Source organism: Carcharodon carcharias, chromosome 3 (genome assembly GCF_017639515.1).
Source record: "Carcharodon carcharias isolate sCarCar2 chromosome 3, sCarCar2.pri, whole genome shotgun sequence".
Classification (NCBI taxonomy): domain Eukaryota; kingdom Metazoa; phylum Chordata; class Chondrichthyes; order Lamniformes; family Lamnidae; genus Carcharodon; species Carcharodon carcharias.
Window position 1 is genome coordinate 11101989 of NC_054469.1, and position 144179 is coordinate 11246167.

The window sequence follows — 144179 nt, forward strand, 5'->3', positions numbered from 1 at the left end:
CACTTTAGCTGCTGAAACACTGGCTCTTCTGGAGGCAGTGGATATGGTATTCTATTTGTCAAATATTTTAAGTGAGATTCTGTACATGTTGATAATCTATCTGTCATGCTGATAATCATTCACTGTTGTACACACTAAGTGTGAGTGGAAAAACTTTACAGATTGACCTTGCGGGCTTGAAACAACTGCTGGAGAGAAGCAAATCTCTAAAATTAAATGGTTTGATGCAAGGCACCAACTGTCTGATTGTCTTACAAAAATAAATTCATGTACAAAAAAATTGTTCAGTGTCTTAGAGGAGGGATATTTTGTAATATAAACACAAAAATAGCTGGAAAAACTCAGCAGGTCTGACAGCATCTGCGGAGAGGAACACAGTTAACGTTTCGAGTCCGGATGACTTTTCATCAGAACTAAAGAAATATAGAAATGTGGTGAAATATAAGCTGTTAGATGGGGGTGGGGCAGGTAGAGCTGGATAGAGGGCCAGTGATAGGTGGAGGCAAAGAAGAGATTGCCAAAGATATCGTAGACAAAAGGACAAAGGGATATTGACGGTGGTGATATTATCTAAGGAATGTGCTAATGGTGACATTAAGGGTAGTAGGCTGGACAAATAAGTGGCAGATGGCCCTAGTGGGGGTGGGATGGGGGAAAGGTATCGGAATGGGCTAAAAGGTGGAGATAAAATGATAGATGTAAAAATAGGTGGGAAAAGAAAAATATATTTTAAAAATATAAATTATTGGAAAAACGGGGATTGGAAAGGGGGTGGGAATGGAGGAGAGAGTTCATGATCTGAATGATTTTGCTTTTATATTTTGTAATATGATGCTTTGTACAGAATATGGAGACTTTTGATTTAGTTTGTTTTGAAATTATGGTTGTAATTATGGAGAACTGAATCTGCTAACTGTACATTAATTATATGAAGATGGTGGGCATTAACATCTATTTCACTTCAGCACATATAGACACAGATTAAAATTGTGATTTCTGGGTTAGGAGGTATATACTTGTAATATATAACTCTGTAAATAAATATAAATATGTGTAAAGATTGACTCCAGTTCTATTCTTCACCAACTGGCTTTCTGAAATAGTGCAATTTGAACTTCTCCTGCATTTGTGACTGCCTAAGCGATAGCAACATTAAATTTAGTGATTCCTGTGATGGACCAAATGTGGTACTAAGCCATGCAGAACAGGAAGATCCAAAGTTAATTCCCCGACTGTGATGAGTTAGCTGATAACATCAGGGTCTCTAAATTGACCTTAGCATTCCTGACCTAGGGAGGTTAAAACAAAATGAGGTTAAATGTACAAGCAGCTGCCAAATTGCTTTTGGAGGTTTCTTCACTATCATTTTAAGACAGATCTCATCCCTAAAAACTCTCAACATGACACTCTGGTATCAATGAATTTACACAATCAGTTCAAGTACCAGTCTGGAATTGAAGGCTATGTTTGTGCTGACTCACCTCTGCCCTGTCTCTGACGACGTGGACCTCCTGCATCTGCCATGTCTGAAATTTAATGCAGAGAATTGTAAAGTGTTACATTTTGATAGGGAGAAAAGACACAAGACAATATAAACTTAAGAGTACAAATGTAAAGGCGATGCAGGAAGAAAGAGATCTAGAGTATATATGCACAAATCGTTGAAGGTGACAGTTGAAGGATAAGTTGAAAAGGCTATTAAAAAGTCATATGGAATTCTTGACTTTATAAATAGAGACAGAGTACAAAAACAAAAAAGTTATGCTGAATCTTTATGAAACATTGTTGTAGACCCAGTTGGAGATTTGTGTCCTATTCTGCGGGCCACATTTTAGAAAGGATTTCAAGGCCTTTGAGTAGGTACAGAGGGGATTTACTAGAAAGGCTTTAGTCAGGTGGAGTGACTAGACAAACTTGGATTGTTCTCCTTGGAGCAGAGAGGCTAAGCAGAGGTTTTGATAGAGGTATTGAAAATTATAAAGGGATTTGATAGAGTAAATAGAAAAAAACTATTTCCAGTGGCAGAAGGGTCAGTGACAAGAGGATACAGATTAAAGCAAAGTAGCTAGCAAAAGAACAAGTGGGAACATGAAGGAAACCATTTTATGCTGTGAGTTGTGATCTGGAGTGCACTAAGAATGATGGAAGCAGATTTAATGTTAACTTTCAAAAGGGAATTGAATAATGTTTGAAAAGGAAAAGATTGCAGGGCGAAGGGGAAAGAGTAGAAAATTGGAAAAAATTGGTTAGCTCTTTCAGAGCTTGCGCAGAGTTGAGAGGCCAAATAGTGGCCTCCTGTTCTCTACTATTCTATGATTCTATGAAATGGTAGCCAAAAATTGAATTCAGCATCAAAGGAGAAGATATAGTACGGAACAGATTTAATGACCTGTGATGGGCCAAATGTGGCACTGTGCCGCACAGACACCAGGAAGTTTCCAAGTGAATTCCCCAGCTGTGCTGTATTAGCTAATAGCGAATTCTCTAAATCGACTTCAGTATTCCTGAGATAGAGAGATTAAGACAGTGCTTCCCAAACTTTTCCCACTGTGACTTCATTTTAATGTGTAAAAATTGGTGCGACCCCAGAGTGAGAGAGGGGTGGGGCGGTGAATTTGTTGAGCGGGGTGGCCAATGATTTTGTACACAACCTGATGGGACCTCGTAGCAAAGAACTGTCTGTGTGATATAGTGAACCTCATTGTCAATCTCAGGACTTTCCCGTTATTTGTCACAGTGCACGTTCGAAATACCTCTGAGCGCGTGTTCAAATTGCATCCTCCATTATGAGTGCAGCCATAGAAGTCCCCGATTAGCCAATCGGAATGCTGAACTGAACAGCCAATTGGGGTACTGAAAGAACAACCAACCAGGGCAACGAAAAAACTGTCTGGGGAAAAAAATTATGGCTTGGCCAGAGTCTCCACTCAAGCTGTTATTGCTGCCTTGGAGCTCATGGCACCAAGTGATCATCCTGCAACCCCAACAGGCATTGTCATCCATGGATTGGGAACCCCTGGGTCGAGACAAAATGAGGAGTGTAAAACGCCCTACCAATGGGTATTGCTAGTTTTTGATCTGTATGCAAGACAAATTTCATCCCTGGAGTGTCTCAACGTGGATCTCTGGTACAAATACACTTTCGCACAATCCAAGTATCAGTAGAATTGTACCGGCTTACCTGCAGCTCGTCTCTTGCGCCGCTGACGTCTCAAGTCTGGTGCTGGTGCTGCTGCAATGAGACAGAGAACAGGATTCAGTTAAAATAATGGGAACAGGGTTCAGTTGAAATATTGAAAATTAATCAAAGTGCTATCAACGTGCAATAAGGATTTTGGGGGGGAAAATGGCCTAATGAGTGGCCAGCATGTTGGGGGTTACAGCGGGAGGCATGGTCTACATTAACGTTGTACTGGGCAACTGTCTTTTCAAAATGGTTGAAAATGAACATAAAACAGCTAACATTCAACCAGTCTGAAGCAAGTGCAAGGACAAACGGGAAGTGAAACAGAATAAGATTCTGGGTGGTAAGTGATTGCAAATGTGGGGAAGCACAAGAAAGGGGAGATTTTCCTTTTGGAACTTCAGGAAAACTTTTCTGACCAGTATGTACCCTGTCCAACTAGAAAGGTGGCATTACTACGGGATCTGATGGTGTTGAGGTGGGCTAAGTGGACTAAGCGATTGTGGATGGGTGGGGACATTTGAGTAACAGCGATCATCTTGTTATGAGGTTTAGATTAGTAATAGAGAAGTGCAAAGAACAACCTAATATAGAGCTTCTAAATTATAAGAGGACTAATTTCAATGCAATGAGGAGGGATCTAGCCAGGGTAAGATGGCACCACAGACTGACAGGAAAAACTGTAATGCAACAATGGGAGATCTTTAAGGAAGAGAATGCTTCAGGTACAGGCTAGGTACATTCCAAAAAGGGCAAAAGGCAATAATAATGGTCTCAAAAAGGTTAAAAAAAGTTCCCACTCTATTTCCATGTATTGTTCTTGGTTGATACATAAGTGGATTTTGTTGTAAAGTTGTGGACACGTAAACACCTTCATTTAGGGTGCGGAAACTAATGCTAAATTTTCAAGGATAAATTCGATCTCATTCGTCCAAAATCAAGCTGAGCACAAACGAAATATGGACCTTGAATCGGTATTAAAACGTTGTGACACTGTCTCTGATCTGCGGCTCTCACTGTGTATACCTCCCTGTTGAGATTGCAACATCTGCCCATTATATCTTTATCATATCATCTGCTTTGGTGCTTTGCACCAATTTATGAAAGAAAAGGTGGTCAGGGTGATCACCATTCCAATTTTAATAGGATTGTCTCGTAATTTTTCCAATTGTCCTGTGTCCCTTTTTTTTGTCTTCCTGGAACATCATATGTCCCATATTTCTCCAGCGTTGATTGGTTAGCGATCTGTGAGATTGCATGGAGTCTCCACTTGCAGCTGTCTGGGTGTCTCTGTGAGTTGCACATCTGCACTACGCTCCAGGTCAACCACAAAATGAGCAGAGGGAATGACAAAGTGAAGAGTGCGTTTTCTGTACGAAGCATTGCCCCACCTGATCAGATATTGGCTCTGATTTTTCAAGCATATTTTCAGCCTGTCTTGCACTTGTGACTGCTTTAGGGGAGATGGTGGCATAGTGGTAATGTCGCTGGACTAGTAATCCAGAAAGCCAGCTAGTGCTCCGGAGACATGGGTTCAAATCCCACCACGGATGCTGGTGGAATGTGAATTTAGTTAATAAATCTGGAATATAAAGCTAGTCTTAGTAATGGTGACCATGAAGCTATCATCAATTGTTGTAAAAACCCATCTGTCCACCAATGTCCTTTAGGAGAGGAAATCTGCCATTCTTACCCGCTCTGGCCTACATGTGACTCCAGACCCACATGTAGTTGACTCTTAACTCTTAACTGCCCTCTGAAACAGCCCAGCAAGCCACTCAGTTCAAGGGCAATAAGAAATGGGCAACAAATGTTGGACTTGCCAGGGACACCCACATTGCATGAAAGAAAAAAAAAGAAAAAATTAAGCCTCCTGTGATGGATCAGGTATGATATTGACCATACGTTGGGGGTTGGGGGGTTAGCTTCAAGTTAATCCCCAGGCTGTGATGAGTTAGATGATAGCATCAGGGTCCCTAAATTGATCCCTGTGTTCTTGAGCTAGGGCGTTTAAAATGAATAGGCTCTGGGCTGAAGCCCAGATACAATGGGCAGATGTTGCAATCTCAACAGGGAGGCATACTCTTAGGAGAGTGTGAGAGGAGGAACCTGGGACAGGCAGTCAGCAGTACCCAAAGCAGAGTGCGAGAGGAGGACCCTGAGCCCGGCAGTCAGCAGCACCTAGAGGAGAGCAGAAGAGCTATAAAAACAGTGTGAGAAGCGGTGAGAGTTCAGGAGCAGAGGTGACTGAGGGAGTTCACTGAGGAGGGAGGAGGCACTCCTTTCTTTTCTACCTTTCCTCAGAAAGAAGAGCTGCGGCCTTGGTAAGTAGGGCCTGGTGAGTAAATTAGAAAAGTGTAATATTATAGAACAAGTAGCTATACTTGGATTTAACTCAGAAGTGGCAGGAATAAGGGAAATTTAGGGCCAATATAATAAAGTAATATAAATGATCTAAAGTAGAATAAATCTAACGTAAGAGAAATAGAGTTACAACATGGCAGGGCAGCTCAGTCGAGTGGAATGCATTTCCTATAATATGTGCGAAGTCATGGACCCTACTGGTGTCCTAGACTATCACATGTGCAGGAAGTGCTGCCAACTGCAGAAACTTGAGCTCTTGAGTTTCAGAGCTCGAGCGGCAGATGAAGTCACTGTGGTGCATTTACCAGGCTGAGAGCTACGTGGATAGTATATTCAGAGAGGTGGTCACACACCGCAGCTTAAGGGCCTGGAGACAGAGAGTGACCTCCAGGCAGTCCAAGTTAAGTAGGCAGGTAGTGCAGGAGTCCCCTGGGGTCCTGCTCACCAATAGGTTTTCCATTTTGGAAGCTGGTGAATAGGAGAAAGGGATGAAGAAAGGAAGAGCTATAGTGATAGAGCATTCATTGGTTTGGGGAACAGACAAGCGTTTCTGCGGCTTTAGACGTGTCTCCAGGATGGTGCGTTGCCTCCCTGGTGTCAGGGTCGAGGATGTCACAGAACAGCAGCAGGACTTTCTTCTGGGGAGGATGAACAGCCAGAGGTTGCGGTCCACATTGGGACCAATGGCTTAGGTAGAAAGGGGGATGTGGTCCTGCAATCAGGATTTTGGGAGCTAGGTAGAAAATTAGAAAGCAGGACCTCACATGTAGTAATCTCTGGATTACTCACAGTGTCACATGCCAGTGAGTACAGAAATAGGATAAGGCAGATGAATGCGTGGCTGGAAAAATGGTGCAGGAGGGAGGGCTTTAGATCCCTGGGACACTGGAACTGGCTCTGGGGAAAATGGCACTTATACAAGCCAGACGGGTTGCACCTGAACAAAGTTCCTTGTGGGGCGTTTTGCTAGTGCTGTTGGGTTCAAGGACAGATCAATTCGGCTACAACTAAGGAACAAAAAGGGTGCAATTACATTGCTCAGTGTAGTCTATAGACCACCAACTAGCAAGAAGGGTGTAGAAGAACAAATCTGCAGGGAGATTGCAGAGAGATGCAAGCATTATGGAGTAGTTATAATTGAGGGTTTTAATTAACCAAATGTAGATTGGGATAATGGTAATGTAAAGGATGGAAAGGGGTAAAAGTTCCTGGATTATGTTCAGGAAAATTTTCTACAGCAGTATGTGTCCAATCCAACAAGAAACTGTTGGACCTAGTTCTTGGAAATGAGGTGGGCCAAGTAGATCAAGTGTCAGTGGGGAAACATTTGGGAGACAGTGATCATTATATTGTACGATTTAGGGTGATGATAGAAAAGGACGATAGGCAATCCAGAGTAAGAATAATTAAGTGGATGAGAGCTGACTTCGATGGGGCAAGAACGGAGCTGGGCCAGATAGACTGGAACGAAGGATTGGTGGGAAAAACTGTAGCGAAACAATAGGCTACCTTCAAAAAGGAATTGGTTCGGGTATAGTCAATGATTATTCCATTGAAAGAGAAAGGTAGGGCAAACAAATTCAGAGCTCTCTGGATGAAAAAGGAGGTAGAAACTATGATAAAGAAGAAAAAATATGCTTATGACAGTTGTCAGGTAGAAAATGCAATTGAGAGCTAAGAGGAATACAAAAGATTCAGAGGAAGGTGAAAAAACATATTAGAGAAACAAAAAGAGATTATGAGAAAAGACTGGCAGCCAACATAAGGAGGAATCCCAAAGTCTTCTATAGGCATATAAATAGTAAAAGGGTAGTAAAAGGAGGAGTGGGGCCAATTAGGGACTCATTAGGGAATTTACACCTGGATGAAGGGGCTATGGCTGAGGTATTAAATCAATACTTAGCACCCATCTTTACCAAGGAGGTAGATGCTACCCAAGCCATCGTGACAGACGAGGAAACTCTGTCACTAGAAGAGGTGATAAGTAGGAAGTGTTGAATAGACTGTCAGTGCTTAAAGTTGACAAGGCACCGGGACCGGATGAGATACTGAAGGAAGTGAGAGTAGAAATTGCAGGGCCACTGGCCATCATTTTTCAGTCTTCCCTAGACTCAGGAGAGGTGCCAGAGGACTGGAGAATTGTAAACATTACACCCTTATTCAAAAAATGTTGCCAGGATAAGCCCAGCAATTACAGACCAGTCAGTTTAACGTCAGTGGTGGGCAAGGTTCTAGAAACAATTATTCAGGATAGAATTAGTAGTCACATGGAAAAATATGGGTTGATAAGGAAGAGCCAGCATGGATTTCGAAAGGGGAAATCATGTTTAACTAACTTGCTAGAGTTTTTTGAAGAGGTAACAGAAAAGGTCAATGAGGGTAATGCTGTTGATGTGGCGTAATAGACTTTCAGAAGGCATTTGATACAGTGCCACACAATAGACGTGTAAGAAAAGTTATTACTCATGAATAAAAAGGACAGTAGCAATGTGGATACAAAATTCGCTGAAAAATAGGAAGCAGAGAATAATGGTCAATGGATATTTTTCAGGCTGGAAGAAATTTTGTAGTGGAGTTCCCCAGGAGTCAGTATTGCTTGATATATATTAATGATCCAGATCTTGGTGTGCAGGAGAAAATGTCAACGTTTATAGATGTTACGAAGCTTGAGAATGTTGTAAACTGTGAGGAGGATAATGTAGAACTTCAGAAGGACATAGACGAGTTGGTGGAATGGGCACATAGGTGGCCAATGAAGTACAATGTGGAGAAGTGTGAGGTGATGCATTTTGATAGGAAAAATATGGGCAGGCAATATAAAATAAGGAGTGAAATTTTGAAGGGAGTGCAGGAGCAGAATGACCTGAGTGTATGCATAGATCATTGAAGGTGGCAGGATAGGTGGAGAGAGCAATTAATAAAGCACATAGTATGCTGGGCTTTATTAATAGGGGCATAGAGTACAAGAACAAGGAGGTTTTGCTGAATTTATATAAGACACTTGTTAGACCTCAGCTGGAGTATTGTGAACAGTTCTGGGCGCCACATTATAGGAAGGATATGAACACATATATAGAGGAATGGTTCCAGGGATGAGAAACTTCAGCCATGAGGATCGATTGGAGAAGTTGGGACTGTTCTCAATGGAGAGAAGGCAGCTGAGAGGAAATTTAATACAGATGTTCAAAATCATGAGGCTGGACAGAGTAGATGGGGAGAAGCTGTTCCAGCTCATAAAAGGATCAAGAACCCAAAGGCACATATTTAAATTGTTTTGCAAAAGAAGCAAATGTGACATGAGAAAAACTTTTTTCATACAATGAGTGGTTTGGGTGTGGTATACACTGCCTAGAAATATGGTGGAGGCACGTTTAATCAAAGCATTCAACAGGGCATTAGATGATTATTTGAATAGAAACAATGTGCAAGGGTATGAGGAAAAGGCAGGGAAATGCCACTAGGTCACAATGGTCATTTAGAGAGCCGATACAGACACGATGGGCTGAATGGCCTCCTTCTGTGCCATTAAAATTCTGTGACTGTGATTTTGAGTTCTGGTCTCCACATCTGGGAAGTACCTAGAACCAGGGTAAATACGCGTACAGTATGTATATGAAGCAAAACCTGCATGTTCCCAAGTCTGAAAATTAAGTGTTACATAGAAATTGCCAAAACCAGTGAAAAACATAGGACTGAATTTTACATCCGCAAGTAGGCGCATGCCGGACCTGAACGGGAGTAAAATGGTGTGCGATGATGTTGGTCAAGTGTCCCGATGTAATCGTGCACTGCACTCTTGCGATTTTTCGTTTGGCGAGTGCGTGCGAGTGGCAGCAGCGCACCCACCGACAATTAAGCGGCCTATTAAGGCCCTTAATCAATTAATTAAATTGATCACTAGACATTTAAAATTTAAGGATTGTTAAAATTCTTTCATGGCATATTGGCATTGCTGGCCAAGCCAACATTTTTATTGCTCATTTCTAATTGCCCCGAGAAGGCTGTGGGGAGCTGCCTTCTTGAACTGCTGCAGTCCATGTAGTGTAGGTACATCCACAGTGCTGGTTAGGAGGGAGTTTCAGGATTTTAACCCAGTGACAGTGAAGGAACAGTGGTATAGATGACTTGGAGGTGAACCTGCAGGTGTTGGTGTTCCCATATATCTGCTGCCTTTGTCTTTCTAGTTGGTAGAGGTCGCATGTTTAGAAGGTCCTGTTGAAGAGCTTTGATGAGTTGCTATAATGCATCATGGAGACGGTACACACTGTGCATTGGTGGTTGAGGGAATGGATGTTGGAGGTGGTGGAAGAGGTGCCAATCAAGCGGGCTGCTTTGTCCTGGATGGTGTCAAGCTTCTTGAGTGTTGATGGAGCTGCACTCATCTAGGAAGTGGAGAGTATTCAATCACACTCTTGACTTGTGCCTTGTATATGGTAGACAGGCTTTGGGGAGTCAGGAGGCAAGTTTCTCTCTGCAGAATTCCCAGCCTCTGACCTGCTTTTGCAACCACAGTAGTTATATGGCTTGTCCAGTTCAGTTTCTGGTCAATGGTAACCCCCAGGATATTTATAGTGGGGGATTCAGTGATGATAATGCCATTGAATGTCAAGGGGCGATGGTTGGATTCTCTCTTGTTGGAGATGGTCATTGCCTGGCATTTATGTGGCATGAATGTTGCTTGCTACTTATCAGCCCAAGCCTAAATGTTGTCCAGATCTTGCTGCATATGGAAACGGGTTTCTTCAGCACCTGAGGGGTCATGAATGGTGCTGAACATTGTACGATCATCAGCAAGTGTCCCCATTTCTGACCTTATAATGGAAGGAATGTCATTGATGAAGCAGTTGAAGATGGTTGGGCCAAGGACACTACCCTGAGGAACTCTTGCAGTGATGTCCTGGGACTGAGAAGACTGACCTCCAACAATCACAACCATCTTCCTTTGTGATAGGTTGACTCCAGCCTGTGGAGAATTTTCCCCCGATTCCCATTGACTTCAGTCTTGTTAGGGGTCCTTGAAGGCATACTCATCAAATGCTGTCTTGATATCAAGGGCACTCTCATCTCATCTCTTGAGTTCAGCTCTTTTGTCCATGTTTGAACTAAGGCTTTAGTGTGGTCAGGAGCTGAATGGCCCTGATGGAACTCAAACTGAGCATCAGTGAGCAGGTTGTTCCTGAGCAAGTGCTGCTTGATAGCACTGTTGACGACCCCTTCCATCACTTTGCTGATGATTGAGAGTAGTCTGATAGACTGGTCATTGGCTGAGTTGTAATTGTCCTGCTTTTTTTGTGGACATGACATACCTGGGCAATTTTCCACTTTGCTGGGCAGATGTCAGGGCCGTAGCCTTGAACAACATAATTGAATCTCCTAAAAGGTGTGAAAAACCCTTTTACTTCTGAGAGGACACAAGACAGGAAGGATATCTTGAAAAGACTGCAATTTAATTGACTGCTATGCTTTGTGGAACAATGGCTCAGCTAAATTAATCTGGCAGCCATTTTGTGTTTTTGAGTAATAACAAGGGATGAATGAAGCCATTTTGCTGTGGCAGTTTTGAGAGACACTACAGCAGACAAATCTCAGCTAAAACAGCTGGGGTTCCCTGCCATCTGAAGCTACAGAGGCAGATGTCCACAAGGAAAACATCACAGAAAGAGAAACCAGGGTTCTTTGGTTACCGTACATTTCCCTGTGTCCTTGAAAGTCCTTGGTTTCAGCTTCTTGACTGGATTATGAAAACTGAAGTCTTGGTGTTGTAGTCGTCTGATAAAAAGACATGAATGGCTTCTCCCCTTTCCTTGGGCGCTAAGGTACTTGCTTCTGTTGAAGAGTCATATGGACTTGAAACATTAACTGTGTTCCTCTCTGCAGGTGCTGTCAGACCTGCTGAGTTTTTCCAGGTATTTTTATTTTTGTTTTGGATTTCCAGCATCCGCAGTTTTTTGCTTTTATGCTTGCGTACAGATGCTGGTGCAACTTGGCCTGATGTGATGTAATATAACTGATCTGTCTCCGAAGAAGGCCCAAAAGGATTAATCATATTTTGAATGGTGCCCAATACATTCCTCACATTATTTTCATCATACTCCCTTTTTGTCTTGACAGCCAGAAGTGCCGAGTGAATGATCCATCTCGGCCTCCTCCGGAGGTCCCCAGCATCACAGATGCCAGTCTTCAGCCAATTTGATTCACTCCATATAATATCAATACATGGCTGAAGGCACTGGATACCGCAAAGACTATAGGTCCTGACAACATTCCGGCAATAGTACTTAAGACTTGTGCTCAAGAACTTACCGTGTCCCTAGCCAAGCTGTTTCAGTACAGCTACAACACTGGCATCTACCCAGCAATATGGAAAATTGCCCAAGTATGTCCTGTACACAAAAAGCAGGACAAATCCAACCTGGCCAATTACCGCCCCATCAATCTACTCTCCATCATCAGTAAAGTAATGGAAGAGGTCATCAACAGTGCTATCAAGCAGACTTGCTTAGCAATAACCTGCTCACTGATGCCTAGTTTGGGTTCTGCCAGGGCCACTCAGCTCCTGAGCTCATAACAGCCTTGGTTCAAACATAGACAAAAGAGCTGAACTCCCGAGATGAGGTGAGAGTGACTGCCCTTGACATCAAGGCAGCATTTGACCGAGTGTGGCATTGAGCAACCCTAGCAAAACTGGAGTCAATGGGAATTGGGGGAAAAACTCTCCGCTAGTTGGAGTCATGCCTAGCACAAAGGAAGATGGTTGTGATTGTTGGAGGTCAGTCATCTCAGCTCCAGGATATCATTGGAGGCGTTCCTTAGGGTAATGTCCTAGGCCCAAACATCTTCAGCTGCTTCATCAATGACCTTACCATCACTGACTCCCCCACTATCAACATCCTGGGGGTTACCATTGACCAGAAACTGAACTGGACTAGCCACACAAATACTGTGGCTACAAGAGCAGCTCAGAGGCTAGGAATTGTGTGACAAGTAACCCACCTTCTGACTCCCCAAAGCCTGTCCACCATCTACAAGGCACAAGTCAGGAATGTGATGGGATACTCCCCACCTGCCTGGATTAGTGCAGCTCCTACAATACTGAAGAAGCTGGACACCATCCACGTCAAAGCAGTCCTCTTGATTGGCACCACATCCACAAACATTCACTACCTCCACCACCGACGCACAATAGCAGCAGTGTGTACCATCTACAAGAAGCACTGCAGGAATTCGCCAAGGCTCCTTAGACAGCACCTTCCAAACCCACAACCACTACCATCTAGAAGGGTAAGGGCAGCAGATAGATGGGAATACCACCACCTGGAAGTTCCCCTCCAAGTCACTCACCATCCTGACTTGGAAATATATTGCTGTTCCTTCACTGTCGCTGGGTCAAAATTGTGGAACTCCCTAACAACACTTTGGGTGTACCTACAATACATGGACTGCAGTGGTTCAAGAAGGCAGCTCACCATCACCTTCTCAAGGGCAACTAGGGATGGGTAATAAATGCTGGCCCAGCCAGCATAGCCCACATCCCGTGAATGAATAAAAAAAAAGTCCATGCAAGATCTCCTTGAAGTTCTGTGAATAGCCATCCTTTGACAGTTTCTGCTTTTGCAGCTCTCTCATGCTGGGGCAAGGTCCATCTTTGTACAGCTCCCTTATTGAGATTAAATCATGTCAAACCTCCCTCTTTCTTGGAGTCACAATTGGCCATCTGTTCAGTAGCTTGGTCACATGCAGTTGAGAGAAGCCACACACATGCTGTTTCTGGGCAACAAATTGTCCTGCTTGTAACTCTGCATTGGTATCAGGATGACTTTCTTTCAAGCTGTACATCTTGAACCAATATGCTGAAAGATACCTGGCATAGGTGATGTAATTATAAGCGGAGAGCCATGGCAGGATGGAGTGAACACTTGAAAGATGAAGATCCCAGCTGGCTACCCTGGTTGCTCTATTAAATAGCAGCAATTCTTCTACCATAATGATGTAACTGCTCAAGAGGTGAAAAGTCATGCTGTTTTTGCTATCATGAACAAAGTTATTGCAGCAACTAATGAGTGTCTAGGATCTCTTAGAGTTGAGGATGTCATCAAAATCATCATTGGGGAAGGCAGTCTGAGGTTCAACTCCCAGATTGTAAGATAGGTCTTGCTTATCATCTGGTAGAGCCTGCCATCTCAATCTTTGTGGAGCTTTATAATTGGGTGGAATCGTGTGGCCTTCCCTATGGTGAGTTTGGTGGTAGGGAGAATTTAATCAGGCAGGAGGGTGGCAGGTGAAGACCCTGCCGCCTTCCTGCCTCCACCCCCATTAAGGCCTGTGGTGGGCCTTCCCATCCCTCTGGCAACTGAAGCCCCTAAGTGGGCAATTAATGCCCGCTTAAGGGCCTCAACCCACCAGCACTATTATTAACCTAGCTGTTGGCAGGGTGCTCATGCAGGGAGCATGACAAGCAAACCCACTTGTTCAAAGGCACTCAGTGGTCTGATCGAGGGACCTGGAATTCAGAAAGTGGGTATGGTGGGGATTGCTGTTGAGAATCGCCCCCTATCTTTGCTGCCGACCTCCCTATCCCATGACCCCCACCCCATGACACCCCCCTCCCACTATCACTCATCTCTGGTCTTGCATCCAGTGATGATCCTGGGCCTCAGGTGGGTGTTGCACTAGCAGCAGCTACCAGTGGTGCTAGCAATCAATAGAGGTTCTGGCCTCTGATTGGCCACCACCTCCCCATGGACAGGATTTGATCTCGAGGAAAGGTCCTCAGCTGGCCTGTCAAGTGCCTGAGTGTTTCTGGCCTTCTCCTCCCTCCCAGAATCATGATAGGGTCCCCCTTGTCCTCTCTTATCACCCCACCAGCCTCCACATTCAAAGGATCATCCTCCGCCATTTCCGCCAACTCCAGCATGATGCCACTACCAAACACATCTTCCCTTCACCCCGTTGGCATTCCGTAGGGATCATTCCCTCCGGGACACCCTGGTCCACACCTCCATCACCCCCTACTCCTCAACCCCCACCTATGGCACCACCCCATGCCACGCAAAAGATGTAACACCTGCCCCTTCACTTCCTCTCTCCTCACTGTCCAAGGGCCCGGACACTCCTTTCAAGTGAAGCAACATTTCACTTGCATTTCCCCCAACTTAGTCTACTGCATTCGTTGCTCCCAATGCAGTCTCCTCTACATTGGAGAGACCAAATGTAAACTGGGCGACCACTTTGCAGAACACCTGCGGTCTGTCCGCAAGAATGACCCAAACCTCCATGTCGCTTGCCATTTCAACACTCCACCCTGCTCTCTTGCCCACATGTCTGTCCTTGGCTTGCTGCATTGTTCCAGTGAAGCCCAACGCAAACTGGAGGAACAACACCTCATCTTCTGACTAGGCACTTTACAGCCTTCCGGACTGAAAATTGAATTCAACAACTTTAGGTCTTGACCTCCCTCCTCCATCCCCACCCCCTTTCTGTTTCTTCCCCCTTCCTTTTGTTTTTTTCCAATAAATTATATAGATTTTTCTTTTTCCCACCTATTTCCATTATTTTTAAATATTTTAAAATCTTTTATGCTCCCCCAACCCCCACAAGAGCTATACCTTGAGTGCCCTACCATCCATTCTTAATTAGCACATTTGTTTAGATAATATCACCAACTTCAACACCTATGTGTTATTTTGTTCTGTTGTCTGTGACATCTTTTGATGATCTGTTTCTATCACTGCTTGCTTGTCCCTACAACTACACCCCCCCCTCCACTTCTCTCCCACCACCCAACCCACCCCCCCACACACACACACACACACCTTAAACCAGCTTATATTTCACTCTTTTCCTATTTCTACTTAGTTCTGTCGAAGGGTCACGAGGACTCGAAACGTCAACCCTTTTTTTTAGAAGAGCCAGCAATCTGCCTCCAAAGTGGCTGCTAGCAAGGGGGAGCTCTGTGATGTTGCACTCACAAGCATACGCTTAAGGCGCCATCAGAACAGCATGGGGTTATCACGATGACATTTGTTCATTTTTCATCAGTGTTCTGTATTATTTTTGTGTGAATTTGGCAACCATATTATATTTTGTTCCTTGTTTGCAACTCTGGTAAAGATAGAAAGCAAGATTTTGTTTCAATTCCCTGAGTGTCCCTCATGTTCTCCATAGGTTCAGGCTGCATCAGTGTCTTATGATAGACGGCAGGGGCAGCAAATTTACTACAGAGCTTGTGAGGCAACATTAGGGTCATGGCATTGCCTCCTCAGAAATGTGTGTGATGAAGGCAGTGCCCTTGCACTGGGGTGGAAGCGAAGCCTTGGCAACCTAGCTGTAAGAGCGTTGATCAAGGCCTCCCTTGTGTTCCTGCCTCCCTGAAGGTTTATCAAGTCTCACCCTGTGTCAAGCCCAGGCTCCTCATCAATACCATCTGTAATCATCCTCAGAGGTGTTTGGAGCTGCCTCGGTACCCTCATCCTCCAGTGGGTCCCTCCTTGCGAGTGCCAGATTGTGCAGAGTGCAGCAGACTATGATGATAAGCGCTCTGGAGGACATTGCAGGGAACCCCCAGAATGTTCCTAACAACAGAACCTCATCTTCAATAACTCTATTCTCCTCTCATCCACTGCCCTTGGGGAGGCATGACTCCAATTGTACCTCTCTTCCGCCTCTGTCCTAGGGTGCTAGAGTGTTGTCATAAGCCACCTTTTCAATGGATACCCTTTGTCACCTAGCAGCCAACCAACCAGACAAGCTGGAGGCATGAGCAGCCTTGGCACCTGGGAGTGTAGCAGTGTGTATGCCTCATGGGAGCTGCCAGGGTACCTTGCACAGACTTGTACAGTCTGGGTCTTGTGGTCACATACTATCTACATGTTCATGGAGTGGCAACCCTTCCTATTCACAAAGGCGCCCAGCTGACCTGCTGGTGCCTTGTTGGCCACATGACTGCAGTCTATGGCACCCTAGATGCGGAGGAATGCAATAGCTGTGAAGCCTCTGGCTTGCTCAGCCTGGCTGGCTTAGTCCATCTGGTAATGAATGAATGTGAGGGCCCGTCTGAACAGAGAATCAGTAATGAGCTTGATGCATCTATGGACAGCTGGTTGGGACACTCCACATACATCCCCCACTGACCCCTGGAAAGGTCCAGATGCATAAAAATTGAGGGCTACTGTGACCTTAAGAACCAGTGGCACTGGCTGCCCACCCACACAGTTGGAGGCAATCTCCGGCCCAATTATCTGGCAGAATGATATCATGGTGTCCCTGGAGAGGCGGAGCCTTGCTGCGGCACTGGACATTGGACAAGTTGAGGTAGCTGGATCGTTGCCTGTTCACTCTGGCAGCAGGATAGTGACATCTTCTGCAGTCCCATCCACCTTGCTGTCTCTGCTGGTCCTTCATCCCCTGTGCCTTTCCTCCCACAGGTCTGTCCCTGTGATGCTGCCTGCGGACACATGGCCTCCTCTCCCTTCTGCCCCTCCCTTCCTTCTCAGGGGAGGTGTCCCCAGGGGAGTACATTATCCCCATCTGCTGAGATGCAGATGGCACTGCCCCATGTGCTGAAGGCTGCACTGGGCAGAAATTCTCCAACAGAGTTGACAAAACAAAAGAGTCCTCAGAGCAAGGCTAATCAAATACGTCAGAAGAAACCAGAGAAAAAGGTCTGAAATCTCAACAATAAAGCAACAGCAAACTCTCACCTGAGTTCCTAACAAATCACACAGCCAAATCTCCTGTCCCCTTATCATCCAAAAACGGGATGGCCATACGCCGATCAAAAAATCGCATGGGCAACATAAAATTCCAGTCTTGTTCTGCTATTATTGCTGACCCTTGCTCTGCTATTAACACATTCTGCCACTATCAGCTCCTTCTTCAGTCTTTACCATTACCATTAACATTGTCCTGTGTCCATGATATCTTTATCAATTTCTCATTAGCTCACACCTATCCCTGAACTTCTATTTTGCTCCAGCTGATCCACCCCCTCTTAGACAGTATAAAATCCACCACATTTCTACTTCTCTTTAGCTCTGGAGAAGAGCCACATGGACTTGAAATATTAACAAAAACAGAATTACCTGGAAAAACTCAGCAGGTCTGGCAGCATCGGCGGAGAAGAAAAGAGTTGACGTTTCGAGTCCTTATGACCCTTCAACAGAACTGGAAACATTAACTCTGTTTCTCTCTCCACAAATGCTGCCAGACCTGCTGCGTTTTTCCAGCATTTTCTGTTTTTATTTAAAATTCCATTCAATCGCCCGTTTAATTGCCTTAAGCGGTTGATTAGCTGTTGGTGGATGCGCTGCCGACTCCTGTGCAAGTCCCCCGACTGTAATATCGGGTGATTGCACAATGACGTAAAATTCCGGCCTTGTAGTACTTCCAAGGAGGGGACTACAGAAATGTATATTTTTGAGACTTGGGCCAAGGTCTAAAAATGAGGCAGAGTGTAAAACCAGATTGACCATCGGTTGTTCGCCAATATCACACAAGTTAAATCTCACTTCTGAAGTGTTCCAACATAACACTCTGGCACCAATACATTTACATACACATCCCGAATCAGTGTGGAATTGTTGTGCTGACTAACCTGCACCCGGATGACACAAGTCATCTTGGGATGGTGGTGCTGGTGCTGCTGCAATAAGACAGAGAGTGGGATAAAGTTTAAAACATGAAAATTATTCAAAAGTGCCCACGCAAGATAAATTTCACCTCTGAAGTGTTCCAACATAACACTCTAGCACTAACACATTTACACAGATAGTCTGAGTGTGAGTATGGAATTGGAGGCTGTGTTTGTGCTGACTAACCTGCACCCAGATGACTCAAGCCTGGTGATGGTGGTGCTGCTGATGCTGCAGTAAGACAGAGAATGGAATTAAGTTTAAAACATGAGAATTAATCAAAGTTGCCAGACAAGTTAAATTTCATTCCTGAAGTGTCCCAAGATAACACTCTGGCACCAATACACTTACACACACATCCCGAGAGTCAGTGTGGAGTTGTTTATGCTGACTAACCTGCACGCAGATGACAGAAGTCATCTTGGGATGGTGGTGCTGCTGCTGGTGCTGCTGCAATAAGACAGAGAATGGGATTAAGTTTAAAACATGAAAATTAATCAAACGTGCCCACACAAGATAAATTTCATCACTGAAGTGTTCCAATTGAAACCTTTAAGATCTTGAGCGGTCTTGACAGGGTGGATGTGGGGAGATGTTTCCTTTTGTGGGAGAATCTAGAGCTAGGGGTCACTGTTTAAAAATAAGGGGCCTCTCATTTAAGACAGAGATGAGAATTTTTTTCTCTCAGAGGGTTGTGAGTCTTTGGAACTCTCTTCCCCAAAAGGCGGTTGAAGCAGAGTTCTTGAATATTTTAAAGGCAGAGCTAGAAAGATTCTTGATTAACAAGGGGTGAAAGGTTATGGGGTTAGGTAGGAATGCAGGGTTGAGGTTACAATCAGATCAGCCATGATCTTACTGAATGGCGCAGCAGGCTCGAGGGGCCGAGTGGCCTACTCCTGCTCCTAATTCGTATGTTTGTATGTAGCACAACACTCTGGCACCAGATTGATCATTGGTTGTTCGCCAATACCACACAAGTTAAATCTCACCTCTGAAGTGTCCCAACATAACACTCTGGCACCAATACATTTACACACACATCCCAAATCAGTGTGGAATTGTTGTGCTGACTAACCTGCACCCAGATGACTCAAGCCTGGTGATGGTGGTGCTGGTGCTGCTGCAATAAATCAGAGAATGGAATTAAGTTTAAAACATGAGAATTAATCAAAGTTGCCAGACAAGTTAAATTTCACCTCTGAAGTATTCCAACATAACACTCTAGCACTAACACATTTACACAGATAGTCTGAGTGTGAGTATGGAATTAGATGCTATGTTTGTGCTGACTAACCTGCACCCAGATGACTCAAGCCTGGTGATGGTGGTGCTGGTGCTGCTGCAGTAAGACAGAGAATGGAATTAAGTTTAAAACATGAGAATTAATCAAAGTGCCCAGACAAGTTAAATTTCATTCCTGAAGTGTCCCAAGATAACACTCTGGCACCAATACACTTACACACACATCCCGAGAGTCAGTGTGGAGTTGTTTATGCTGACTAACCTGCACGCAGATGACAGAAGTCATCTTGGGATGGTGGTGCTGCTGCTGGTGCTGCTGCAATAAGACAGAGAATGGGATTAAGTTTAAAACATGAAAATTAATCAAAGTGCCCAGACAAGTTAAATTTCATTCCTGAAGTGTCCCAAGATAACGCTCTCGCACCAATACACTTACACACACATCCCGAGATTCAGTGTGGAGTTGTTTATGCTGACTAACCTGCACCCAGGTGACACAAGTCTGGTGAAGGCGGTGCTACTGCTGCACAAACACAGAATGGATTAAGTATCAGTGTGGAATTGAAACATAGAAAACACAGAAAATAGGAGCAGGAGTAGGCCATTCGGCCCTTCAAGCCTGCTCTGCCATTCATCATGTTATTGACTGATCATCCAACTCATTAGCCTGCTCCCGCTTTTTCCCCCATATCCTTTGATCCCTTTCACCCCAAGAGCTATATCTAACTCCTTCTTGAAAACATACAATGTTCTGGGCTCAGCTACTTTCTGTGGTAGTGAATTCCACAGGCTCACTACTCTCTGGGTGAAGAAATTTCTGACTCACCTGACTGGTGCCGTGAGACAGAGACAGGTCTAATCCTAACATTGGGTGGAATTCTTCCATCCAGTACTAAGTCTCGTGGCAGGGGTGAGGACAGGGAGTAATTCCTATGGCGGAGGTCGACAGACAGAATATCTTCTGTCCCTTGCATCATTAATTATACAGCTGGGGTTTTGCGATGTTTTCTGTGGCGAGGCAGGCTGGATGGCATGTGCCCTGCTGCCATATCCAGACACCCTTTTTAAAAGGCGCCTGGGCATCCACAATAAGCTAACACCTGATTGTCTGGAAGGGGAACTAAGGCGCCTAGGCTTAAATTTAGCGACACCTCTCTGAGCCTCCTCCTGGACCATGTGGAGGTCCAGAGGAATATACTTTTCCTGGCTGATGGGAGAAGGGGGCCGAGCAGGGAAATCAACCCTGCGTGGGCGCAGCTGGCCAATGCTGTAAGTGTGCAGGAGTACACAAGAGATTATCCAAAGAGTGCTGGAAGAGGATGAATGAACTTATTCGCTCCGTCAAGGGTAATCCTCATCAGATGGGTGCATAAACCACAAAGAGACCAATATGTTAGGGTGCAAAGGCCTCAGTGGCAATGGCATATTTGTGCCTCACAGCCCCCTGCAATGCATCCACTCTGAGGCACCACTGTGCCTCCTTCACCCTTCAACAGATGTGGAGCACTGCATGGAAGACGGTGGGGGAGAGGAGAAACAGGCTTAGAAGCAGAGAGGACCAGCAACCTCTGCAAATCAGATGCCTGTCTGATCCTTCTCCTTGCATGTGGATGTGCTCAGCACTCTGGAGGGAGTTGGCCCACAACCTGTAAAAGTCATGCCAATGATGACCTACCAAACAAAAATGGATTAACTTATGAGGAGAAGTATGATAAGTGAACCAAATTGCAATGTTCCAATGCATACAACATGCAACTCCTCTCAAACCCATGTTCTTTTGTCTTTGAGCAGGACAAGATCAATCACAACCACAGAAAATGACAGAAGAGGGAAGGGAGGGGCACCTATATCTGAGGTCTCCCACTGAATTCGAGGAGAGGGCATCTGAGTTTGCAGGAATGGAATGGGATCATGCCATTGGCAATGGGGAGCTTGGGGTCTACCTAGTAAGGATTTATCCATTCTATGGTTACCGGAGAGTCAAATGTGCCTCCATGTTGGAGGCAGCTGATGCTGTCCCTTGCACTCTCCATTCTCACTTACACGTGCCTCCAGGAGGAGGCCAAGCACTGAGCAGGAGGACTCCCGGTCAGGCCTCAGCCCCAGCTGCAGCCCAGAGAAGAGCCAGGAGAGAGCAGAAGACCAGAGTTGCACACACGTAGAGGCATTATAGCAGACACCTGCACTCTCCATCAGCTCAGGAACACATACTTTGGTGGGTATTAATGCTAGGTTAGGAAGGCTGTCACAATCTGGAGGTCACCGCCTGAACACATGTCCACAGCCGGAGGCAGATTCAGCCGAGCTCCCCAGTGCTCACTGGACTGCTAGGGAAGAGGAATCTGCGAGGTTCGAGTCAGATGATGAGCCTCTGGAATCAGCCTCCCAACTCATGGTGGAGAGTCAGCAAGAGACTGAATGACATCAGGCAAAGGTATTGGAGGTCCTCAACAAAGTGGCACGCGAGGAGTCCGTCCGTCTGTTCTCTGATGAAGTGCTGCCCACATGTGCGGGCATTGAGCTCTCCATGGGGAGGATGGTGGATGCCAGGGAAACCCAGTTCCAGCATAACCCACAGTTTCTGCTGGAGATGCATGCATGCTCGCACTTCATCGCGGCAGCTAGGAGTGAGTTCCTGCAGTGGCAACACGAGAGGGTACAGGGCACCTTGACCTCCCTCCAGATATTTCTTCCCCTCAAGGAGTTAGGCCGGGACCTCAGGCACCCAAAGGGAGGAAGAGCAGCAGCTGGACACCCCTGGGTCCACTCAGGACTCTCAGAGGTTGCCTGCACTCTCCCAACCCCCTTTGCCTGTGACCCCTTCAACCTCATCCTCTGTCACCACAGAGAGAATGGCTGGCCCACAGGAAGACAGCCAAAGGAAGCTGGGGTCCTGCAGGCCTCCACGCTCGAGAGGACGACCGCCAAAGTTATCAAAAGCAACATGGCAAACCAGTCAGCAGGCTGCCCCCACCCATGCTGTGAATGTCAGGGCAGCACCTAGAAGAAATGGTGAGCCTAGAAATATCAAGAAATTTTGATCACAGCAAGTTGCATGGATGAACACGATAATAGTCACAAATTAAACACCTGAAAATATATTAACTTACACTGCGTCCTTCTAAAGGCTTTGTGAGGAACACCCCCTCCACCCCCCCACCCTCCAAGCAGTTCTCCTGCACGCAGCAGACCCCACGAATGTATCTGCAGGGAGAACAGTCTGTGTGGCAGTGCCTCTCAGAACCTCGTGCATGCACTGACCCATGCATGTGGAACCTTCATCCATTAAACTCATCGCAATGGTCCATAATGCCAGCTGCTGTTCCCTTTCTGTTGTCCAGCTGAGATGATCCGCATCTCTGCCCGCGCACTGACCCAATTCCCATGCAACACCTGTGCCCATCCAATACGAGGCTCTGCTCACTTTCGATTTGCCAACTGGTTATTGTCACTTACTTCATTAGCTCCTCCACCATTTCTCCTCCCCCAGTCACCCATATCCTTTCTCCCATCACCATCGACCCCCCGGTATCATCTTTGATGTCCCCACTCTCACCCTCCAGCCTGAACCTTTTTCCTTCCAGAATGTCCGGGTGCACGTGCATGTTACCTTTCGTCTAGAGCATAGCACCCCCAATCACATTGACCTCTCTGACCTCCTCCTGCCCACCCGCCATGTCCATGTTTGTCTCCCTGTACCATTTAACAACCCTCACTGCCCCTTCACCCAGCATTGTCGAACCCTTACTCTCCCACCCTACCGGCTCCCTCTGCCCCTGTAACCTTAACCATTCTCTCCTATCACACCCACCTTGAGTTCACACCCCAGGAGTCAACAGTTGACTCCTCCCTGTGAACATGTTGACCTGACATTCGCCTCTAACTTCATACCTAGACGTTCCCTTACCCACCCCCACTTCTTTGCCACTCACCAGTACCTCCTGCTGCCTTCCATTCCGAGGCTCAAGGATCCCACCCACATGCCAAAGACCCCAGGAAGTCCGAAGCCTCAGCAAAGTCAAAGCTGCTGCATGGAGGCCTCCCAATTTCCGAAAGCTGCTTCATGGAGGAGCCATATGGATGAGGCTCCACCCATATGCGATGCACATGTTCCTCCAGGGTCCGGTACTGTAGGCATCCATCATCCTCCTCTTGTTGGATGTCTGCAAAATGAGGAGGGCCGTAAAGGTAAGTCCCGACTTTTGCATGCCACGCTGGTCCAGATGTTTTCTGGACCGGCGTGTTTTCCCACTGGCAATGCAAAGAATTGGGCGTAAAGGGTGATTCTGGTTGGGCCTTCCTTTGTATCCCATTAGTGGCGTTGTTGTCTGACGAACCCACAGGCAGGACTTTTACTTCGTATTTGACACTTTGAAAAGATAGGGAGCTAAGAAAAGGTGGTGGGGAGCTCTGTAATTAGGGATGTCATTAGTACAGTAGTAAGAGATGACCTTAGCTTGAAAGAGCAAAATGTAGAATCAGTTCGGTTAGAGTTAAGAAATAGGAAAGCTAAGGGGTGACTTGTGGGAGTAATTTATAGGCCCCATAACATTAGTTAAATTGTAGAACAGAGTATACAGGAAGTAATAAACGGGGTATGCAAGAAAGGTACTGCATAATCATGGGTGACTTTAATCTACATGTAGATTGGAATAATCAGGTTGGCAAAGGGGGCCTTGAGAATGAGACATAGAGTGTATGTGGTACAATTTCTTAGAGCTGTAAGTTCTAGAGCCAATCAGCAAGCAAGCTATCCTGCGGCGAGTAACTGACCTGCTGAGTCCCCAGAGCCTGTCCACCATCTACAAGGCACAAGTCAGGAGTGTGATGGAATACTCCCCACTTGCCTGGATGAGTGCAGCTCCAACAATACTCAAAAAGTTTGACACCATCCAGGACAAAGCAGCCTGATTGATTGGCACCCTTTTCACAAACATTCGCTCCCTCAACCACCAATGAACAGTGGCAACAGTATCTACAAGATGCACTGCAGGAATTCACCAAGTCTCCTTAGGCACCACCTTCCAAATCCACGATCACTACCATCTAGAAGGACAAGGGCAGCAGACGCATGGGACCACCACCACCTGGAGGTTCGCCTCCAAGCCACTCACCAATCCAACTTGGAAATATATTACCGTTCCTTCACTGTCGCTGAGTCAAAATCCTGGAACTCCCTTTCTAACAGCACTGTAAGTGTATGGAGGCCTCCCAATTTCCGAAATTGATTCACGAAATTCGTGAATCTTTGTTGCACTCCCTCAGTGGCAAGTGTATCCCTGATTCTAGAACCTCAGCCAGGGGAAACATCCTTCCTGCATTTACCCTGTCGAGCCCTGTGTGAATTTTGTATGCTTGAATGAGATCACCCCTCATTCTTCTAAACTCCAGAGAATAAAGTTCCAGTCGATTTAATCTTTCCTCATGGGGCAAACCCTCCATTCCAGGAATTAATTTCGTGAATCTTTGTTGCACTCCCTCAGTGGCAAGTGTATCTTTCCTTAGGTAAGGAGACCAAAACTTTATTCCGACACTCAATCCCAGGGATTGCAGCGTTTCAAGAAGGCAGCTCACCACCACCTTCTCAAGGGCAATTAGGGATGGGCAATAAATGTTGGCCTAGCCAGTGATACTCACATCCCATAAATGAGTAAACAAACACTTCATCACCTTTTTCCTGCACAATCTCCATATCCCTTGATGTTTTTAATATGTAGAAATCTAGCAATCACAGTCTCGAACATACTCAATAACTAAGCCTCTATAGCCCTCTCGGGCAGAAAATTCCAAAGACTCACCACCCTCTGAGTGAAGAAATTGCCAGACCCTTATTCTAAGACTGTGTCCCCTGGTTCTAGAACCTCAGCCAGGGGAAACATCCTTCCTGCATTTACCCTGTCGAGCCCTGTGTGAATTTTGTATGCTTGAATGAGATCACCCCTCATTCTTCTAAACTCCAGAGAATAAAGTTCCAGTCGATTTAATCTTTCCTCATGGGGCAAACCCTCCATTCCAGGAATTAATTTCGTGAATCTTTGTTGCACTCCCTCAGTGGCAAGTGTATCTTTCCTTAGGTAAGGAGACCAAAACTTTATTCCTACACTCAAATCCTCTTGTAATTAAGGTCAGCATACCATCTGCATTCTTAATTGCTCACTATGACTCATGAACAACACCCAAGTCCCTTTGATGTTCAACACTTTCCAGCTTCTTACTTTTTAAGAAATAGTCTGCATTCCATATTTTCCTACCAAATTGGATAACCTCACACTTCTCCACATTGTATGCCATCTGCAAGAGTGAGGTGATCTTTGTGGGACAGCAATCCTCACTCTAGTTTGGGACTCAAAATCATTAAGCACAAGGTGGCACCATTCCATTACTATCTCCTTTGTGTAGTTTCCTGAGCTGCTGCTTCTTGCTCACTACAATAAACATACGAACATGCGAATTAGAAGCAGGGATAGGCCATTCAGCCGCTCAAGCCTACTCTTCCTTTCAGTAAGATCATGGCTGATCTGATTGTGGCCTGAACTCCACTTCTCTTTCCACCATCCCTTTGACTTCCTTGTTGATCAAGAATCTGTTCAACTCAGCCTTAAAAATATTCAATGACCCTGCCTTCACTGCTCTCTGGGGAAGAGACTCACCGTCCTCTGAGAGAAAATGTTTTCCCTCATCTACATCTTAGATGGGAAACCTCTTATTTTTAAAACCATGTCGCCTAGTTCTAGTCTCCCCATAAGGGGAACCATCCTTTCATCATTCATCCTGTCAAGTCCCCTCAGGATCTTCTATGTTTCAATAAGATTACCTCTCATTCTTCTAAACTCCAATGGATACAGGCCCAACCTGTCAACAATGGATAACCCCCTCATCCCAGGAATCAGTCAAGTGAACCTTCTCTGAACTTCTTCTAATGCAATTATGTTCTTTCTTAAATTATTGAAACCAAAACTGTACACAATACTCTAGAAGTGGTCTCATCAATGCCCTATATAACTGTAGCAAAAAATCCCTACTTTAATATTCCATTCCCCTTGCAACAAACAACAACATTACATTGGTATTCCTAATCATTTGCTGTACCTACGTACTAACTTCTTGTGATTCATTTACCAGGACACTCAGGTCCCTCTGTATCTCAGAGTTCTTCAATCTCTCCCCATTTAAATAATATGCCGTTATTTTATTCTTCCTGCCAAAGTGCACAAGCTCACATTTTCCCACATTATACTCCATGTTCCAATTTTTTGCCCACTCACTTAACCCATCTATGTTCCTTTGCAGATTCCTTATGTCCTCTCCATAACTTACTTTCCTAGCTATCTTTGTGTCATCAACAAATTTAGCAACCATACATTTAGTCCCATCAAGCAAGTTGTTTATATAAATTATAAATAGTTGAGGCCCCAGCACTGATCCCTGTGGCACTGCACTCATTATGTCATTTACCCATTTATCCCTACTCTCTTTCCTGTTAGCTAACCAGTTCCTATCATTAAAAATACATTAGCCCCTACACCATGAGCTCTTATTTTGTGTAGTAACCTTTGATTTGGCACCTCGTCAAATGTCTTCTGAAAATCTAACTACAGCACATCCACAGGTTCCCAATAATCCATGTTCCTTGTTACTTCCTCAACAAACTTTAATAAATTAGTCAAACATGATTGCCCTTTCACAAAACCGTATTGACTCTGCCTGATAGCATTAAGATTTTCTAAGTGCCCTGCTATAGCCTCCTTGGCAATAGATTCCAACATTTTTCTAATCTCGGATAGTGTGATGGTGCTTCTGGACTTTCCTTTCTGGTTGGGACCTTCAGTGCAGCTTCCTCCTTCACCCTGCAGAGATTCCCCTCTCTGGATCTTTTTCCTCATGTCCAGCTCATGTTGCAGAGAAAGTAACACTCCAACTCCTGGCCCCATAACTATGTAAGAAATCTTATTTTCCTCCTTTCTGTGGTCAGAAAATATCTTTAAACTCCTGTAGCAACTCAGCCCCATGATTCCACAAATTTGTGTCTGAGCAGAAGTAAGTCAAAAGTACCTCAGATGCAACTTGTTGAGTGACATTTTAAATAGCCAGAGAAAGGTCCAGCTGGCTGCATAATACTTGTTGCTTGGTGATGAAGGAAGATGTAGGCTGCATGTTGACTCAGTAATTTTGCTATCCATACATTGCATAAGCCTGTTCAGGTCAATTACATCTGATCCAAGGTGAGGTGAGAGTGACTGCCCTTAACATCAAGGCCGCATTTGACCAAGTGTGGCATCAAGGAGCCCTAGCAAAATTGGAGTCAATGGGAATCATCTCCGCTGGTTGGAGTCATACCTAGCACAAAGGAAGATGGTTGTGGTTGTTGGAGGTCAGTCTTCTCAATCCCAGGACATCACTGCAGGAGTTCCTCATGGTAGTATCCTCAGCTCAACCATTTTCAGCTGCTTCATCAATGACCTTCCTTCCATCATAAGGTCAGAAGTGAGGATGTTTGCTGATGATTGCACAATATTCAGCACTATTCGTGACTCCTCATATACTGAAGCAGTCTATGTCCAAATGCAGCAAGACCTGGACAATATCCAGGCTTGGGCTGACAAGTGGCAAGTAACATTTGTGCCACACAAATGTCAGGCAATGACTATCTCCAACAAGAGTGAATCCAACCATTGCCCCTTGATATTCAATGGCTTTACCATGACTGAATCTCCCACTATCAACATCCTGGGGGTTACCAATGACTAAGAACTGAACTGCTCTGGCCATATGAATACTGTGGCTACAAGAGCAGGTCAGAGGCTAGGAATTGTGTGACAAGTAACCCACCTCCTGACTCCCCAAAGCCTGTACACCATCTACAAGACACAAGTCAGGAGTGGGATAGAATACTCCATACTTGCCTGGATGAGTGCAGCTCCCACAACACTCAAGAACGTTAACACCATCCAGGACAAAGCAGCCAAATTGATTGGAACCACATCCACAAACAGTGACTCCCTCTAACACCAATGCACAGGAGCCGCAGTATGTACCATCTACAAGATACACTGCAGGAATTCACCAAGGCTCCTTTAACAGCACCTTCCAAACCCACGATCACTACCATTTAGAAGGACAAGGGCAGCAGATAGATGGGAACACTACCACCTGGAGGCTCCCCACCAAGTCACTCACCATCCTGGCTTGGAAATATATCACCATTACTTCAATGTTGCTGGGTCAAAATCCTGGAACTCCTTTACTAACAGCACTGTGGGTATACGTACACCACATGGACTGCAGTGGTTCAAGAAGGTAGTTCACCACCACCTTCTCAAGCGCAATTAGGGATGAGCAATAAATGCTGGCCCGGCCAGCGAAGCCCACGTCCCATGAATGAATAAATAAAGATCATGTACTTCCTTTGGCCACATGAAAAGGTACACAGCTATGCTTGCTAATCTAATTCAATTCCATCCACCATGCAGGCCATGGGGGAAGTGGCCAGAGGCATTTGGAGTGCAAGAAATCATCCGTTGACCTTCATGGTATACAAATCAAATTATCCCCTGTGGTTCTGTGTGCCAATTATTGGAGGAAAGAGTAGAGAGGGAAATTTCTGTATAAAGTATTCCTCCATCCATTCTCATAAAAAAATTGGCATATTTCCTCTGATTTTTTTTCAAGCATGACAGAGTGCAGCTGAGGCAATTGAGTGAAGACTTGGAGTTTGGTGATAGGGAGAGTTTTAAGTGTTAATTTAGTTCTTAAATTTTGCTCTTAAAATCTAATTGAGTTTGTAATTAGCAATAACTGGGGAGCACTGTGTAAGAGGGCTAAGGGCTTGACCTAAATAGCCAAGTGGTTATGGTACTGGGTTTGTAACCCTAAGATCAAGAGTTCAAATCTCACAATGGCAAAACTATGAAACAATGTAACCTCATCTGAAACAGATGGAAATGGGTTTGTACTCAATCCACGGCTACGTTCGCTGCCAGATGTCCCTGGAGAGGGAACACGCGGTGTCTGCTGACACACTCGAGGCCTTCCGTGCTCGGTGGGCACCACAGGGACTGGGGTGTTTTGTTGACCCCTTTAATCACATTTTGATTTAAAGTTTGTAAGGTTCCTTTAAATGTTATCCTTGGTTTTACAGCTGACCTGAATTAGGGGCTGTGCCTGATTTATCCCAATTTTGTTGATTTGGTTTTCATTTAAAAGATTATCAAGAGTTCAAATCTCACAATGGTAAGAGGGCTAAGTTCTTTCTTTCTTGCAGTTTAGAAAGGGTAAACTCACTCTCAGCTGTAGGATCTGAATAGTTAATTAGTTAATTGGTTGAATCTGCTTACTGTAGCCTCAGTTCAGTTAACAATAAATTCAGGATCTTTTAGTACAGCCAAGGAAAATGGAGTGTAGCTGAGCTAACTTGTAGTTTGGTAAGAGGGGGAGTTTGGAAAAGGAAGTGTTTGTTTCCTGTTTCTGTTTTTCTCGGTCTGTAGAAATTGGTTCTTGCTCTACTATAGGGAAAGGAGCTAGCTGTTTGGTAAGTATTGGGTAAGTTCTATTCTTACACAAATTGGTGGTAAGGTCAATAAAATATATAAAAAAGCAACAAAAATAAGTGAGTAATATAATTAATTAAAACATATTAAGGATGGAAGGACGGTAATGTGTCAAGGCTGCAGTATGTGGGAGCTCCTGGATAGCATTGTGATCCAAAGCAAACATGCCTGCAGTAAGTGTTTGTGGTTTGAGGAACTTCAGCTCAGAGTCTTTGAGCAGGAGGTTGAGCTGTGGACGCTGCATGTTACCTGGATGTTTTTCTTTTTACCAGGAGGCAGTCAGGGGACAGTATAGTGAGGGGGATTGACACTGTTCTCTGTAGCAAATGGTGAGAGTCCAGGCTGCCGTGTTGCCTGCCCAGTGCTAGTGTTTGGGACATCTGCCCAGGGCCAGAGAGGAACTTGCAATGTGAGGGGGAGGATCCAGTTGTCCTAGTCCATGTAGGTACCAATGACATAGGCAGAACTAAAAGAGATTTGATGTAGAGGGTGTAACCAGCTGGGCACTAAATTGAAAAGCAGAACCTCAAAGGTTATAATCTCTAGATTATTACCTGAGCTGTGTGCAAATTGGCATAGGGTACATAAAATTAAAGTGAATATGTGGCTCAGACTGGTGTGGCAGAAATGGGTTCTAGTTTGTGGGCTACTAGCACCAGTACTGGTGTAAGTGGGGGCTGTACTGTTGGGATGGTCTACAACTGAACCAGATTGGGACCAGTGTTCTTGTGAACTGCATAACTAGGGGAGTAGAGAGGGTTTTAATCTAAATAGTTGGGGGAAGGGATCAAATGTGGAAAGGTTTCTGATATCAAAGAGTAGAGATAAATAAGGAAAATAGTAATATGGGAAATGAGGGTTGGAGAAGGGCCAGATAGGGAAAAAACCGAAATGCACAAAGAATCAAGACTAGATGTCACAAAGATAACAAAGTCTGAACTGAAGGGTCTGTATCTGAATGCATGTAGCATTCATAACAAAGTAAACAAATTGAGAGTGCATATTGAAGTAAATAAATATGATCTGATAGCCATTACTGATGCCTGGTTGCAGGATGACAAGGATTGGGTCATGAAAATTAAGGGGAATATGATCTTCAAGAACAATAGGGAGCTAGGTAAACATGGAGGGGTAACACTGTTAATCAAGGGTGGCATTTGTGCAATAGTTAGAGATAACCTTGATCAGGAAATCAGGATGTAGAATTAGTTTGGGTGGAGATGAGGAATAGTAGGGGAAAGAAGTCACTAGTGGGAGTGGTCTACATGCCCCCTAACAGTAACCACAATGTAGGACCAAGTATACAAGAAGAAATATTGGGTGCTTGTGATAAAAAGGACTGCAATAATAATGGGTGGCTTTAAGTATAACCTGGAAAAAAATCAGTATGGCAGTGATAGCCTGGGTGCAGAGTTCATAGGGTGCTTTCATAGTTTCTTAGAGCAGCATGTTCTGAAATCAACCAGAGAGCAGGTTATATTAGACTTGGTATTAGAACCATAGAAAAGTTACAGCACAGAAGGAGGCCATTTGGCCCATCTTATCCATGCCAGCCCAAGAACACCCAGGTGCCCTTTCTAATCCACCTTACTGCACCCAGCCCATAGCCGTGCAGATCCAGGTACTTTTTAAAAAGAGTTTAGAGTTTCTGCCTCTACCACCAGCTTGGGCAGCAAATTCCAGACACCCACTACCCTCTGTGTATAAAAAAAAAAAGTTCTTCCTCATGACACCACCCCCCCCTACACCTTCTGCCACTTATCTTGAATCTATGTCCCCTGGTTCTAGAATTCTCCAAGGGAAACAATTTTATCCTGTCCACTCTATCTATTCACCTCATAATTTTGTATACCTCAATCAGTCACCTCTCAGCCTTCTTTGTTCCAAGGAAAATAACCCCAACCTATCCAGTCTCTCCTCGTAGCTACACTTTTCTAACCTTGGCAACATTCTTGTAAACCTCCTCTGCACTCTCTCCAGAGCTATTATGTCCTTCCTGTAATGTGGTGACCAGAACAGCACACAATACTCCAGTTGTGGCCTCACCAGTGTTTTATACAATTCCAACATTATATTCTTACTTTTATATTCTATACCTCTGCCAATGAAGAAGAGCATTCCATATGCCTTCCTTACAACCTTGTCTACTTGAACTGCTGCCTTCAGGGACCTGTGTACTTGTGCGCCAAGATCTCTCACTTCATCTACTCCTCTTAGTATATTCCCATTTATTTTGTAATCCTTGTAACTGTTTGACCTCCATACTTCTCTATGTTAAAATGCATCTGCCATTTTACCGCCCACTCTACCAACCCATCTATATCGTTTTGGAGATTATGGTTATCCTCTACACTATCCACTATTCAGCCAATCTTTGTGTCATCTGCAAATTTCCCAATCGTGCCCCCCACATTCACGTCCAAATCGTTAATATATAACAAACAGCAAGGGTCCCAACACTGAGCCCTGTGGAACACCACTTGAGACAACTTTCCATTCATAAGGGCATCCATCGACCATTATCCTTTGTTTCCTGTTACAAAGCCAACCTTTTATCCAGTATGCCACATTACCCTGAATCCCATGGGCTTTTACGTTTCTGACCAATCTGCCACGTGGGACCTTGTCAAATGCCTTGCTAAAATCCATGTACAGAACATCCACTGCACTACCTTCATCAACTCTTGTCACTTCCTCAAAGAATACAATCAAATTTGTGAGGCAAGACCTTCCTTTAACAAATCCATGCTGATATTTGTAATGTGACAGGATTAGTTAATGACCTCAGAATAAAGGCATGCCTAGGTAGCAGCAACCACTATGATTGAATTTTACATCCAGTTCAAAAGGGAGAATAGTGGATCTAAGACTAGTATTTTAAACTTTAAGGATAACTATGTGGGCAGGAGCTGAGCTAGCTGAAGTGAACTGGGATACTAGGCTAGGGAATAGATCAATAGAGAAGCAGTGGCAGACATTTAAAGTATATTCCTTCTATAAAGAAAAATTCTAAAGGGAGGACCCACCATCTGTGGTTAACTTAAGATGTTGGAGAAAGCATCATACTTAAAAAAGAAGCATATAACTATGCAAAGATGAGTGGCAGGCCAGATGATTGGTCAGAATATAAAGAACAGAATGACTAAAAGGTTAATCATAAAGAAATTAAAGTATGAGAGGAAGCTAGCTAGAAGTCTCAAAACAGATAGCAAGTGTTTCTACATACATTTAAACAGGGAAAGAGTAAAGTGAGTGTTGGGCCTTGAGAGAGAATGGGGAGTTAATGGTAGATGATGGTGGATGCAATGCACAAATATTGTGCTTCTGTCTTCATGATGATACAAAAACATTCTATTTAATAGCTGTAAATCAGGAGGTGGAGGGGAAAGAGGAACGTGAAATTACAATCACTAGGGAAGCAGTACCGAGCAGGCTGACAATTCTCTGGGTCCAGATGGATGTCATCCTAGGGTCCTAAAAGAGATGGCTAATGAGGTAGTAGAAGCATTGGTGTTAATTTTCCAAAATTCCCTAGATTCTGGAATAGTTCCATTAGACTAGAAAGTAGCAAATATAACCCCTCTATTCTAGAAGGGAGGGAGGCAGAAAACAGGAAACTTTAGGCCAGTTAGCTTGACATCTGTCATGGGGAAAGTTCTTTGAAGGAGTAACATGTGCGGTGGATAGCGGGAGCCTGTAGACATGCTGTATTTGGATTTCCAAAAAGCATTTGATAACATGCCACATCAAAGGTTATTGTGAAAAATAAAAGCTCATGGTATAGGGGGTAACATATTAGCCTGAATAGAAGATTGGCTGGCTGGTAGAAAACAGCATATGCATAAATGAGTCTTTTTTGATTGGCAGGATGTGACGAGTGGAGTCCCACAGGGGTCCGTGCTGTGGCCTCAACTTTTTACAATTTATATCAATGACTTAAAGGAGTGAAGGCATGATAGCTAATTTTGCAGATGACACAAAGATAGGTAGGAAAGTATGTTGTGAAGATATAAGGAGTTTACAGATAGATACAGAAGTTGAGTGGGCAAAATCTAGCAGATGGAGTATCATGTGGGGAAAATGTGAAGTTCTTCACTTTGGCAGGAAGAATAAAAAAAGTAGTTAGTGAACAGAACTGCAAAATTCCAAGGTGCAGAGGGATCTAGGTGTCTTTGTATGAATCAAAGTTGGTATGGAAGAACAGCATGTAATCAAGAAGGCTAATGGAATGCTATCCTTTATTACAAGAGGAATTGCACAAAAGTAAAGATGTTATGCTTCAGTTATACAGGGCATTGGTGAAACCACATCTTGAATACTGTGAAGTTTTGGTCTCCTTGTTTAAGAAAGGATGTAAATGCGTTGGAGGTGGTTCAGAGGAGGTTCACTAGATTGATACCCCGAATGAGTGGATTGTCTTATGAGGATAGGTTGGGCAGGCTGGACTTGTTTCCACAGGAGTTTAGATGAGTGAGGGATGGCTCAGTTGAAGTATATAAGATCCTGAATGGCCTTGACAAGGTGGACATTGAAAGGGTGTTTCCTCTTGTGGGTGAGTCCAGAACTAGGGGGCACTGTTTTAAAATTAGGGGGTCACCCTTATGGGGCAAAGATGAGGAGAAATTGAGGTTTGTACAACTTTCGAACTCCCTCAGAAGGTGGTGGAGGCAAGGTCACAATGTCCTTAAGGCAGAGGTAGATAAATTATTTTTTTATTCATTCAAGGGATGTGGGCTTTGCTGGCTGGGCCAGCATTTATTTCATATTCTTAGTTCTTGAAGGTAGTGGTGAGCTGCCTTCTTGAATGGCTGCAGTCCATGTGGTTTAGGTACAGTGCTGTTAGGCAGGGACTTCCAGGATTTTGACCCAGTGACAGTGAAGGAATGGTGATATATTCCTAAGTCAGGATGGTGAGTGACTTGGAGGGGAGCCTCCAGTTGGTAGTCTTCCCATCTAGCTGCTGCCGTTGTCCTTCTAGATGGTAGTGATCATGGGTTTGGAAGGTGCTGTCTAAGGCACCTTGGTGAATTTCTTGTTAGGCAAGGGAATTAAAGGTTATCGGGAGTAGATGGGAATGTGGAATTCAAAACACAAACAGATCAGCCATGATCTTGAGTGGCAAAGCAGACTCGAGGGGCTGAATGGCCTACCTTTTGCTCCTATTTCATATGTTTGTACACTCTTATGGCTTCAATCTTGCCTGGTGACTGCCTAAGCAACTGGAGTGTTAGATTTTGTGGCTCAAATACATTACTGAGCCAGAAAGACAGTAAGATTCCAAATTGGTTCCTGTGCTGTGCTTTACTGATAACATCAGGTTCTTGAAATCGAACTTACCACTCCAAGTTAAAGGTTAAATACAACATGAGATAATGTAAAGCATGCTGCTATTGGTGGTACCCCACTACTGCACAAATCAAATATCATCCCTGAATTTTTAAAATTTTATTCATGTGATATGAGCATTAATGGAAGCCAGCATTTATTTCCCAACCCTAGCTGCCCTTGAAGGTGGTTGAGAGACACCAACATTACATTCTACACATGCACCTACAGACAGCCTAAGTATAAGTCTAGAATTGATTGTTGCATTTGTGCTGATTCACCTGCATTTTGTCTCTGAGCACATGGATCCACTCCTGTGACCATGAAAAGGGATTTCGGTTTAGATTATTGAAATTAATGCTATCAACATGCAACAGACCCACATTTCACTCCCAATATCTTCCATTGGCATTTATTCAGCCCATCTCCTGCTGGGAAATTCTGGCCATAAAACAGGACTAAGTGTGGCAGCAGGCAGGAAATATGATGTTTTCCTGCAGGCAGCAATGGAGGGTCCTGATTGTATAGTTCTTACCTCAGTAAATATGCATCAACAGGAAACACATTGGATCATGGGCAGGCAGCCTGTGATTTGCCTGCTTCACCATGACCCTTGCATCCCTGTGCAGCCTTCTCAATGTCTGCAGCCCTGGACTGCTGCAACAGATGTCCCCCAAAGGGAAGATGACTACAGCTCCCAAGTTTGGTTACATGTCACTGGGTCACCTTGATGCTGTCAAGGATTGTCAGGAGGTGCTGTATCCCAGTGATGGCAGAAGGAGGTCCAAAAATCTCATAGAAACTAGGAGCAAGAGTAGGTCATTCGGCCCTTCAAGGCTGCTCTGCCATTCAATATGATCATGGCTGACCCTCTATCTCAATGCCATACTCCCACTCTATCCCCATACCCTTGATGCCTTTAGAGTCTAGAAATCTATCTATTTCCTCCTTTTAAGTATATTCAGTGACTTGGCCTCCACAGGCTTCTGGTGGATAATTCACAACCCTGAATGAAGAAATTCTCCTCATCTCAGAAAACAATTGTGGCTTCAAAGGAGGTGGACAGGGCCGTGAACATCAACTCAGCCCAGAGGAGAGCAGCTATCCAGTGCATGAAGAGGATAAATGATCTCATCCATTCCACCAGGGTAAGCCAACCATCTCATCACTCTCAACTCTCTCTCCCACAAGCCCATCAGACATTTGCAGGATGATTCTCCATTGGGATCTCACACTGCCAGCTCAAGTGACATCATCTCTCTCACTCTCTCACTCCTTAACATCTCCATTTGGGCTCACATTCTATGCAGCTCACATACTCATCCCATGCATGGCTCCACTTAGCACCCACACAAACTTGGCATCCTTATCATTTACCTTGGCATGTGTCCTGCTCACATTCTCTCCAACTGTTTTTATGCAGGACAAGTTCACCCACAATAAGAGGGAGAGGTACCAGGCTGGTGAAATGCCTGAACTCGAGGCCCTCACCTCCTATGAGGTGTGCACTGTTGAGCTGGCTGGAGAGGATCAGAACCATGTCTGCAGTGATGGTGAGGTCAGCAGCACAGACCCATGAACCCTGCATCAGCTGCTCTTTCAGACAGCAAGACCGAGTGCATTATGTTCTGGAGCCTGCTGCCATGCACTAATTATCTCTAGCCTCTTTAATAGGGTCCACATCCAAATGTCCCAGGGATGCCAGGAGCAAGCCCCTCATGTACAACATCTCAGATGAGCACCCAGACAACAAGCTGCTAGAAGATTATGATCTATGGTGCTCACCCACTCCTCCAAGAGTCAGCCAGGTACCATCTGGCACACAGAAGGATGAGGACCAGCAGCTGCATACCAAGGCCATCTGTTTAGGTTACTGCAGGAGTGTCCAGCTGATCCCAATCCCCTCTGCTTGTGACCTCATCAGATGCAGCTCCGCAGACCAAGGGTATACCATTCCACAGCAGGAGACCTGAAGCAGGCCAGGAATCTCCACATCTCAGCCCTCCACAGGATGCCTGCCAAAGTCATCACAGACAACAGTGTAGCAGTCAGCAGGCTTCCTCCATCTCTGCGGTAGATGTCAGATGCACCAAGGTGCAACAATAGGGTTAGGAAGGTTAAGAAATACCAAGAGCACAATGGTTGCACAGATGTTCACCATGTGCACAGATTTCCAAAAAATTTGAATAGAATGGCACCCATTTTGCATCTCCTCTTGTATACACCCTCTGTATACTGAGCTGGGTGGTGGTCAATCAGGCCTCACCATGTGCCCTGTCCCCACTAATTGCAGATGTCTTATGTGCTTCAATTGTGTGCAGCTGTCTCATAATTGTCAGTTCTCAGCTCATTCCCAACATCAGTGAAGTGTCACCCTCGGTGTGCTTGTGCAAGGCATCTTAGACATGCTTTGCAGGTTCAAAGGATGATGGAGGCTCATGTAGTTTCGACTCCTCTGCATTGCAGAAAGGTAAAAGTGCATTTTCAAAGGAGAGATGTAGATACAGATGGAGATTTGTAATCTTTCCTTGATCTGCATGAACTATCTGTCAGCTGAGGGTGTTCACTCTATCAGCCCACACTCTGAGCTCACTGGTGCTCCTGTCTGCTTTCAGCATTGTCGATTCTCCAAGTGAAAATCTGTACAGCTCCCCAAGATTAGTGTTCGCCTTCCCACCTCAATGTTCCTGAGCTCTGATCCTCACTGACATTTTTTTGTCTGGCATTCAATGCTACAGCGTTTACAGCTAGCGACTTTGGAGCTGGATGCATTGGACCCAGAAGGCTATCGTGAACATGTAGGGATGCAGCACTGGGCCATAAGTTCTGGTGCGAGCCCCTCATTTAAACCATCGGTGAGCTCAATTTCAGATGGTGGTGTTGCAGACACTTGAACCATTCAGCATGATGTCGATGCACCTATGCTAGCAAGATTGGATGACAATGCTGAAGCTAAAAATGAGCAAAGAACAATGATGGAATGCAGCTGATATGTACTCTTTATTATCAACAGTGCAGTACCTTGAGGGCTTCATGGTCTGTCTGCAATATCAGAATTGCAAGTGCTGCCACTGGCCATCAGGGGAAAGTGATTGTGTTGAAGAGGATGCATGTCCCTGTGTGGCAGGAGGTGTCTGAGATGACCCTCATGAGGTGTTTGATGCCCACTGAAAAGTCAGGCTTGCATCCCTCCGAGTGCTGCATGTCAATTTAATGAGTCTTAAAGTAACACTGAAGACTCCATAAGAATTACATGCACTCACACTTGGAGAACACCTCAGCTGGCTTGACTCAAATCTCACCTAGCATTTTCACCATCAAGGTCACAGGAGGCGTTGTCCCATAGCTGGAGATTGATCTCCTTGAGGTGCCTTGTCAGACTGAAGGCATACTGCCACATCCATTAAGGATTGTATTCCAGCTCCTGCCTCTTGTACACTGCCATAGTGACTGGGATGCTGGAGAGATGGTTGAAGAGGCTGCAGTCCGTGATGCTGAGACACCCTGATGTGTAACTATTCATTCTCAGATTGAGATGGATGGCTGAAATGAGAAAGATAGCAATGCAGATGGTAATGTGGGCCCAGCATAGCAACCAGTGACCCAAGAGCATAATCATTGAACCTTGTTGTCATCTTTCTGGAATCAGGTGGCTATTAGCACCAAGTGCATGTCTGCCTCCTCTGGCCCTTGCTGTGGTCTCTTCCCCTGCTTCATCTTCCTTGCAATGTCATTGCTCTCAGCCCTCCTAGATGTCCTCATGATCGGAAGAGACATGCAGATCCTGCATCTTGCCATCTGACAAGTCTTCCTTCATTTGCAATGCCAGGTTATGCAGGGCACAACAAGCTATGATCTGAAAGCCTCTAGGAAGTGTGCTGGAGTGCACCACCAGATTTGTCAAGATATCAGAATCACATCTTCAATATACCTGTCTACCAGAATGAACATTGTTGTAGCTTTTCCTCAGATGGAGTTTGTGGCCACCTAATGGGCATCATTAGCCATGTCCTTTGTAGGGCCTTTGTCATCAGTCAACCGCGGAGGTGGTTTGGGCCTTTGAAGATGTCTGGAATCTGAAATTTACTCGAGACATAGGAGCATATAGCTTCTTGAGAATACTAGTATAATGTGTTTCTGGTGGTCACAGTCCAGCTGTACATTTGAGCAACTGGAACTCTTGCCAGGGAACTCTTATTCACATGAGTTCAGTCAATGGCATCCTGCACCTGTGGGAATCCTGAAACTGCAGCAAATCCCAATGCTTGGGCTGCTTGATCTCTAGTGAAGTGCACATGATTGTGCATCTTGGCAAAGGTGTCTGGCCTCCCGTATGCACTTGAGTGGAAGCTTCATCCTCTGGGTTTGGGGTTGACTGGAGGGGGGGTCCTGATAACCCCTTGCTCATCAGGGTGTTGCACCTCCCTTTTGAGGCTGGTGTCAATGTTGCACACTTCTCTACCTTTCCTCCTGCCTACACATAAGGATGAAGGCATCGTTAAACACATCCATTCATCTTCCCCCTCATTCTCCTCTCCACTGGAACACTGAACAAAAACATGAGTGAGCATCAGCCTCCAAAGCTCCTCTTCCCGTTGCTGACTAGTGACTGTGATTTCAAGGGGTTACATTTCAGTCAAGGCACCCATTGCTATGAAATTCCTTGGCAGTGAAATGACAGTTTTCATCACAGTATTAGCTTTATGCCCACCTGTTCCCTCTCTGTCCCACACACCCCTCTGCCCTCCTTTTTCCAAGACCTCATATCATAAGGATAATTTGGATAAGAGCTTAGATGTGCTGTTTGTATTCATGGATCTGGAATTCTCATCCAGTGCACTCAGGCTAGACCCTTTGGTTAAGTGAGGGAAAGGGATTACTTTAGGGGGGTACTGGACTTTCACATCTGACCTTGCCAGCTGCAATTTTCAATGGGTTTCTGCAGTTTATCCAGTTGCCCCCTTGGTTTTAGAGTGATTGTTGCACTGAGGAATTTCCACACTTCAGAGAAGGGGTTATTGCAAGAACTCTTGATAATCTTTTAAATGAAAACCAAATCAACAAAATTGGGATAAATCAGGCACAGCCCCTAATTCAGGTCAGCTGTAAAACCAAGAACAAAGTTTAAAGGAAACTTACAAACTTTAAATCAAAATGTGATTAAAGGGGTCAACAAAACAGCCCAGTCCCCGCAGTGCCCACCGAGCACGGAAGGCCTCGAGAGTGCCAGCAGACACCGCGTGCTCCTTCTCCAGGGACATCCGGCAGCGAACGTAGCCGCGGAAGAGGGACAAACAATCGGGCGGGACTCCCCCGTCGATCGCCCACTGCCTGGACCTGTTAATGGCCAACTTGGCCAGGCCCAGGAGCAGGTTCACGAGGAGGTCCTCCTCCTTCCCGACCCCATTCCGCACCGGGTGCCCATAGATCAGGAGCGTGGGGCTGAAGTGCAAACAAAACATCAATAAAAGGTTTTTCAAATAACTAAAAAGGGAGTGCAGTCTACAACACCCTATGTATACATGGTCCACGGACTCCACAAGACCGCAAAAAGGGCACGTGTCCTGAGAGTCCGTGAACCTATGCATCCTCTTATTATAAGGGACTGCTGCATGCAACACCCTCCAACCCAGGTCCCCGATAGAAAGGGGGAGGACACCTCCGTAGAGGGCCTCCCATCGGGGGCCTCCGCCGCTGGACGGCAACAAGGCACGCCAGGGCGTGTCCGGTCGACGGACAAGGGCGAGAAAATGGAAGGTGTGCAGCAGCAGTCCGTACAAAAAGCCCCTCTTTGCCGTGCCAAAAGGCACAGAGGGCATGTCCCCGAGGCGGCTCATATTGCGGGCCACCAGCACCCGAGGGAGGGTTCGGGGCTTGGGGCCAATGTGGAATTCTGTCTGAACAGGGGAACGTTCAGACGGAAGACCACCGCGCACCTGGGCCACCTCAAGACCCAAAATAACGTCGGGTCCGAGCACGACCGTTCTCAGGTCTTGGATGGCATCGGCTGCGACCTGGACACTCACAGACGCGTGTCGCGTCAATTCCTGCGGGAGCATCCAGCCCAGTCCTCCGCCACCCAGCACGTCCCCGATCCTGGTCACCCCTGCGGCCACAGCCCTCCTCTCCGCCAACCACTGAAAAGGACGGAGGGGCGGATTCCTGAGCAGCGGCTCTCTGACGATAGCCGCTACTCCTGAGGGGGGAGAGCTGCGTCGCGAGGCGACCACTTTCCAAACTTTGATCAGGTCCTGGTAAAAGACGGGCAAAGCCTGCAAGGAGCCACCGAGGCCCAGCTGTTCTATAAACAGGAGCTGCACGTCATAATTCAGGCCGTGCACCTGACGGAAGAAATACGTCGTCAGGGCACACCATCTGGGAGGAGGCTCGACGTAGAGGTATCGCTGCAGGGTCTGAAGGCGGAAAGTCGCCACCTGTGTGCGTAGGCACACTAGCGCCTGACCACCCTCCCTAAGCTGGAGACTCAGAACCTCGGCAGCGACCCAGTGCAATCTTTTGTCCCAGAAGAAGTCAACTAACAATCTCTGGATTCTTGTGACAAAGTCCGGGGGAGGGGTCAAAGTGACCAGCCGATACCACAACATGGCGGCGATCAGCTGGTTTATGACCAGAACTCGACCTCGGTAAGATAGCACTCGGAGTAGTCCTGTCCAGCGCCGCAGGCGAGCGGTGACTTTCGTCTCCAGTTCCTGCCAGTTTGCCGGCCAGGATTCCTCAGCGGGGCAGAGATGGACCCCCAGGTAGAGGAGGCTGGTCCTGCTCCAGGTGAAAGGCCTGAGCTCCTCGGGTAGGGGATCCATTTGCCACTGACCGACCAGGAGTCCAGAACATTTACCCCAGTTGATCCTGGCAGAAGAAGCGGCAGAGTAGACCTCCTGGCACTCGCGCATCCTCCGCAGGTCAGCCGGGTCACTAAACATAAGGAGCACATCATCGGCGTAAGCCGAAAGGACCACCCCGATGCCCGGCCCGTGCAGAACCAATCCCGACAACCTCCTCCGCAAGAGGCGCAGGAAAGGCTCCACGCAAATAGAATACAACTGGCCAGACAGGGGGCAGCCCTGACGTACCCCTCTCCCAAAGCGAAGGGGCGCCGTCAGGAACCCGTTAACCTTCACTAGACACTCCGCGGCGGTGTACAGAAGTCGCGAACCCAAAAGCTCGCAGAGTTCCGAGTAAGTATTCGTGATCCACCCTGTCAAACGCCTTCTCCTGATCGAGAGACAGGAAGGCACTCGACAGACCAGCCCTCTGGGAATGGTGGATGATGTCCCGGACCAGATGGATGTTATCATAAATGGCTCAGTCCGGGACGGTGTAGGACTGGTCAGGGTGGATCATGTGGTCCAGCACGGTGCCGAGCCGAGAAGACATGGCTCAGGCGAAGATTTTGTAGTCCATGCTGAGGAGGGAGACCGGGCGCCAGTTTTTTAGAAGGCGGAGATCCCCCTTCGTCGGCAGCAGGGCAATCACGGCCCTGCGCCACGAAAGGGGCATCTCCCCGGTAGCAATGCTCTCCCCCAGGACCCCCGCGAAGTCGCTCCCCAAGACGTCCCAGAACGCCCTGAAGAACTCCATGGTCAGCCCGTCTAGTCCCGGGGTTTTGCCCCTAGAAAGACCGTCGAGTGCGCCAGTCAGCTCCCCCAGACTTATAGGGGAGTCGAGCTTTCCGGCGCACTCCGGGCCGACCTGCGGTAGGTCCTCCCACAAAACTCTGCAAGCTTCCTCACTGGACGGATTCGGAGAGAACAGGGCAGTGTAGTAATCTCGGGCAATGGCCCTGATGCCCTCTGGATCCGAGACAAGGGATCCGTCGTCGGCCAGCAGCGTAAAGAGCTGCTTACGGACCCCGTGCCTTTTTTCCAGCGAGTAGAAGAAGGGGGAGCCGCGGTCCATCTCCTTGAGGAACCGGATCCGCGACCTCACGAACGCGCCCCGAGACCCGACCAGTTGCATGTCCCGCAGCGCGCCCTTCTTCTCATCGTACGCCGACCGCAGGGCCGGGTCTGCGTCGGGCTGACGGAGACGTGCCTCCAGGTCGAGCACCTCCTTCTCCAACCCCTCAACCCTGGATTTGCGTCTCTTTGTCGACCCCTTCGCATACTCTTGACAGAAAACTCGGACGTGAGTCTTGCCCACGTCCCACCATAGCCTCAAGGAGGGGAAGCCTCCCCGCTTCCTTCTCCAGCCGGCCCAGAAGCGACGGAACAAGTGCAGGAACCGCTGGTCTTCCAACAACAGGTTATTAAAATGCCAGTACGCGGACCCCGTCCGAGCGCAGAACGAAGTAAGCTCCGCCCACACCAGACGGTGGTCCGTGCACGGAACCTGCTGTATAGAAGCAGCCGGAACGCAGGACACATACGCCTTCGAAACGTAAAGGCGGTCGAGTCTGGACGCTCCGACTCCAGGTGACACAAAGGTGAACACGCTGGAGTCAGGATGGAGATTTCGCCAGACGTCCACCAAGTCGAAGGACCTGACCAGGTCCCGTAACTTACTCACACCTAGCGTGCAGTGCGGGGTACCGTGACGGTCCCGGACCCCGAGGGTGCAATTGAAATCCCCCCCCCAAGGACGATGCACTCGCCAGCATCGATGGAGCTGAGATGAGTGGACACTTCTTCAAAGAAGCTCGCTTGTTGCTGCGTGCCTAGGGGAGCGTACACATTCACAAAGTGAAGCACCGCCCCCCCCAGACGCACAGTCAGGTGCAGCAACCGGCCTGGCACCGGCTCCTTGACCCCCAAGATCTCCGGCTGAAAATGCGGGGCCAACAAGATAGCCACCCCGCCCGAATTGGAGGCTAGGTGACTCATGTAGCCCCCCCCTCGCCACTCCAGGAGCCACGTGGCTTCGTCTCCCGGACGGTCTGGGTTTCTTGCAGGAAGCACAACGCATACTTCCCGTCCCTGAGGACCGAGAAGTTCTGGAACCTGCGCTGTGCGCCCCTGCTGCCGCGGATGTTGAGGCTGGCTATACTCGTCTTCATTGTCAAAGGTACATCAAACCTTCACCTTAAGTCATTAAAAAGAAGAGGACTTTTTAGTCCTTCCTCTCCTTCAGGAGCCCAGCGAGAAACGTTTGGACCCTCCGCCGCGCGTTCCTATCCAACTCGGGAGACTTGAGAGCCTCGCGAGTGGACCAGAACACCAGCGGAAAAGAATGCCACCGGTCCAAGGCCAACTGAACCCTGTCTCGGCGACCGCGATGACTTGCCAAAAAGTCCAGGAGTTCCCTTGGGGGGATGAGGGGGGAGTCAGTGGAGGGCACCAGGGGATCCACTGCCTCGCTTGAGAGCGACTCAGCGTAATCTCCAGCGCTCACCACGGACACCCCGTCCTCCTCCAGGTCGTCGCCTCCAGCTTCCGACCCCTCCCCCGCATTGAGTACGGGGGCTGATTCGGAGCTGCCAGCTGGCCCCACCTGTACCTCGATTCCACCCCCAGGATCAAGGCCAGAGGGGTCCTCTCTGGTCTCCTCTAAAGATTTTGGGTCAGAGGGCAGCGGCAGTTCTGATGCCCACTCTCCTCCCGGCACCGGGTCGTCCGGGGAGCTCAGGACAAGCTCCTGATCTAAAACTAGGACGCCCGGTGCTAAGGTTTGGGAGGGAGCGGGAAGGCCCTCCTTTTCGCCGCCACCCAATGACCCGTTAACATTTTTTAAATTTTGAAAGCTACAGTCCCCCGACGAGCCAGAAGGTACCTTGGGGGTATCGAGGGTTCCTGAGTCGGGCACACCTCAAGGGAGGTGCCTTCAGTGACCCCCGAGGGGCCCTGTTCAGGGGACTGCAGCAGGTTGACGGGGGTAACAGTGGTGGGAGTAGGTGCAGGGGTTTTGGGTTCCCCCAGAGGACAGGGCGAGATTTTACTTGGTGGAGACGCCACCACCTCTTCATCGGGGGAAAGGACACATCCAACTTCTTCAGTTTGGGCATCACCCACTTCCTCCTCCGAAGCGTGACGTCTCTTCTGGGTCAGGCTGGGGGCTAGGGAGACCTCCATTTCTGAGGCCCCCTCCTCCTTGTCCAGCCCTCCCGGACACTCCACCCTCTGGGTTTTGGATGTTTGATTCCCCGGCTCGGGGTCCCACGTCTTTTCCCCGCCGGCCCCGGGAGCACGCGCAGGGACGACGCCGGGCCCAGCACTCGGCACCTTAGCGCCCACAGACCCGGGAGCATACGAGGACACGACGCCGGGGCCGGATGATGTTTTTTCCCCCGAGCCGGTGCCTGCAGGTGTTTGGGGGCTTTGGGCATTTCAGGGGCCGCCTCCAGGTTGCGGGTCTTCCTCCGCGCCTTCTTACGGCGTGGGGGCTCTCCCCCCGCCTCACCGGCAGCCGAGATGGCAGTGGCCGCCGACGTCACTTCCCCTTGCGGGGAGGGAGATGGAGTGGTGGCGAGGGGAGGAGGGGCGGTGCCAGCCGTGGCCGCTTGGGTGGGGCTCGTGGCCTTGGAGGCGGGGCAGTTCTTCCTCACGTGCCCCGCCTCCTTACAAGCATGGCACCGCACGCCCTCCACGGTCCAGAAGACCCGATAGGCGGTCCCCTCAAAATTGATAGTAAAGGCCCCCTCCAGGCACTCCTCCTGGGCCAAGCGGACAAATACCTGGCGCCGGAAGGAGTACACATGGCGGAGGGCCGAGTCTTTGAGGCCGAGTGGGATTGGTGCAACCCCCGACCTGACCTCCCCCAGTTTATTAAGGTGGGGGAGGAGGAGCTCACTGGATAGAATAGGCGGGACGTTCGAAATAATAATTCTCTGGGCGGTGGCCTCAAGGGGATCCACCGCCAGAAAAGTCCCGCCCACAGTGAGTCCTTTTTGCAGGGCGAGGTGCACCGCCCGCTCGGACCTCAAGAAGAATATGGCCTTCCCATACATTTTAGAGGTCGCGACAATGGCTGAGGGGCCGACGACCCCAGCCATAGCCTTTACGCAGGCCTCTATTGTCATTTCAGGGTGAGCATAGCTCTTTACCCCAAGGGCCCTGGTGAGGAGGCGGAATGGTGACAGGGCAGCAGGAGCAGCTGGAGCCGCAGAAGCAGCCACCCAAAAGAGCAGGTGCTTTACTGTTTCAAGTACAAACCCATTTCCATCTGTTTCAGATGAAGTTACATTGTTTCCCAATGTGAGATTTGAACTGCTGATAGTTTTGCCATTGTGAGATTTGAACTCTTGATAATTTTTTTTTTAACCACTTGGCTATTTAGGCCAAGTTACAAACCTGTTTCCATCTGTTTCAGATGAAGTTACATTGTTTCATAGTTTGCCTTTGTGAGATTTGAACTCTTGATCTTTGGGTTACAAACCCAGTACCATAACCACTTGGCTATTTAGGCCAAGCTCCAGTTTTAGTAACTCTTTCGAGTACAAACCCGTTTCCATCTGTTTCAGATGAAGTTACATTGTTTCATAGTTTGCCATTGTGAGATTTGAACTCTTGTTCTTGGGGTTACAAACCCAGTACCATAACCACTTGGCTATTCAGGCCAAGCGGGTTATTGCAAGAAGATCAATTTAGTGGCATGATTTGGAATTAATAGCACCTGAATACACTTTTGGCTTTGCATCTATTGTCATTAAAATGCTCCTAATGTGTCTCAGTTGTGCATTCCTTCTCATTTGGGAACACCCCACCATTGCAGAGATCCACTCCTCCCAGAAGCCCTAAGAGCCTTTCCCACCAAAGTGTTTTCCTTGTTTCATTTTCTATTGCACCATGGGTTCAGGTTCCAAGATAATGGTGCTGAGGCTTTACTACCAGACCAGCTTCTACCCTCCATGTGACTATAGTGATCCCTTTCATTCTCCTAGGGGAGCACAATGTGTAGGTCTCCCTCCCTCCCTCCAATAACTCCCAGTCCTCTCCCTGTAATTCTTGATTCCCATTGTCATTGTGGTGGAAATCTCTGTCTTACCCTCTGAATTGTTTGAGGTGCATGTGTCTATGAATCCTCCCCTTGTTGAGGCCTATCGCACAGTGATGTATAGAGACCCCACCCCTCATGAGACCATTGAGTGCCCATCCCTACACTACCTGTTCCTGATCTACAGGCTGCAGATGTCACCCCTGCCTGTGCCATCTGCAGCCCAGTATTATGCCTGAAATCCCCCAGACTGACATGTGAGGTGATGACCAGGCACTGTGCACCTTGGTGGGCATGACTGAATGGACTTAGATACTCTTGCTCTTTCTGGACTGGGACAAGGACAGCCTTTGCAAGCTCTGCAATCTAAATTGAAGCACTTCTTTACTCAGATCTCTTTTCATTCTGGCCCCAACTTGCTTTGGGGCTTCTGCCCTAGGCTCACTTCCCATTCTGGCCCTCAGGACATTTCCACCCCCACCCTACCCAATCATGTGTCTGAGCACACCCTTGCCTAATCTTCAGCCATCCCCGTCAAGATTTTGCCCTCCAGCCCTTTCCCTTGCCTCTGTTTTGTCTCCACCCTTAAGCTTTGGTCCTCCAGCCCATTTCAACCCACTCCCCTCCCCGCCTTACTACTGGTCTGGTACATAGAGCCTTGGCTCTGAAATCACCCTGAAATCATGCTGTCCTTTTTGCAGCCTGGCGCAGTGTCGGAGGGGCTGGGAGCGCAGCATGAGTTAAGGTAGGTGGACAGACATCGCAATCTCACAAGTGAGGTGTAGTTCACCCTTATATCTGATTGTGAATTGTGCCAGTCTATTTCGATGCTGCTATGGCACTTGGATCCAGTATGGGGGTGTGAATCTGGGACCTGCCTCCATAATAAGCATTCATGATATTAAAATGAATGCAAATGGTGTTCCTGACATGGCAGGATGGGAAACACACGCTGCCACTGAAATCTGCAGTGGACGATTGCGGCCTGTTTTTCTGATGACGTTGAACTGACTTTTGCGCTCCTGCAATATTTTCCCCTCCCATCTGCCATTACGCCTGCTACTGACAGGAGTGGAAAATCCCAGCTATAAAGTACAAAAGCAAGAGATATGCTAAAATTTCTAAAACATTGGTAAGGCCACAGCTGGAATACTCTGTTCAATATTGTGCACCATACTTTAGGTGTCAAAACCAAAGAGAAAATACAGAGAAGATTCAATTGATAGGTACTAAGAATAATCTTCAGTTATGTGCAATGATTGGAAAAATTGGTGGGTGTTCTCTTTAGGGAAAGAAAGGTGAAGGGGAGATTTAATAGAGATACTCACAATCATGATAGAGACCTGCTTCCAAGGGTAGAAGGGCCAGTAATCCAAGGACACTGATTTAAAGTAACTGGCACAAGAACCAGTGGTAATGTTACTGGACTAATAATCCAGAAGCCTGGATTAATGTTCCAGAGACCCAAGGTTAAATCCCACCACAGCAACTGGTGAATTTCAGTTCAAATCATTCATTAATCTGGAATTAAAAAGCTAGTCTCAGTAGTAATGATCATGAAACTGCTAGTTTGGCATAAAAACACAGCTTGTTCATGAACACTCTTTAGGAAAGGAAATCTGCCATCCTTACCTGGTTTGGTCTGCATGTAACTCCAGCCCCACAGCAATGTGCTTGAGTCTTAATTGCCCTCTGAAATGGCCTCTTAAGCTATTTAGCTATATCAAACTATTGCAGAAAAGTTGAATAAGAATAGGATCATTCATGGACCACCAGGCACCGAACCAAACACCAGAAATGATAGCTAGCCCTGCAATGTCTCCATCCTAAGATTTGGGAATTTGTGCCAATATTCGGAGAGTTTTCGGACAGACAAGTCAAGCAAAAGCCTGACAGTCATACTCACCAAATCATATCTTACAGCCAATGTTCCATAGCCCATCATCACTGGGTATCTCCTGAACTATCAGCAGGACAGACACACCAGAGGTTGCAGCATAGCAATATACAATCAGGAGGGAGTTTCCCCGGGTGTTCTCAATGTTGACTCCAGATTCCATGAAGTCTCATGAGATCAGGTCAAACATGATCAATGAAACCTACCACCTTCCCTCCCACAAATCATGAATCAGTGGTCTTCCACGTTAAACATCACTTGGAAGAAGCACTGAGGGTAGCAAAGGCAAATAATTCACTCAGGAATATCGAAGGGTGGGTCATGGGAAGGGGGTTCAATGTCCATCAATGAAAGTAGCTTGGTGGCACCACTATTAACCAAGCTGACCAAGTCCTGAAGGATGTAGTCAGACTGTACCTGTGGCAGGTGGTGAAGTGAATCAACTAGAGGGAAAAATTTACTTAACCCTGCCCTCATGAATCTACCTGTCACAGATGAATAACAGTATGCATAACTGGCCATGACAGTATTGGTCATGGAATGACCATCACACAGTCCTTTGGAGACAAAATTGCATCCTCACATGGAGGAAACGCTCCATTGTGTTGTGTGGCACTATAAAACATGCTAAATGGGATAGGTTCAGAACAGACCCAACAGCTGAAAACTGGGCATCCATGAGGTGCTGTGGGCCATCAGCAGCAGAATAATTGTAGACAACTATATACTGTAACCTAATGCCCACATATCTCTCACTCTATCATTACCATCAAGCCAGGGGACCAATCCTAGTTCAATGAGGATTGCAGAACAGCATGCCAGGAGCAGCACCAGGCATTTCTAAAAATGAGATACCAAACTGGTGAAGCTACAGTGCCAGCAGTTTGCTAGGGACAGAGCTAAACAATCCCACAACTAGTGGATCAAATGAAAGTTCTGCAACATCAAGTCATGAATGATTGCTGGACTTCCTTTTATTCTTTCATGGAATATGAGCATCACTGGCGAGGCCAGCATTTATTGCTCATCCATATTGCCCTTGAGATGGTAATGGTGATCCGCCTTCTTGATCCACTGCAGTTCATCTGGTATGGATACACCCACAGTGCTGTTAGGAAGGGAGCTTCGGAATTAAACTGGATTTTGACCCAGTGGCCATGAAGGAACAGCAAGAGAGTTCCAAGTCAGGATGGTGTGTGGCTGTTCTCATGTATCTGATGCCCTTGTCTTTCTAGCAGATGGAGGTTGCAGGTTTGGGAGGTTCTATGAAAGGAGCTTTGGTGAGTTGCTGCAGTGCTTCTTGTATATATTACACACTGCTGCCACTGTCCGTTGGTGATGGAGTGAATGAATGTTTAAGATGGTGGATGGGGTGCCAATCAAGCTTTGTTCTGGATGGTATTGAGCTTATTCAATGTTACTGAGGCTGCACTCATCTAGGTGAGTGGAGAGTATTCCATCACTCTTCTGACTTGTGCCTGGGAGATGGTGGACAAGCTTAGAAGGGTCAAGAGGTGACTTACTCACCCTAGATTTCCCAATCTCTGACCTGCTCTTGTAGCCACAGTATTTATATGGCTGATCCAGTTCAGTTTCTAGTCAATGGTGATCCCCTAGATGTTGATGATGAGGGGATTCAATTAATGTTAAAGGGAGGTGGTTAGATTCTCTCTTTTTGGAGATGGTGCTTGCCTGGAACTTATGTGATGTGAATGTTGCTTGCCACTTATCACCCAAACTGAATGTAGTCCAGGTCTTTCTGCATATGAGCAAAGCCTGCTTCACTATCTGAGGAGTTGTAAATGGTACTGAACACTTTGTATCTTTAGCAAGCATCCCACTCCTGACCTCCTGATGGAGGGAAGATCATTGATGAAGCAGCTGAATATTGTTGGCCCTAGGACTACCCTGCAGCAATGTCCTGGGGCTGAGATGATAGGCCTCCAGGATCTTAACCATCTTCCTTTGTGCCAAGTATGATGCCAAGGCAAACGGAGTGCAAATGAGCTAACTGAGCTAGACTTGGAGTTTGGTGGCAGGGGGAGTTTTAAGTGTTAAGTTTGTTCTTAAATTTTGCTCTCAAAATCTAATCTAGTCTGTAATTAGCAGTAACTGGAAAGTACTGTGTGAGCAGGCTTAGTGCTTTCTTCCTTGTAGTTTAGACAGGGTAAACTCACTCTCAGATGTAAGAGCTGAGCAGTTAGTTAATTAACTGGTTGAATCTCCAGTTCAGTTTACTATAAGTTCAGGGTCCCTTGGTACAACCAAGTGAAATGGAGTGCAGCTGAGTGAAGACTTTAAGTTTGGTGAGAGGGGAAGTTTGGGGAAGGAGGTCTTTGGCTCCTTTTTCTATCTTTCTCACCCCATAGAAATTGGTTCTTGCTCTACTTCAGGGAAAGGAGCTAGCTGTTTGATGAGTATTCTGGTAAGTGGGAAAGTTCTATTCTATCCCTAAGGTTTAAAATAGTAGATATATTGGTGGTAACGTTAATAATATATAAGGAAACAAAATAAATAAGAGACTAATATAATTAAGTAATTATTTAAAACATATTAAAGATGGCAGGACAGGTGATGTGTCAAGGCTGCAGCATGTGGGCTCTCCTGCATAACATTGTGATCCAAGGCAAACACAGCTGTAGTAAATGTTTGCGGCTCGAAGAGTTTTGGCTCAGAGTCATTGAGCTAGAGGAAAGTTACCTGGATGCTTTGTACCAGGAGCCAGTCACACCACTTAGGATAGGGTTTTCTGATTTGGTCAGTGATCAGGGACAGGAGGGTGTGAGGGCGAGTGAGGCAGATAAGGGGACCCAGAGGGCAGGAGTCTGAGTGTCTGCAATTGTCCAATAGGTTTGAGGTTCTGTCAGCTTGTTTCGATGAGAGCAGGGGTGCAGGGTGGATGAGCAAACTGACCATGGCATCGTGGTACAGGAAGCCATTCAAATGGGGTGAGCAAAAAGGAACCTAGTGGTAGTATGGGATAGAATAGTAAGGGGGATTGACACTGTTCTCTGTATCAAAGAGTGAGAGTCCAGACGGCTGTATTGCTTGCCCGGTGCCAGGGTTCGGGACATCTGCTCAGGGCTGGAGAGGAACTTCTAGTGGGAGGGGGAGGACGAGTGGTCATGGTCCATGCAGGTACCAACAACATAGGCAGGATGAGGAAGAATACTCTGTATATGATGTATGATGTATGAGGAGCTAGACACCAAATTAAAGAGCAGAACCTCAAAGGTATAATTTCTGGATTATTACCTGAGCCATGTGCAAACTGGCATAAAACAAATAAGATTAGAGAAATGAATGTGTGTCTCAAAGACCGGTGTGGATTCTGGTTTTTGGGGCACTGGCACCAGTATTGGGGAAAGTGGGATTTGTACCATTGGGATGGTCTACACCTGAACCATGCTGGGGCCAGTGTCCTCACAAGATGTGAAACTAGAGAAGTAGAGAGGGTTTTAAACTGAATAGTGGGGGTTGGGCTCTTTGACTGCCTGCCAACCTTAAGGTCAGACAGGAACCCTGTCAATTAGTTAAACTAGTGTATTAATGGCCTTACCAGGCCTTTGACAGTTCAGCAGGCATGCAGCCGCCTCTGGCATGCCCCACCAAACAGAAGATCGGAATAACGTGTGGTGATGTCGGGACTCACATCCTGTAAGGGCGAGGAATCAAATTATGGAAGATGTGGTAAACCAAAATGTAGAGACAAGGCAAGAGAGAAAAGTATTAATCTGGGAAATGATAGACAGGCTGTGACAGGAAGGGACAGAGATTACAAATCTAAGAGCAAGGCCAGATGCTACTAAAATAATAAAAGGACAAAGCTAAAGGCTCTGTATCTAAATGCAAGTAGCATTTGAAACAAAATAGATGAACTGATAGAGTAAATAGCAATAAATACATACAATCTGATAGCCGTTACAGAGACATGGGGAAGAATTTTCTCTTCGGTGTGCAGGGGCGGGCTCCACACACTGACACATAACATGACGCGCAGTGACATCGGGCGTGTGTCCCGACGGCACCACACGTCATTGCGATCTTCCGTTAGGCGGCTGCGCGCCCGCCAAACTGTCAAAGGCCTGGTAAGGCCATTGATACACCAATTAAACTAATTGACGGGGCTGCCAGACCAACCTTAAGGTTGGCGGGCAGGCGAAGAGCCCAAGCGGCCTTTGCAATTTTCATGAAACCTCATCCACAGGCGGGATGAGGTTTCATGAGGGTTTTATTAAATAAATAATTTTTTTTTGCAGATTTCATAAACATGTCCCAGCTCATCTGACACTCTCACATGAGGGGACATGTCTAAATAATTTTATTTTTTCTTTATTTTGAATTTTTAAATTGAACTTAATCTTCCTGAGGCAGCTCCATGCCTCAGGGAGATTTCTGCACCCTTTCAGGCGCATGCGCAAAAGAGCGCAGGCCCTGACGCTCCCTCCTCCACCCGCCCACACAGCTAGTGCTGAGTGCTATCAGGTATGTGTCATGATAGGTTGGCCTTAATTGGCCCACCTACATAAAACGGTGGCACACAGCTGATCGCAGGCGGCGATGGGCTCCGTGCCCGTCCACGCCCACTCCCAACTGGCCCGCCTGACAGGCAGAAGATTCTGTCCACGGCTACAGGATGACAGGATGGAACCTGAATATTGAAGGGTATGTGACATTTAGGAAGGACAGGAAGTTAGGAAAAGGTGGAGGGGTTGCTTTGTTAATTAATGATGGTATTAGCATATTAGAGAGGGATGACCTAAATCCAGGAAACCAGGTTGTAGAAGCGGTTTGGCTTGAGATGACAAATGATAAAGGCAAGAAGTCACTTGTAGGAGTGGTATACAAGCCTCTTAATTGTAACTACATGGTAGGACAGAGTATAAAAGAAGAGATAATAGGAACTTGTCTGAAAGGTACAGCAATAATCATGGGGGATTTTAATCTACATATAGACCGTAACAATCTGATGGGCAAACGTAGTGTAGATGAGGAGCTCGTAAAATGTTTAATCTACATATAGACCGTAATAATCTGATAGGCAAACGTAGTGTAGATGAGGAGCTCGTAAAATGTTTTTGGGATACATTCATACGTTAGAACAGTACATTCTGGAGCTAACCAGAGAGCAGGCTATACCAGACCTGTATTGAGCAATGAGATAGGATTAATTGATAACCTCATAGTGAAGGCAACGTTAGGTAGCAGTAATCATAATGATTGAATTTTACTTCTTTTTTTTGAGGGAGAAACGAGTGCGCCCAAGATCAGTATTTTAAACTTAAATAAGGGCCATTTTGAGGGCACGAAAGCAGAGCTAGAAAGTGAACTGGCAAATGAGGTTAATGGATAGGTCAATAGAGGATCAGTGGCAGATAATTAAAGGGATATTTCAGAATGCACAGAATATATACATTCCAATGAGAGAGAAAAATTCTAAGGAGAGGGCCCACTATCCATGGTTAACTAAAAAAGCTAAAGACAGTTTCAAACTTAAAGAAAAAGCATCTAATTACACAAAGTCTGGGGGCAGGTCAAACATTTAGAAAGAATATAAAGAACACCAAAGAATGACAAAAAGATTACTAAGGAGGGAAAAATTAGGGTATGACAGAAAGATAGCTAGTAATATAAAGATGGATAGTAAGAGATGCTGTAGATCTTTAAATAATAAGTTAACTGGGTGAGCGTTAGTCCTATAGAAAGTGCATCTGGGGAATTGATAATGGAAAACAGGAAGATGGCAGATGAATTAAAAAAATATTTTGCTTCTATCTTCACTACAGAGGACACAAGTAACATTCCGGAAATAGCAGTAAATCAGGAAATGGAGAGGATGGAGGAACTTGGGAAAATTACAATCACCTGGTAAATGGTATTGAGCAAATTGTTGGGGCTGCGGGCTGACAAATCCCCAGGTCTGGATGGACTTCACCCTAAGGGTCTTGAAAGAAGTGGCTAGTGAGATAGTTGATGCATTGTTTTAATTTTCCAAAACTCCCTAGATTTGGGGAATGTTCCATTAGATTGGAAAATAAATGTGATTCCTTTATTCAAAAAGGGAGTCAGAGAGAGGAAACTACAGGCCAGTTAGCCTAACACCTGTCCTAGAGAAAGTGTTAGAAGCTATTTTTAAAGATGCTACAGCAGGGCACTTAGAAAAAATCAAGGCAACCAGGCAGAGATGGTTTTGTGAAAGGGAAACCATGTTTAATTTATTGGAGTTCTTTGAAGGACTCACATGTGCTGTGGATAAAGGGGAACCGATGGATGCACTATACTTAGATCTCCAGGAGGTATTTGATAAAGTGCCACATCAAAGGTGATTGTAGAAATTAAAAGCTTAATGTGTAGGAGGTCACATATTGGCATGGATAGAAGATTGGCTAGCTAACAGGAAGCAGAGAGTTTGCATAAATGGGTCTTTTTCTGGTTGGCAGGATGTGACAAATGGTGCGCACAGGGATCAGGGCCTCACCTTTTTACAATTTATAAAAATGACTTAGATGAAGGGACCAAATTTGCTGATGACACAAAGATAAGTGGGAAAGAAAATTGTGAAGAGGACATAAGGAGGCTACAAAGGGACATAGATAGGTTAAGTGAGTGGGCAGAGATCTGGAAAATGGAGTATTATGTGGGCAAATGTGAAATTCTTCATTTTGGTACGGAGAATAAAAAAGCTTATTATCAAATGATGAGAGATTGCTGAGATTCAGAGGGATCAGGGTGTGTTAGTACATGAATCACAAGGCTAGTATGCAGGTACAGCAAATAATTAGGAAAGCTAATAGAATGTTATCATTTATTGTGAGGGGAATTTAACAAAAGTAGGAAGGTTATGCTTCAGATATACAGGGTACTGGTGAGACCACATCTGGAGTATTGTGTACAGTACCGGTCTCCTTATTTAAGGAAAGATGTAAATGCTTTAGAAGCAGTTCAGGGAAGGTTTGCCAGACAAATACCAGGAATGGGCGGGTTGTCTTATGAGGAAAGGCTGGACAGGTTAGGCTTGTACTCACTGGAGTTCAGAAGAGTAAGAGACGACTTGATTGAAACATACAAGATCCTGAGGGATCTTGACAGGGTGGATGTGGAGAGGGTGTTTCCTCTTGTGGGAGGATCTAAAAGTAGGTGTTACTGTTTAAAAATAAGTAGTTGCTCATTTGAGAGATTAGGCGAATTTTTTTCTCTCAGAGGTTAGTGAGTGGAACTTTCTTCCTCAAAAGACAGTGGAAGCAGAGTTTTTGAATATTTTTAAGGCAGAGCTAGATAGATTCTTGATTAACAAGGCGGTGAAAGGCTATCAGGAGTAGGCAGGAATGTGAGGTTGCGATTACAATCAGATCAGCCATGATCTTATTGAATGGTGAAGCAGGCTCAAGGGGCTGAGTGGCCTACTGTTGCTCCTAATTCATAGGTTCATATCCTGATTCAGATTGACTTTAATTTTATTAAGGTTCCTTGATGTCACAAAGACCGGTTGTACATTAGAAGATGCATTACTGGAGGAACTCCGCACTGACTCTGTGGGAATTGCCTAAGAAATTTAAACTTCCAATGGGCAGTTCCCCTGGTCCCTGGGACTCTCCTGAAAAAGTCTCCAACTCCTGAGTTAGAGTCAGATACTTTGTATGGTACTGACCTACTTGCCTGGATAGTTACCCAGTAAATGTTAGATAGTGAAAAAACTCCTAAACATATAACTGATCCTCTAATCACTCACAATGAATTCCCCTGACTCTCCCTCGACCCTCTGTCCACCTCTCCTGAACCCCTGACATCCCATTGTCCACCCATGACTTCACCCTGGCCCTCCGACTTCCACCTGAACCCCCACCCTCCCCAAACTTCTCCCTGACATTCCTCTTGAACCGATCCCATCACTCAATACCCCCTACTACCCAACATGACCTGACAAGGCCCACCACCGACTCTCCCCCACCAACCTGACTCCACCACCCAACTCACCCCGACTCCCCACCCCAGACCTGACTAGTTCCTGACTCGACAACCCTTCTCGACCAAATCCGAACCCCTGCCCAACCTACCAATCCATTCACCCATCTGCCACCCAATCCATCTCACCCATCTGTCCACCTGAATCAAATGCCACCCTACATACCTACCACCCTATTCATCTGCCACCCTATCTCAACCACCTGTCACCCTACCACTTACCTCCTGCCACCTACCACCTCACCCACCTCCCACCTTATCCCCTTACCCACTTTCTTCACCCACCATGCACCCTCGCCCAGTCTACCACCCCAACCCCCTTACTCACTATCCTTACCCACCCTTACTCATTTACCTTACCCACTTACCTTCTCGCCATATTTTCAAAGAAGCTTTTGTATATTTAAACTCTTTACTTAGCGGAATATGGCAGCTAGTGATGTAAAAAGGGAGATCATCTTCCCCCGATGATCCAGCACTATGAAGAAGCAGCTTCATTTCCGGTATTCTCTGTATTTCCAGGGAAGCAGGGATCAGAAATCCCGGCCAGAAATGCGGTGCTTTGGCGCGGCGGAGAAAAGTAGGAGTGGAGTGGCAATCCGACGGTGACTGCCGCTCCTTGGAAGATTTGGACCATCTTTTCCAGTCAATAGAAAAGAGACAACTTTGTGTGGAAAAGGCAGTGTTACCAGTGCCAACTGTTTATCAAGTTTATTAAAGGGATTGGCTAAAGGAATTATCCTGTATGATTGAGATAACCGAAAGGAGAAAGAGTTCCTTGTTGCTGATAATTGCATCAGGAAAACTCAGATGGAGTGGAATATTTGCCGAAAGCCCTTGGAAGATTCCAGCCTGCATGTTGAGGACAGGTAGAACTCTACTGGAAAACTGGGAGGAACTTTTGTACTGCTCTTGATGCTGTATGTAAACCAGCAGTGTTCATGGTATCAATTTAAAATGAAATTTATCATTTTACTTGAATTATTATTTTCCTGTTAGATGTTTGAATTATGTTGATTTTAGTTTGATTGCTACAGTAAAAGTTTTAAAAAGTGAAATGTTGCCCTGTTGGAGTCCTCTGGGTATTCCTTCCTTTTAAAAAACGTGTCAGCCTCTTCTGGAATCATAACACTGTAACGAGTTCACAAACTGATTGGCCCTGGTGGAACCCAATCTGAGCGTTGATGAACAAGTTATTGCTCTCTAAGTGCCACTTGATAGCACTGTCAATGACACCTGCCATCACATTGCTGATGAAAGAGAGGAGACTGATGGGGTAGTAACTGACTGGGTTGGATTTTCCCTGTTTTTTGTGAACAGGACATACCCGGGCAATTTTTCATATTTTCTGGTAGATGCCAGTGTTAGAGCTGTTTTGGAACAGCCTGGCTAGGGGCTCAAATAACTCTGGTGCACAAGTCCTCAGTACCACAGCCAAATGATGGCAGGGCCCATTGACTTAACTGTATCCAGTGCCTTCAGCTGTTTCTTGATATCACATGGAGTGTATCAAATTGGCTGAAGACTGGCATCTGTGATGCTGGTGACCTCAGGGAGGCTGATATCAATACTGCACTCAAAACTTCTGGCTGAAGATAGTTTCAAATGGTTCAGCCTTATCTTTAGCACTGATGTGCTGAGCTCCTCCATCATTGAGGATAGGAATATTTGTGGAGTTTCCTCCTCTTGCTGTTTTTTTTTTAAACTGTCCTCCACCATTCATGATTGGATGCTAAGTCCAGACCAGAAGCTTAATTGGTCTAGCCATATAAATAATGTGGCTATGAGCAGGTCTGAGACTGGGAATGCTGTTGTGAGTAACTCACCTTTTGACTTCCATCATTTACAGGAGTGTGATAGAATACTCCCCACTTGCCTGGAAGAATGTGGCTCCAACAACACTCAGGAACACCATTCAGAAGAAGGAAGCCAGCTTGACTGGAACCCCAGCCACATTCTACCCCTAACGCACACTGGCAGCAGTGTACCATTTACAAGATTCACTGCAGCAACTCACCAAGCCTCCTTCGACAGTACCTTCCAAACCTGAAACATCTACCACCAAGAAGGATAAGAACAGCAGATGAATACGAACACCACCACCTGCAAGTTCCCCTCCAAGCTACACCCATCTCTACCTGAAACACTCTTGCTGTTTCTTCATGGTTGCTGCGACAAAATCCTGGAATTCCCTTCCTAACAGCTGTGTGGATGCACCTACAGCAGATGAACTGCAGCGGTTCAAAGAGGCCTTCTCAAGGGTAATTAGGGATGTGCATTAAATGCTGGTTTTGCCAGTGATGCCCAGATCCCATGAACAAATGTAAAATAAAATGAGAAAATTATTTTCACTGCTAGTTATGATGACTGGAATTCATGTCCTGATAGGTTGGTGGAAGAAGATTCAGTAATAATTTTCCAAAAGGAAATTGGATAATTACTTTAAACAGAATAATTTTAGGACTGTGAGGATTTAGTAGCTCTTTTGAAGAGCTGGCTCAGGCATGATGGTCCAAATGGCCTCCTTCAATACTGTATCATTCTATGATTCTATGAAATGTTAGTGAGCAATGAATTCAGCATTAAAGGGGATGATATTCTAATCCTCAGTATACGTTCTTGGTCTATCTGTCCACTGTATGTTTCATGTTTTTGCTTTCTGGGAAAGATAAGGTACAAAGAATACTTTCTGTACAAAGTATTCCCGCATTTCTCAAAACAATCAGCATATCACATCATTAATTTTCAAGCATCTTTTCAATCCCTTTTGAGCTTTGGTGACTGCCTAAGCAATTGGACCATTAGATTTTGTGGTGTTATGATGGCCAAATGTAGCACTGAATCCTACAGACAAGGAGGATTCCAAGTTAATTCCTGAACTGTTCTGAGTTAGCTGATATCAATCTTGAACTGAAAGTTGTCTTTTTGTTGACTTACCTGCACCCTGGTTCTGAGCGCACGGACCTGCTCCTCCTCTTCTTGCTGCTGCTGTGACAGAGAGTAGAATTCAGTTTAAAACAGGATGATTAATCATTGTGATATCAATCTTCCATAGAATACAGCTAGGGGATTGCACCTCAGAGAGGAAAGCAGCCTAGGCAGTGACTGGCCTTTCTGAGAATAACAGCTGCAGGTCTGAACATATTTAACAATCAGGTGTCATTAACATTCTTCTGGCCAAATTCCAGATGGGGAAATAAGTGTAAAGTAGAGGAAATTCAGGTGACCTAAAATAAGTGCAAATCCACCTTTCTTTGTGTCATCAGCAAATTTGGATTTTTGGCTTTTTATTCCATCATCTAAGTTATTAATGAGTCAATTGATTGGTTGAGGCCTTAACACAAATCCTTGCAGGACAACAATTGTCACATCCTGCCAATTAGAGTACCCGCCTACTCTCTGTTTCCTGCAACTCAGCCAATTTCATAGCCAGGTCAATAATTTTTAATCATTTACTAGCACAGATCTTGAGTATTGCTGAAAAAAAGAGCCATGCTATCTAAGCTTTACGTCTTCCACTCATCAGGACAGCTTGGGGAATGAACTAGTGAATGACTGTTCCCTAAGCTTTTGCTTAGATGAAAAAGACGCAACGTGTGCCCAAGTTACCCTGTCTGCAAAGACAGGGCCCTGTATGTGGCTTTTAGCATGTGCCATACTGCGATCTGAGCTGGCAATCTTAAATTGGGTTTCAGTGTAATTCTTAACGGAATCAGAATTATTTAGCAGGTGTCGTCCAATCACGGAATCACATCTAAGGTTGGACACAATATGTTTTGAGTTTTGCAAGCACGGGCTGATTGGGTACAGTCAGTGCTTTGCCTGTTGCAAACAGCTGAAGGGACATACTATTTGATACGATCTGCCTATCATTGGGACGTATGGCCTATATTTCTGACATCACACTGGCACTGAAATTCATATACCAGATTGATCATTTGTGTGATATGCAGAGCATCTTATTGGCTTGACTGCATGGGGCCATTTGCTCACCATGCAAGCTTGACATTGAAATAGGGCATATCCGAGCCACACTGTGGAATAAAAACAGAAAATGCTGGAAAAACTCAGCAGGTCTGATAGCATCTGTGGAGAGAGAAACAGAGTGAAGGTTTTGAGTATGACATTCAGCTCTGAAAAAGCGTCATATGGACTTGAAACATTAACTCTGTTTCTCTCTCCACAGATTCCATCAGGCCTGCTGAGTTTTTCCAGCATTTTCTGTTTTCTTTCAGATTTCTAGCATCCGCAGTATTTTGCTTTTACCATCCTGTGGGATATTAGAGTCACAGGAAAGAATTTTCCGGTTGGCAAGCTGGGCCGGGGCTTGCTCGCTGACACATAAAATGACACGCGGTAATGTCAGGCAGGCGTCCCAACGTCACCGCGTGTCATTTAGATTTCTAGTTCGGTGGGTGTGCAGCCAAGTCAGCTGCGCGCCTGTCATACTGTCAAGGGCCTATTAAGGCCTATTAAAAACTAATTGATATAATTAAATAAGCTGCCCGTCCAACTTTTAAGGTTGGCGGGCAGGCGAAGAGCCCAGGCGGCCTTCGCATTTTTCATGGCACCTCATCCATGGGGAGGATGAGGTTTCATGAAACATTTAAGAATTCAATAAAAATTATGTAAAAATTAATTGACATGTCCCAGCTCATGTGACACTGTCACATGAGGGGACATGTTTTAAAAGTTTTAATTACTTTATTCAGATGTTTAAAAGTTAAACAAATCTCCCTGAGGCACCTCTGTGCCTCAGGGAGCTTTAGAACCATAGAACACTACAGCACAGAAAAACAGGCCATTCGGCCCTTCTAGTCTGTGCTGAAATATTATTCTGCTAGTCCCATTGACCTGCACCTAGTCCATAACCCTCCAGACCCCTCTCATCCATGTATCTATCCAATTTATTCTTAAAACTTAAGAGTGAGCCCACATTTACCACATCAGATGGCAGCTCGTTCCACACGTCCACCACTCTCTGAGTGAAGATATTCCCCTAAACCTTTCCCCTTTCACCCTAAAGCCATGTCCTCTCGTGTTTATTTCTCCTAATCTAAGTGGAAAGAGCCTACTCACAGTTACTCTGTCTATGCCCCTCATAATTTTGTAAACTTCTATCAAATCTCCCCTCATTCTTCTACGCTCCAAGGAATAAAGTCCTAACCTGTTTAATCTTTCCCTGTAACTCAACTCCTGAAGACTCGGCAACATCCTAGTAAATCTTCCTGCACTCTTTCAATCTTACTGATATCTTTCCTGTAGTTAGGTGACCAGAACTACACACAATACTCCAAAGTTGGCCTCACCAACGTCTTATACAACTCACCATAACATCCCAACTCCTATACTCAATACTTTGATTTATGAAGGCCAGTATGCCAAAAGCTTTCTTTACAACCCTGTCTACCTGTGATGCCACTTTCAGGGAATTATGTATCTGAACTCCCAGATCCCTTTGTTCCTCTGCACTCCTCAGTACCCTACCATTTACTGTATATGTCCTACCTTGGTTTGTCCTTCCAAAATGCAACACCTCACACTTTTCCGCATTAAATTCCATCTGCCATTTTCTGGCCCATTTTTCCAGTTGGTCCAAATCCCTCTGCAAGCTTTGAAAGCCTTCCTCGCTGTCCACAACGCCTCCAATCTTACTGTCATCAGCAAACTTGCTGATCCAATTTACCACATTATCATCCGGATCATTGATATAGACAACAAACAACAATGGTCTCAGCACAGATCCCTGAGGCACACCACTAGTCACAGGCCTCCAGTCTGAGAAGCAATCATCCACTACCACTCTCTGTCTTCTCCCACACAGCCAATTTCGAATCCAGTTTACAACCTCTCCATGGATACCAAGTGTCTGAACCTTCTAACTAAACTCCCATGTGGGGCCTTGTCAAAGGCCTTACTAAAGACCATTTAGACAACATCCACAACCTTTATTTCATCTACTTTCTTGGTAACCTCCTTGAAAAACTCTACAAGGTTCGTTAAACATGACCTACCACGCACAAAGCCATGCTGACTATCCTTAATCAGCCCTTGGCTGTCCAAATAATTGTATATCCGATCTCTCAGAACACCTTCCAATAATTTACCTACTACTGACGTCAGGCTCACTGGCCTGTAATTACCTGGTTTACTTTTGGAGCCTTTTTTAAACAACGGAACAACATGAGCTACCCTCCAATCCTCCGGCACCTCACCCGTGGCTAAGGACATTTTAAATATTTCTGCCTGGGCCCCTGCAATTTCTACACTAGTCTCCCTCAAGGTCCGAGGGAATATCATGTCAGGCCTGGGGGATTTATCTACCTTTATTCGCTGTAAGGCAGCAAGCACCTTGTCCTCTTTAATCTCTATATGTTCCATGATACTACTGCTTGTTTCCCTTCCTTCCTTATACACTATGCCAGTTTCTTGAGTAAATACTGATGCAAAAAATCAGTTTAAGATCTCCCCCATCTCATGAGGCTCCACACATAGATAACCACTCTGATCTTCAAGGGGACCAATTGTGTCCCTTACTATCCTTTTACTCTTAATATACTTGTAGAAACACTTCGGGCTTACCTTCACATTATCTGCCAAAGCAACCTCATGTCTTTTTCCCTTCCTGATTTCCTTCTTTAGTATTTTCTTACATTTTTTATACTCTACAAGTACCTCATTTGCTCCTTGTTGTCTGTACCTGCTATACACCTCTCTTCTTCTTAACCAGATCGCCAATATCCCTTGAAAACCAAGGTTCCCTATACCTGTTAACTTTGCCTTTAATCCTGACAGGAACATGCAAACTCTGCACACTCAAAATTTCACCTTTGGATGCCTTCCACTTACTGAACACATCCTTGCCAGAAAACAACTTATCCCAATCCACTCTTCCTAGATCCTTTCTCATTTCCACAAAATTGGCCTTTCTCCAATTTAGAACCTCAACTCGAGGACCAGACCTATCCTTATCCATAATTAGCTTAAAACTAATGACATTGTGGTCACTGGACCCAAAATGTTCGCCTACACATACTTCTGTCACCTGACTTGTCTGGTTCCTTAATAGGAGATCAAGTATTGCATCCTCTCTTGTTATTCCAAGAACAAAGCAAACAGGTGAAACTTTCCCCAAGTATTGTAAAAATAGGAAAAGCAATCTTGTGCACAAGAAAGTCACTCCCACAAGAATAAAATCAGTGGATTTTTTTTAAATAAGAAAACTTAGAATAAATTTGCATTGCAACAAATTTTAGATTAGACAGGAAAAAAAGCTTTAAAATTTACATAAATCTAAATTAAAAAAGCATCTATATATTGATTTAGAAAACTTTCCTGAACACATTTGACAAACTCCAAGCCATCCAGCCCTTTTACAGTATGGGAGTCCCAGTCAATATGTGGAAAGTTAAAATGTCCTACTATCACAACTTTCTGTTTCTTACATTGGTCTGCTATTTCTCTACAGATTTGCTCCTCCAGTTCTCTTTGACTATTGAGCGTCTATAATACAACCCTAATAATGTGGTCACACCATTCCCATTCCTCAGCTCCACCCATATGGCCTCTGTAGACGAGCCCTCCAGGCTGTCTTGTCTATGCACAGCTGTGATATTTTCCCTGACTAGTAATGCCACTCCTCCTCCTTTCATCCCTCCCCCTGTGTCACATCTGAAACAACGGAACCCCGGAACATTGAGCTGCCAGTCCTGCCCCTCCTGCAAACAAGTCTCATTAATAGCAATAATGCCGTAATCCCACGTGCCAATCCACGCCCTAAGCTCATCTGTCTTTCCAACAATATTCCTTGCATTGAAATAGATGCACCTGAGAACATTTCTATCATGTACAAACCTTTGATTTCTGTCTATACATGCATTCCTCGCTTGACCTTTATCCTCCTCCACCTCACTATCTGTTCTAACACTCTGGTGTTACAAAGAGCACAGGCCCGGACTCACGGAATCTCCCCCTGCCTGCACAGGGAGTGCTCAGCACTTCCAGGTGAGCATCATACTGGATGGGCCTTAATTGGCCTGCCCACATAAAATGGCAGCGCGGACCTGATCGAAGTGCTGATCGGGTTTGCGCTCGCTCCTGCCAGCCCCTGCACAACACCGAAGGGGGAAAAATTCAGCCCAAAGAGCCATACAGCACAGAAACAGGCTCTTTGGCCCATCGTGTCTGTGCCGGCTATCAAGCACCTATCAATTCTAATCCCATTTTCCAGCACTTGGCCTGTAGCCCTATAATGGCATTTCAAGTGCTCATCTAAATAATTAAATGTTGTGAGGGTTCCTGCCTCTACCTCACCCTCAGGCAGTGTGTTCAAGATTTCAATCACTCTCTGGGTGAAGAAAATTTTCCTCAAATCCTCTCTAAACCTCCTGCCCCTTACCTTAAATCTATGCCCCCTAGTTATTGACACCTCCACTAAGGGGAAAAGTTTCTTTCTATCTACCCTATCTATGCCCCTCATAATTTTGTATACCCCTATCAAGCCCCTCCTCAGCCTTCTCTGCTCTAAGGAAAACAATCCTAGCCTATCCCCTCTCTCTTCATAGCTGAAACGCTCCAGCACAGGCAACATCCTGATGAATCTCCTCAGCACCCTCTCTAGTGCAATCACATCCTTCCTATAGTGTGGTGACCAGAACTGCACATAGTACTCCAGCAGTGGTCTAACTAGCATTTTATACAGCTCCAACATAATTTCGCTGCTCTTATATTCTATGCCTTGGCTAATAAAGGTAAGTATCCCAAATGCCTTCTTAACCACCTTATCTACCTGTGCTGCTGCCTTCAGGGATCTATGGACATGTACACCAAGGTCCCTTTGATCCTCTGTACTTCCTAGGGTCCTACCATTCATTGTGTATTCCCTTGCCGAGTTAGTCATCCAAAAATGCATCACCTCACACTTCTCAGGATTAAATTCCATTTGCCATTGCTCTGCCCAGCTTACCAACCCATCTATATCGTCCTGTAATCTAAGGCTTTCCTCCTCACTATTTACGACACCACCAATTTTCATGTCATCTGTGAACTTACTAATCATACCTTCTATAGTCATATCCAAATCATTAATGTATACTACAAACAGCAAGGATCCCAGCACCGATCCCTGTGGTACACCACTTGTCACAGGCTTCCAATCACAAAAACAACCTTCGGCCATCACGCTCTGCCTCCTGCCACTAAGCCGATTTTGGATCCAATTTGCCAATTTTCCCTGGATCCCATGGGCTCTTACCTTTTTGACCATTCTCCCATGCGGGACCATGTCAAAAGCCTTACTAAAGTCCATGTAGGCTACATCAACTTCACTACCCTCATCTACACAACTAGTCACCTCCTTGAAAAATTGAATCAAATTTGTTAGACATGATCTCCCCCTGACAAAGCCATGCTGACTAACCCTGATTAATCGCTGCCTCTCCAAGTGCAGATTAATCCTGTCCCTTGGAGTTTTTTCCAATAGTTTCCCTACCACTGATGTTAGACTCACTGGCCTGTAATTATCTGGTTTATCCTTGCTACCCTTCTTAAATAATGGTACCACATTCACTGTCCTCCAGTCCTCTGGCACCTCTGCTGTGACCAGAGAGGATTTGAAAATGAGTGTCAGAGCCTCTGCAATCTCCTCCCTTGCCTCACATAGCAGCCTGGGATACATCTCATCTGGGCCTGGGGATTTATCCACTTTTAAGGAAGTAGTAATGGGGCATTTGGAAAGTCAAAATGCAATCCTTCAGAGTTGGCATGGTTTTACAAAGAGTAAATCGTGTTCAACTAATTTATTAGAGTTCTTTGAAGATGTGACAAAATGGATAATGGGGATCCTGTAGATGTAGTATATCTGGACTTCCAGAAGGCCTTTGATAAGGTGCCGCACAAAAGATTAATACACAAGATAAGATCACACGGAGTTAGGGGTAATATATTAACTTGGATAGAGGATTGGCTAGCCAACAGAAAGCAGAAAGCTGGGATAAATGGGTCTTTTTCTGGTTGGCAAGCTGTAACTAGTGGGGTGCCACAGGGTTCAGTCCTTGGGCCCCAACTATTTACAATCTATATTAATGACTTGAATTCAGGGGTAGAAGGTACTATAGCTACATTTACAGATGACACCAAAATAGGTGGGAAAGTAGGTTGCAATAGACCTTTATTTCCGGTACATCTTTGTCCTTTTCCATAACTACCTTAAAGTTTACAGGGTTATGGTCACTATCCCTAAAATGATTCCCCACTGACACTTTACCACTTGCCTGGCTCCATTCCCTAAGATTAGGTCTCTTGTAGGACTTTCTACGTGCTGGCTCAAAAAGCTCTCCTGGTTGCACTTTAAGAATCCCGTCCCCTCTAAGCCTTTCACGCTGAGACTATCACAGTTAATAAACAAAAACAGATTTACCGGGAAAAACTCAGCAGGTCTGGCAGCATCGGCGGAGAAGAAAAGAGTTGACGTTTCGAGTCCTCATGACCCTTCGACAGAACTTGAGTTCGAGTCCAGGAAAGAGCTGAAATATAAGCTGGTTTAAGGTGTGTGTGTGGGGGGCAGAGAGATAGAGAGACAGAGAGGTGGAGGGGGGGGGTGTGGTTGTAGGGACAAACAAGCAGTGGTAGAAGCAGATCATCAAAAGATGTCAACGACAATAGTACAATAGAACACATAGGTGTTAAAGTTAAAGTTGGTGATATCATCTAAACGAATGTGCTAATTAAGAATGGATGGTAGGGCATTCTTAATTAGCACATTCGTTTAGATAATATCACCAACTTTAACTTTAACACCTATGTGTTCTATTGTACTATTGTCATTGACATCTTTTGATGATCTGCTTCTATCACTGCTTGTTTGTCCCTACAAACACACCCCCCCCCCCCCCCACCTCTCTGTCTCTCTATCTCTCCGCCCCCCACACACACACCTTAAACCAGCTTATATTTCAGCTCTTTCCTGGACTCGAACTCAAGTTCTGTCGAAGGGTCATGAGGACTCGAAACGTCAACTCTTTTCTTCTCCGCCGTTGCTGCCAGACCTGCTGAGTTTTTCCAGGTAATTCTGTTTTTGTTTTGGATTTCCAGCATCCGCAGTTTTTTTGTTTTTATCTCTATCACAGTTAATATTGGGAAAGTAGAAATCCCCTACTATTATTACCCTATTATTTTTACACTTCTCTGAGATTTGCCTACATAACTGCTCCTCTATCTCCCCTGACTGTTTGGAGGCCTATAGTACACTCCCAGCAAAGTGATTGCCCCCCTTTTGTTTTTAAGCTCTACCCATATGGCCTCATTTGAGGAACCATCTAAGGTACCATCCCTCCTCACTGCAGTCATTGACTCCTTGATCAATAGTGCAATGCCACCTCCTCTTTTACACCCCCTTCTGTCACGCCTAAAGATTTTATACACTGGAATATTGAGCTGCCAGTCCTGTCCTTCTCTCAACCTCTCTGTGGTAGCAACAATATCATATTCCCATGTGTTAATCAACACCCTCAATTCATCTGCCTCACTTGTAAGATTCCTTGCATTAAAATAGATGCAACCCAGCCTTGCATTTTTCCCTTGTGCCTTAACAGGTCTATATTTGCTCTGCCTTCCAGATTGACTTAGTTTCTCTTCTGTATTTGGCTGTGCATCACCCCCTACTCTACCTCCACTCTGTATCCCATCACCCTGCCAAATTAGTTTAAAGCCCCCACAACAGCACTAGCAAACCTCCCTGCAAGGATATTGGTCCCATTCTGGTTCAGGTGCAACCCATCCAACTTGTACAGGCCCCACCTTCACTAGAAACAGACCCAGTGATCCAGGAAACTAAAGCCCTCTCTCCAGCACCATCTCTTCAGCCATGCATTCATCCTCTCTATCCCCCTATTCCTATACTCACTAGCACGTGGCACAAGGAGTAATCCAGAGATTACAACCTTTGAAGTCCTGCTTTTTACTCTGCTACCTAGCTCCCTAAATTCTTGTAGCAGGACCTCATCCCTCTTTCTACATACATCATTGGTACCAATGTGAACCACAACCTCTGACTGTCTGCCCTCCCCCTTCAGAATGCCCTGCAGCCATGATCAATAATGCTTAGCTACCTTGATCACGTCATTGCTTGCTGTGTATCACACAAACTCATGAATGGGCCTAAGGTCACCACTTTCATACCTGAAAAGTGCTTAGTCTACCTTAGATTACGCTGGAAGGGTAAAGTGTCTCAAAAATATGAGCAACAAGTGAAGCTAGCCAATGCACGCTATTAGCATGCAGTAGCAATATGAGTGGTATTCTCCACTAACAAGATGCTGCTGTCAAGCCAGAAAGCTGTCCTGCCTATCACACAAATGAGCAATGCGACATATGAATTTCAGTGCAGGTGTGATGCCCAGTATGTAGGTCACATGTGAGGCCATATGTCACTTTATATGATTATCGGGTTGTGATCTGCCACTTATACCACCCCTGGTGGAATAGGCAGGTAACTTTAAAATTGCAGCCCCACATGACTCCAGTTTGAGCCTCCCAATGTGGGTTGGCTCGGTGCCGGGCAGGGGAATTTCATCCCGCTATCTTTAATGTAGACTCCAGCAATTTCCCAAGAATAGATGTCAGGCTAACTAATCTATAATTCCTTGGTTCCCATTGTTACCTTACTTAAATAGTGGAGTGACATGTACAATTTTCCAATCTAAGTGAATGGTTCCTCAGTCAAGAGAACTATGGAAAATTCTTGTTAAGGCTTCGCCTACTTCCTTTAAATCCTGGGATGGAAGCCATCTGGTCCTGGAGATTTGTCACTCTTCAGTACGATTGTCTTCATCATTACAGTTATCTTACTTTCTTTAAAATTTTGGGGAGGCCCTGTCCCTGATTCAGCAATAGTTTCTTTGGGGTGTCAGGTATATTGGTCTCTTTTTGTACTGTAAATACAGATGTAAATGATTTTTTTCTTTATTCTTTCATAGAGTGCATGGCAAGGTCAGCATTTGTTGCCCACCCCTACTTTCCCTTGAACTGAGTGGCTTGCTAGGCCATTTCAGAAGGCAGTTAAGAGTTAACCACACTGCTGTGGGTCTGGAGTCACATGTAGGCCAGACAAGGAAAGGATGGCAGATTTCCTTCCCTGAAGATTAGTGAATCTGTTGGGTTTTAGCAACAATCAATGATGCTCTCATGGTCACTACTTCTGAGATAAGCTTTTTATTCCAGATTTATTAATGAAATTTAAATTCCACCTGCTGTTGTGGTGGGATTTGAACCCATTAGCCTGGTCCACTGGATTACTAGTCCAGTGACATTACCACCACACCGCATTATTGTTCAATATGTCCACCATTTCCTTATTTTCATTGACAATACCACCATTTTCAGTTTTCAAGGGGCCTTTGTTGCTCCTGACCATTATTATTTTCCTAATATGATTTTACCACAGATTAAGGTAATTGGTGAAATGTCTTTGGTAAGAAAAATGGAAATGTCATTCCAGCAACCAAGCTAGAGAACCATGAGGCAAGTATGACACTGTGGCACCAATGCACTTACACACACCACCCAAGTATCTGTGCAGAATAGAAGGCCCCATTTTTGCCAACTCACCCTTTGCCTCTTGACAGGGGTTTTCAGAGAGAGAGCAGGTTATAAAGATATGAGGAGAAAAAGCCAACTAGCTATTATTGTGGAATTACTGGAATCTTCCCCACACAGGAGAAAGAGGTTTTAGGTTTTGATACTTTCAACCTAGGAACTATTCTGCTCACTGCTCCGACACCTGGTCAGGAGCCAATTAAAACATTGTGGCCAGACAGCTCCCTTGGTCCAGGGCTCCTTTCTGGCACTATCCTGTCTTTCATGGCACACTCTGTTCCAGGACTGCAACATTGTATATATCGCTCATCCTGTTCCAGTGGACATATCTTTCAAACTGTAGCCATTGTAATTTTAAGCCACAATCCAACAGAAATAAAAAGATATGTTCCTTACAAGCAGTATATTTCCATTCCAACTGTTGGACCTGGTTCAGCCAAGTGGATCAAATAACAGTGGGAGAGCATTTAGGAGACAGTGACCATTGTATCATAAGGTTTAAAAGCAAAGAACTGCGGATGTTGGAAATCCAAAACAAAAACAAAAACAGAAATACCTGGAAAAACTCAGCAGGTCTGGCAGCATCGGTGGAGAAGGGGACAGTTGATGTTTCGAGTCCTCATGACCCTTCAACAGAACTAAGTAAAAATAGGAAAGGGGTGAAATATAAGCTGGTTTAAGGGGGGGAATAGTTGGGACAAGAGGAGCTAGGTAAAGGGCCAATGATAGGTGGAGATAACCAAAAGATGTCACAGACAAAAGGACAAAGAGGTATTGAAGGTGGTGATATTATCTAAAGGAATGTGCCAAATGTCTTTGTTGGTCCTGGTCAATTGTTAATGCTGCTGCCATCGTGGCTGCCATGAGACAAAAATTAGAATTCAATTCAATCGTTTTACAAAAAGAAAAGGTTTAAGCTTACCTGGAAGGGCTTTTTGGTTTTTCGACATTTCAAAATTGGAAAAAGAGAGGGAATGCAAAGGGTCAATTTTAAATGCCCACATGAGTAACTAATCAGCCCACCATGGTATAATAAATAATAAATAAATATTTAACAAAATGGAATATTAAAAGACATCTCCAGCTGGTAACCATGTAGGTTAGTAAATTATTAAACTTGGTAGCCCATCAAAGGTTTGGCAGCTATGTCCCCAGTCCTGGAGAAGTGTGCTTCATTTCCTTGAATATCCCATTTATGTTGTAAAATCCAATAGTACTCTCCATAAGGTTAAATAAATAATGTTTCTACTCATATTCTTACTACTATTTCCATGTTTCACTCTGTGTTCGTACATAAGTGGATTTAGATGCAAAGTTGTGGATGAACAGGAAGATTTGTTTACAGTGCAGGAAAACTAATGCAAATTTTTTACTGATGATTATAAATTCAGCAATCTCATGCTCCAAACAGCAAACTGGGATTGAAGGAATTATAGTGTGACCCTGACTCTGATCTGTGTCTCCCACTGTGTATGGCTCTTTTTTGAGATGGAATTTTTCTGCCCATATTTTTTTCAGATGTTACTGCATCCAAATTTATTGCTAAAAAGTGATTCAATTTGGTAGGTAGAATGAGGAGAGTCAATTTTAAAGATGATGTAGGAACAGAGAGACCTGAGTGTATATACACAAATCTCTGCAGATGGTGAGAAGGTGTGAAGGCTGTTTAAAAAAGGGTGTACAGGATGTGCTTGCCTTAAACACAAAGTAGAAAGTACAAAAACAAGGTAATTTTGCTAAACCTTTATAAAACACTGGTTTGGTCCAATTGGAGCACTGGCCTGGCTATTCACAGGGGTAGGTTACATAGTTGGGGCAGGGTAGGAGTGGAAATCTAAGTTTCCCTCTTGACTGAAGAATTTTAATTCCACTGAATGTGCCCTTTGTATTCGACAAGTTCCCACCAGGGAAACAACCTAATTGAGAGATTTGGCTTTCTGGGGGGCAAGGTCTGATCCTGGAGGAGGCTAATTTCTGTCCGCGATCAGAAGGGGGTGGGGTACAAATTTGTGGGAATGACGGGGGTGGGGGACTGGCATCTGATCCCCACTAACCCTGGGGGTAGGTTGTGTGGGTGGAAGTGATGAGTTGTGATGATCTGTAATGTACTGCCTGAAGATTGGTAAAGCAGTTTCAATAAAAATAATCTTTCAGGGAATTCAGTAATGTGGCTAGGGTCTGGAATGCGCTGCCTGAGAGTATGGTGGGGGCAGGTTCAATCGAGGCATTTGAGAGGGAATTAGATGATTATTTGAAAAGAAACAATGTGCAGGGTCACAGGGAGAGGGCGATGGGTTCCTCCACAGCGGGGCCGGAAAATCCCAGCCTATGACTCCTTGTTCCAGACGCTCCAATAAAAGAAAACAGTCCACCAGTAGTTACCATGTCATACCTTTTAAGAATTTCACACATTTCAAAGAGATCAGCTCCCCTTATTCTAAACTCCAGAGAATATAGGTCCATTCTACTCGACCTCTTCTCATAGGATGACCCTCTCATCGCAAGAATAAATTAATGAACCTGTGTTGCGCCCCTTCAATGCATGTATGTTCATCCTTGGGTAAGACCAACAATTGTACAAAGTACGCCAGGTGTCATCTGGCCAAAATTCTACATAATTGCAGTAAGATATACTTACTCTGATTCTTCAACCCCATTGCAATAAAGGCTAATATATCATTTGCCCTCCTAATTGCTTGCTGTACCTGTATGCTAACTTTCAGGGAATTGTTTGCAAGGATTCCCAAATCCCTCTGATTACGAATGCTTACTAATCTATCACCCTTTAATAAATATTCTGCTTTTCCTTTCTTCCTACCAAAGTGGATATTTTTATACCTTCCCTCATTATTTTCCATCTGCCACTTTCTGATCCAATCACTTAATTGGTCTGTATCTCTTTGCCGACTCTGTGTTCTCCTCACAGCTTACTTTCTGGCCTAACTTTGTACCATCAGCAAACTTGAATATTTTACCCTTGGTTTAATTAAGTAAATCAGTAAAACAGATTGCAAAGGCTCCTTCGATAACAACTTCAAAATCCGTGAACTCTACCACCTAGGACAGTAGATGCATAGGAATACAACAGCTGCAAGTTCCCCTCCAGGCCACACACCATCCTGACTTGGAACTATAGTGTCGTTCCTTTAGTATTCACAGAAAAACAGAGCAGAAGAGGCCCTTCGGCCCATCGAGTCAGCACCAACACGTAAGAAACACCTGACTTACCTGCCTAATCCCATTTACCAGCACTTGGCCCATAGCCTTGAATGTTATGACGAGAAAAGTGCTCATCCAGGTACTTTTTAAAGGATGTGAGGCAACCCACCTCCACTACCCTCCCAGGCAGTGCATTCCAGACCGTCACCACCCTCTGGGTAAAAAAGTTTTTCCTCACATCCCCCCTAAACCTCCTGCCCCTCACCTTGAACTTATGTCCCCTCGTGACTGACCCTTCAACTAAGGGGAACAGCTGCTCCCTATCCACCCTGTCCATGCCCCTCATAATCTTGTACACCTCGATCAGGTTGCCCCTCAGTCTTCTCTGCTCCAACGAAAACAACCCAAGTCTATCCAAAACAAAAATACCTGGAAAAATTCAGCAGGTCTGACAGCATCAGCGGAGAGGAACACAGTTAATGTTTCGAGTCTGTATGACTCTTCAACAGAACTAAGGAAAAATAGAAAAGAGGTGAAATATAAGCTGGTTTAAGGGGGGGTGGGACAAGTAGAGCCGGATAGAGGGCCTGTGATAGGTGGAGATAACCAAAAGATGTCACAGACAAAAGGACAAAGAGGTGTTGAAGCTGGTGATATTATCTAAGGAATGTGATAATAAAGGTACAGATCAGATAATATCACCAGCTTTAACACCTCTTTGTCCTTTGTCTATGACATCTTTTAGTTATCTCCACCTATCACTGGCCCTCTATCCAGCTCTACTTGTCCCAGCCCCCCTTAAACCAGCTTATATTTCACCTCTTTTCTATTTTTCCATAGAAGAGTCATACAGATTCGAAACGTAAACTGTGTTCCTCTCCGCAGATGTTGTCAGACCTGATGAGTTTTTCCAGGTATTTTGTTTTGTTTTGGATTTCCAACATCCGCAGTATTTTACTTTTATCCAAGTCTATCCAACCTCTCTTCATAACTTAAGCGATTCATCCTAGGCAACATCCTGGTGAATCTCCTCCGCACCCCCTCCAGTGCAATCACATCCTTCCTATAATGTGGCGACCAGAACTGCACACAGTACTCACTAAGTGGCCTCACTAAGGATCTACACAACTCCAACATGACCTCCCTACTTTTGTAATCTATGCCTTGATTGATAAAGGCAAGTGTCCCATATGTCTTCTTCACCATCCCACTAATATGCCCCTCTGCCTTCGGAGATCTACAGACATACAAGCCAAGGTCCTTTTGTTCCTCAGAACTTCCTAGTTCAATGCATTTCATTGAATACTTCCTTGTCAAATTACTCCTTCCAAAGTGTATTACCTCACACTTTTCAGGGTTAAATTCCATCTGCCACTAATCTGCCCATTTGACCATCCCGTCTACATCTTCCTGTAGCCCAAGGCACTCAACCTCACTGTTAACCACCCGGCCAATCTTTGTGTCATCCGCAAACTTACTAATCCTACCCCCCACATGTATGTTGTTTATATAAATGGCAAATAATAGGGGACCGAGCACAGATCCCTGGATATGGGCTTCCAGTCACTAAAGCAGCCTTCTGCCATCGCCCTCTGTCTCCTACAACTAAGCCAATTTTGAATCCACCTTATCAAATTACCCTGTATCCCATGTGCATTTGCCTTCTTTATAAGTCTCTCATGTGGGACCTTGTCAAAGGCTTTGCTGAAATCCATATAAACTACATCAACTGCACTACCCTCATCTACACACCTGGTCAACTCCTCAAAAAATTCAGTCAAATTTGTTAGGCATGAACTCCCTCTGACAAAGCGATGCTGACTATCCCTGAACAAACCTTGCCTTTCCAAGTGGAGATAGATACTCTCCTTCAGACCTTTCTCCAATAGTTTCCCTACCACTGATGTGACTCATTGGTCTCTAGTTCCCTGACTTATCTCTACAACCCTTCTTAAATAGCGGAACCACATTAGCTGTTCTCCATTCCTCTGGCACCTCCCCTGTGGCCAGAGAGGAATTAAAAATTTGGGTCAGTGCTCCTGTGATCTCTTCCCTTGCCTCCCTCAGCAGCCTGGGACACAAATCATCCAGACCTGGAGATTTGTCCACTTTTAAGCCTGCCAACACCTCCAATACCTTGTCACTCCCTATATCAATTTGAAGTTTCTGCTGCATCTGCAAGCTGACCTGCACTCCAACGCTCTAGGTATAGTTAGGATCCATCACTGGCTAGGTGAGAGGGGCACAGGGTACCTCGACATGGAGGAGCGTCTGCCAGACACCCCGGGCCATCCACTCAGGACACTCCAACAGTGTCCAGTGGTTCCAATCTCCTCGCCTGTGACCCCATCAGCTCCAGGTGTTCAGGCCAAGGAGGGTGCACCTGCCCCATAGCAGGAGACTCAAAGCAGGCCTGGGCCCTCCAGGCCCTGAGCCTCCTGAGGACCCTTGCCAAAGTCATCTAAGACAAAGGGCATAGCAGTCAGCAGGCTGCCTTGATTTCCGCTGTGGATGTCAGGGCTGTGCCCAGGTGTAGTGGTAGAGTGTGTAAAGTTAAGAAATTATGATTGGACATGGTGGCACAGGTGCTCAATCACTGTATGTATAATGCACCTTTCTAAGTACAATTTGATTTTATGACCCAACGTCTCAGGACGTGAATGTCTCTTACATCTGATTCTGTGTTGTCTTATTCCAAGGGTGACTTAATCTCCCACTCCTCAATGGTCCCCTTTGTGTTGCTCAGATTCATGTTATGTTTAATAAAGTCATGTTAGTTAATCACGTTCCCCTTGTGTCAACTCAGAGAGGTGTGTCAAGCCAGAGCCTGAACGTGCATTCAGATAGAGAAAAGCTCTTTTAAATCTTGCAACACACGATAGAATTACATGTGCTCCTGTGCCAAGCTGTAAGCGGCACAGGCCCCTGAAGATCAGTCTGCACCTTAGAGGGTGACATCTAATATTGTGGCATCAGCACTGAGGTGTGTTTACAAGTGTGAAAGCACATGTTCTGGATGCATTCTGTTCACTGCAACCAACTCCAATTCTTAATGGCCTCTGAAAGTGTCGATTGCTAGTAGCAGACTGCACAACGTGCAGCTGACTCAGGTTATGCACTTTTACATTGCACAGGCGCCACATACAGCATTAGGTGCAGATCTTTCCGATGCTGATCCCATCGTTATCCTTGAGAGTTACTGGACCCAGGCTGAAAGATGAGCTGCTTGAAAAGTTGATGATTGGAAATTATTTCCTGATCACTTCTATGCCTCTAAGGGACAGGAGAAATGTGCACTTGGCACCTTGTGTGGACCTTACTCCTCCTGGAACCTAGTGGCAATCAGCATGTCATGGGCCATCTTCCACATTGTGCTACTGCGATAGCATCCTTACGTGGAATGTCTCCATCCTGGCCTTCTTCAAATTCCAACTCTTTCAAGTCCTCCTCATCCGAGGAAATCTCTGCCTCCTCCTTGTCTCCGTCTGGCAAGTGATCTCCCCTTTGAAGTGCCAGTTTATGCAGTATACAGCAGACCACAATGATGTGGGGCACCCTCTCATTGAAAACATCGGAAGCTCATCTTCAGGATGCCAATGGTTTGCTCTATGATAGACCCTGTCACAGGATGCGCCATGTTGTATCTCTCCTCTGAGGCACTTTAAGTACAACACATGAATGTCATAACCCAAGTCTTCTGCGGGTACCCCTTATCATCCAGTAGCCAAGCTGTAAGCGGCACAGGCCCCTGAAGATCAGTGGCACCTAGTGGTCATTCAGGATGTAGGAGTTGTGAGAACTCCTAGGTAACCTGACACAAACATGCATGATCTTCTGATCATAGCAGAGCAGCTGCACTTTGAGGATGTGGAACCCTTTCCTGTTTATGAAGATCAGTGGCTGCTGCCATGGAGCTCTTAAAGCAACATGTGTGCAATCAATAGCACCCTGCACTCGTGGGAAGTTGGAGGTCATCACAATTCCCATACGTCCAGTGGCCTGGTTGTCTTCACCCATTGTGAACTGGATGTAATGATGTGTGTTCCTGTAAAGGCCATCCATAACTTCCCTTATACATTTATGCATGGAGGACTGAGAGATGCTGCATAGGTCCCCAGTGGATCCCTAGAACAAACTGCTTGCAAAAAACAATCGAGTGCGGTGGTCACCTTTACAGCCAATCGAAAGGGATGGCCTCCCAGACCACAAGGCATCAGCTCCTCCCTGAGAATGTGGCAGATATGAGCTACCACATCCCTTGACAGGCAAAGGCGTCTGCGGTACATTCTCTCGCTCATATCCAAATATGAGACTCATCTTCCGTGCACCCTGGGTCATTCTAGTTGCCTCCGTGGGATGAGTCTCACCTCCTTAGTTTCTGGGTCTCCCTGGGATCCCCCTGGACTATGCACCTCAGGTTGAGGGTCTTCTCTAAGCTTTGCCAGATGGCAATAGGCCCTTCTTCTCCTCCTTATTCTACACCACCATCAAGAAGGCAGCACTGGCCGCAGACTCCATTCTGTACTCCTCCCTCTTCCTGTGGACAGAGAGATCAAACACATCAATGCACCTTACCCTGCAATGATCAACCTCCCACTCCAAGGCAGTATTCCAATGTCAAGCTCTTGAGCTGCGTTCATTAAATACATCATTCCCAATTCCACGCTTACTGCTGAGCCATTACCTCTAGGATCATAGCAATTTAACAGCACAATCACAAATACGATTGTAGAGGGTTGAGCACAGCCATGTGATTTCAGACTCATTCAAGGCATTGTCAAGCTGTCTCATTTGGATCTGAATATGCCCCTGCCTTGCACATTTTGAATAAGCCTTGCGCCCTGGAAGCCATGTTCATTCCACAATGCAATGTGCAGGTCTCATGGACCATCTCACAAATGGCATATGCCCTGCCGCTGTACTCCCTTAATGGTGTGATCCCTCTTCCTATCTCACAGTCCTTTGATAGTGAAAGGCTCAACGGGACCAACTCAAATGTGACCCTCAAGCCCTGGTGTATTATCTTGTCAAAGCGCACCATGAGTTCCCGATTCATTAAATTTTCAACTAAGTCTTCATTACTGCTTTCAGCTGAGGCTTGATCTCACAATATCACATAATCACACAGTGCAGAAAAGGCAGTTCGGCCCATCGAGTCTGCACCGACATGTGAAAAACACCTGACCTACCTACCTAATCCCATTTACCAACACTTGGCCATAGCCTTGTACGCTATGACATGTCAAGTGCTCATGCAAGTACTTTTTAAAGGATGTGAGGCAACCTGCCTCCACCACCCTCCCAGGCAGCGCATTCCAGACCATCATCACCCTCTGGGTAAAAAAGTTTTTCCTCAAATTCCCCCTAAACTTCCTCCCCCTTACCTTGAACTTGTGTCCCCTTGTGACTGACCCTTCAACTAAGGGGAACAGCTGCTCCCTATCCATGCCTCTCATAATCTTGTACACCTCGATAAGGTTGCCCCTCAGTCTTCTCTGCTTCAACGAAAACAACCCAAGTCTTTCCAACCTCTCTTCATTACTTAAATGTTTCATCCCAGGCAACATCCTGGTGAATCTCCTCTGTACCTCCTCCAGTGCAATCACATCCTTCCTATAATGTGGCGACCAGAACTGCACACACTCCTCCAGCTGTGGCTTCACCAAGGTTCTATACAACTCCAACATGGCCTCCCTACTTTTGTAATCTATGCCTCGAATGATAAAGGCAAGTGTCCCATATGCCTTTTTCACCACCCCACTAACATGCTCCTCCACCTTCGGAGCTCTATGGATACACATGCCAAGGTCCCGTTGTTCCTCAGAACTTCCTAGTGTCATGCCGTTCATTAAATACTTCCTTGTCAAATTACTCTTCCAAAGTGTATCACCTCACACTTTTCAGGGTTAAATTCCATCTGCCACCTATCTGCCCATTTGACCATCCCATCTATATCTTCCTGTAGCCCAAGACAGTCAAAATCACTGCTAACCACCCAGCCAATCTTTGTGTCATCTGCAAACTTACTAATCCTACCCCCTACATAGTCATCTATGTCATTTACATAAATGACGAATAAAAGGAGACCTAGCAAAGATCCCTGTGGTACGCCACTGGACAACGGCTTCCAGTCACTAAAGCATCCTTCTGTCATCACCCTCTGTCTCCTACAACTAAGCCAATTTTGAATCCACCTTATCAAATTACCCTGTATCCCACGTGCATTTGCCTTCTTTATAAGTCTCCCATGTGGGATTTTGTCAAAGGCTTTGTTGAAATCCATATAAACTACATCAACTGCATTACCTTCATCTACACACCTGGTCAACTCCTCAAAAAATTCAATCAAATTTGTTAGGCATGACCTCCCTCTGACAAAGCCATGCTGACTATCCCTGATCAAACCTTGCCTTTCCAAGTGGAGATAGATTCTCTCCTTCTGAATTTTCTCCAATAGTTTCCCTACCACTGACGTGAGAATCACTGGTCTGTAGTTCCCTGGCTTATCTCTACAACCCTTCTTAAATAGCGGAACCACATTAGCTGTTCTCCAGTCCTCTGGCACCTCCCCTGTGGCCACAGAGGAATTAAAAATTTCAGTGTTCTCTTTTGCAAAAACTGAGGATGCCTCTTGAATGGCCCAGATGTCCAGCTGTCAACTCCTCCCACATGGCCTCTGACCTCTTCCCTGGCAATTTTTTTCTAAGGGTCTTCATTAACCACGTCATTCCATTATGAATGCTGCACATAGTGGTGCTGCACTTATACTTTGAGACCAGCTTCCAACCCCTTTCTGTCATTGTGGAAGTATCTCCGATCATCCTGGAACCCTACAATGTGCAGGTAGACCTCCCTCTGGTCACACCCCTGCCTCCCCCTGCAATCCTGGAGCCCATTGTCATCGTTGTGGACTTCCTGCCCTCCAACCTGAACCCATCACCCCATGCCTCAAGTGAACCCCACCCCTCCCCATCTTGAGGCCGTTTGTACCATCACATACCGAGGCCACCCCCACCAGAGCTTCGATTACCCCCCTCCCGTATCACGTGTTCCACATTTACAGGCTGCAGATGCTTCCCTTGACAATGACAATACCATCCGCAGCCCAGTCCTGAGCCACACACCCTCAGGACCCCCGTGTTGAGGCACTGATCTTGCGCTTTCACTATTCTGTGCACCATCAATGTTGCGCAGTAAGGCTTTCTCCCACCCTGGAATGGGATCACAATGTGTATACCATGCATAGGCCTGTAGCATGGCCTGCAAAGCCACAGGACTGGCTTTAATTTTTCAGCCTCAGTCCCAGGACTAAATGACTGACTGCCGCTGACCCTCCCAGTTCCTTCAACCCACACCCTCCCCCAATAATGAACGTGCGCACCCCCTCCCTCTCGTGCTCTAATAACATCCTCTCCCCCAGTCATGAGTCTATGTGCACCCCTCCCCCTTGCACATGACTAAATCCCACCCTCCCCCATCATGAACCTGCGTCCACCCCATCCATGTCAGGCTGCAGTTCACCCAGTCCCAGTTATTTCTCCGCCTGCCATCCCCTCACTCCCTCCCTTGGTCACCTGAAACCCACACCTCCCTCCCACTCCAGCATGACTCTGCCTATTCCCGTCCTCCCCTTCCCCAGTGTGATCTCTTCTGGTAGAGTGCAGCCCTGCCAGCCCACCCCACACTGGTCTCGCCTGAGAGAGCAGCTTTGTCAGCAGTGTAGGCTACTGCTGGCAATCACTAATTTTTGTAATTTTATTTCTGCTTCACTTTTGATTTTTAAGTAAACCTTTATTGAATCTTACTTTTTAGAGATTGATTTAAACCTAGGTGTGATTGTGCTTTGATTATCGATCAATTATATAATCAGTAATATTATTAACTGTAGACTTGGACTTTTCCCTAGGAGTTTTCTTGTGCTTCATATTCACAGCTGCTGTTTTGACTAGACATTGACTTATTTTTAGATGTGCCACTGCAAAGCAATGTTGTCTTTCCTTTGTTTATAAAAATAAACTGTTCTTACTGTATTGACCCTGATGGCCCTTGAACTACAAGCCAAGACAATGAATGGCCTTACACATGGGGTGGTCAACAAATTAGAATTTGACTGATGGACACTATACATGTGAGATACATCAAGGATTTGTAAATAGCCTGGGTTCTGTGAAGTCTGCAGTTTATTACTATCCTCGCTGATGTTAATTCTGGACAAGTCAGATTCCAGAGTGAAATCTGGCCTGACAGATCCTTTTTTTTCAGAAACTGTGGTGGAAAGTTACTGAACAAATTCACAGGAGTCTGCTGATGAATTTTCGACACAAAGAATTAAATATTTATCAAACAAGAGAAAAGGAACTATATTACACCAGACAAAGAGGTTGGAAAAATCTCAATACAAACACAAGAAGATGATTCAAATATGCGCTATTCCTTCAGCCCAGCAATCCTTACAAACACATACAAATTCAGAAAGATAAAACAATTTACAATATTTATCTTACTCTAATATTAAGGGGAAAATGCTGAGAAATTATTACAATTCAAGTGGTGATTCTGGTCCATTGTGGAGAAGATGAGCATGACTGAAAGACAAGATCTGGTTTACTTCTGGACATCAAGCCCATCATCATCTGCCAGTGAGGAAGGTTTCCAACCAATGCCATCAATCACCATTAGACCACCTGATGATCAACATCTTCCAACTGCAAACATTTGCAGTTCATGTCTATACGTCCCACTTTATTCCTTCAAACAGATTCTCAAACAAAAACTGTTACTAGCCATTAAGACAAAGAATTTTGGTTTTGTGTAGAGTATAATAAAAATGTGTATATTGTGTGTAATAATATAACTAGGTGCAGGTTTTGTAGATTAATTTTTTCATTTGTCTATAAAATTTATGGAAGTTAGTGCTGTCACACACCTGGAGGTTCAGTGGTGGTAAACATTCCTGTATTTGGCTTGTGGCTGAAAGTCCAAACCACAGGCTGTGGTGGCTTTGACCGTAACCTCCTAGGCTTTGACTAGTCAGTCTTATGGTAAGTATGAGGTGTATGTGAATTAACAGGTAAACTGTGGCCAGACACACCACATCCCAAAGTAAAGAACAAATGCATCCAAAGCATATTCCATGGATTTCTCAACACTTACCCAGATATTTGTCACATTGTGTGCCAACCGGCCTCACTGAAACTTTGTCTTTCTCACAAGGGTTTCCAATCTCCAAATTTGAAGAACTCGCCTTGGGTTTCTCTCCAAATGTCACTCCCACTTGGACAGCTGCAACAATGGCCCACCTTGCAAGCTTCAATCTTGCCTTCTGAGATTTCTTTCCCCAGGATCTCCAAGTACATTCAAACTTTGTAATTTCAGATCCTTGGCCATGCCAAGTAGACTATCACTGCTCCAAAAGGCCCACAGTAAAGAGTCACCAACCTTCAGCTGCCTCTTCGGATGTTCAGGGCTTCTATCAAGCCTGCTTCAATTCAAGTCTTCTCCTTACAGCTCTCTATTTAACACTTCTGGGATGTCTTTCTGATCTCTGTCTTTGTCCCTGCCTTGGACTTTCTTCTGGGGCCTCTTTCCGTCCCACTATCTGGTTTAGGACCTTTTCCATGTCCCCCTCCTGTGTCCTGTTCCCTGGGATGGACTCAGCATAATGGTACTCCATTATCAGGTCACCTGACCTGCCTTTTGTACCGTTCTACATCTTTTTCCCTTCTGCACAGGCGGGCAGGGAAAGTCCCTGGTTGAAGAGCATAAAGAAACTCGAACTGCACATGTGCGGCCAGTTCCCAGTCGGCAAATGTGCAGAAGGCTCAAGGTTCGCCAGGAACAGGAGTTCCCAACCTCTGAAGGTAAGTATTTGAATTTCATATCAAGACTTTGTAAAGTCTGTGAGAAAGGTTGATATAGACTCATTATTTTGGGAAAGTCTGAACAAGACCTCCAAAGGCTGGAATGGAGCCAGAAAGTTGGCTTAAAGGGACACTGCTTCCAGGATTCTCTGCTGCAACCAGAGTGAATTAGTCAACTACTGAAGGCTACAAAGGAAGGGACATCTATGGACTGACTGAGTGAAGAGTCTACCCCCTGTAAGGTTACTCGGAATCTTAATAATGTACATGCCAAGGGGGAATTTCACCAATTTAGGGAACTGTTATGGAACAGACCACCTAGACGTTATTATTTGCACTTTAAAAAAAACTGTCTTCCTTCTTTTCTTCTGAAATACAAAGTGCTTTCTCATTTCAATAAAGTCATATTTCCTTCTTTCTTCTTACTTCTTTCATTTTATATTATCATTTATAATTATTATAACATTATTATTAAAATTATTGTATTCAATGTGCAATAAAATTGTTGTTTTAACACATTACATGGCATTGTCACTTACTCCTGTTATTTCCAGAGTATGGCCCTGAACCCAAGTGAGGTTCCATTAGGGACTCTCACCCAAAGCGGTCAGGAATTGAAGCAGTGGCGAGGTGGCAGCAGCGCAATGAAAGATAGGCGAACACTGAGTGTACACACCTCCCAAGTCGTGAGTGAAGTGAAGGTGGCCAGGTACACGCCAAAAATATCCGGTTGTGAATCAGACCAGTCTAATTACCTGCTGACATGGCACTAAATTAGGAGGGAGAACGTGATTCCAGCTGTTTGTGATTTTAATCTTTATTCATGACATGTTAATGTGTGCAAACGGGGTTCCCGATATGGATCAGCAGGAAAGTCAACCTGCCATTAGGCTGCTATGAAAGTACTGAGGGGGAAATTCCCATTTATTTTCCCATTGGTGGATATCTGAGTTTTGGCATTACACCCAATTTTGCATTCCCACCTACCATGATTCCCACCGCTGGCGGGAGAGGAAAATTCCACACAAAGTCTTTGTGAATTTTCAAAAACTCAGTGCTCTCACCTCTATTCCAGTTGTATAGTCGTAAATCTCTGCTGGTTGGAAGAGAAGGTCTTCTTGCTCTGGCTGATCTGCCGCCTGCTGCTGGCCTACCAACACTAGATAGGTGTCTTTTTCGTCGATCTGCCATTAAGAAGAGTTCAAAGAATCAACACACACTGCAGCTGGGTGATCCCTGTAAGAGTTTGTGGCATCAGTAACATTACCTCTCTGAAATATTCTTACTGGAGCTAGAAAGATGAAATAACAGTACATTTTTTGTAAACAGGTGTTATTGATAATTTTATCCATTCTGAATTACGGTTAACCAGAAGATGGCTCTGATGAAGGGTCATCGACCTGAAATGTTAACTGTTTCTCTCCAGTTGCTGCCTAACCTGCTAAATGTTTCCAGCATTTTCTGTTTTTATTTAGTTAGAAGATATTGATCTAAATTAATTTGGAATTATTGAGATTAACTAAATTATGAAATTGTGAAAACTAGACATTTGTTGAGGCTATGGTGAAATTCTGGGTATTATAATCTTGGGTTCTCTACTTCCAGGCACCCTAAATATGTTAAAAAAATCAAGTTTAATTTAGTAAAAGAAATACTGATAAAAATGTCTTTTTAAAGTAAAGAATAATGTTACAATGATTTCTATAGTTTTAATAGACTTTCAACTCCTAAAGATAAAATAAAAGTTTGATATGTTCTTATTATGTTCTTATGTTCTTGGTAAATCCTTGTGCCAATTTTAAAGGTAGAAAAAATAATAAAAATGTACAATGGAGTTTGCTTATCCTTCATTCGTCGAAATATTTAAAAAAATGTTACATGACGTGACTCAAGCTTACCTCTTAATGTTTTCTTTTGAATAAGGGCATCAAGGAGTGTATGGAGAGAGCGGGAATATGGTGTTGAGATAGAGGATCAGCCATGATCATACTGAAAGGTGGGGCAGGCATGAAGGGCCGAATGACCCAGTCCTGCTCCTATTTTCTGTGTTTCTATATACAAAGAAGCTAACCCTTGCCACTGACAGCTGTCATTAATTCCTCAAGCAGCTAAATGTAGGTGGTAGTATTAAAAGAGTGAATAATGGGGTTATGGTGTAATTAGCAGCATAAGAGTAGGGGATAGCATTTGAAGGTGCATTAACTGACCTTGATCACTTCTGTAAGGCCATTGAAATTTTTCCAGCACTGCAACCAGTCCTGGGGGCCAGATTCTTGGAACTGAGTTCTATGATCACCTTCTCCCATTCCCTTCGGAGTGTCCAAAGTGAGGTCCTCCTGGGCCCCAGTGGAAACATGAGCTCTCTCCTCCTCTTGGCCTCCTGCACTAAGGCCTCCAGTGCCACATCAGAGAACCTGGGAGCACTCTTTCTGACCTGTTGTTCCATTTACAGTCTCAATCCTTCCCTCAAAGACTTTTTGACACAGTTCCATCAGTTGCTGAATCAAGAGTTACCTTCCCTTTAAGAGGGATAAGAATGCCTTTAAGGAGCATTGACTAGCTGTAAGTCATGCCAGTCACACCTACTCCCAGGCCCCTGCTGAGCCAGCCAACAGCATGTTTCAGCACAATAACTGAATAACAGGCAGTATGAAGTGTGAACATTTAATCTGTGTTTTAAAAATATTATGTTGGTATTTTTGTTGTATAGTAAAGTTACTTCATGGCTCATGAATGAGATGAAATCATGATTAATGGAATGTGTAAAATTGAATGAGATGAAGTGATTCAGGAAATAAGACAAGAATAGAAAAATTACACCACTCAATGTGAATTTTCTAAAATCATTTGTCATTCAGTAGTACAGAACTTGAGCATTGTTGAAAAAGAGACATGATTTGTAGGCTTCCCGTCTTGCACTTATCAGGACAGATGCAAGAATGCCAAATTTCAAAGGAACAACAATTTATAGTACATGAGGTGCTGATTGGTTGACTCTGATTGGTTGTGGCATTGCCGCAGAGAATGCATCAGGGAAATATTGTCCCCAATATTTTTGTTTAATATTACAAAAGGAGAATACCTGGACATGTTCCTCTTGCTCGCAGAGGCTAGGTCTCTGCTTATGAATATATGTAGCTTCTAGCAAGCGTAAATGAGCCTCATTGTGAGCCCAACTGATAATCTTAACTTAATTGTTAGTGTAATTCTTAGCAGATTCAGGATTGTTCAGCAAATACTCTGCCTATTGCCAAAAGCCGAAGAGATGTGCTTTTTGATACAATCCAGTCATTAGAATGTATGTCCTACGTACCTGGCAATGCACAGGCATTGGAATATACGATAGTACTAATTTGCATGGTAGGCAGAATGTCTTTTTGGCTTGATGGCAGCATCCTGTTAGTGGAAAATACCACTCGTATTGCTACTGTATACTAGCAGCGTGAAACGGCTAGCTTTGCCTGATGCTCAATTTTTTTTTGAAACATCTTACCCATCCTGGGTGACTTGAGTTGATTGGGCACATTTTATATCCAGAAGTGATGGCATTGGGCTTTTCATGAGTATGCGTAATACAGAATGAAAAATGATCTAATCGGTATAGCCATTACTCCACAGGATAGCTTTTTTTTCAATTTATCCATTCATGGGCTGTGGGCATCACTGGCTAGACTAGCATTTATTGTTCATACTTAATTGTCCGTCCAAATGCTTCCAAATGAAGCATTTGCAACAACCTTCAGCCAGAAGTGTCAAGTGGATGATCCATCTTGGCCTCCTCCTGAGGTCTCCAGCATCACAGATGCCAGTCCTCAGCCAATTCCAATTTGATTCATTACATGTGGTATCAATAAATGGCTGAAGGCACAGGATAATGCAAAGACTATGGACCCTAACAGCATTCCGGCAATAATACTGAAGACTTGTGCTCCAGAACTAGCTGTGCCCTTAGCTAAGGTGTTCCAGTACAGTTACAACACTGTGGAACCCAACAATGTGGAACACTGCCCAGGGATGTCTTGTCCAAAAGAAGCAGGACAAATCAAACCCAGCCAATTACTGCCTCATCAGTTTACTCTCGATCATCAGCAAAGAGATAGATGGGGTCGTCGACAGTGCTATCAAGTAGCACTTGCTCAGAAACAACCTGCTCACTGACACTCAGTTTGGTTCTGCCAGGGCCATTCAGCTCCTGACCTCATTACTGTCTAAGTCCCAACATGGACAAAATAACTGAACTCAAGAAGTGGGGTGAGAGTGACTACCCTTGACATCAAGACCATATTTTACCGAGTGTGGCAGCAAGAAGCCCCAGCAAAACTGGAGTCAATGGGAATCAGGGAAAAACTCTCCATTGGTTGGAGTTGTACCTAGCACAAAGGAAGGTGGTTGTGGCTGTTGGAGGTCAGTCATTGCAGACCCAGAACATCACTGCAGGAATTCCTCAGGGTAGTGTCCTAGGCCCAACCATCTTCAACTGCTTCATCAGTCACCTTCCTTCCATCATAAGGTCAGGAGTGGGGACATTCACTGCCGATTGCACAATGTTCAGCACAATTAACAACTCCTCAGATACTGAAGCAGTCCATGTCCAAATGCAGCAAGACCTGGATAACACCCAGGCTTGGGGCAAGTGACATTTGCACCACCCAATGCCAGGCAATAACCATCTCCAACAGGAGAGAATCCAACCATCTCCCCTTGACATTCAATGGCATTACCATTGCTGAATCCCCCACTATCAACATCCTGGGGATTACCATTGACCAGAAACTGAACTGGACCAGCCATATAAATACTGTGGATACAGGAACAGGTCAGAGATTGGGAATTCTGTGGCAGTTAACTTATCTTCTGTCTTCCCAAAGCCTGTTCACCATCTACAAGGCATAAGCCAAGAATGTGATGGAATACTCTCCACTGAGGAACTCCTGTAGTGATGTCCTGGAACTGAGATGATTGACTTCCAACAACCACAACCATTTTCCTTTGATGACTGACAGTTAACTGCCAAGAATTGTTTGAAATTTAAACCAGGGAGCTTGACTCTGATTGGTCAAGGCATTTGCTTGGCGGAATGAACCAGCAAATGGCTGTCACTTATTTTGTTTAGCTGAAACAGGCACAGTGCGTGTACATTTTTTCCGTCTTCAAAGAACAGGACCCTGCGTATTAATATATGTAGCTTCCAGTACACATAAATGCACCACACTGTAAGCCTGACTGACAATCTTAAATTGGTTGTCAGCGTAACTACTCCCCACCATCAGGATGCTGCCGTCAAGCCAAAATGATGTTCTGCCTATCTCACAAATGGGTAATGTGGTATATGAATTTCAGTGCCAGTGTGATGCTAGGTTTCTAACCTGTACATTCCAAAGACTGGTGCATGGTATCAAACAGCATGTCCCTTCCGCTGTTCACAATGGGCAAGGTACAGACTTTATCCAACCACCCATGATTCCAAAACTCAAAACAGTGTCAAACATTAGATGTGATTCCACAATTAGGCAACATTTGCTAAATAATCCTCAGTGGCCTAAAAATTACACTGACAACCAATTTAAAATTGTCAGTCAGGCTCGCATTGTGGTGTATTTGCATGTACTGGAAGCTACATACATTAATATACAGGGCTCTGTTCTTTGCAGGCAGAAAGAACATGTGCACACATTGCGCCTGTTTCAGATAAACAATATAAGCGATAGCCATTCGCTGGTTCATTCCTCAGAGCAACACCATGACCATGAGTCAAGCTGCCTGGTCTAAATTTCAAAAATGCTTGGTAGTTAATTGTCAGTCACCATCAACTGGTGCATTCTCTACAGCAGTGCCTCTACCAATCAGAGTCCACTTGCCAACAATCAGCATTCTCTTCTCATACAGTATAAAGTTGTTGCTTCCTCTGACACTGGTATTCTGGCAATTGTCCTGATGAGTACAAGACAAAAAGCATTGACAAAATGTCTTATTTCAGCAATACATAGTGATACTTGTCAGAAGGTCTGAATTAAAGTAAAGAAGGACATAGAATTTCAATTACCAAAGCTCAGGCCTGAGTTCTTTTGGATTACTGAATAGTTTTGCTGACTCACCGTCACAGATTCCAGAAGGCATTTGACTTGGCGCTGTGAAAAAAGAGGAAGAATAACATTTTTCATTGAATGTTTGCTCTACATTAATAAATCTCCAAACTGGATGTTGGGATGCTGAATATTATCAAACAATGCAATATTATTGAATAAATTGATTTCCTTTAGGATATGAAATGCTTCTTGATTCTGTAAAAAATATTTTAAAGAAATAATATTAAGAAACATTTATTCTTGTGCACCAGTTAGAATGCACTTGTTGACACTTATGTTAGTCTAAATGATGTTTTGATAGTTCGAATATCGAAATTCTCATCAGCTATTAAGCTTATCTGATCTTTGAGCAACTTTGCAGCTTCTCAGTCACTGAACTCAGTAATGGAATAGATAATTTGTCAGAAGAAGTTCAGTGGCTTGAATAGAATAGAGAAAGTAACAGAGCATCACCATGAGCACCACCCCACTGCTCACCCTGTAAAATGACAAGCAACACAAGCCACCTTTTACGATATGCTGAGTTCAATGGGTTCACAAACTTACAAGAGGGGTTGTCAACCCCCTTAATGGGAATTGGTTATGTGCACAAACTTCAAGTATTTCCTTCCCCTTTTAGAGAGTGGTACCACCAGATTTATGACCTCTGCTATCACACACTACCTGGGAGACATCCACCAGAAGCTATCTTACACTTACACTCTAACGGAAGAAATTTGGATATAGTGACTGCCTAAGTGGTGAACAGCATGTCAGCCAGGATACAACTGACCCCCTGTGAGGAGCAGGCATGATGGGAAAAGATTCTCTCAGGTTATTGGGGATGATGAGAAAGAACATGGAGACATCAATATAATCTAAGAGTTAGGCCATTCAGGAATATAATTAGGGACTACATTTTCACACAAATGTTAGTGGAAATGGGGAATTCTCTCCCCAAGTATCTGTGGGCACTAGTGGTCTATTAAAATTTCCACAGCTTAGGGTGGAATCACCCCAGATTTGCACTAAGTGCAGTAGCGGGCAGGGAAAAGGACGTTTTACCCACAATGGCAGCTTTTTGCACCTTATCATCCTGTTCTCACCTCATTAATTATACAGCCACAGGAAACATGCCATCTTGCTGGTAGGCGGCCATTGATTTGCCCACCATGAGGTTACCTCGCTGTCATATTTAAACTGCAGCTACACGCACACTTCTCAAACAAAAACAGAATTACCTGGAAAAACTCAGCAGGTCTGGCAGCATCGGCGGAGAAGAAAAGAGTTGACGTTTCGAGTCCTCATGACCCTTCGACAGAACAGAACAGTGTTCTGTCGAAGGGTCATGAGGACTCGAAACGTCAACTCTTTTCTTCTCCGCCGATGCTGCCAGACCTGCTGAGTTTTTCCAGGTAATTCTGTTTTTGTTTTGGATTTCCAGCATCCGCAGTTTTTTTGTTTTTATCACACTTCTCAATGCTTGCAGCCTAGGAGGGCACAGGTGAAAACATGGCCCCAAAAGCCAAGAAGAGTACAGCCCCCTGATTCAGTGACACATCCCTGGACACTGTGGAGGCCCACCGTGATGTCCTCTACCTCCACTCTGGCTGCAGCAGGCCCATCAGTCTCACCACTCTGGCTTGGGAGGCGGTGGCAGAGGTGCTCAGTGCCAATGCTACACACAAGAGGTCAGCCACCCAGTGCAGAAAATGGATGAATGATCTCATCCATGCCTCCAGGGTAAAGCAACCAGCTCATCACTCTAAACTCACACATTCACTGGCATCTCACTCGCTGCCAGTTCAAGGGAATCACCACTCACTCACACAAATTCTCACATCACCATCTGGCCTATCTCCTCTGGAAACTCAGCCCTCACCACCTTGAGCCCACTTGCACAGAACATGTGGCCCCACACACACATCGGGATACCCCACTTCCCCAGTTCAGCCCTCGCACTGCAGCCTCTTCCCTTGCCTGAGGCCACTTCTCCCCCATCCCCAAGCAAGCCCTAGCCCTGCAACCATTGAAAAGCCATTCCCCCACCCCCCTCCCTTTATGGCTGGTCTGGTTGGTAAAGACCAACTCTAAAGAGCCCCCCTAAAAGTGGTGCTGCCTGCATAGCCTGGTGCTGATGACCATGAGCGCTGCCCGAAGAAAGGTAGGCAAACAAACCTTGAAGTGCTGAGCGAAGTGCAGCTTGCCAGGTGCACGTCACTTATGTACAGTTGTGGAACACGGGGCGTGCAATCAAACCTGATCCAGAGTAGGGGGATGATTCTGGCAAGCAGGACTTATAAGTAAATGCAAGTATATTAAAATGATGTTCCCAACGTTGGATGGCAGGAAAGGCAGCCTGTCATTGAAGAGTGGAGCAGGCAATCGCAAACTGGTTTTGCAACAGCAAAAAAGCGATTTTTGGCCTTCTCCCATATTGCGGCCCCCCACCCACCCCACATCATGACGCCTGATGCCAAACGGGCTGGAAAATTCCAGTCTTAGATTGACAGGCTTTTATTCATTATTGGCATCAAAGTATTATATCAGGTAAAGATTGAATGAATGGAAGAAAATGCTTGAGGCATGAATCATCCACTCCTGTTCTTATGTCATTATGTAAGAAGGATAAAAAGATAAGGCAGGGAGATACTCAGTTAATTAAATCCAAGATCCTGTAATGTTTCTCATCATGTTGATGACCAAGTTGAGTAAAACAGAATGGCAAACACACCTTAGATTGCAGGAGCTCTGGTCCTATTGAGCTTTAGACTGGCTGAATCTATTGACGTGACTGTACAAATATGAGACTGCGGTCAGGATTCTTCTCTTCAGAGCAGAGCTTTGGTGAGATAGGATTTACACTCACCCCACCAAATATACTTCAACAATACTAAGGTACCAGAAGTTGTGCTGAGCGGGATTAAAGGGGAAGAAGATGGCATCAATATTCTCAAGAAAGGTCTCAAATAAGCCAAGGTATTCAGCAATTATTTGCAAGGGCTTCTCTCTCAAAGGATAAACTTAAGTCTGTTGAGGCCAGTTGCTGGGGTCTACTGTCTCCCACTTAACATAGAAGTGAGGTCGATCAGAGAAAAATCAGCTGCGCACCTGGGTATTGTATTTTGTGGCATGTGGGGAAATAGTGACCAATAATGATCCCAGTGGGGAGTGCAAAGAGAAATCTTGGTCATGACAGTGAGGCAAAGGCTGGCAGCACTCACTGAACTTTCCTTTATTCCCTGCCAATTTGAAGTGAGATCATAGAAGAGCATACATGGCTATGGGTCCAGATGGCTTATCATTTATTATTATCAGGATCAAGTCAAGATCAGCTTATCTAGTGGAGGCCTCATTACAAAGTTTGCAGAATAAGTACTGCCTATACAAAAATCCTGCTGTACAACAAAAGCAATAACAAAAGATTGTATTTATACAGCACTGTTAATATAGTACAACATCCCAAGGTGCTCCACAGAATCATTATCAAACAAAATTTGACACTGGGCTACATAAGACCATCTTAGAACAGATGATCAAAAACTTGGTCAAAGAGGTAGGTTTTGAGAAACATCTTAAATAAGAGAAAAAGAGATAGAGAGAGATGGAGTAGTTTAGGGTAAAAATTCTAGAGCCTAGGGCCTATGGCAGCTGAAGGCACATGCCAATGATAGAGCAAATAAATTTGGAGATACAAAAGTGGACAGGATTGGAGGAGTGCAGGGGCCATGGAGGGTTTCCAAGACAAGGATGAGAATTTTAAAATTAAAGGGTTGCCCAACTGGGACCAAATGTAGGTCAGTGAGCACAGGGATGAAAGGTGAATGGGACTTGGTGGGTGAGTTAGGACATGGGCATCATAGTTTTGAATAAGCTCAAGCTTATAGTTGGGAGACCAGCCAGCACTGTGTTAGAATAGTCAAGTCTGGAGGTAGCAATGGCATGGATGTGGATTTCAGCAGCAGGTAAGCTGAGGCAGGGCAGAGCTGTGGATGAAGTAGGCAATCTTGGTGATGCAGCAGTTATGTGATCAGCAATTACGTCACCAAGGTTTGTGAATGGTCTGATTTAGTCTCATAGACAATTGCCAGAAAGAGAGCTAGAATCAATGGTTCAGAAACAGAGTTTGTCAAATGTTTTGAAAGGGGTAGTGTCATAAACCTTTCATTCAACGAGGGTGCAATTGGTATTTTCTGTCTGTGTTTTTGGTTGCATTGGCATCACAGGTTAACCTGTATTCCGCCAACTTTCTTTTTCTGAATAAAGGCCAGATTATGTTTTCTGTGATGATGATTGAGGGACAAGCATTACCCAAGATACAGGGATAAATTCTCTGCTTGTGTTCAACTTAGTGAGACAGGATCCTTTACACCCATCCTAACAGACAGATGGGACCTCGGTTTAATGTCTCATCAGAAAGACAGTAACTCCAATAGTGCAATGCTCACTTGTACTGCACTAAGTGTCAGCCTTAATATTTGGTCTTGAGTGGAACTTGAACCTTGTGATTCAGATGCAAGTGTGCTACCAACGGAGCCATAGCTGACACATGGGGCTGAATAATACGTTACGTTTGGTGGGTAGGACTCGCATCCAAAAGTGGGTGGCTTTCCGACTCCCTCTCCCATCATCTCTGAACATAGTATAAAACGGCACTCAGCTAATTGATGGCTTCAGAGAGGGTTTTGCGCCCTTGAGATCAGAGGATTCAGGTTTGCCCACACAATCCGAGCAGGAGAGCGGGATGCCAAGCAGCCGAATAGAAACATAAAAACTAGGAGTAGGCCATTCAGCCCTTTGAGCCTGCACCGCCATTCATTATGATAATGGCTGATCATCCAACTCAATAGCCTGCTCCCACCTTCTCCCCATACCCTTTGATCCCTTTCGCCCCAAGAGCTATATCTAATTCCTTCTGGAAAGCATACAATGTTTTGATCTCAGCTACTTTCTGTGGTAACGAATTCCACAGGCTCATCACTCTCTGGGTGAAGAAATTTCTCCTCATCTCAGTCCTAAATGGTCTACACCATATCCTCAGACTGTGACTCCTGGTTCTGGACTCCCACACCATCAGGAACATCCTTCCTGCATCTACCCTGTGTAGTCCTGTTAGAATTTTATAGGTTTCTATGAGATCCCCCTTCATTCTTCTGAACTCCAGCGAATATAATCCTAATTGACTCAATCTCTCCTCATATGTCAGTCCCGACATACCAGGAATCAGTCAGGTAAACCTTTGCTGCACTCCATCTCTAGCAAGTACATCCTTCCTCAGATAAGGAGACCAAAAGTGCACACAGTATTCTAGGTGTGTCTCACCAAAGACCTGTATAATGAGCAAGAGATCGCTGTTCTTGTATTCGAATCCTCTCGCTATGAAGACCAACATACCATTTCCCTTATTTACCGCCTGCTGCACCTGCATGCTTACCTTCAATGACTGGTGTAGGAGGACACCCAGGTCTCGTTGCATATTCCCCCTATCAATTTATAGCTATTCAGGTAACAATCTGCCTTCCTGTTTTTGCTACCAAAATGGATAGCTTCACATCTTTCCACATTATACTGCATCTGCCATGCATTTGCCCACTCACTCAGCTTGTCCAAATCACATTGAAGCATCTCTGCATCCTCCTCAAAGTTCACCCTCCCACCCAGCTTTTTGTCTTCTGCAAATTTGGAGATATTACATTTAGTTCCCTCATCTAAATCATTAATATATATTGTGAATAGTTGGGGCCCCAGCACTGATGCCTGCGGTACCACCCTAGTCACTGCCTGCCATTCGGAAAAAGGCCCGTTTATTCCTACTCTTTGTTTCCTGTCTGCCAACCAGTTTTCTATCCACCTCAGTACACTACCCCCATTCCCAATTTTACACGCCAATCTCTTATGTGGGACTTTGTCGAAAGCCTTCTGAAAGTCTAAATAAACCACATCCACTGGCCCCCCTCATCAACTCTACTAGTTACAGCCTCAAAAAATTCCAGTAGATTTGTCAAGCGTGATTTCCCTTTCGTAAATTCATGCTGACTCTGTCCAATTCTGCCACTGTTTTCCAAGTGCTCAGCTATTAAATCTTTTATAATGGATTCCAGAATTTTCCCCACTATCGACATCAGTCTGACTGGTCTATAATTCCCTGTTTTCTCTCTGCCTCCCTTTTTAGACAGTGGGGTAACATTAGCTACCCTCCAATCTGTAGGAACTGTTCCAGAGTCTATAGAATCTCAGAAGATGGCCACCAATGCATCCATTATTTCTAGGGTCACTTCCTTAAGTACTCTGGGATGTAGATTATCAGGCCCCGGGGATTTATCGGCCTTCAATCTTATCAATTTCCCCAACACCATTTCCCTACTAATGCTGATTTCTTTCAGTTCCTCCCTCTCACTAAATCCTGTGTTCCCCAACATTTCTGGTATGTTATTAGTGTCCTCCATGTGAAGACAGGGCCAAAGTATGTATTTAGTTGGTCAGCCATTTCTTTGTTTCCCCATTATCAATTCCTGTTTCTGACTGTAACGGACCTACATTTGTCTTCACCAATCTTTTTTTCTTCACATACCTATAGAAACTTTTACAGTCAGTTCTTATGTTCCCCGCAAGCTTACTCTCGTATTCTATTTTCCCCTTCTTAATCAATCCTTTGGTCATCCTTTGCTGAATCCTAAACTGCTCCGAATCCTCAGGTCTGTTGTTTTTTCCTGGCCAATTTGAATGCCTCTTCCTTGCATCTAATACTATCTCTAATTTCCCTTGTAAGCCATGGTTTGGCCACCTTTCCTGTTTTAATTTTGCACCAGACAGTAATAGATAATTGTTGCAGTTCACCCATGCGCTCTTTGAATGTTTCCCATTGCCTATCCGTCGTCATCCCATGAAGTAACATTTCCCAATTCATCATAGCCAACTCGCGCCTCATACCATCGTAGTTTCCTTTATTAAGATTCAGGACCCAAGTCTCAGAATCAACTACGTCACTCCCCATCTTGATGAAGAATTCTATCATATTATGGTCGCTCATCCCCAAGGGGCCTCGCACAACTAGATTGCCAATTACTCCTTTCTCATTACACAATACCCAGTCGAGGATGGCCTGTTATTTCGTTGGTTCCTCAGTGTGTTGGTCCAGAAAACCATCCGTATACACTCCAGGAATTCCTCCTCTACGATATTGTTACTAATTTGACTTGCCCAATCTATATGCATATTAAAGTCACCCATAATTACATATGTTTCTTTATTACATGCATCTCTAATTTCCTGTTTGATGTCATTCCCAACATCACCACTTCAGTTTGGGGGTCTACATACAACCCCCACTAGTGTTTTTTGCCCCTTAGTGTTTCTCAGTTCTACCCATACAGATTCCACATCATCGGAACTAATATCTTTCCTCACTATTGCGTTAATTTCCTCTTTAACTAGCAATGCAACTCCACCTACTTTCCTTTTTGTCTGTCCTTCCTAAATACTGAATACCCCTGGATGTTCAGTTCCCATCCCTGGTCACCCTGCAGGCATGTCTCCGTAATCCCGACTATATCATACATATTTACATCTATTCGCACGGTTAATTAATCCACTTTATTGCAAATGCTCCTCACGTTAAGGCACAAAGCCTTAAGGCTTGTCTCTTTAACATTACTTGTCCTGTTCCCATTATTTTTCACTGAGGCCTTGTTTGATTCTTGCCCTTGATTTCTCTGCCAATCACTTTTCTTATTCCCCTTTTTGTCTTTTGTTCTTGTCCTTGATTCCCCCTCCTCTGACTCCTTGGTTCCCATCCTCCTGCCATTTTAGTTTAAACCTCCCCAACCGCTCTAGCAAATATTTCCCCTAGGACATCAGTCCCGGTCCTGCCCAGGTGTAACCCGTCCAGGTTGTACTGGTCCCACCTCCCCCAGAACCAGTCCCAATGCCCCAGGAATCTGAAACCCTCCCCTTCACACCATGTCTTCAGCCATGCATTCATCCGATATATCCTACTATTTCTACTCTGACTAGCACGTGGCACTGGTAGTAATCCTGAGATCACGGCCTTTGAGGTCCTACTTTTCAATTTTCTTCCTAACTTCCTATATTCTGCTTTTAGGGCCTCATCCTTATTTTTACCAATGTCGTTTGTACCAATGTGTACCATGACCACTGGTGTTCACCCTCCCCTTTCAGAATGTCCTGTAGCTGCTCTGAGACATCCTTGGCCCCAGCACCAGGGAGGTAACATACCATCCTGGCCACAGAAATGCCTATCTATTCCCCTTACAATTGAATCCCCTATAACTATTGCATTCCCACAGTTTTTACTCCTCCCCTGTGCAGCAGAGCCAACCGTGATGCAACAAATTTTATTTATAAGTGCTCTAAGGATTTGATTGGGAAACTATTTCTGACTTGCCAGTAGTGAACATTGGTCATTGCAACAAAGCCTAGGGCATTTTCAGTGAGCTCACATTCCAGATGGAATGACATTGACACACAGGCAGTGCATCAATCTCTGAGGCCCAGAATTCCTGACCGATTAGAATCTCTTTCTTATCAAGGCCTCTCTTGTGTCATGCCATCCATGTGCTCACGTGTAAGGCCTTACAGCTCTCCATCGGCGTGTTCCCTCCTCTTCACCCTCTTCAACAGAGGAATGCCCACTATTTGGCATCTCCTCCTCCTCTGGGCACACCCTCTCTGAATGGCGAGAGGTTATGTATAGTGTAGAACAAAATGATCGTCAGTGAAACTCTAGATGGCGCAATGTGCAATGCTCCTCCCGATCAATCCAGGCATCAGGACCTCACCTTTAACAGCCCAGTTGTCTGCTCGACTATGACCCTGGTGGTTCCATGGCTGTCATTATAGTTCCTCTCCACATCTGTTCTAGGGGCCCTCACTTGGCATCATGAGCCTTCTTTTCAAAGGGTAACCCTTGTCATCCAGAAGCCAACCATCCAGGGCAACTGGTCCATTGAACATGTCTGCCACCTGGGAGTTCTGGAGAATGTACGAGTCATAGTTGCTGCCCGCGTACCTTGCGCATACCAGCACAATTGTGGTTACAGAGCAACTGGACATTTAAGGATTGATACATTGAATGTACAGGGCTGGCCTCCTGGAGTCTTTATGGTTAAGTGACTGCAGTCAATTGCTCCCTATACCCTGGGGAAACCTGCAATTGCTGCAAAGCCTCTGGCTCTTTCCAGTTGACTGTATTGAAAATGCAATATACTGACCCGCCCTTTAGAATAATGCATCTGTAAAGACCTTAATGCGGTGATGTGCAGCAGGCTGCGCTATGCCACTGCCACAGGCAGCCTGAAAGGATCCAATGGCAAAGAAATTCAGTGCAACAGTGACTTTTACAGCCACTGGCATTGAGTTACCACCAACGCAGTTGGAAGCTATCTCCCCTGCCAGCATCTCACAGAGGGAGGTCACTTTGGTTCTTGACACCCCGAATCTCCTCCGGCACTGTGTCTTTGACATCTGAAAGTAGCTCATTTTCTGCCTATATACTTAATGGCAGCATAAGTCCTTCTGCGCCTCCGTTGCAGCAGCATTATGCCTGGATCAGCTTCCTGCTCCAGTGCAGGTCTGTCACCCTCATGCATCATCAGTGCATCCTGAACCTCACCATCTGCCCTTCTTCCTCTCCCTATCACTCTCAATCTCCTCCTCCTCCTCTTCCACTCCTTCTCACCAGAGGATGTGTCTCCCACAAGGACACTGTTTCCACGTTTTCACTCCAAAGAAGGCTGAGATACAGTGGAGGGTCTAAGTTCACCTTTCTCAGAAAGAAGGATGCTCAAAACAGCAAATATATCCCCTAGAAGCACAGCCTCCAATAGCAAATACTGGCAGCACACATGGCACCTGGACTGCTGAAGTCAAACTAAGGACGCAGCTGGCTACTTTTAATCTGTCTTTGCAATCTTTCAGTGAAAAAAACAAGATCTGCACCTGGCCTGATTCACACTCTCTAAGCATTTTTTGCTCCCAGCACATATTTTTCTAGCCAATTGCCATATTAACAAGCTTAAATAAGAAATGTAATTGAATTTGAATAAGGTGGGCGGGCTCCCGATTTCTAGGCCTGCCTCCCTAACTTATTATTATGTTCAGGTGTGATGGAGTAGAATGCAACCCAACATCATCACACATGATGACACGCTGGTGCAGTTGCAGTACAGGCCCATTTTCACCACCTATTATTCTTCCTATGGTCTTCACCAATAGGGTGATATGAGCTCACAGCAAATAACTTGCCTGTTTCATACTATGCTTGATTTCCTTTTGCATTGACTGGTTTAAAATGGGCTGCCAATTCACTGTAACACTGCATCAGGTTATGGGCAGGGACCAATTTCAATCCAGATTTTCTCATTTTCAAAAACTCAGTGGTCTCACCTCTACCCCAAGCGGATGTTTGGATCATTGTGTTGGGTAGAAGAGAATACCTTCTTCCTCTCGCTGATCTGCCATGTCCTACTGGCCTACCAAGATCACTGGTGTGTCTTCTTCGATCATTTTCCACTGAAAACAAGTTTTAAAAAATGCAGTTCTAACATTAAGGGCAAAAAATTTGTGTGCCGTGTTTATCGGATGTGTGGTCACAATTCGTGACTTGTCTGTGTTTGGTGGGGAAGGGGGGGCGGTGGTAATCATGTAAAACAGGTGTGTCTTCTTATGGATAGTATAAAGACAGGGATGCTGAGAGAAAAAAATTGCTCCTAATCTATGTCTTAAATGGAACAGTGAGCCCTAGTTCTAGATTCTCCCACAAGAGGAAACACCTCTCCACATCCACCCTGTCAAGACCCCTCAGGATGTTATAAGTTTCAATCAAGTCACCTCTTACAATTCTAAACTCCAGTGGATACAAGCCTAGCCTGTCTAATTTTCCTCAAAAGACGACAACCCATCCATTCTGGTATTAGTCTAGTAAACCTTCTCTAAAGTGTTTCTAACGCATTTACATCTTTCTTTAAATACTCCAGATGTGGTCTGACCATTGCCTTGCACAACTGAAGCATAACCTCCCTACTTTTATAATCAATTCCCCTCACAATAAATGATAACATTTAATCACTTTCCTAATTACCTGCTGTAGCTGCATGCTAACCTTTTGCGATTCACGCACTAGGACACCCAGCTCCCCCTGCATTTCAGAGCTCCGCAATGTCTCACCATTTAGATAATATGCTTCTTTTTTATTCTTCTGCCAAAGTGGACAATTTCACATTTTCCCACATTACTCCTACCTATGGGGGAGATGGTAACATAGTGGTAATGTCACTAGGCTAACAAGCCAGAGGCCCAGTCTAATATTTTGGAGACATAAGTTCAAATCCCACCATGGTAGCTAGTGGAATATAAATTCAAATCAATAAAATCTGGAACTAACAAGCTATGTTAGTAGTAGTGACTATACAACCTTTGCTGATTGTTGTTGCCCATCTGATTTACTAAAACCCTTTCAAGAAGGAATTTTGCTGGTCTGGTTGACTCTTTACTGCCCTCTGACATGTCCCAGTGAGTCAATCAGCCTGAAGGCAATTAGGGAGGGGTAAAAAATGCTGGCCTTGCCAGCAACACCAACATCCCACGAAAAGAATAAAGAAAACTATCTTTGTGTCATCAGCAAATTTAGCAACCATACCTTTGGTCCCTTCATCCAAGTTATTTATATAAATTGTAAATGTTGAGGCCTCAGCACTGATCCCTGTGGCACACCACCCATTACATCTTGCCAACCAGAAAATGACCCATTTATGCCATTTCTGTTTCCTGTAAGCTAGCCAATTTTCTATCCATGCCAATATGTTACCCTCTACACCATGAGCTTTTATTTTCCATAATAACCTTTGATGTGGCGCCTCACCAAAGGTCTTCTGCAAATGATAGAGGTGTACAAGATAATGAAAGGTTTAGATAAGGTAGAGATAGTAAAGCTGGTTTTATCAGTAAATTGTTCAAGGACTAGAGGATACAGATTAAAGGTTTTGGGCAAGAGATTCAGAGGTAATGTGTGGCGGACCATTTTTACACAATGAAACGAACTTACATACATATGAACATATAAACTAGAAGCAGGAGGAGGCCATTTGGTGCCTTGAACCTGCTCTGCCATTCAGTAAGTTCATGGCTGACCTGACTGTATCCTCAACTCAATGTTCCTACCAATCTCTGATAACCTTTCACCCGCTTACTTATCAAGAATCTACCTCTGCTTTAAAAATATACAAAGACTTTGCTTCCACCACCTTTTGAGGAAGAAGTTCCAAAGACTCACTACCCTCTGAGAGAAGAAAATTCTCCTTGTCTCCGTCTTAAATGGTCGACCCCTAATTTTGAAACAGTGACTTCTCGTTCTAGATTCTCCCAGAAGAAGAAACATCCTTTTCACATCCACCCTGTCAATAACCCTCAGGATCGTATATGTTTCAATCAAGTCATCTCGGAGTCTTGTAAACTCCAGCAGATAGAAGCCACGCAGAACAAATCCAACCCAACCAATTACCGCCCCAGCAGTTTACTCCCGATTATCAGTAAAGTGATGGAAGGGGTCATCAACACTACCATCAAGTGCCACATTTTTTTAGCAATAATCGCTTCACTGGTGCTCAGTTTAGGTTCCGCCAGGGCCACTCAGCTCCTGATCTCATTACAGCCATGATTCAAACATGGACAAAAGAGCTGAACTCACGAGGTGAGATGACTGCATTTGACATCAAGGCTGCATTTGACCCAGTGTGGCATCAAGGAGCCCTAGCAAAACTGGAATTGATGGGAATCAGGGGGAAAACTCTATGCAGATTAGAGTCATATCTAGCAAAAAGGAAGATGGTTGTGGTTGTAGGAGGTCAATCATCACAGTTCTAGGACATCACTGCAGGAGTTCCTCAGGGTAGTGTCCTTGGCACAACCATCTTCAGCTGTTTCATCAATTACCTTCCTTCCATCATAAGGTCAGACATGGGGATGTTCACTGATGATTCCACAATGTTCATCACCATTCGCGACTCCTCAGATACTGAAGCAGTCCATGTCCAAATTCAGCAACACCTGGATAGTATCCAGGCTTGGGCTGACAAGTGGCAAGTAACATTCATGCCACACAAGTGCCAGGCAACGATCATCTCCAACAAGAGAGAACCTTACCATTGTTCCTTGACATTTAATGCCACTACCATCACAGAAACCCCCACTATCAACATCCTGGGGGTTTCCATTGACCAGAAACTGAACTGGACTAGCCATAGAAATACTGTGGTTACAAGTTCCACTGCTGCTGATGGCTCACAGCACCTCATGAGAGCCCAATTTTGAGATGTTAGGTTTGTTATGAATCTATCTCATTTAGCATGATGGTAGGTCCACACTACTTGGTGGAAGGCATACTGAGTGTGAAGATAGTTCTTTGTCTCCGTAAGGACTTTCAGAGGTCATAGACAGATACAGAAAATAATCAAAAATGCTAAACGAATGCTGGCCATTTTTCTAGAGGAATGAAACACAAAGAGGTTGAAGTCAGGCTTCAGCTATACTAAATTCTGGTTAGACCACACTGGAGTAAAGTGAGCCTAGGGCATCACACCTACGGAATACCGTGAAGGGAGTGTAATGTAGCCTTAGTTGATTGATACTTGGACCCCAAGGACTGTTATGAGGTGAGATTAAATAAACTAGGATTGTATTCTCCTGAAGTTAGAAAGTTAGGGAATGATTTAATCAAAGTCTTCAAGGCAAAGCATTCAAGATATTAGGGAAATAGATAGAGTTGATTGAGAAAAAATAACTATTTCTGCTAGTTGTGAAGTCGAGGATTTGGGGACATAGTTTAAAATTAGAGCCAGATCTTTCAGATGTGAAATTAGAAACTACTTGCTTATGTGAAGAGTGATAGAAGTTTGGATCTAATTTCTGCGAATATAGATGCTACATCAATTGTTAAGTTAGGAACTGCATTTGATAGTTTTTTGTTCGCTCAAGGTGTTAAGGGGTTTGAATAAAGATGAGAATGTGAAGTTAAATTGCAAATGATCTTACTAAATGGTGGAACAGGCTCAAGGAGTTTAATGACCTATTCCTATTCCTGTATTTCCTCCAAATGTGCTCCAACGCCACTAAATGGTCAGAAAAGTGGTAATGGGCATTAAAAGGGAAGGTGCACCCAAAGGCATCAAGACTCCAAATGCCCTCCACTAATGCCCTTTACAGAAGGAAATTTGCCATCCTTACCTGGTCTACCTACCTGTGACTCCAGACTCAGAGCATTGTGAAATTCCCTCTCAAATGACCTAGCATGCCATTCAGTTCTTAAGGGCAATTAGGGATGGGCAACAAACGCTGGCCTAGCCAACGATGCCCACCATCTCAAGAATGAACAAAAAAAACCCAAGAAATTCTTCAGTAAAGCCAATACCTTTAGAAATGCCCCTCCATCAATGGATGAATGTGTACCATTTTCTGGTAGTTCCTATACCTGTGAATTACCATTCACCCCAGGAAATGGCTATAACTGGGTGACTTGGGAGGAAGGTAGCCAAGTATCCGGGTCTGCAACTTTTTCCATTTGCATATTTGCATAGAGAAGTAGTTACCAGCAGTGGTCTTGGCAGGGGTTGGGGAAGGAAAGTAACAGTCATGCAGAGGTTAGCAGTGCCTCATTCTTTGCTGATTTCAGGTAGGACTGTAGGAAAACAAACAACCTATGAGTCCAGTTGGCTGAAGGTGAAGGAGAACTGCCACTATGATCAGGTTGGGAGCTTAAGTAATGATCAATTAACTAGTAGAGGCCTCACTGCAAAGTTAGAAGAATAATTATCACCTACACAAAAATCGTACTCTATATTTTTTGAAAAATGAGATATGAAGTTCTTCAATCAATGAGGAAGAAATTCATCTTCACCAGTAGCATGAACAGGGCTCCTAGTGAATCAGGGGCCCTGTTTCATACCACTCTTGAATTTCTTTTCTATTGACTGGTTAAAACAGGTTGCCAAATCACTACAATCCAATTTCAGGTTATTGGCATTGGCCAACTGCAATGCAAAGTTTCTCTCCATTTTCAAGAATTTAATGTTCTCACCTCTATTCCTACCTCTTTGTTGGAACCGTGCATTGGCTGGAAGAGAATGTCTTCTTCTTCTGCCTCCTCTGCCTCCTCTGCCTGCAGGTCTACCAAAATCACCAAAAGTGTGTCTTCTTTGCTGATCCCCTATTAAGAACGAGAGTTCAAATTCTTCAACTCAAATATCAAATGTCAAAATCGAGCATCTCAAAAGATTTCTTTCTGACTCCAGGCACTCTTTCTAGGCTGTTTCCTATTGTTTGCACCTAAGTATCCACAACAAGAAAAAGCCTGTAACATGTAGCCTGAAAGGGAAGGTGTCATTTTTTTGTGGATAGCAGAGCGTGAATTTGTGGAACATCAGGCCAGGGTTTCCAGATACATACAACCGCAGGGTTGTACACTGTTGAAAATGAGCAGCAGGAACACCCAGGTTTGCTCTGATAGATGAAGCTGCCTAGACAAGTTAGTCATCAGGCATGAAAGGTCTAGAACTAGGGTGCATTGTTTCAGAATAAGAGGCCTCTCATTTAAGACAGAGATAAGGAAGAATTCCTTCTCTTAGAGGATCATTAATCTTTGGAATTCTCTTTCACAGATTGCAGTGGAGGCTGGGTCATTGAATATATTCAAGTCTGAGTTAGACTTTTGATTAACAAGGGTGTCAAGGGTTAGGGGGGACAGACAGGAAAGTAGAGTTAAGGCCATAATCAGATCAGCCATGATCTTACTTCATGGCAGAACAGATTTGAATGGTCTAATCCTGCTCCCATTTCATATGATTTTATGATTTACTTTAATGACTGTCTCTCCATTCCTGACTAAAAAAAAGGACCAATATTCATGTGCTAGAGACTCATTAAAAAAGGGTATAAGTGTAAAGCTCAAACAGAATGGAACACAGAAGATTTTTTGAATAAGACCTTCCGCACTGCACTGCTATCTGGAGGCTTAGGTAATACCAACCTTAAATCTGTTAATTCGTGATTATGATTGGTTCTGTTGGTGTTAAAATAAAGCCTTGTTATAGCAACTGGGATTACCAAACCAAGTCATAACAATCTAAGCAATAGGAGTAAGAGTAACTAGTTCAAATACCCCAGGATCCTGCTCTACCATTCATTAAAATCATGGCTGACCTTCTGCCTCAGCTACACTTTACCATGCACTCTTTGTATCGCATGATTCCCTGAGAGGCAAAAATTTTGTCAATCGCAGCTTTCAATATATTCAACAGTGGAGCATCCACAGCTGGTGTAGACAATCACAACCCACTGAGTGAAAAAAAAATTCTCATCTCTGTCTTAAATAATCAATTCCTTATCCTGAGACTTTTTAAAAATTAATTCACAGGATGTCAGCTTTGCTGACTGGGACAACATTTATTGCCCATCCCTAATTGCCCTTGCTCAGAGGACAGTAAAGAGTCAACCACATTGCTGTCGATCACGAGTTACATGTAGGCTAGACCAGGTACGGACAGCAGGTTTCTGTCCCTAAAGGACTTTAGTGAACCAGATGGGTTTTTACAGCAATCGGCAATGATTTCATGGTCATCATTAGACTCATAATTCCAGATTTTTTACTAAATTCATATTTCACCATCTGCCATGGCAGCATTCAAACTGGGGTTCCTAGAGCATTACCCTAGGTCTGTCTCTGGATTACTAGTCCAGTGACAATACCACTATGCCATCACCTCCCCTCATATACAATCTGTTGAACTCCATGATATATTCCTCCATGGAATTATCATCTGTTTTCTGAAATCTATGAAAGTCCGACCATGTTTAAATGGCATTTAACAGTTCGTCTTCCTGGTAAGTTTCATCCCAGAACTCTAATAGAAGGTCCAACCTTAATTATATTACACACATTGTATTCACAGAGCAACACAGCATGTTAGCTAACTCTTCAGTTGAACTGATTGCTCATTTGGAAACATCCTGTTGAACATAGGTACTTTTGCTGACTCACAATGTGGTTGACTCTCAACTGCTCTCCGAATTGGTCCAGCAAGCCAATGAACTGAATCAAATCATTGGTCATGACTGTACGAGAAGGGCAGTAAATGTCCACCAGCGATATCATGAATGAAATAAATATGACTGGTTCCTGACTGATCATGTTCCTAGTTTATGGTTTGGGATCAGGAGCGGGCAGGACAAAAATGTCATCACGGATCTTAACTAAGTCACCAGTGTGACATCACCATGGCATGAGGCGTAACTTTTCAATTTGCCCATTCTGAAACATCTTATTGAACATTAGTACTTTTGATGACTCACTGCCACAGACTTCAGAAGAATCTGATTGATCGCTATCCTGGGTCTGAAACAGCTGACCCAACATCAGGTCACTTAGTTCTTGAGATGATTGTGCTGGGAAAAGAGAGAAAGAAAAGAAGTTCTCATTCAACATCTGTATGTTAATATATCAAGCTAATGGATCTGCTGTTGTCATCAAACAGGTGCTCGTACAATAGTATGTGCAAAAGAAAAATACTGCAGGTGGTGGAAATCTGAAATAAAGACAGAAAATGCTGGCAATACTCTGAATGACTGAATCATCAGTCGAGAGAAAAACAGAGATAGAGCAAAAAATTAGAATGAAAAGTCATAGATCTCAAATATTCATAGTGGCATTCCGTAAAGCAGCAGAAGTTTCTGGCTTATGGTAAAATTCCACTGAGGGACCTGTTAGCTCAGTTGGCTAGACAGCTTGCGTGTGGTTCAGATTAACACCAGCTGCATGGGTTCAATCCCTGTTCCAGTTGAGGATTCAAGTTTGTCTCTTGCCCTGTACATAATAAAATAAATCAACCATTTCGCCATGGTGCAGCATAATCACTAAGGGTAGGGAACTGAAGAAGAAATTCCACTGGTTCACTCATATCCCAAAATAAAACTGCAGTTCTTACACAGTTTGGCCTCAATGTCATAGCAACATGGTCACTCTTAAATGCTCTCTGAAATGGCCTAGCAAGCCATATGTCTGCATTAAATCAGTGAACTCATTGCCCATTCTGAAATATCTTGTTGAACATTAGTACTTTTGATGACTCACTGTCAAAGGCTCCAGCAACTGGGTGAGTGCTAACATTCATTGATGATTGATCGCTATCCTGAGTCGAAATCAAAGCACTGAACGTTGAGTCAGTTGAATCTAGAACTGTGAAAAGAGATGTTTTCATTTAACATTTATACGGGAAATAGGTGGGCATATGTCAGGTAAAATTTAATGTAGAGAAGTGTGAAGCAATAAATTTTGGTCGGAAAAATGAAGAAAGAAAACACAAGTTAAAGGATTAAATTCTAGAGGGGGTGCAGAGGCTGTGGGACTTGGGATATATGTGCATAAATCACTGAAGGTGGCCGGGCAGGTTGAGAAAGCAGTTATTGAGGCATATGGGATCCTGGGCTTCAGTTCAAATCATTCTGAAGCAAATTATTTAATATTAATGCTTTGTCTGACTCACAGTCACTATCCTGAGTCGTACACAAAGGTTCGAATGTTGACCCACTTGGATCCACTGTGAAAAGAGAAGAAAAATAGAAGTTCTCATTCAACATTTATATATTAATAAATCTAACAACTGCTCCTGCAGAATGTTGGCATAAGTATTATATTCATGTGAGATATTTTGATGGTTCAAATCTCAAAATTTTCAACAAGCATCAAGCTTACCCAAACATTTTACTCTTGAACATCTTTGCTGACTCAGTGAACCCAGTGATGAAATACTGCAAATGTTTATTGCAATAACGGACAGAGACCAACATAAGAACAGGCAAAGTAACAGAACAGCACTGTGAACACCAACACGCTGTTCACTCTGCAAAATGTCCAATGGTGCAAGTCATCATTCATACTGAGGTTACGTTTCACCAATCCCCTCTAAAAACCCAACACCCGCACCCTCCCGCTAAAACTGCAGAATACTGCAGGAAAAGGTTTGGTGATGTAACAAGGTAAGACAAAGTAAGACATAGACCACTTTCTACCTGCTTTCTTGAAAAATGCAAGTAGTTACAATTTTCTTTCTAATATGTTTTGCTAGACAAGTCAGTCATCCAAAAAAAAACAAGCAATCTCCCAGTCTCCTTCATCTCAAGGAGTAATGCTTTTATGGCTTGAGTCTGTGAGTTGACTGGTCGAGTAAACTCAAATTGCATGCCTTCAAAAACACTTATTATGCCTGCTATCAATAACAAAGAGAGGCCAACATAAAAACAAACTGTGATTGTTTATTGCAACAGAAGGCAGAGCACTGAATCCTTAAATGCAAGTGAAGAAATGAGATTGAAAGGATTATGTCAAGTCTTGATGACGTATGGAGATCAATCTGAAAGGTGCCCTTTATAGTGGTAGCTGGAGTGTGCCCCAGCTTAATAGGCCGCATCTGGCTTGAAAAGGTTAAATTGAAATGAGCTGAAATTCATCAAATTACAATGAAAGTCTTACAGGAATTGTTACAAAAGTATGCTTTCATTTTCAACGAGTTAGGAAGGATTCAAGGGCTACAACCACCTCCACAACCTCTCACAACCACCTCCAGCTCTAGACTTACAGTCCACATTGTACAGAGATTGCTCAGTACTGTCACATGGTTAGTCCATTTGAATTCTCTTAAAGGTTTACTCCACGTTACCACAAATGCCTACCTACTGTTAACTTTTCCTGCACATCCATCATAGCAATGGGAACAATGGAAGATGATATGGAGGAAGTTGAGGAAGGGAATGAATTTCTTCCTGGGAGGTTATGATCAGGCTGATGCACAGGCCACACATAGGTCCATGAGGGAGCCACTGTTCCATATTTCTTTTCGTACATTGCTCTGCATATTCCTCCATGTGAACAAGAACATGGCAGATGGAATATAGTGTGGGGAAATATGAAGTTATCCACTATATGTTTTAAATGGGGAGAGACTGGGAAATGTTGGCATTGAGAGGAACATGCGTGTCCTTGCGTGTGAATCACAGAAAGTTACCATGCAGGCATAACAAGCGATTAGGGAAAAAAAATCATATGTTAGCCTAAAGGCTTCAGAATCTTTGAAGTTCTTTATCCCAGACAGCTGTGGATGCTCAATCAGAATCAAGACAGAAATCATTGATTTTTGGATTCAAAGGGAACAAAGAGATATGGAGATAATGTGGATAGGCATTAAGAAGAAGATCAGCCATGGTTGCATTTGATTGTTGAGTAGGCTCAAAGGACTGAGTCGCCAACTCCATCTCATCTTTCTAATATTCTCAGTTGTTTTCTAACTTCCAAACATCAATTCAAATACTTCCACAATGCAAATGTGCACATGCACTGGGTGAAGCATAAATCATAAGGGAGCTGGAGAATTGGGCAGTCTTGGCTATAAAGATGGTAACTTGGTTCTCTGTTATTCCCACCAGTAAAGGAACATCGCAGCCACATCAACTCACAAATGGTCAGCATGCGACTAGCAGCATTCGGGCTGATTGGGAGAGTTTTCTTTTTATTTATTCATGGGATGTGAGCATCGCTGGCAAGACCAGCATTTATTGCCCATTCTGAATTGTCTTTGACTAGATAGTGGTGAGCTGCCTTCTTGAACCTCTGCAGTCCATGTGGTGTAGGTACGCCCACAGTGCTGTTAGGGAGGGAGTTCCAGGATTTTGTCCCAACAACAGTGAAGGAACGGTGATATATTTCCAAGGCAGGATGGTGAGTAGCTTGGAGGAGAACTTCCAGGTGGTGGTGTTCCCATATATCTGCTGCCCTTGTCCTTCTAGATTTTAATGGTTGTGGGTTTGGAAGGTGCTGTCTAAGAACTTTGGTGAGTTTCTGCAGTGCATCTTGTAGATGGTAAACACCGCTACTACTGTGTGTCAGTGGTGGAGGGAGTCAATGTTTGTAGATAGGGTGCCAATCATGAGGGCTGTTTTGTCCTGGATGGTGTCAAGCTTCTTGAGTGTTGTTCGTGCTGCATTTAACCAGGAAAATGGAAAGTACTCCGTCACATTCCGACTTGTGTCCTGTAGATGGTGGACAGGCTTTGGGGAATCAGGAGAGGAGTTACTCGTCACAGGATTCCTAACCTCTGATCTGTTCTTGTAGCCACAGTATTTATTTGGCTAGTCCAGTTCAGTTTATGCTCAATAGTAAGCCCCAGGATGTTGATAGTGGGGGATTCAGGGATGGTAATGTCATTGAATATCATGGGGGTGATGGTTAGTTTCTCTCTTGTTGGATATGGTCATTGCCTGACACATACGTGGTGCGAATATTACTTGCCACTTGTCAGCCCAGGCCTGGATATTGTCCAGGTCTTGCTGCATTTGGACATGGACTGCTTCAGTATCTGAGGAGTAGTGAATGGTGATGAACATTGTGCAACCATCAGCGAACATCCCCACTTCTGATCTTATGATGGAAGGAAGGTCATTGATGAAGCAGTTGAATATGATTGGGCCTAGGACACTATTCTGAGGAACTCATGCAGTGATGTCCTTGAACTAAGATGATTGACCTCCAACAGCTGTAAGCATCTCCCTTTGTGTTTGCTATGACTCCAACCAGTGTAGAGTTTTCCGCTTGATTCCCATTGACTCCAGTTTTGCTAGGGCTCCTTGATGCCATACTCGGTCAACTACTGCCTTGATGTAAAGGGCAGTCACTCTCACATCACCTCTAGAATTCAGCTCTTTTGTGCATGTTTGAAGCATGTCTGTATTGAGGTCAGGAGCTGAGTGGCCTTGGCGGAACACAATTTTAGCGTCACTGTGTAGGTCATTGTTAAGCAAGTGCTGCCTGATAGCACTGTTGATGACCCCTTCCATCACTTTACTGATGATCGAGAGCAGACTGATGGGGCCAGGTTGGATTTGTCCTGCTTTTTGTGTACAGGATATACCTGGGCAATGTTCCACGTTGTTAGGTTGAAGGCAGTGTTGTAGCTGTACTGGAACAGCTTGGCCAGGGGCACGGCAAGTTCTGCAGCACAAGTCTTCAGTGCTATTGCCGGAATATTGTCAGGTCCTATAGCCTTTGCAGAACCCAGTGGGTGAAAGCAGGCATCTGTGATGCTGGGGACCTCCGAAGGAAGCCGAGGTGGATCATCCACTCGGCACTTCTGGCTGAAGCTTATTGCAAATGCCTCAGCAATGATGTGCTGGGCTCACCCGTCATTGCGGATGGGAATATTTGTTGGGACTCCTCCTCCAGTGAGTTGCTTAATTGTCCACCGCCATTCATGACTGGATATGGCAGGCCTGCAGAGCTTAGATCCAATCCATGATTGTGGAATCAGTTAGCTCTGTCCATCACTTGCTGCTTATGTTGTTTGGCATGCAAGCAGTCCTGTGTTGTAGTTGAACAAGGTTGACACCTCATTTTTGAGATGCATGGTGCTGCTCCTGGCAAGCCCTCCTGCACCATTCATTGAACCAGGGTTGTATCCCTGGCTTGGTGGTGATGGTAGAATGCGGGATATGCCGGGCCATGAGATTACAGACTATGAGTAAAATTCTGCAGCTGCTGGTCACCCAGTATTGAGTTGTTAGATTTGTTCGAAATCTATCCACCGTGGTAATGCCACACAACACGTTGTAGGGTATCCTCAATGTGAAGATGGGACTTCGTCTCCACAAGGATTGTTCGGTGGTCACTCCTACCGATACTGCCATGGACAGATGCAACTGCGGCAGGCAGATTGGTGAGAATGAGTCCAAGTATATTTCTCCCTCTTGTTGGTTTCCCGCCACCTGCTACAGACCCAGTCTAGCAGCTATGTTCTTCAGGACTCAGCCAGCTCGGTCAGTAGTGGTGTTACTGAGCTACTTCTGGTGATGGATGTTGAAGTCCCCCACCCAGAGTCTATTCTGTGCCCTTGCCACCCTCAGTACTTCCTCCAAGTGATGTTCAACATGGAGGACACTGATTCATCAGCTGAAGGGATGGCGGTACCTGGTAATCAGCAGGAGGTTTCCTTGCTCATGTTTGACCTGATGCCATGAGACTTCATGGGGTCTGGAATCGATGTTGAGGACTCCCAGGGCAACTTGCTCCCGACTGTATATCACTGTGCTGCCACCTCTGCTGGTTTCGTCCTGCTGGTGGGACAGGACATACCCAGTGATGGTGATGGTGGTGTCTGGGACATTATCTGTATGGTATGATCCATGAGAAGACCATGTTAGGCTGTTGTTTGATTAGTCTGTGAGACAGCTCTCCCAATTTTTGCACAAGCCCCCAGATGTTAGTAAGGAGGACTTTCAAAGTTGACAGGGCAGAGTTTGCCACTGTCGTTTCTGGTGCTTAGGTTGAAACGTGTGGTCCGTCTGGTTTAATTCTTTTATAAATTTTGCACTGGTTTGATATAACTGAATAGCTTGCTTGGCCATTTCAGAGAGCAGTTAAGTGTCAACCAAGTTGCTGTAGGTCTGGAGTCACATGTGGGCCAGGGCAGGTAAGGACGGCAGAATTCTTTCCCTAAAGGGCGTTAGTGAACCAGATGGGTTTTACAACAAATTAGGCTCATTCACTATATGAAATTCACTTTCTTTTGATGAGAAATAGCCAACTGTCATATTAGGCAGCATCAGTAGTCAGGTTGCACTGATCTGAATCCCCAGCTGCAATAGCTTAGAGGGTCATTCAACAAATTGTCCTGGCAAATGGTGCAGTTCACCTCCCATGGATGATCATGCTGAGACAAACTGATCATCAGGCAACAGGAAAGGTTTATGAAAATACGTAGTGATCTCACTAGGACTGCCAATCTAAGGGCAGAATCATCCCAGATTTGCACTATGTGCGGTAGTGGGCAAGTAAAACAACATTTTACCCGCCAGCCACAATGGTGGCTTCTCATGCCGTTTGTCCCAATACCGCCGCATTAATTATGTATTCACAGGAAACATGCGATTTCAATGGCAGGTGGGCTCCAATTCGTATGCCAAGCCATCACCTTGCCACTTCATCATGCTGGGCATCACAATTAAAGTAGAGCTGAGTGCACACCTCTCAGTGCTTCCAGCCAGGACTGCTGCAAACAAGACAAGGCCCCGAAAGGCAAGAAGACTGCAGCCCCCAGGTTTAGTGACACATCCCTCGAGCACTTTTTGGACACAGTTGAGGCCCACTGTGATGTCCTCTATTCCCACTCTGACCACAGGAAGGGCAGCAACATTACCACACTGGTGTGGTAAGTGATCAGTGCCAATGATGCACAGAAGAGGTCGGCTATCCAATGCAGATAGAGGATGAATGATCTCATTCATGCTGACAGGGTAAGGCAACCATTTCATCAATCTAAACTCGCACACTCAAGCCCATCATACATTCATTAGAATCTCACTCACTGCCAGCTCTAGGGACATCACCACTCACTCTCTCATGCATACCCTCAGATATCCATCTGGCCTCCTCTCCTCTGGAAACTGCCTCCTCAGCCCACATCATCTTGAGGCCATTTGCACAGGACCACATGCGCCCCCACATACACATCGGGATACCCTCCTCCCCAGTGTAGCTCTCGCCCTGCAGCTCTTCCCTTGACTGAGGCCACTTCCCCCACTTCCCCAAACAAGCCCTAACCCTGTAGCAGTTGAAAAACCACCCCCGCCTTATGGCTAGTCTGGTAAGCAGAGCTGCCTAGGAGAACCCAAAAAGTGATGTAGTGGTGTCTGTGAGTCCTGCCGTTGATGACTGTAAGTGCTGCCTGAAGCAAGGTAGGCAAACAATCCTTGAAGCCCTGAGCGAAGCACAGCCCGCCAAGTGCACGCCTTATATATGCTGTTGTGAAACACATCGAGTGCAATTACGCCGACGTGCTCGGAAGATTCAACATGGGGGGATAATTCCAGCGGTTTAGGTTTATAGAGATGCAGATGTATTGCAATGAGGTGCCCGGTGTCCGATGGTGGGAAATGCAGACCGCCATTGACGAGCAGAGGGGACAATTGCAAGCTGATTTTTGGCGATTTTTGTCCTTCTCGCCATATTATCCGCTTATGCCGCTGAACACCCCCGAGGCCAGCAGGCACAGAAAATTCAGCCCTAAGACTCACGTTCACATCTCCCTTCCTCACTCAACATCCTGACCTGGTCCTACTGTTACCCAAAGAGAAAATGTGATAAGAGGAGGACGACCTGCTCAAACCCAATGGAGGGCCAGCTGGTTATGTCAGAACAGTGATCGAGTCTTCACAAGCCCAGTCTTTAAAAGAATTACCGCCCCATCAGTTTACTCTCGATCATCAGTAAAGTGATGGAAGGGGTCATGAACACTGCCATCAAGTGGCACTATTTTTAGCAATAATCTGCTTGCTGGTGCTCAGTTTGGGTTCCGCCAGGGCCACTCAGCTCCTGATCTCATTACAGACATGATTCAAACATGGACAAAAGAGCTGAACTCACGAGGTGAGGTGAGAATGACTGCCTTTGACATCAAGGCTGCATTTGACCCAGTGTGGCATCAAGGAGCCCTAGCAAAACTGGAATTGATGGGAATCAGGGGGAAAACTCTATGCAGGTTGGAGTCATACATAGCACAAAGGAAGATGGTTGTGGTTGTAGGAGGTCAATCATCTCAGTTCTAGGACATCACTGCAGGAGTTCCTCAGGGTAGTGTCCTAGGCCCATCCATCTTCAGCTGCTTCATCACTTACCTTCCTTCTATCATAAGGTCAGACATGGGGATGTTCACTGATGATTCCACAGTGTTCATCACCATTCGCGACTCCTCAGATACTGAAGCAGTCCATGTCCAGATTCAGCAACACCTGGATAGTATCCAGGCTTGGGCTGACAAGTGGCAAGTAACATTCATGCCACACAAGTGCCAGGCAACAATCATCTCCAACAAGAGAGAATCTTACCATTGTCCCTTGACACTTAATGCCATTACCATCACAGAAACCCCCACTATCAACATCCTGGGGGTTTCCATTGACCAGAAACTGAACTGGACTAGCCATAGAAATACTGTGGTTACGAGTTCCACTGCTGCTGATGGCTCACAGCACCACATGGGAACCCAATTTTGAGATGTTAGATTTGTTATGAATCTATCTCATTTAGCATGATGGTAGGTCCACACTACTTGGTGGAAGGCATACTGAGTGTGAAGATAGTTCTTTGTTCCGCAAGGACTTTCAGAGGTCATAGACAGATACAGAAAATAATCAAAAATGCTAAACGAATGCTGGCCGTATTTCTAGAGGAATGGAACACAAAGGGGTTGAAGTCAAGCTTCAGCTATATTAAATTCTGGTTAGACCACACTGGAGTAAAGTGAGCCTAGGGTATCACACCTTTGGAATACCTTGAAGGGAGTGTAATGTAGACTTACTTGAATGATACTTGGTCTCCAAGGACTGGTATGAGGTGAGATTAAATAAACTAGGATTGTGTTCTCCTGAATTTGGGAAGTTAGGGATTGATTTAATCAAAGTCTTCAAGGCAAAGCATTCAAGATATTAGGGGAATAGATAGAGTTGATTGAGAAAAAATAACTATTTCTGCTAGTTGTGAAGTCGAGGATTTGGGGACATAATTTAAAATTAGAGCCAGATCTTTCAGATGTGAAATTAGAAAATACTTGCTTATGTGAAGAATGATAGAAGTTTGGATCTAATTTGTGCGAATATAGATGCTACATCAATTGTTAAGTTAGGAACTGAGTTTGATAGTTTTTTGTTCACTCAAGGTGTTAAGGGGTTTGAATAAAGATGAGAATGTGAAGTTAAGTTGCAAACGATCTTACTAAATGGTGGAACAGGCTCAAGGAGTTTAATGACCTATTCCAATTCCTGTATTTCCTCCAAATGTGCTCCAACGCCACTAAATGGCTAGAAAAGTGGTAATGGGCATTAGAAGGGAAGGTGCACCCAAAGGCATCAAGACTCCAAATGCCCTCCACTAATGCCCTTTACAGAAGGAAATCTGCCGTTCTTACCTGGGCTGCCTACCTGTGACCCCAGACTCAGAGCAATGTTAATTCCCTCTGAAATGACCTAGCATGCCATTCAGTTCTTAAGGGCAATTAGGGATGGGCAATAAATGCTGACCTAGCCAACGGTGCCCCCCATCTCAAAAATGAACAAAAAAAACCAAGAAATTCTTCAGTAAAGCCAATACCTTTAGAAATTAAATGTCAGAGCCCTTTCCTCAATGGATGAATGTGTACCTTTTTCTGTTAGTTCCTATACCTGTGGATTACCATTCACCCCAGGAAATGGCTATAACTGGGAGACTTGGGAGGAAGGTAGCCAAGTATCTGGGTCTGCAACTTTTCCATTTGCATATGTGAATAGAGAAGTAGTTACCAGCAGTGGTCTTGGCAGGGGTTGGGGAAGGAAAGTAACAGTCATGCAAAGGTTAGCAGTGCCTCATTCTTTGCTGATTTCAGGTAGGACTGTAGGAAAACAAACAACCTATGAGTCCAGTCGGCTGAAGGTGAAGGAGAACTGCCACTATGATCAGGTTGGGAGCTTAAGTCATGATAAATTACCTAGTGGAGGCCTCACTGCAAAATTAGAAGAATAATTATCACCTACGCAAAAATCGTGTTCTACATTTTTATAAAAAATGAGCTATGAAGTTCTTCAATCAATGAGGGAGAAATTCATCTTCACCAGTAGCGTGAACAGGACTCCTAGTGAATCAGCAACCCTGTTACACACCACTCTTGATTTTCTTTTGTATTGACTGGTTAAAACAGGTTGCCAAATCACTACAATCCAATTTCAGGTTATTGGCATTGGCCAACTGCAATGCAAAGTTTCTCTCCATTTTCAAGAATTTAATGTTCTCAGCTCTATTCCTACCTCTTTGTTGGAACCGTGTACTGGCTGGAAGAGAATGTCTTCTTCCTCTGCCTCCTCTGCCTCCTCTGCCTGCAGGTCTACCAAAATCAGCTGTGTGTCTTCTTTGCTGATCCCCTATTAAGAACGAGAGTTCAAATTCTTCAACTCAAATATCAAATGTCAAAATCGTGCATCTCAAAAGATTTCTTTCTGACTCCAGGCACTCTTTCTAGGCTGTTTCCTATTGTTTGCACCTAAGTATCCACAACAAGAAAAAGCCTGTAACATGTAGCCTGAAAGGGAAGGTATCAATTTTTTGTTGATAGCAGAGAGTGAAATTGTGGAACATCAGGCCAGGGTTTCCAGATTCATATATGTGACCACAGGGTTGTACACTGTTGAAAATGAGCAGCAGGAACACCCAGGTTTGCTCTGATAGATGAAGCTGCCTAGACAAGTTAGTCCTCAGGCATGAAAGATCTAGAACTAGGGTGCATTGTTTCAGAATAAGGGGCCTCTCATTTAAGACAGAGATAAGGAAGCATTCCTTCTCTTAGAGGATCATTAATCTTTGGAATTCTCTTTCACAGATTGCAGTGGAGGCTGGGTCATTGAATATATTCAAGTCTGAGTTAGATTTTTGATTGACAAGAGAGTCAAGGGTTAGGGGGGGACAGACAGAAAAGTAGAGTTAAGGCCATAATCAGATCAGCCATGATCTTACTGCATGGCAGAACAGATTTGAATGGTCTAATCCTGCTCCCATTTCATATGATTTTATGATGTACTTTAATGACTGTCTCTCCATTCCTTACTAAAAAAAAAATGGACCAATATTCATGTGCTAGAGACTCATTAACAAAGGGGCATAAGTGTAAAGCTCAAACAGAATGGAACACAGAAGATGTTTTGAATAAGACCTTCCGCACTGCACTGCTATCTGGAGGCTTAGGTAATACCAACCTTAAATCTGTTAATTCGTGATTATGATTGGTTCTGTTGGTGTTACAATAAAGCCTTGTTACAGCAACTGGGATTACCAAACCAAGTCATAACAATCTAAGCAATAGGAGTAAGAGTAAGTAGTTCAAATACCCCAGGATCCTGCTCTACCATTCATTAAAATCATGGCTGACCTTCTGCCTCAGCTACACTTTACCATGCACTCTTTGTATCGCATGATTCCCTGAGAGGCAAAAATTTTGTCAATTGCAGCTTTGAATAAATTCAACGGTGGAGCATCCACAGCTGGTGTAGACAATCACAACCCACTGAGTGGAAAAAAAAATTCTCATCTCTGTCTTAAGTAATCAATTCCTTATCCTGAGACTTTTCAAAAATTAATTCACGGGATGTCAGCTTTGCTGACTGGGACAACATTTATTTCCCATCCCTAATTGCCCTTGCTCAGAGGACAGTAAAGAGTCAACCCACATTGCAATCTGGAGCTACATGTAGGCTAGACCAGGTAAGGACAGCAGGTTTCCTTCCCTAAAGCACTTTAGTGAACCAGATGGGTTTTTACAGCAATCGGCAATGATTGCATGGTCATCATTAGACTCATAATTCCAGATTTTTTATTAAATTCATATTTCACCATCTGCCATGGCAGCATTCAAACTGGGGTTCCTGGAGCATTACCCTAGGTCTGTCTCTGGATTACCAGTCCAGTGATAATACCACTATGCCGTCACCTACCCTCATATACAATCTGTTGAATACCATCTGTTTTCTGAAATCTATTCAAGTCTGACCATGCTGAAATGGCATTTAACAGTTCGTCTTCCTGTTAAGTATCATCCCAGAACTCTAATAGAAACTTAATTATATTACACACATTGTATTCACAGAGCAACACAGCATGTTAGCTAACTCTTCAGTTGAATTGATTGCTCATTTGGAAACATCCTGTTGAACATAGGTACTTTTGCTGACTCACAATGTGGTTAAGTCTCAACTGCTCTCTGAAGTGGTCCAGCAAGCCAATGAACTGAATCAAATCAGTGGTAATGACTCTAGGAGAAGGGCAGTAAATGTCCTCCACCGATATCATGAATGAAATAAATATGACTGGCTCCTGACTGATCACGTTCCTAGTTTATGGTTTGGGATCAGGAGCGGGCAGGACAAAAATGTCACCATGGATCTTAACTAAGTCACCAGTGTGACATCACCATGGCATGAGGTGTAACCTTTCAATTAACTCATTTGCCCATTCTGAAACATCTTATTGAACATTAGTTCTTTTGATGACTCACTGTCACAGACTTCAGAAGAATCTGATTGATCGCTATCCTGGGTCTGAAACAGCTGACCCAACATCAGGTCACTTAGTTCTTGAGATGATTGTGCTGGGAAAAGAGAGAAGGAAAAGAAGTTCTCATTCAACATTTGTATGTTAACATATCAAGCTAATGGATCTGCTGTTGTCATCAAACAGGTGCTCGTACAATAGTATGTGCAAAAGAAAAATACTGCAGGTGGTGGAAATCTGAAATAAAGACAGAAAATGCTGGCAATACTCTGAATGACTGAATCATCAGAGTAGAGAAAAACAGAGATAGCGGAAAAAATTAGAATGAAAAGTCATAAATCTCAAATATTCATAGTGGCATTCCGTAAAGCAGCAGAAGTTTTTGGCTTATGGTAAAATTCCAGTGAGAGACCCGTTAGCTCAGTTGGCTAGAGAGTTTGCGTGTGGTTCAGATTAACACCAGCTGAATGGATTCAACAGATAGAAACAAAAAACTGCGGATGCTGGAAATCCAAAACAAAAACAGAAATACCTGGAGAAACTCAGCAGGTCTGGCAGTATCGGCGGAGAAGAACAAAGTTGAAGTTTTGAGTCCTCATGACCCTTCAACAGAACTAAGGAAAAATAGGAGAGGGGTGAAATATAAGCTGGTTTATGGTGGGGGGCGTGGGGGGAGAGAAGTTGGGGGTGGGTGGTTGTCGGGACAGGCAAGCAGTGATAGAAGCAGATAATCAAAAGATGTCACAAACAAAAGAACAAAGAGATGTTGAAGGTGGTGATAATTAAGAATGGATAGCAGGACATGCAAGGTACAGATAGCTCTAGTGGGGGTGGGGTGAAATAAGACGAAAAGGGCATAAAAGTTTAGATTTCAAAAGAATGGAAATAGATGGGAAAAGAAAAATCTATATTAATTATTGGAAAAAACAAAAGGGAGGGGGAAGAAATGGAAAGGGTGTGGGGATGGAGGAGGAAGTTCAAGATCTAAAGTTGTTGAACTCAATATACAGTCCAGAAGGCTGTAAAGTGCCGAGTCGGAAGATGAGGTGTTGTTCCTCCAGTTTGCATTGAGCTTCACTGGAACAATGCAGCAAGCCAAGGACAGACATGTGGGCAAGAGAGCAGGGTGGAGTGTTAAAATGGCAAGCGATAGGGAGGTTTGGGTCACTCTTGCAGACAGACCGAAGGTGTTCTGCAAAGCAGCCGCCGAGTCTGCATTTGGTCTCTCAATTGTAGAGGAGATCGCATTGGGAGCAACGAATGCAGTAGAATAAGTTGGGGGAAATGCAAGTGAAATGTTGCTTCACTTGAAAGGAGTGTTTGGGCCCTTGGACGGTGAGGAGAGAGGAATTGAAGGGGCAGGTGTTGCATATTTTGCGTATGCATGCGGAGGTGCCGTAGGTGGGGGATGAGGAGTAGGGGGTGATGGAGGAGTGGACCAGGGTGTCACGGAGGGAACGATCCCTACGGAATGCTGCCAGGGAGGGTGTGAAGGGAAGATGTGTTTGGTGGTGGCATCATGCTGGAGTTGGCGGAAATGGCGGAGGATGATCCTTTGAATGTGGAGGCTGGTGGGGTGATAAGTGAGGACAAGGGGGACCCTATCATGTTTCTGGGAGGGAGGAGAAGGCGTGAGGACAGATGCACAGGAGATGGGCCGGACACAGTTGAGGGCCCTGTCATTGACTGTGGGTGGAAAACCTCGGTTAAGGAAAAAGGAGGACATGTCAGAGGAACTGTTTTTGAAGGTAGCATCATCAGAACAGATGCGACGGAGGTGAAGGAACTGAGAGAATGGGATGGAGTCCTTACAGGAAGCGGGGTGTGAGGAGCTGTAGTTGATGCAGCTATGGGAGTCGGTAGGCTTGTAATGGATATTGGTGGACAGTCTATCACCAGAAATTGAGACAGAGAGGTCAAGGAAGGGAAGGTAAGTGTCAGAGATGGACCATGTGAAAATGATGGAGGGGTGGAGATTGGAAACCAAATTAATAAATTTTTCCATGTCCCGACGAGAGCATGAAGCAGCACCTAAGTAATCATCGATGTACCGGAGAAAGAGTTGTGGGAGGAGGCCAGAGTAGGACTGGAACAAGGAGTGTTCCACATACCCCATTAAGAGACAGGCATAGCTGGGGCCCATGCGGGTACCCATAGGTGTTTACTAAAACCCGCTTTCACAGCCATATCGCCTTTCTCAGTGACTGTCTCCGTCTCTGACTTACCCCATGTGGATTTCAACTGAAATTCCATCCCTCATGTTTTGAACCCACCCAGGATTACAGATATCTCCGGGACATCAAACGCTTCTTGGACTGCTGTTCCCGTCGCATTCTGAGATCCACACTCAGTGCCATGCGCCGCCATATGAACACACTCGACCTCTCCCTCCAGCAGCACCGCCGCACCCTTTTTCCAAGCTGCACGTGCCCCCAGTTTCATTTTATTCTTCGTCTCATCCGACGCCTCAACAAGAAACTTTTTCTCTTTCTCTCAAGTGCTAAGGAACGCAAGCTCCAACAACTCATCGACACCAACACCCATCTAGGACCCTCCACACCTGCCTGTCCCTCCGTCCCCACCCCATCTTCCAATCCCAGCCCCAGCCGTGTATTCACTATACCCCCTGACCTTCCCCTCTCCAATGCTGAACGTTCAGTGCTCAGCAAAGGACTTAGTTGCATACCCTTACGCCCTCATCTCAATGAATTTCGGGCTTGGCACGATGCTGAACTCTTTTTCTGCCGTCTTCGTCTCCATGCTCACTTCTTTGGGCAGGAGTCCTGTCCCTATTCAACGGATCCTTTTACCCACCTCCAATAGTTTCCCTCCACCTGGACCCCTCCCTCTGGATTCTTACCTTCTCTTGATCATTTCATTGAGAACTGTCGGCGTGACATTAGTCGTCTCAATTTCTCTGCTCCTCTCATCCATTCTAACCTGTCTCTCTCTGAACTTACTGCACTCTGTTCTCTCAGGTCCAACCCTAACATTGTCATCAAACCCGCTGACAAGAGTGGTGCTGTTGTTGTCTGGCGCACTGACATCTACCTCGCGGAGGCCTGAGCGTCAACTTGCAGACACTTCCTCCTACCTCTCCCTGGACCATGACCCCACCACTGAACATCAAGCCATTCTTTCCAGGACTGTCACTGACCTCATCTCCTCTGCAGATCTTCCTCCCACAGCTTCCAATCTGATAGTCGCCCAACCTCGGACAGCCTGCTTCTACCTCCTACCCAAAATCCACAAACAGGACTGTCCTGGCAGACCGATCGTGTCAGCCTGTTCCTGCCTCAAGGAACTCATTTCTCATTATCTTGACTCCCTTCTCTCTCCCCTTGTCCAATCCTTTCCCACCTACATCCGTGATTCCTCTGACGCCTTACGTCACATCAACAATTTCCAGTTCCCTGGCCCCTACCGCCTCCTCTTCACCATGGACGTCCAATCCCTCTACACCTCCATCCCCCACCAGGATGGTCTGACGGCTGTCAGCTTCTTCCTCGAACAGAGGCCCGAACAATCCCCATCCACCACTACTCTCCTCCGTCTGGCTGAACTTGTTCTCACACTAAACAATTTCTCCTTTAACTCCTCTCACTTCCTCCAAATAAAAGGTGTGACTATGGGCACCCGTATGGGTGCCCGCATGAGCCCCAGTTATGCCTGTCTCTTTATGGGGTATGTGGAACATTCCTTGTTCCAGTCCTACTCTGGCCCCCTCCCACAACTCTTTCTCCAGTACATCGATGATTACTTCGGTGCTGCTTCATGCTCTCGTCGGGACTTGGAAAAGTTTATTAATTTTGCTTCCAATCTCCACCCCTCCATCATTTTCACATGGTCCATCTCTGACACTTACCTTCCCTTCCTTGACCTCTCTGTCTCAATTTCTGGTGATAGACTGTCCACCAATATCCATTACAAGCCTACCGACTCCCATAGCTGCATCAACTACAGCTCCTCACACCCCGCTTCCTGTAAGGACTCCATCCCATTCTCTCAGTTCCTTCACCGCCGTCGCATCTGTTCTGATGATGCTACCTTCAAAAACAGTTCCTCTGACATGTCCTCCTTCTTCCTTAACCGAGGTTTTCCACCCACGGTCGTTGATAGGGCCCTCAAACCTGTCCGGCCCATTCCCGCGCATCCACCTTCACGCCTTCTCCTACCTCCCAGAAACATGATAAGGTCCCCTTTGTCCTCACTTATCATCCCACCAGCCTCCGCATTCAAAGGATCATCCTCCGCCATTTCTGCCAACTCCAGCATGATGCCACCACCAAACACATCTCCCCTTCACCCCCCCGATGGCATTCCATAGGGATCATTCCCTCCGTGACACCCTGGTCCACTCCTCCATCACCCACCTACGGCACCTCCCCATGCATACGCAAAGTGTGCAACCCCTGCCCCTTCACTTCCTCTCTCCTCACCATTCAAGGGCCCAAACACTCCTTTCAAGTGAAGCAGCATTTCACTTGCATTTCCCCCAACTTAGTCCACTGCATTCGTTGCTCCCAATGTGGTCTCCTCTACATTGGAGAGACCAAACGCAGACTGGGCGACCGCTTTGCAGAACACCTTCAGTCTGTCCGCAAGAATGACCCAGACCTCCCTGTCACTTGCCATTTTAACACTCCACCTTGCTCTCTTGCCCACATGTCTGTCCTTGGCTTTCTGCATTGTTCTAGTGAAGCTCAACGCAAACTGGAGGAACAGCACCTCATCTTCCAACTAGGCACTTTACAGCCTTCCGGACTGAATATTGAGTTCGAAAAGTTTAGATCCTGAACTCCCTCCTCCATCCCCACCCCCTTTCCATTTCTTCCCCCTCCCTTTTGTTTTTTCCAATAATTTATATAGATTTTTCTTTTCCCATCTATTTCCATTATTTTGAAATCTATACCTATTATGCCCCTTTAGTCTTATTTCACGCCACCCCCACTAGAGCTATTTGTACCTTGCGTGTCCTGCCATCCATTCTTAATTAGCACATTCTCCTAGATAATATCACCACTTTCAAAACCTCTTTGTTCTTTTGTCTGTGACATCTTTTGATTATCTGCTTCTATCATTGCTTGCTTTCCCCTACAACCACCCCACCCCCACTTCTCTCTCCCCCCCCCTCCCCCCACCCCGCCACCCCACCTTAACCAGCTTATATTTCACCCCTCTCCTATTTTTACTTAGTTCTGTTGAAGGGTAATGAGGACTCAAAACATCAACTTTGTTCTTCTCCGCCAATGCTGCCAGACCTGCTGAGTTTTTCCAGGTATTTCTGTTTTTGTTTTGCATGGATTCAATCCCTGTTCAAGTTGAGGCTTCAAGTTTCCCTCTTGCCCCGTACATAGTAAAAATAAATCAACCATTTCACCATGGTGCAGCATAATCACTAAGGGTAGGGAACTGAAGAAGAAAATTCCAGTAGTTCACTCATATCCCAACGTAAAATAAAACTGCAGTTCTTACACAGTTTGGCCTCTATGTCATTACATGTCGTAGCAACATGCTCACTCTTAACTGCTCTCTGAAATGGCCTAGCAAGCCATACATCTGCATTAAATCAGTCAACTCATTGCCCATTCTGAAACATCTTATTGAACATTAGTACTTTTGATGACTCACTGTCACAGACTAATTGATCGCTATCCTGGGTCTGAAACAGCTGACCCAACATCAGGTCACTTAGTTCTTGAGATGATTGTGCTGGGAAAAGAGAGAAAGAAAAGAAGTTCTCATTCAACATTTGTATGTTAACATATCAAGCTAATGGATCTGCTGTTGTCATCAGCAGAGGATTTTGGCTTATAATAAAATTCCACTGAGGGACCCATTAGCTCAGTTGGCTAGACAGCTTGTGTGTGGTTCAGATTACCACCAGCTGCATGGGTTCAATCCCTGTTCCAGTTGAGGATTCAAGTTTGCCTCTTGCCCTGTACGTAGTAAAATAAATCAACCATTTCGCCATGGTGCAGAGTAATCACTAAGGGTAGGGAACTGTAGAAGAAAATTCCATTAGTTCACTCATATCCCAAAGTAAAATAAAACTGCATTTCTTACACAGTTTGACCTCTATGTCATTACATGTTGTAGCAACATGCTCACTCTTAAATGATCTCTGAAATGGCCTAGCAAGCCATACATCTGATTAAATCAGTGAACTCATTGCCCATTCTGAAACATCTTGTTGAACATTAGTACTTTTGATGACTCACTGTCAAAGGCTCCAGCAACTGGGTGAGTGCTAACATTCATTGTTGATTGATCGCTATCCTGAGTTGAAAGCAAAGCACTGAACGTTGAGTCAGTTGAATCTAGAACTGTGAAAAGATATGTTTTCGTTTAACATTTAAACGTGAAATAGGTGGGCATAAATCAGGTAAAATTTAATGTAGAGAAGTGTGAAGCAATAAATTTTGGTCGGAAAAATGAAGAAAGAAAACACAAGTTAAAGGATTAAATTCTAAAGGGGGTGCAGAGGCTGTGGGACTTGGGATATATGTGCATGAATCACTGAAGGTGGCCGGGCAGGTTGAGAAAGCAGTTATTGAGGCATATGGGATCCTGAGCCTTCAGTTCAACTCATTCTGAAGCAAATTATTTAATATTAATGCTTTGTCTGACTCACAGTCACTATCCTGAGTCGTACACAAAGGGTCGAATGTTGAGCCACTTGGATCCGCTGTGAAAAGAGAAGAAAAATAGAAGTTCTCATTCAACATTTATATATTAATAAATCTAACAACTGCTCCTGCAGAATGTTGGCATAAATATTATATTCATGTGAGATATTTTGATGGTTCAAATCTCAAAATTTTCAACAAGCAGCAAGTTTACCCAAACATTTTACTCTTGAACATCTTTGCTGACTCAGTGAACCCAGTGATGAAATACTGCAAATGTTTCTTGCAATAATGGACAGAGACCAACATAAGAACAGGCAAAGTAACAGAACAGCACTGTGAACACCAACACGCTGTTCACTCTGCAAAATGTCTAACGGTGCAAGTCATCATTCATACTGAGGTTATGTTTCACCAATCTCCTCTAAAAACCCAACACTAGCACCCTCCCGCTAAAACTGCAGAATACTGCAGGAAAAGGTTTGGTGATGTAACAAAGTAAGACATAGACCACTTTCTACTTGCTTTCTTGAAAAATGCAAGTAGTTACAATTTTCTTTCTAATTTGTTTTGCTAGACAAGCCAGTCATCCAAAAAAAAGCAAGCAAGCTCCCAGTCTCCTTCACCTCAAGGAGTAATACTTTTATGGCTTGAGTCTGTGAGTTCACTAGTCGAGTAAACTCGAATTGCATGCCTTCAAAAACATTTGTTATGCCCGCTATCAATAACAAAAAGAGGCCAACATAAAAACAAACTGTGATTGTTTATTGCAACAGAAGGCAGAGCACTAAATCCTTAAATCCAAGTGAAGAAATAAGATTGAAAGGATTATGTCAACTCTTGGTGACGTATGGAGATCAATCTGAAAAGTGACCTTTATAGTGGTAGCTGGAGAGGGCCCCAGCTTAATAGGCCGCATCTGGCTTGAAAAGTTTAAATTGAAATGAGCTGAAATTCATCAAATTACAACTAAAGTCTTACAGGAATTGTTACAAAAGAATGCTTCCATTTTCAACGATGCGTTATGCAGGATTCAAGGACTACAACCACATCCACAATCTCTCACAACCACCTCCAGCTCTAGACTTACAGTCCACATAGTACAGAGATTGCTTAGTACTGTCACATGTTTAGTCCATTTGAATTCTCTTAAAGGTTTACTCCACTTTACCACAAATGCCTACCTACTGTTAACTTTTCCTGCACATCCATAATAGCAATGGGAACAATGGAAGATGATATGGAGGAAGTTGAGGAAGGGAATGAATTTCTTCCTGGGAAGTTATGATCAGGCTGATGCACAGGCCACACATAGGTCCATGAGGGAGCCACTGTTCCATATTCCCTTGCGTATGTTGCTCTGCATATTCATCCATGTGAACAAGAACATGGCAGATGGAATATAGTGTGGGGAAATATGAAGCTATCCACAATATGTTTTAAATGGGGAGAGACTGGGAAATGTTGGCATTGAGAGGAACATGCGTGTCCTTGCATGCGAATCACAGAAATTTAACATGCAGGCATAACAAGCGATTAGGGAAAAAAATCATATGTTAGCCTAAAGGCTTCAGAATCTTTGAAGTTCTTTATCCCAGACAGTTGTGGGTGCTCAATCATAATCAAGACAGAAATCATTGATTTTTGGATTCAAAGGGAACAAAGAGATATGGAGATAATGTGGATAGGCAGCATTTAGGAGAAGATCAGCCATGGATGCATTTAATTGTTGAGCAGGCTCAAAGGTCTGAGTCGCCGACTCCATCTCATTTTTCTAATGTTCTCAGTTGTTTTTTTAACTTCCAAACATCAATTCAAATACTTCCACAATGCAAATGTGCACATGCACTAGGTGAAGCATAAATCATGAGGGAGCTGGAGAATTGGGCAGCCTTGACTATAAAGATGGTAACTTGGTTCTCTGTTATTCCCACCTGTAAAGGAACATCACAGCTACATCAACTCACAAATGGCCAGCATGCGACAAGCAATATTCGGGCTAATTGGGAGAGTTTTCTTTTTATTCATTCATGGGACGTGGGCATTGCTGGTAAAGCCAGCAATTATTGCCCATTCTGAATTGTCTTTGAGAAGGTATTGGTGAGCGGCCTTCTTGAACCTCTGCAGTCCATGTGGTGTAGGTACGCCCACAGTACTGATAGGGAGGGAGTTCCAGGATTTTGTCCCAGCAAAAGTGAAGGAATGGTGATATATTTCCAAGGCAGGCTGGTGAGTAACTTGGAGGGGAACTTCCAAGTGGTGGTGTTCCCATGTATCTGCTGCTCTTATCCTTCTAGATTTTAATGGTTGTGGGTTGGGAAGGTGCTGTCTAAGAAGCCTTGGTGAGTTTCTGCAATGCATCTTGTAGAAGGTACACACCGCTGCCATAGTGCGTCAGTGGTGGAGGGAGTCAATGTTCCTGGATGGGGTGCCAATCAAGAGGGCTGTTTTGTCCTGGATGATGTCAAGCTTCTTGAGTGTTGTTGGTGCTGCATTCATCCAGGCAAAAGGAAACTATTCCATCACATTCCTGACTTGTGTCATGCAGATAGTGAACAGGCTTTGGGGAATCAAAAGAGGAGTCACTCGTCACAGGATTCCTAACCTCTGACCTGCAATTGTAGCTACAGTATTTATTTGGTTAGTCCAGTTCAGTTTCTGGTCAATGGTAACCCCCTAGGATGTTGATCGTGGTGGAGTCAGGGCTGGTAATGTCATTGAATGTCATGGGGGTGATGGTTAGTTCCTCTCTTGTTGGATATGGTCATTGTCTGACACTGCGAATATTACTTGCCACTTGTCAGCCCAGGCCTGGATATTGTCCAGGTCTTGCTGTAGTTGGACATGGACTGCTTCAGTATCTTGGGAGTGGTGAATGTTGATGAACGTTGTGCAACCCTAAGGGAACATCCCCACTTCTGATCTTATGATGGAAGGAAGGTCTTTGATGAAGCAGTTGAATATGATTGGGCCTAGGACACTACTCTGAGGAACTCATTCAGTGATGTCCTTGAACTAAGATGATTGACCTCCAACAGCCGCAAGTATCTCCCTTTGTGTTTGGTATGACTCCAACCAGCATAGAATTTTCCCCCTGATTCCCACTGACTCCAGTTTTGCTAGGGCTCCTTGATACCATACGCGATCAAATGCTGCCTTCATGTCAAGGGCAGTCACTCTCACATCACCTCTGGAGTTCAGCTCTTTTGTGCATGTTTGAAGCATGTCTGTATTGAGGTCAGGAGCTGATTGGCCTTGGCAAAACCCAAATTTAGTGTCACTGAGTAAGTTATCGTTAAGCAAGTGCCGCCTGATAGCATTGTTGATGAACCCTTCCATCACTTTATTGATAATCAAGAGCAGACTGATGGGACGGCTATTGGCCAGGTTGGATTTGCCCTGCTTTTTGTGCACAGGACATACCTGGGCAAAGTTCCATGTTGTCCGGTTGACGGCAGTGTTGTAGCTTTACAGGAACAGCTTGGCCAGGGGCACGGCAAGTTCTGGAGCACAGGTCTTCAATGGTATTGCCGGAATATTGTCAGGTCCCATAGCCTTTGCAGAACCCAATGGGTGAAAACTGGCACCTGTGATGCTGGGGGCCTCCGAAGGAAGCCGAGGTGGATCATCCACTCGGCACATCTGGCTGAAGCTTATTGCAAATGCCTTAGCAATGATGTGCTGGGCTCCCCCGTCATTACGGATGGGGCTATTTGTGGAGCCTCCTCCTCCAGTGAGTTGCTCAGTTGTCCAGCAACATTCATGACTGGATATGGCAGACCTGCAGAGCTTAGATCCAATCCATGATTGTGGAATCACTTAGCTCTGTCCATCACTTGCTGCTTTTGTTGTTTGGCATGCAAGTATTCCTGTTGTAGCTGAACCAGGTTGACAGCTCATTATTAGGTATACCTGGTGGTGCTCCTGGCATGCCTTCCTGCACCAATCATTGAACCTGGATTGTATCCCTGGCTTGGAGGTGATGTTAGACTGAGGGATATGCCGGGCCATGAGATTACAGACTATTGTTGAGTAACATTCTGCAGCTGCTGATGGCTCACAACGCCTCATGGTTACCCAGTCTTGAGTTGTTAGAGTTGTACAAAATCTATCCACCGTGGTAGTGCCACACAACACGTTGTAGGGTACCCTCAATGTGAAGATGGGACTTCATCTCCACAAGGATTGTTCGGTGGTCACTCCTACCGATACTGTCATGGACAGATGCAACTGCAGCAGGCAGGTTGGTGAGAATGAGGCCAAGTATATTTTTCCCTCTTGTTGGTTTCCCCACCACCTGCTGCAGACCCAGTCTAGCAGCTATGTTCTTCAGGACTCAGCCAGCTCGGTCAGTAGTGGTATTACGGAGACACTTCTGGTGATGGATGTTGAAGTCCCCCACCCAGAGTATATTCTGTGCCCTTGCCACCCTCAGTACTTCCTCCAAGTGGTGTTCAACATGGAGGACACTGATTCATCAGCTGAAGGGATGGCGGTACCTGGTAATCAGCAGGAGGTTTCCTTGCTCATGTTTGACCTGATGCCATGAGACTTCATGGGGTCGGGGATCGATGTTGAGGACTCCCAGGGCAACTGCCTCCTGACTGCATATTACTGTGCCGCCACCTCTGCTGGGTCTGTCATGCTGGTGGGACAGGACATACCCAGTGATGGTGATGGTGGTGTCTGGGACATTATCTGTATGGTATGATCCATGAGTATGACCATGTTAGGCTGTTGTTTGACTAGTCTGTGAGACAGCTCTCCCAATTTTTGCACAAGCCCCCAGACTTTACTAAGATGGACTTTCAGGGTTGACAGGGCTGAGTTTGCCACTGTCGTTTCTGGTGCTTAGGTCGAAGCCGTGTGGTCTGTCTGGTTTAATTCTGTTATAATTTTTGCACCGGTTTGATATAACTGAATAGCTTGCTTGGCCATTTCAGAGGGCAATTACGTGTCAACCACGTTGCTGTAGGTCTGGAGTCACATGTGGGCCAGGCCAGGTAAGGACAGCAGAATTCTTTCCCTAAAGGGCATTAGTGAACCAGATGGGTTTTACAACAAAGTAGGCTCATTAACTATATGAAATTCACTTTCTTTTGATGGGAAATAGCCAACAATCATATTAGGCAGCATCAGTAGTCAGGTTGCACTGATCAACAAATTGTCCTGCCAAATGGTGCTGTTCAACTCCCATGAATGATGATGCTCAGACAAACTGATCATCAGGCAACAGGAAAGGTTTATGAAAATACGTAGTGATCTCACTAGGACTGCCAATCTAAGGGCGGAATCATCCCAGATTTGCACTATGTGCGGTAGTGGGCAAGAAAAACAACATTTTACCCGCCAGCCACAATGGTGGCTTCTCATGCCATTTGTCCCAATACCGCCGCGTTAATTATGTATTCACGGGAAACATGCTATTTCAATGGCAGGTGGGCTCCAATTCGTATGCCATGCCATCACCTTGCCACTTCATCATGCTGGGCATCACAATTAAAGTAGAGCTGAGTGCACACCTCTCAGTGCTTCCAGCCAGGACTGCTGCAAACAAGACTTGGCCCCGAAAGGCAAGAAGACTGTAGCCCCCAGGTTTAGTGACACATCCCTCGAGCACTTTTTGGACACAGTTGAGGTCCACTGTGATGTCCTCTATTCCCACTCTGACCACAGGAAGGGCAGCAACATTACCACTCTGGTGTGGTAGGTGATCAGTGCCAATAATGCACAGAAGAGGTCGGCTATCCAATGCAGATAGAGGATGAATGATCTCATTCATGCTGACAGGGTAAGGCAACCATTTCGTCACTCTAACCTTACACACTCAAGCCCATCACACATTCACTAGCATCTCACTCACTGCCAGCTCAAGGGATATCACCACTCACTCTCTCACGCATACCCTCAGATATCCACCTGGTCTCATCTCCTCTGGAAACTGCCTCCTCAGCCCACGTCATCTTGAGGCCACTTGCACAGGACCACATGCGCCCCCACATACACATCGGGATACCCTCCTTCCCCAGTGTAGCTCTCGCCCTGCAGCTCTTCCCTTGACTGAGGCCACTTCCCCCACTTCCCCAAGCAAGCCCTAACCCTGCAGCAGTTGAAAAACCACCCCCGCCTTATGGCTAGTCTGGTAAGCAGAGCTGCCCAGGAGAACCCAAAAAGTGATGCTGTGGTGTCCGTGAAGCCTGCCGCTGATGACTGTAAGTGCTGCCTGAAGCAAAGTAGGCAAACAATCCTTGAAGCCCTGAGTGAAGCGCAGCCCGCCAAGTGCACGCCTTATATATGCTTTTGTGAAACACATCGGTGTGCAATTACGCGGATGTGCTCGGAAGATTCAGCATGGGGGGATAATTCCAGTGTGCTAGGCTTATAGAGATGCAGATATATTACAATGAGGTTCCCGATGTCCGATGGTGGGAAATGCAGCCCGCCATTGACGAGCAGAGGGGACAATTGAAAACTGATTTCTGGCCTTCTCGCCATATTATCCGCTTATGCCGCTGAACATCCCTGAGGCCAGTAGGCACAGAAAATTCAGCCCTAAGACTCACGTTCACATCTCCCTTCCTCAGTCAACATCCTTACCTGGTCCTACTGTTAGCCAAAGAGAAAATGTGAGAAGAGGAGGATGCCCTGCTCAAACCCAATGGAGGGCCAGCTGGTTATGTCAGAACAGTGATCGTGTCTTCACAAGCCCAGTCTTTAAAAGAATTACCGCCCCATCAGTTTACTCTCGATCATCAGTCAAGTGATGGAAGGGGTCATGAACACTGCCATCAAGTGCCACTATTTTTAGCAATGATCTGCTCACTGGAGCTCAGTTTGGTTCCACCAGGGCCACTCAGCTCCTGATCTCATTACAGCCATGATTCAAACATGGACAAAAGAGCTGAACTCACGAGGTGAGGATTGAGAATGACTGCCTTTGACATCAAGGCTGCAGTTGACCCAGTGTGGCATCAAGGAGCCCTAACAAAACTGGAATTGATGGGAATCAGGGGGAAAAATCTACACAGGTTGGAGTCGTACCTAGCACAAAGGAAGATGGTTGTGGTTGTAGGAGGTCAATCATCTCAGTTCTAGGACATTATTGCAGGAGTTCCTCAGGGTAGTGTCCTAGGCCCATCCACCTTCAGCTGCTTCATCACTTACCTTCCTTCCATCATAAGGTCAGACATGGGGGCGTTCGCTGATGATTCCACAATGTTCATCATCATTCGCGACTCCTCAGATACTGAAGCAGTCCATGTCCAAGTTCAGCAACACCTGGATAGTATCCAGGCTTGGGCTGACAAGTGGCAAATAACATTCATGCCACACAAGTGCCAGGCAATGATCATCTCCAACAAGAGAGAATCTTACCATTGTCCCTTGACATTTAATGCCATTACCATCACAGAAACCCCCACTATCAACATCCTGGGGGTTTCCATTGACCAGAAACTGAACTGGACTAGCCATAGAAATACTGTGGCTATGAGTTCCACTGCTGCTGATGGCTCACAGCACCTCATGGGTGCCCAATTGTGTGCAGTTAGATTTGTTATGAATCTATCTCATCTTGCATGATGGTAAGTCCACACTTTTTGGTGGAAGGCACCTAAGTGTGAAGATGGTTCTTTGTCTCCGTAAGGACTTTCAGAGGTCATAGACAGATACAGAAAATAATCAAAAATGCTAAAAGAATGCTGGCCATTTTTGTAGTGGAATAGAACACAATGTGGTTGAAGTCAGACTTCAGCTATACTAAATTCTGGTTAGATCATACTGGAGTACAGTGAGCCTAGGGTATCACACCTTCGGAATACCGTGAAGGGAGTGTAATGTAGCTTTACTTGATTGATACTTGGACTCCAAGGACTGTTATGAGGTGAGATTAAATAAACTAGGATTGTGTTCTCCTGAATTTAGAAAGTTAGGGACAGATTTAATCTAAGTGTTCAAGGCAAAGCATTCAAGATATTAGGGGAATAGAGATGATTGCGAAAAAATAACTATTTCTGCTAGTTGTGAAGTCGAGGATTTGGGGACATATTTAAAATTAGAGCCAGATCTTTCAGATGTTAGAAAATACTTGCTTATGTGAAGAATGATAGAAGTTTGGATCTAATTTGTGCGAATATAGATGCTACATCAATTGTTAAGTTAGGAACTGAGTTTGATAGTTTTTTGTTCGCTCAAGTTGTTAAGGGGTTTGGATAAAGATGAGAATGTGAAGTTAAGTTGCAAATGATCTTACTAAATGGTGGAACAGGCTCAAGGAGTTTAATGACCTATTCCTATTCCTGTATTTCCTCCAAATGTGCTCCAACGCCACTAAATGGCCAGAAAAGTGCTAACGGGCATTAAAAGGGAAGGCGCACCCAAAGGCATCAAGACTCTAAATGCCCTCCACTAATGCCCTTTACAGAAGGAAATCTGCCATCCTTACCTGGTCTGCCTACCTGTGACTCCAGACTCAGAGCAATGTTAAATTCCCTCTCAAATGACCTAGCATGCCATTCAGTTCATAAAGGAAATTAGGGATAGGCAATAAACACTGGCCTAGACAACGATGGCCCCAATCTCAAGAATGAGCTAAGAAAGCCCCCAAGAAATGCTTCAGTAAAGCAAATACCTTTAGAAATTAAATGTCAGAGCCCCTCCATCAATGGATGAATGTGTACCTTTTTCTGTTAGTTCCTTTACCTGTGGATTACCGTTCACCCCAGGAAATGGCTGTAGCTGGGTGACTTGGGAGGAAGGTAGCCAAGTATCTGGGTCTGCAACTTTTTCCATTTGCATATGTGCATAGAGAAGAGAAGTAGTTACCAGCTGTGGTCTTGGCAGGGGTTGGGGAAGGAAAGTAACATTTATGTAGAGGTTAGCAATGCATGATTCTTTGCTGATTTCAGGTAGGACTGTAGGAAAACAAACAACCTATGAGTCCAGTTGGCTGAAGGTGAAGGAGAACTGCCACTTTGATCCGGTTTGGAGCAAAAGTCACGATCAATGAACTAGTGGAGGCCTCACTGCAAAGTTAAAAGAATAACTATCACCTACGCAAAAATTGTGTTCTACATTTTTTTTAAAAATGAGCTATGAAGTTATTCAATCAATGAGGAGAAATTAATCTTCACCAGTAGCGTGAACAAGGCTCCTAGTGAATCAGCAGCCCTGTTTCATACCACTCTTGATTTTCTTTTGTATTGACTGTTTAAAACGGGTTGCCAAATCACTACGATCCAATTTCAGTTTATTGGCATTGGCCAACTGCAATGCAAAGTTTCTCTTCATTTTCAAGAATTTAATGTTCTCAGCTCTATTCCTACCTCTTTGTTGGAACCGTGTACTGGCTGGAAGAGAATGTCTTCTTCCTCTGCCTCCTCTGCCTGCAGGTCTACCAAAATCAGCTGTGTGTCTTCTTTGCTGATCCCCTATTAAGAACGAGAGTTCAAATTCTTCAATTCAAATATCAAATGTCAAAATCGTGCATCTCAAAAGATTTCTTTCTGACTCCAGGCACTCTTTCTAGGCTGTTTCCTATTGTTTGCAGCTAAGTATCCACAACAAGAAAAAGCCTTTAACATATAGCCTGAAAGGGAAGGTATCAATTTTTTGTGGATAGCAGAGCGTGAAATTGTGGAACATCAGTCCAGGGTTTCCAGATTCATATATGTGACTGCAGGGTTGTACACTGTTGAAAATGAGCAGCAGGAACACTCAGTTTTGCTCTGATAGATGAAGCTGCCTAGACAAATTAGTCCTCAGGCATGGAAGGTCTAGAACTAGGGTGCATTGTTTCAGAATAAGGGGCCTCTCATTTAAGACAGAGATAAGGAAGAATTCCTTCTCTTAGAGGATCATTAATCTTTGGAATTGTCTTTCACAGATTGCAGTGGAGGCTGGGTCATTGAATATATTCAAGTCTGAGTTAGATTTTTGATTAACAAGGGAGTCAAGGGTTAGGGGGGACAGACAGAAAAGTAGAGTTAAGGCCATAGTCAGATCAGCCATGATCTTACTTCATGGCAGAACAGATTTGAATGGTCTAATCCTGCTCCCATTTCATATGATTTTATGATTTACTTTAATGACTGTCTCTCCATTCCTGACTACAAAATATGGACCAATATTCATGTGCTAGTGACTCATTAAAAAAGAGGTATAAGTGTAAAGCTCAAACAGAATGGAACACGGAAGAGTTTTTGAATAAGACTTCCGCACTGCACTGCTATCTGGAGGTTTAGGTAATACCAACCTTAAATCTGTTAATTCGTGATTATGATTGATTCTGTTGGTGTTACAATAAAGCCTTGTTATAGCAACTGGGATTACCAAACCAAGTCATAACAATCTAAGCAATAGGAGTAAGAGTAAGTAGGTCAAATGCCCCCAGGATCCTGCTCCACCATTCATTAAAATCATAGCTGACATTCTGCCTCAGCTACACTTTACCATGTGCTCCTTGTATAGCTTGATTCCCTGAGAGGCAACAATTTTGTCAATCGCAGCTTTGAATATATTCAACAGTGAAGCATCCACAGCTGGTGTAGACAATCACAACCCACTGAGTGGAAAAAAAAATTCTCATCTCTGTCTTAAATAATCAATTCTTTATCCTGAGACTTTTTAAAAATTAATTCACAGGGGTGTGAGCTTTGCTGACTGGGACAACATTTATTGCCCATCCCTACTTGCCCTTGCTCAGATGACAGTAAAGAGTCAACCACATTGCTGTCGATCTGGAGTTACATGTAGGCTAGACCAGGTAAGGACAGCAGGTTTCCTTCCCTAAAGGACATCAGTGAATCAGATGGGTTTTTAAAGCAATCGACAATGATTTCATGGTCATTAGACTTATAATTCCAGGTTTTTTATTAAATTCAAATTTCACCATCTGCCATGGCAGCATTCAAACTGGGGTTCCTGGAGCATTACCCTAGGACTTTCTCTGGATTACTAGTCCAGTGACAATACCACTATGCCATCACCTCCCCTCATATACAATCTGTTGAACTCCATGATATATTCCTCCATGGAATGACCATCTCTTTTCTGAAATCTATGGATGTCTCACCATGCTTAAATGGCATTTAACAGACCATCTTCCTGGTAAATTTAATCCCAGAGCTCTCATAGAAGGTCCAACCTTAATAACGTTACACACATTATATTCACAGAGCAACACAGCATGTTAGCTAACTCTTCAGTTGAATTGATTGCTCATTTGGAAACATCCTGTTGAACATCAGTACGTTTGCTGACTCACAATGTGGTTGACTCTCAACTGCTCTCTGAAGTGGTCCAGCAAGCCAATGAACTGCATCAAATCAGTGTTCATGACTCTAAGAGAAGGGCAGTAAATGTCCACCAGCGATATCATGAATGAAATAAATATGACTGGCTCCTGACTGATCATGTTCCTAGTTTATGGTTTGGGATCAGGAGCGGGCAAGACAAAAATGTCACCAGGGATCTTAACTAAGTCACCAGTGTGACATCACCATGGCATGAGGCGTAACATTGCAATGAACTCATTGCCCATTCTGAAACATCTTATTTAACATTAGTACTTTTGATGACTCACTGTCACAGACTTCAGAAGAATGTAATTGATCGCTATCCTGGGTCTGAAACAGCTGACCCAACATCAGGTCACTTAGTTCTTGAGATGATTGTGCTGGGAAAAGAGAGAAAGAAAAGAAGTTCTCATTCAACATTTGTATGTTAACATATCAAGCTAATGGATCTGCTGTTGTCATCAAACAGGTGCTCGTACAATAGTATGTGCAAAAGAAAAATACTGCAGGTGGTCCGAAATCTGAAATAAAGACAGAAAATGCTGGCAATACTCTGAATGACTGAATCATCAGTCGAAAGAAAAACAGAGAGCGGAAAAAATTAGAATGAGATGTCATAAATCTCAAATAGTCATAGAGGCATTCCGTAAAGCAGCAGAAGCTTTTGGCTTATAGTAAAATTCCACTGAGGGACCCGTTAGCTCTGTCGGCATGACAGCTTGCGTGTGGTTCAGATTAACACCAACTGCATGGGTTCAATCCCTGTTCCAGTTGAGGATTCAAGTTTGCCTCTTGCTCTGTACATAGTAAAATAAATAAACCATTTCGCCATGGTGCAGTGTAATCACTAAGGGTAGGGAACTGAAGAAGAAAATTCTACTAGTCCACTCATATCCCAAAGTAAAATAAAACTTCAGTTCTCACACAGTTTGGCCTCAATGTCATAGCAACATGGTCACTCTTAAATGATCTCTGAAATAGCCTAGCAAGCCGTATATCTGCATTAAATCAGTGAACTCATTGCCCATTCTGAAATATCTTGTTGAACATTAGTACTTTTGATGACTCACTGTCAAAGGCTCCAGCAACTGGGTGAGTGCTAACATTCATTGATGATTGATCGCTATCCTGAGTTGAAAGCAAAGCACTGAACGTTGAGTCAGTTGAATCTAGAACTGTGAAAAGATATGTTTTCATTTTAACTTTATACGTGAAATAGGTGGGCATATGTCAGGTAAAATTTAATGCAGAGAAGTGTGAAGCAATAAATTTTGGTCGGAAAAATGAGGAAAGACAACACAAATTAAAGGATTAAATTCTAAAGGGGGTGCAGAGGCTGTGGGACTTGGGATATATGTGCATAAATCACTGAAGGTGGCCGGGCAGGTTGAGAAAGCAGTTATTGAGGCATATGGGATCCTTCAGTTCAACACATTCTGAAGCAAATTATTTAATATTAATGCTTTGTCTGACTCACAGTCACTATCCTGAGTTGTACACAAAGGGTCGAATGTTGAGCCACTTGGATCCACTGTGAAAAGAGAAGAAAAATAGAAGTTCTCATTCAACATTTATATATTAATAAATCTAACAACTGCTCCTGCAGAATGTTGGCATAAGTATTATATTCATGTGAGATATTTTGATGGTTCAAATCTCAAAATTTTCAACAAGCAGCAAGTTTACCCAAACATTTTACTCTTGAACACCTTTGCTGACTCAGTGAACCAGTGATGAAATACTGCAAATGTTTCTTGCAATAATGGACAGAGACCAACATAAGAACAGGCAAAGTAACAGAACAGCACTGTGAACACCAACACGCTGTTCACTCTGCAAAATGTCTAACGGTGCAAGTCATCATTCATACTGAGGTTATGTTTCACTAATCGCCTCTAAAAACCCAACACCAGCACCCTCCCGCTAAAACTGCAGAATACTGCAGGAAAAGGTTTGGTGATGTAACAAGGTAAGACAAAGTAAGACATAGACCACTTTCTACCTGCTTTCTTGAAAAATGCAAGTAGTTACAATTTTCTTTCTAATTTGTTTAGCTAGACAAGTCAGCCATCCAAAAAAAAAGCAAGCAAGCTCTCAGTCTCCTTCATCTCAAGGAGTAATGCTTTTATGGCTTGAGTCTGTGAGTTCCCTAGTCGAGTAAACTCGAATTGCATGCCTTCAAAAACACTTGTTATGCTCGCTATCAATAACAAAAAGAGGCCAACATAAAAACAAACCGTGATTGTTTATTGCAACAGAAGGCAGAGCACTAAATCCTTAAATCCAAGTGAAGAAATAAGATTGAAAGGATTATGTCCACTCTTAGTGACGTATGGTGATCAATCTGAAATGTTGCCCTTTATAGTGGTTGCTGGAGAGGGCCCCAGCTTAATAGGCCGCATCTGGCACGAAAAGGTTAAATTGAAATGATCCGAAATTCATTAAATTACAACGAAAGTCTAACAGGAATTGTTACAAAAGTATGCTTCCATTTTCAACGACGCGTTATGAAGTATTCAAGGACTACAACCATCTCCACAACCCCGCACAACCACCTCCAGCTCAAGACTTACAGTCCACATAGTACAGAGATTGCTTAGTACTGTCACATGTTTAGTCCATTTGAATTCTCTTAGAGGTTTACTCCACTTTACCACAAATGCCTACCTATTGTTAACTTTTCCTGCACATCCATAATAGCAATGGGAACAATGGAAGATGATATGGAGGAAGTTGAGGAAGTGAATGAATTTCTTCCTGGGAGGTTATGATCAGGCTGATGCATAGGCCACACAAAGGTCCATGAGGGAGCCACTGTTCCATATTCCCTTTCGTACGTTGCTCTGCATATTCCTCTATGTGAACAACAACATGGCAGATGGAATATAGTGTGGGGAAATATGAAGTTATCCACAATATGTTTTAAATGGGGAGAGACAGGGAAATGTTGGCATTGAGAGGAACATGCATGTCCTTGCGTGTGAATCACAGAAAGTTAACATGCAGGCATAACAAGCGATTAGGGAAAAAAAATCATATGTTAGCCTAAAGGCTTCAGAATCTTTGAAGTTCTTTATCCCAGACAGCTGTGGATGCTCAATCAGAATCAAGACAGAAATCATTGATTTTTGGATTCAAAGGGAACAAAGAGATATGGAGATAATGTGGATAGGCGGCATTAAGGAGAAGATCAGCCATGGTTGCATTTGATTTTTGAATAGGCTCAAAGGACTGAGACGTCAACTCCATCTCATCTTTCTAATGTTCTCAGTTGTTTTTTAACTTCCAAACATCAATTCAAATACTTCCACAATGCAAATGTGCACATGCACTGGGTGAAGCATAAATCATGAGGGAGCTGGAGAATTGGGCAGCCTTGACTATAAAGATGGTAACTTGGTTCTCTGTTATTCCCACCTGTAAAGGAACATCGCAGCCACATCAACTCACTAATGGTCAGCATGCTACTAGCAACATTCAGGCTGATTGGGAGAGTTTTCTTTTTATTTATTCATGGGATGTGAGCAGCGCTGGCAAGGCCAGCACTTATTGCCCATTCTGAATTTTCTTTGACTAGATAGTGGTGAGCTGCCTTCTTGAACCTCTGCAGTCCATGTGGTGTAGGTACGCCCACAGTGCTGTTAGGGAGGGAGTTCCAGGATTTTGTCCCAGCAACAGTGAAGGAACGCTGATATATTTCCAAGGCAGGATGGTGAGTGGCTTGGAGGAGAACTTCCAGGTGGTGGTGTTCCCATGTATCTGCTGCCCTTGTCCTTCTAGAGTTTAATGGTTGTGCGTTTGGAAGGTGCTGTCTAAGAAGCCGTGGTGAGTTTCTGCAATGCGTCTTGTAGATGGTACACACCGCTACTATTGTGCGTCAGTGGTGGAAGAAGTGAATGTTTGTGGATGGGATGCCAATCAAGAGGGCTGTTTTGTCCTGGATGGTGTCAAGCTTCTTGAGTGTTGTTCGTGCTGCATTTATCCAGGTAAATGGAAAGTACTCCGTCACATTCCTGACCTGTGTCATGTAGATGGTGGACAGGCTTTGGGGAATCAGGAGAGGAGTTACTCGTCGCAGGATTCCTAACCTTTGACCTGCTCTTGTAGGCACAGTATTTATTTGGCTAGTCCAGTTCAGTTTCTGGTCAATGGTAACCCCTAGGATGTTGATAGTGGGGGATTCAGGGATGAAAATGTCATTGAATGTCAAGGGGCAATGGTTAGGTTCTCTCTTGTTGGATATGGTCATTGCCTGACACTTACGTGGTGCGAATATCACTTGCCACTAGTCAGCCCAGGCCTGGATATTGTCCAGGTCTTGCTGCATTTGGACATGGACTACTTCAGTATCTTAGGAGTAATGAATGGTGATGAATATTGTGCAATCATCAGTGAACATCCCCACTTCTGATCTTATGATGGAAGGAAGGTCTTTGATGAAGCAGTTGAATATGATTGGGCCTAGGACACTACTCTCAGGAACTCATACAGTGATGTCCTTGAACTAAGATGATTGACCTCCAACAGCCGCAAGCATCTCCCTTTGTGTTTGGTATGACTCCAACCAGAGTAGAGTTTTCTCCCTGATTCACATTAACTACAGTTTTGCTAAGGCTCCTTGATGCCATACTCGGTCAAATGCTGCCTTGATGTCATGGGCAGTCACTTTCACATTACCTCTGGAGTTCAGCTCTTTTGTGCATGTTTGAAGCACGTCTGTATTGAGCTCTGGAGCTCAGTGGCCTTGGCGGAACCCAAATTTGCCGTCACTGAGTAGGCTATTGTTAAGCAAGTGCCGCCTGATTGCATAATTAATAACCCCTTCCATCACTTTACTGATAATCAAGAGCAGACTAATGGGGCGGCTATTGGCCAGGTTGGATTTGTCCTGCTTTTTGTGTACAGGACATGCCTGGGCAATTTTTCCACATTGTCGGGTTGACGGCAGTGTTGTAACTCTTATGGAACAGCTTGGCTAGGGGCACGGCAAGTTGTGGAGCACAAGTCTTCAGTGCTATTGCCGGAATATTGTCAGGTCCCACAGCCTTGCAGAAACCAATGGGTGAAAATTGGTGTCTGTGATGCAGGGGACATCCGAAGGAAGCCATGGTGGATCATCCACTCGGCACATCTGGCTGAAGATTGTTGAAAATACCTCAGCAGTGATGTGCTGGGCTCCCCCATCATTGCAAATGGGGCTATTTGTGGAGCCTCCTCCTCCAGTGAATTGCTTAATTGTCCACCACATTCATGACTGGAGAAGGCAGGCCTGCAGAGCTTAGATCCAATCCATGATTGTGGAATCACTTAGCTCGGTCCATCACTTGCTGCTTATGTTGTTTGGCATGCCAGTAATCCTTTGTTGTGACTGAACCCGGCTGACACCTCATTATTAGGTAAACCTGGTGCTGCTCCTGGCATGCCTTCCTGCACCATTCATTGAACCAGGGTTGTATCCCCGGCTTGGTGGTGATGGTAGACTGAGGGATATGCCGGGCCATGAGATTACAGACTATTGTTGAGTAAAATTCTGCAGCTGCTGATGGCTCACAATGCCTCGTGGTTACCCAGTCTTGAGTTGTTAGATTCGTACGAAATCTATCCACCGCGGTAGTGCCACACAACACGTTGTAGGGTACCCTCAATGTGAAGATGGGACTTTGTCTCCACAAGGATTGTTCGGTGGTCACTACTACCGATACTGTCATGGACAGATGCAACTGCAGCAGGCAGGTTGGTGAGAATGAGGCCAAGTATATTTTTCCCTCTTGTTGGTTTCCCCACCACCTGCTGCAGACCCAGTCTAGCAGCTATGTTCTTCAGGACTCAGCCAGCTCGGTCAGTAGTGGTATTACGGAGACACTTCTGGTGATGGATGTTGAAGTCCCCCACCCAGAGTATATTCTGTGCCCTTGCCACCCTCAGTACTTCCTCCAAGTGGTGTTCAACATGGAGGACACTGATTCATCAGCTGAAGGGATGGCGGTACCTGGTAATCAGCAGGAGGCTTCCTTGCTCATGTTTGACCTGATGCCATGAGACTTCATGGGGTCCGGGATCAATGTTGAGGACTCCCAGGGCAACTGCCTCCTGACTGCATATCACTGTGCCGCCACCTCTGCTGGGTCTGTCCTGCTGGTGGGACAGGACATACCCAGTGATGGTGATGGTGGTGTCTGGGACATTATCTGTATGGTATGATCCATGAGAAGACCATGTTAGGCTGTTGTTTGATTAGTCTGTGAGACAGCTCTCCCAATTTTTGCACAAGCCCCCAGACTTTACTAAGATGGACTTTCAGGGTTGACAGGGCTGAGTTTGCCACTGTCGTTTCTGGTGCTTAGGTCAAAGCCGTGTGGTCCGTCTGGTTTAATTCTGTTATAATTTTGCACCAGTTTGATATAACTGAATAGCTTGCTTGGCCATTT